General features: G+C 45.0%; 5 protein-coding genes across 9 annotated transcripts in view; 3 read left to right on the forward strand and 2 right to left on the reverse strand.

The window, feature by feature from the left end:
* Positions 1-2,001: 2,001 nt before the first annotated feature.
* Positions 2,002-26,833, forward strand: dspa (desmoplakin a). 2 transcript variants are annotated; one of them, XM_080778302.1, is made up of 24 exons: positions 2,002-2,385; positions 3,399-3,483; positions 4,459-4,577; positions 5,837-6,017; positions 7,961-8,086; positions 8,330-8,389; positions 8,576-8,743; positions 9,892-9,996; positions 10,126-10,221; positions 10,359-10,484; positions 11,570-11,722; positions 12,143-12,297; positions 13,239-13,365; positions 14,600-14,786; positions 15,256-15,464; positions 16,406-16,587; positions 17,254-17,392; positions 18,219-18,412; positions 18,661-18,823; positions 19,411-19,494; positions 19,586-19,693; positions 19,984-20,082; positions 20,370-22,184; positions 23,038-26,833. In XM_080778302.1, the coding sequence occupies exons 1-24, from the start codon at positions 2,150-2,152 to the stop codon at positions 26,263-26,265; spliced, it is 8,145 nt and encodes a 2,714-aa protein (XP_080634428.1). In that variant the 5' UTR covers positions 2,002-2,149; the 3' UTR covers positions 26,266-26,833. The 2 variants fall into 2 exon arrangements, with proteins under 2 accessions (XP_080634428.1, XP_080634429.1); XM_080778303.1 differs by having other exon boundaries at positions 20,370-20,867.
* A 3,436-nt stretch (positions 26,834-30,269) lies between these two features.
* Positions 30,270-84,761, forward strand: tns3 (tensin 3). Of its 3 annotated transcripts, none has more exons than XM_080778381.1 (27): positions 30,270-30,643; positions 39,172-39,342; positions 40,174-40,224; positions 40,467-40,589; positions 40,773-40,837; positions 41,982-42,065; positions 42,837-42,949; positions 44,851-44,911; positions 45,097-45,172; positions 45,289-45,418; positions 45,706-45,771; positions 47,532-47,633; positions 53,843-55,096; positions 60,557-60,714; positions 69,464-69,599; positions 69,729-69,812; positions 73,832-73,970; positions 74,241-74,839; positions 74,944-75,030; positions 75,148-75,279; positions 77,017-77,112; positions 77,329-77,406; positions 77,850-77,930; positions 80,234-80,402; positions 80,672-80,740; positions 80,977-81,006; positions 81,424-84,761. In XM_080778381.1, exons 2-27 carry the CDS (start codon positions 39,193-39,195, stop codon positions 81,569-81,571), a joined length of 4,281 nt encoding a protein of 1,426 aa, XP_080634507.1. In that variant the 5' UTR covers positions 30,270-30,643; positions 39,172-39,192; the 3' UTR covers positions 81,572-84,761. The 3 variants fall into 3 exon arrangements, with proteins under 3 accessions (XP_080634507.1, XP_080634508.1, XP_080634509.1); XM_080778382.1 differs by having other exon boundaries at positions 39,175-39,342; XM_080778383.1 differs by lacking the exons at positions 60,557-60,714; positions 69,464-69,599; positions 69,729-69,812.
* Positions 84,762-100,973: 16,212 nt separating this feature from the next.
* On the forward strand, positions 100,974-107,189 carry LOC308325087 (insulin-like growth factor-binding protein 3). Of its 2 annotated transcripts, none has more exons than XM_080777494.1 (4): positions 100,974-101,416; positions 102,349-102,602; positions 103,539-103,658; positions 105,789-107,189. In XM_080777494.1, the coding sequence occupies exons 1-4, from the start codon at positions 101,044-101,046 to the stop codon at positions 105,912-105,914; spliced, it is 873 nt and encodes a 290-aa protein (XP_080633620.1). In that variant the 5' UTR covers positions 100,974-101,043; the 3' UTR covers positions 105,915-107,189. The 2 variants fall into 2 exon arrangements, with proteins under 2 accessions (XP_080633620.1, XP_080633621.1); XM_080777495.1 differs by having other exon boundaries at positions 102,352-102,602.
* Positions 107,190-109,940: 2,751 nt separating this feature from the next.
* LOC308326202 (insulin-like growth factor-binding protein 1) lies at positions 109,941-111,378 on the reverse strand (the record flags this gene model as incomplete). Its single annotated transcript, XM_080779010.1, has 4 exons — positions 109,941-110,069; positions 110,399-110,527; positions 110,717-110,856; positions 111,021-111,378. 4 exons carry the CDS (start codon positions 111,376-111,378, stop codon positions 109,941-109,943), a joined length of 756 nt encoding a protein of 251 aa, XP_080635136.1.
* An 18,272-nt stretch (positions 111,379-129,650) lies between these two features.
* Positions 129,651-132,500, reverse strand: part of LOC308326203 (adenylate cyclase type 1-like) — a gene marked incomplete at both ends in the record, with an annotated part of 52,938 nt that continues 50,088 nt past the window's right edge. The window contains one exon of the mRNA XM_080779011.1: positions 129,651-130,091. Within this exon, the coding sequence (XP_080635137.1) occupies positions 129,651-130,091 (441 nt within the window). The remainder of the gene's footprint in view (positions 130,092-132,500) is intronic.

Raw genomic sequence — 132,500 nt, forward strand, 5'->3', positions numbered from 1 at the left:
CGGCTCAGCGCGAAAAACAACAAAACAAACACTGACAGACTCAGAAACATAGTAAGTGCATCCATAGTAAGTGTGTGTGTGTGTGTGTGTGTGTGTGTGTGTGTGTGTGTGTGTGTGTGTGTGTGTGTGTGTGTGTGTGTGTGTGTGTGTGTGTGTGTGTGTGTGTGTGTGTGTGTGTGTGCGTGTGCGTGCGTGTGTGTGACTCCCCCTTAATCTCTTTCTATCATTCCCTTTTATGGACACAGACACACCTGTGGTGTAGCTGTAGCCTACTGAGAGAGAGAGAGAGAGTAATTGTATTAAGTTAATAAGTATCCTATCCACTGTTTAATTCTATATAAAATATATATAAAATAAAAAGCATGCATATCCATGGATACAAAAGCTGGGTTCAACTTCAAACCATTAACAGATGGTGGAAAATTAAAAACAAAACAAAACAAAACAAAACCATGGTGAATTCTTGGTGTTTCTTTACGACCCAGCAGATTTGAACTAAAGCGTGACAAATACTTTGCACCACCATTGAGGTTCAGAGGAATTTCAGACATGTAGGCTGCTGTCTTCCAGAGAGAGACAGAGAGCTCATGTCTCTACAGTGGTGGTAAAAGTACTCAATTTACTGTTTTACTAGTAAAGTAAAAGTATCAATAGGTCTACTGCAATGTAGAAATAAGTCCAGAATTCAAAATGTAGCCTACTTGAATAAAAGTTAAAAAAATATATATATTGGCATCAAAATATAAGTAAAAGTACATCATGAAGAATGAACACGTTTAAAATAATAGCCGATCTACAAGCTCACGCCTCATGATTGATGCCTTGTGAGCTTGATCGGATATTTAATAATGACCCCATACCAAAGTGTTTGATTGATTGATTGAAAATGTTAAACAGTTTGCGGAATTGGTACAGTTTAAGGAAAGGAAAGTACAGGTCAAAACAAAATCTGCTAGTAAGAGGATAAAAACAGAAAAAGCACTACATAAGGGTCCTCCAAAATCAAAAGGCACTGCTGAGATTCGAACTCAGGATCTCCTGTTTACTAAACAGGCGCTTTAACCAACTAAGCCACAGCGCCGTGGAAACAGCGCTGTGGTGGGTGTAATATGTTTGAAATCTGCAAACGTAGCCTATAACAAGGTTTTGGTAGTAGGCTACAATATTTGACTGAGATGTAGTGGCCGAAGTAAATATATTAAAAAACGCGACTGCAGTTAACAGAAAAAGCACTACATCAGCTAGGGTCCTCCAAAATCAAAAGGCACTGCTGAGATTCGAACTCAGGATCTCCTGTTTACTAAACAGGCGCTTTAACCAACTAAGCCACAGCGCCGTACAAACAGTGCCGTAGTGTGTGTAATATGTTTGAAATCTGCAAAGTAGCCTATAACAAGGTTTTGGTAGTAGACTACAATATTTGACTGAGATGTAGTAGTGGAAGTAAATATATTAAAAAACGCGACTGCAGTTAAGTAATAAATACAAAATAAAAAAGCACCACTCCATTTCTTTTACAAAAAAACAAAATGTACTTGAATAAAAGTAAAATGTTGGCATCAAAATATAAGTAAAAGTACACATCATGAAGAATGAACACGTTTAAAACAATAATAATAATGACCCCAAAATCGAAAGGCACTGCTGAGATTCGAACTCAGGATCTCCTGTTTACTAAACAGGCGCTTTAACCAACTAAGCCACAGCGCCGTACAAACAGCGCCGTAGCGGGTGTCATATGTTTGAAATTTGCAAAGTAACCTATAACAAGGTTTTGGTAGTAGACTAAAATATTTGACTGAGATGTAGTAGTGGAAGTAAATATATATATAAAAAAAACGCGACTGCAGTGAAGTAAATAAAAATAAAACATTACAAGGTGCAGGGGAGGAGGAGGCGTTCCGTTCCAACAGACGTACTGTCAGAGAGCAAAGGTGTGGTTTCGTCTTCGTCCAAAAAAACTGCCCCCTTCCGTCCTTTGACTTTCACAGTAGAGTAGACTAGTGCATTATCTGCGCAACAGGCGACGGGGCAGGACAAAGCGCAGGGTCTGTCCTCCTCCTCCTTGGACAGAACAACACAACACTACTTTCTTTCCCGACACTACAGCAACAACAACTTTTTGGTCACTTTTGAACAATTTCAAACAATGAGTTTGTACGGCTCTAATTCGAGGCTGCCGACCATGGAGCAGAGGAGTAACTCGCGGCCAGATCTGGCCAGCGCCAGCTTCAGAACGAACGACGGTCCTCCCGTGTTTCAAAGTGGGAACGGTTTCAACTCGGAGTATGGAGACGAGAGATACTTCAGTTACTCCAAAACCTCCACGGCCGGTGGGAGGCCGAAGACGCAGATGAGCATGGGTGGAGGAGATGGAGGTGCAAGGTAAGGAAGGGGTTTTAACTTGTATTATGCACACGAGCCGTTGAGGCAGGTGGATCGAATTTCGTATAGCTATTATATAGCCCATAGGCCTATAAATGCATCTTCTTGATAATGTTTAGACTTTGGACGATAATTAAAATATTTGTTTAAAGGGGGAAATACACCTGACCGAACGAATGCTAACCTAACATATTGTTGAATGTTTTTTCTCTGAATTAGACGGTGTGTGTGTGTGTGTGTGACGTGTGTGTGCGTGCGCGCGCGTGTGTGTGTGTGTGTGTGTGTGTGTGTGTGTGTGTGTGTACTAGCTATGTAGTGACTCATAATGTCAGTTCGGGTTGTATTTCTCGTCATCCCATCCCACGCTCTATAAATGTTTCTCAATACTATTTGGCATGTAACTGTCATGTATTGTAGATGATACTGTTCACACCCTATCTATCATCCTCCTCCCATCACATCACTCAATGACGTCATTCATATTAACTGGCGTACTCCTACACACGGTCAGGTCACTATGGTCAGGGGCAAATGACCGACCATTCATATCAACTTCTAATTTATGCTTACAGTGGATATTTGTCTGGCAATGTTTTCGTTTTGTTCAAACAAAACAAACTAATTAAACGGACACACACACACACACACACACACACACACACACACACACACACACACACACACACACACACACACACACACACACACAAATTTAGCCTACATTTAAAGGACTCCCAAACTGAAAAGAGTCATTGAAATTCTTGAAAGAAGATACCTGTTTACAGACCTGTAAGGGTCCATTTGGACCCCCCCTCCCCTCCACAATGAAACCTGAGAGTCCTTAAGTTGGACCCCATGAGAACCACCACTGACCTATATAACTAATGTTCTTTACTTAATTATGTTGGTTAAAGTTTAATACATTTTCATATTTATTTGGGTCTTTTCAGTTAAGAACAAGTTTTTCTTTAGTGTGATGAAACTGCTCATTTGTTTCCAACTGTTGCGCGCAGCGTGTACAACATCAACAACAAAGCTTTGGCCCTGCAGTCCCGTTGCCATGAGTACCTGCAAGGAGTGCAACACCTTCTGCAGAATGTAAGCATGACACACACACACACACACACACACACACACACACACACACACACACACACACACACACACACACACACACACACACACACACACACACACACATTTTAATTATTTTATTTGGATCTGCACAAAAGGTGCAATTCATTGGATCCAAACACTGATCAGAAGAAGGTTTCATTACGATCAAACCAGACCTTTCTTGCCTACATTAACGACATAAGTTACGATGGGTGTGTTTTAAAGTGGCCTGCCGCCATCTTGGCGCACACACACGCACACGCACACATTTGAATTATTTTATTTGGATCTTCACAAAGGTGCAATTCATTAGATCCAAACACTGATCAGGAGAAGGTTTCATTACGATCAAACCAGACCTTTCTTGCCTACATTAATGGGTGTGTTTACGATGGGTGTGTTTTAAAGTGGCCAGCCGCCATCTTGGCACACACACAGTCACACACACACACACACACACACACACACACACACACACACACACACACACACACACACACACACACACACACACACACACACACACACACACACACATGTGATTACCGCCGTAATCAGTGTGTGAATGGGTGAATGTAATGCACTATGTAAAGCGCCTTGGATAAAGGCGCTATATAAAATGCACCATTTTACAAACACACACACTCACATCAAGGACCTGCAACATGACCGAGGAACACGTTCCACTTCAGTTCAAATCATATTTATCTAACTGATTATTCATCTTAAAAGATAACAAATGTTGTTTTTCATGGTTTTCGATGACATACTATAGGTAATTTTTCATGGTTTCGAAAACCATTGTTTTTCATGATTTTAACCTTTTTTATCGTCTAAAACCATGAAAATGTATGTAGATTTTCATGGTTTTCGAGAATAACATTTTTATGAAAATCATGAACATGAACATTTTGACAAGGAGCCAATGTTTAAGTTCTGGTTGTTTTTTCTTTCTAGGGGGGTTCATACATGGAGATGGACAAGTTTTTGAGCATAGCTACAGAGAGCTTGGAGCAGCTGAAGAGATGTGCCTTTGAGCTGGACAATATGCGTGTACCCCATGACCTCAGTAGAAGGTAATTAATTAGGGTGTTTTATTCATTCTTTATTCTTTATTCGGATCCCCCATTAACTGCTGCGGTCGCTAGTCTTCCTGGGGTCTACATATAAAACATCACAACATACAATATTCATACAACTGACACTAGTCAGTCTAAATCCTAATTACACTGTTCAAATGCCAATGACAATTGGCATTTGAACAGTGTAATTAGATAATAGAGGTTAAACATCATGCACAACAACCCAATAATATTTTAGCTTTTAATTTGTTTAATATTTACAGATAATAAACATTACCTACAGATGCCCATTTGATAACACTTATCTCTGAGAGTGTCCACAGATCAAAGACAACAAAAAACCACAGGAATACTGTCTTCACTTGCGCAATAATTGAGCAAGTGAAAGTGAAGACAGTGTGCGTGCGGGTGTTTTTATTTGATTGTGTTTTCATTTTTTGAGGATGTACAAATGGAACAAAATGTACCCATAAAGTCCACTTGGTTCTATTTGTACAGAGTACTGTCAGGGTTACAGACCATTAATGGTTCCTTCCTACCTATCTGGTTCCTGCTACTATCAATTATTTAGCCGGAGGCCCCTGCTTTGGACCCCCCCTCAAGGACCCCTGGTTGTCTCTCCAGACATCATGTTCTAGAATAGATGTTTGGACTGTTGAATAGCTGGGTGCACACTTGTCCCCTACTCATAGATTATCATCCCAAATGTCATGTTATTTTTAGATTTCTCCTCAAACCAGTAATCTCTATGAAGTAATGTCTATTTGTCAACAATAACATGAACATGTGCGCCTGTCAGCAGGTGGTAAATCTGCAACAGTAGAAATATATGTAATAGAATAGATGTTTTGTGTCAAACGCGGCGGAAGTATTGTAATCAATCTATGAACACCTCCATAATGTGTTTGTTCAATATGAAGATATGTCGGTTATGGTATTCAATCATCATCAGGCCTTCCAGCAAAGTAGGGAGCTGTAATAATAATAATAATATTAATAATGATTATTATTATTATTATATATCTTTTATCTATGACTGTAAGTAAGAGAATGCAACAGTTAACTAATTGATTGATTGAAGTCTTTTTTTCATCAATTTTGGCGAAAAACATATTGACTCGTTGATATACATTTTTAAATTAGCCCAAAAAACTCGACAGAATGATCGCTAAGAACAGTATTGATCATTTCAGCCCTATTCACTACTTTAATTTTGTTTCAATGTCTTTAAATTCCCGTTTCAACACCTCCAGCATAGAACAGTTCCATCAACAACTCGTCCATGAAGGCCATAGAGTGACCGTGGCGGCCCAGGGAACACGTGGCACCCTCGGCGGTGGCATGAGCCAGCGCTTTCCCAAAGGAAGCGCTGGCTCCATGGATGGCGGAAATCGATGCTTTAATGACGCCATTGCGTGGATTACTCAACAGAAGGTGAGGCCCTTGCATTTTGGCACCATGCTACGACAATACGGCATCACCCGTCAAGGTTAATATTTAGAGAGAATGCAAGTCATGACGACACTGCCCAGGAACTCCCCCCCGATAAAACTGTGATTCCATTCCCTGCAGCACTCCCCTGGGCCCTGACAGCACTAAGTAGTTTTGTGAGTGTCTGTGTGTGTCTGTGTGTGTGTGTGTGTGTGTGTGTGTGTGTGTGTGTGTGTGTGTGTGTGTGTGTGTGCGTGTGTGTGTGTGCGTGCGTGTGTGCTTGCGTGCACGTGTGCCTGCTCGTTTGTTCGCGAGTAGGTGTGCAATTCTGTGTCAGCGTGTGTGCAGAGAGAGAAGTGATCTTATCAAATATTCGGTCCTGCTGTAACACAAACCCGTCCGGAGGGACGTGTTGCCAAAACACGAGTCGCTAGTTTGAAAGAGGCAGAGAACGTCAGTGAGTGAGATGGAGGCGAACTCTCTCAAATTGGCAATTTGAGAGAGTACAAGAGAGAGAATGAGAGTGTGTGTTTTTGTGTGTGTGTGTGTGTGTGTGTGTGTGTGTGTGTGTGTGTGGGGGGGGGGGGGGGTATTGATGACAAACAAAAAGCTTGGCGAGGAGGAGAAAATGAGAAATGATGAGGTAAAGTGGTGTGAAATATGACACTCTCCGCTGACTTGGTCGTCAAGACTCGTCATGGGACACGGCGGTCTGGGGTTGTTCGTTTACATGCTTGTGGGAAAACGCCCTTTCACCCCCCACAGACACACCCTTGAACTCTCTCTCTGAATTCAAACCTCACCCATTTTGCAATGGCTGCATCACACTGCTGCTTTCTCCCCGTATTATCATATCCAGGCGTGTCACTGTTCTCCTTCTGTTTCACTATTGACTCTTTCACTCCATGTGTTCCTTCCTGGTTTCATTCTCTCTCACTCAAAATGTGTTCCTCCTGTCCTTTCCTTCTATCTCACTCTTTCACTCAATGTGTTCCTGCTTTCTAAAAGTCCTCTGCCCAAAACTGGAAATGTAACACCTGGTGACCTACTTCTGTCCTCATTCCTACTACCCAGGCCAGTACCCAGGGGTTTATTGTGTCTTTTGGTCCAGTTTAGTGACATTGTACGCATACATTAAGTCATAGTAAAACAAAGCCTTGAAACTTAAGCTTCCTTCATTAGACAGCATGTGCCCTACAAATATCTAACACTTGAAACAGACACAGGCTATTGTGTGTATATCTTTAAATCTGTAAAGGAAGGGAGTGGTGAGATAAACAGAAAGGCTGGAGAGCAGGGATTGAGGGAATAATCAGTGGACTGACTACTAGTAGGAGTGGTTTGCTTTGCAGGCCCTACTCTTATCGAAGCGAACTTTGACAAGCAGGGAATAGTTGGAATAGTTGTCTTTGTCTGCCTAGGAGACACAGGGGGAGACAGGATTCACTTAATGATTATATGCTGACACCTAGAGGACAAAAGGGGTATGTGTTTCAGAGAAATGTGGACCAACTGCTCTCAAGCTTTTAGGATCTTAATTGCTTGTAACATAAGTATCTGTGTTACCTGGTAGGGACACACCGATAGCTGACAGGTCAGTGTGTTGAGTGCTTGCGCACGCATGTGTTTATTAGGGATGCAAGTCATGCAACGGTTAAGTTGCATCAACAAGATATTGAAAATGTTTCCTAAATTCTCTTCGCACCAGTAGCTTACCGGTTAGTGTGTCCAGTGGTCTACTTCGTCTCTGACTTGATTTTCCTAATAAGAATGATCTTTGCTTCCACCCATAGCACAGTGTCATAAGCAAGAACATATAATATAAGGATATATGTGTTACTAATACAATACTTTATATACTACATACAGTATACTTACTCTGTGTGTATGTGTGTGTATGTGAGTATATTTTCGTATAATAACTTAATAAGCTGTGTCCCATATAGCGCCTGATTGAGACCTCACCATGGGGTGACGACGCAGCCGCCATTGAGCAGCAGATACTGAGCCACAGCAAGTACCACAGCACCCTGCAGAGGAGTGCAGAGGTGGACCGGGCCAGGGACGAAGTGGTGAGGGGCCGCCCTTTGTTTCTTTGCACGCTTTAGAGTTAATTTAATATCTTATTCTTAATTGCCCATAACTCAGACTGTCAAGTTTTCATTTGGGATTGTTCAACAGTGATTCTGTGCTGTGTGCTTTATATGCTTGGATCGTATATTTTGAATGAGCATGTATATTTGACAAATACATTAAACGTTTAGGTTTAACAATCCTCTTAAACCTTTACAAACCTCTTTCTTTTTTCCCCATAGAACGTGAAGGGTGATAAGTCTGGCCTACATGCTCTGGAGCAAGAATGGGACAGCCTGCAGGTAGGACTAAAACCGACAACCACAATGTCCTCATATAATGTATTATTATAAGGAAAAACAGCACCCTCTTATGAACCCTATTCTGGGCATGTCATAATGGACGAACATCTGGGCAATATACTTTGTCTTATTTTACACAAGACAAAAGTATAGGGTTTTTGACTGTGGTTATCATGTCTCCTTCAGAAAATGTCCCACAGTCGTTTGGGTCAGCTGCGTGACCTCCAGGACATCATCGAGGAGATCTCCCAGGCCATCATGTGGGTCAACGAGAAGGAGGAGGAGGAGCTGGTCTTCGACTGGGGAGACAAGGACATTGAGCACTACATCCCCAGGAAGCAGGAGAGCTACTCGGTAAGCAGCTCAATGGCAAACTGACATCTTCATTTATTTATTTTTAACGGCATGGCTCTGTAAAACAGATCAAAATCATTTTTTTTATGATCAGTACTTTATTTGGATCTTTTACAAATAAACAGAAAAAACAAACGACAGCAACAACAGAATACGTATGCATGGACATTATGTATGATCACACAAACATAATATAAAACAAGAATAGACAAGATAAACAAATAAATAAATCAAATTAAAGTTTAAAATTATTTTACACAACCAAACACGCAGCATCATCAACCGTACCATACGTATGTTGTATACTAAGACAGTAAACAATCTTTAAGGGCATTCCACTTCGAATCATATTTATCTAGATCAAAATCCAATTTGAATATTTAGTGTACTGGCAAATATACTTAGACGATTCTATTTAATGAAACGTTTTGTATGTATTTATTATAATTTATTTCTCCGTTCCAGTAAACAGAATACTGTTAATTCCAGTATAAGTTATTATTGTTTACTGGAATAGGTTGATAAAAATTAAAGGGTACAGAACAAAATTAGGCATTTCCAAGTAATCCTCCATGACGTTGATTGGCTCAGTTGGCCGGCAATGAGTCAAAATAATGTTCACAAGTCATGGTGGTCACTCAATAGTGTTGAGTGCTGTCCCTGCATCTGTGGTTAGAGGTTTGGGCCAGTTGATCAAGCTTGGGTGGAGATCTTGTACAGTCTCCTCACAGAGGCTTTTCAGTTCGAGTGGTAATATTTTATGGGACCATACTATCCATCTTTGTGATTAGCAGTGGAACCGTGGTTTCACACCCACGTTTGAACACAAGGACGCGACCTCTCAGTGAACTAATGGGCGGCCGGATGTTTCACATTGCACGGCTTGCATTTGACCTTGTTTATGTTCGACTTTTCGCAGTGCTTGCTGTGTATCACTCTCGTGCGAAAGTGTGTCCATGACCACGTTGCATGTTGCTGCTCTTTCTGTGCGATCTTGCCGGGATGGCGAGCGGGACTACAGAATGTTGTGGAACACTGGTGTCTGTGTGTGACTGTGGGAGTGTGGGAGAGTCTTGTCTGTAGTGTAGTGGACTGCAGCTAAAATGAAAATGGTTATAGAAGAGAATGCATCTTACTGTTCTTTGCAGAAAATGATGAGCGAACTGGAGGAGAAGGAAAAGGAGTTGAACAAGCTGAAGGCCAAAGTGGGCGGCCTCCTGAACAACAACCACCCTGCCGCGGACAAGATTGAGGTGAGGCCTCCAGCCTGCTGAGAGCAGATGGTGGTGATGGTGGGCTGATGGCCGAGCTAGAATGTGTGTCTTGTAAAGTGATCTGACTGTTAACTTGTCCTCTGACGGTGGTGTTTGCTGCTGCTTTAGGCCTACATGGATACCTTGCAGACTCAGTGGAGCTGGCTGCTGCAGATAACCAAGTGCATCCATATTCATCTGAAGGAGAATGCTGCCTATAGTCAGGTAATCACACATTATCTATGCTATAGTACGAACACGCATGCTGTACACACGCACGCACGCACACACACACACGCACACACATGCACACATCTTCATATTTTCACCTTAATGCACTAACCTTTACCGTTCATCTCCAGTTCTTCAAGGAGGCCAATGAGACCAATGGTAAACTAAAGAGGGAACTTGAGAATGTCCGTAACAACTTCAAGTGTGACAGGAACACCCCACTGGAGAACCTGACTGAGCTCCTCAAAAAGCTGGAGGTACTGTTCCACCACTGCACTCAGTGGACACGTCGTGTTCCTGGCGTTACTGAGTGATTGTAAACATTCTAGTGCATTGTAGCATGATGAAAGGCAGGGTGCAGCAGTTAATCAAACTAATTGATTGAACCGACAAACCCAATTTACATTAAATAATTGAACATTAACATTTGTGTTGACCAGTGTTGAAACATTTTTGCTATGTTCACTAATGCGACACAATTGTATGGTAAAGTATAAAATAGAGCTTAAAGTGCAATGACACTTTGCTATGGGTTTGGGTTGTGTAGTTACTAGTTACCTTGTCACGATGTACAGTAACTAGTCCAACTGGGGAGATATCTTGCTCTGTTGCTCCATTGATTAGAAATGAACAGGCTGTTCACACCAAGCAAGACAACTATAATGATTCCTTCTGTAAACAGTGTCACCAAGCACGTCAGAGAGCACACACTCCTCCTCATTGATTTGCACTATTTACTACTGTAAATCAATGAGGTGTCTATTTTTGGAATATCAATATCTAATCAATAGAGCAACTGAGCAAGATATCTCGCCTATTGCCTATCAAGCCTCTATCAAAGTGTCTCTTGTGATAAAACATCAATTCGAATTTCGTTGTGACGATTCGTTGATATATTATTCCCCCTAAAAACACACTTCTTGATCATTCGATTAATTGAAAAAGTAATCAATAGAATAATATATAATAGATAATAATATAATGGATAGTCGCAGCCCTAACCAGAGCAGAAGATGAAAGGTCATGTTTGTGTGCAGTTGAAGGTCACTTTCCCTCCAAATGGTTTGTATGGATGATAAAGAGGTCTGACTGGTTTTATTCACAGACTCAGCGTGTTATGTGTGACTCTCTATCTATGGAATGCAGTAACTGAGAAAGAGTAAACAGAACTTTCATCCTTAAGTACTTAGTCTGCTCTTTTACTTAGTTTGCTCTACACCAAATCTATTTGCTGAAAATAACTGCTATTTTCAGAAAAGGAAGAATAGGGACGCTGGGGTTCAAGTGGGACGTGGTTTAATGGCCATGTTTTAGAACCCTGTATGTGGATCTTTGCTTTCAGAAAGAGAAGGAGAGAATCATGGAGAACAAGCGGCAGGTCCACAGTCTGGTCACCAAGTCCAAGTCCATCGTCAGGCTGAAGCCTCGCAACCCAGAGGAGAAGAGCACCAGCCAAGTCATAGTCCAGGCCCTGTGTGACTTCAAACAAGACCAGGTTAGATAGATACCGTAAACCTGTGAGAGTTAGAGAGTAGATATTATATGTCAAATTTGTCAAACCACACTATCTCTCTCTCTCTCTCTCTCTCTCCCATACACACATTTCTTTCCACGTGTACTGTCCACATACTGTACGTACAGAATGACCGCCTCAGGGCAACATTTTAATACCTAAACACTATGAGAGAAAAGTATAGAGTTTAATCTACCTCCTATTTCACTATGGAGAGTTCAAGCCAGGTTGTGTGATGATGACCAAAGTTCTACGCCCCAATGTAGACTCAGGCACACCTTCATGCCTATTGTTTCAAAGTAAAGTGGAAGATCGGGAATGTGTTTCAATGCTTCCTGTGTGTGTGTGTGTGTGTGTGTGTGTGTGTGTGTGTGTGTGTGCACGCGTGTGCGTGTGTTTCAGAGGGGAATCTTGAAAGGGAACGAGGGCATCCTGAAGGACAACTCCCAGCGCAGCAAGTGGCTGGTGACGGGACCCGGAGGTCTGGACATGCTGATTCCCTCTGTGTGTCTGCTCATCCCTCCTCCCAACCCACTCAGCATTGGCCTCGCCAACATGTAAGTTGCCTCTGGCAAAAGGTGGAATTAACCCATTTAGACCTGAGATCAGATTCTAAAAATGTCTTCTACATCCTGACAGCTTTCTAAAAAAAGCTATGTTTCTATGTCAGTCGTCAGACCTACAAGCTCGTAGCGCGCCGCTCGTAGCGCGCCACTTGGTGGCGCGCTATGAGCTTGTAGATCTGCTATTTTTCAATGGCTAAAGTATAACAACATTCAACATTTAGACCTGACATCGAAATAAAATAAATGTCTTCTGAAAGAATATATATTCAAAGATTTGTGCCGCATTTTCAACGAATTTTCAAAAATAGCAGACCTACAAGCTCGTAGCGCGCGATCAAGTATGATCATCAGGTCAAAGCGATGATTTGTTCAGCGACACAAAATAATATTCACATTTGTCTTATCAGCTGTTTGCCTATGTATGTGTATACATACGGTATATATGCCCATATGTTGTTTATAACCTTTTATTATATGTGCTAATTTCTTCTGGTTCCCCTAACATGGCTCAGAATTGCTCCTCGTTTGGTGACAAAAGTTCAAATACATTGATACTTTATAGAAACATACACGTATTATACTGTGTATATACTAGGATTATATTGTGATCAGTGTTGGGGAAGTTTCTTACATTCATTTTAAAGTAATAACAGGCATGCTACAATATTGCTTACAGTGCCATGTCACTCATTCATCCTTTATTTAACCAAGAACCAAGAAAATTCCTTCCCATTGACTTTTCTAAGAGTGACTTGGCCAGGTTATCGTTCATCAATACAAACTTTCACATAATTATCGTTTTAGCCTACTGTTGTTATCTGCTCAGTGTGAAAGGCTCATTACTTGTTTAAGTATTAATGTGTTAGTAGTACCCCAACACCCAGTATGTCATACATCTTGACTGTGACTGATGATAATATGATATTTCCCAGGAATGACCAGTATTATGAAGCCATCATGAACATCTGGAACCAGCTCTTCATCAACATCAAGAGTCTCATCTCCTGGCAGTACTGTGTCAAAGACATCAATTACATCAACTCTCTCACTGTTTCCATGGTAAGATATATGAATCAGTAGACTGTCTGTTGTCCCTGTAACACTACTCTACTTGCAAAAAAGAGATTTCAACCTTACTACTACTTTTTACTACTAGGACTTATCAGAGGAAATGATGTAAAAGAAAATGTAATGCACATTTATAATAATTATTAAAATAATGACAATTGCATGGATGCAAAGTAGTGGTTGATGTCTGGACAGGCATGCTGTTGGTGAGATGTGTGCAAACTGTGTGGTTTGGTAGGAGAAGGCGGACAAAGGATGGGGTGTTGCGCTGGCTATTAGTGTGGCAGGATAATAATAAATTAATAATTTACATTTGGGGGATATCTTTCACAATAATAAATAAAACATGTTCTACACATTCCAATGATCACAAAAAAACATATATTACAGTTATTCTACTTAATTTTATCAGGGTCAAAGGTCATAGGTAAAAGTGTCCAGAGATTTTTAATTTGTGTGAATTTCAGCCTCTGTGGGGGGTATTTATATGCAAATATGACCAATGGCATTGCAATGAACATCAATGATGACGTTTAGGTTTAGGTGAAAAAATAACATATATATATATATATATATCTTTTTAAATTATTAATTCATTAATTAAAATAGGTTGTATTATTGCAATGCTGGGTGTTACAGGGATAAACATATTAAATTACATGGGTCTTCAACAAACAGGAGGTCTGCGACCCCTAGGGGTCTTCAGAGTTACTACATGGGGCGCTGACAGTTTTGTGTGATAGGACAAAATATGGTTGTTAGTTTTCCCCACTGTTGTTGTTGCAACAGAAAACAACAACCACATTTCTCCACACTGATGATAGAGTTATCAGATGAATATGTGAGGCCTTAAGGCCGCAACTTCTCTTGGAAACAACCCATAGGCACTTACTGTACAACTGTAAAAGTCAAAGTCTCAAATATCTCAGACAGACATTGATGAGAAAATCAGCATTGAGCTCATAAATCAGTATTTTGAGAAAGCTTCTTCTCAAGCCTTTTATAACAAATAAATGAATAAATAAATAAAATTAAAACATTTAATATGCAACACAATGTTATACAATTTGTAGTGGGAGTCCCTGCTTTGTCTGTCTCCCAGCTAACGGCTCCTTAGTCAGAAAAACGTTGAAGACCTGTCTGTTAAAAAAAATCGCTTTTACTTCCTCCGATTTCCATTGTGTTGCTGCATCGTTGACTGACTCCTATTGTCTATGGCCCTCAGCTGTCCACGATGCGTCCCGAGGAGTACCGCAGTGTCATCAAGAGACTGGAGACTCACTACCAGGAGTTCCTGCGCAACAGCCAAGGCTCTGACATGTTTGGGGAAGAGGAGAAGACGACCTTCCAGGGCCAGTATGCTGGCGCTCAGACCCACTATGACACGCTGGTCATCGAGCTGCCCGTCTACAGTGAGTGACGTAGTGACCCCACCACTCCACAGTCCACACGACCTCTCCATTATCCACGCCACAGGCTGCTGAAGTTTTATTTAGGCACATTCTGTCACATAATTTATCGTTGGTGTCGGGCAGAAATCTTGTGTATCCATATTTAAATGTTTTTTATAAATGAAATTCCAACTTCAACATACAAGACCGAAAATTGCTGATCTACAAGCTCACACAGTGTGACGTGTTGTACACTGCTTTTTTGCTATTATTGAAAATCTTTTAAAGTTAAAGTTGTTAAGTGTGTTGGTGGAATGGTGGGTTTTATAAATCTTTAACCAATGATGAAGTATTAACAAGAGCTTGTGACTAAATAATATCTACATTTGATCCATTGGAACACGAGTTCCAACAGCTACAATATAATAAAGAATAACTTGATAATTACAAAATTCTAAACTCTAAATTCTGCTCTGTCTCGTTGCCTCAGATGCTGCCAACGAACCTCCGAAGCCGGAGCCGGAACCGGAGCCAGAACCGCCCAAGCCCGTCTCCACCCTCAGCATGACCTTGCTGACCGACCTGCATGCAATGCGACGCAGGCTGGAGCTGGCAGAGTCCGGACTCACTCACCACGTGCACATTCCACTGGGGGAGAACAGCGTGCACGAATGCACACAGCACCTCCAGAAGCTGCATGTATGTGACTGCTGCCAGCATCAGTGTTACATTAGTCTGGCAGAGCCTAGAGATAACACTCCGAGTCCGTATGCCGACCCCTGTGCCCTCCCTCACCCTTCAATGTAGCTTCTTGTGACTTTGTCACATAGCGTTGCCATCCGGGATAGTGGATGACGAGGCGGAAGTTGTATTTCTGACCTATTTTTCAAGGTCTAATGCCAAATTAGAAGGTATTGACATGGCTCTGTTTTTGGACAGCCTGTGCAGTATTTCACATGGAAGCGTTGTAGCATACTACCGATCAGTACAGACAGCAAGGAAGAGCAGGCCTTTTTTTCAAAGTAAAATGTGACACAGACTGTCAAAAACCCAGATTTAAACAGTTTATTTACAGCATAAGTTCCTTTTACCACCCTATTTTTATTACAGACCGTAGGGCCATGTTAACACAAGACTGGGTTGCCAACTGGTCGGAATAACGTGTTTCTTCCACACGCTACGTCCGGCCGGGGAAACTCCCCCTGTCAGGTGAAAAGAAGCAGCTTGAACTCCTCGTGCATAGAAGGAAGCATGAGGTCAGTCCGCTGCCCCCCCCCCAGAGGAAGTGTAGCGCCCAGAATTACATTAGATCATTTACACTGGGGCCCTTTTTTAAACTAGCTCCTCGCCACTCGCCCTACACACTTCCACTCGGTTTGAGTATAGATGTATAAATAATAGAGACGGCACCAGGATTCCCATCCAGTGCCATCTCTATTATTTATATATCTATGCTCAAACCAAGTGGAAGTGTGTACTGTGTAGGGCGAGGGCGAGGAGCTAGTTTCAAAAAGAGGGTGGGTGAAAAGAATGGGTTGCAAAATCGTGGGATACGAATGTAGGAAAAAAAGGAAAATAAGGTTGCTTTCGATGGTCCTAAAAGTAACTTGAATACTCTCTTATTTGTTGTTGATGTACAGACTGTGCACCAGGATCTGGACTCTGTCTATGATGAGTATCTGCGTCTGAGAGAGAGGATACTAAAACAGCTGGAGGGAATTCCTCCCGAGTCGGAGCAGGCCAAGTTCCTTCGCGCTGAGCTGGATCTCATCAACCAGAAGATTGGAGACCTGCAGGGTCTCTCCTCAGCTTACCTGCAACGGTATTTCAGTTTTTAGTATCATATTTCCAACCTTTCCACTTTTTTTTTTTTTTTTTTAATATTATGTTTATTGGTAGTAGTTTTCAACAATGTAGTACAGTTTGAACATACCATATTATTATTTTTCTCCCTCACCCCATCCCTCCCCCCACATAACCTTTCCACTTTTAAACCTGCTATGACCACAATTGGTACACTACACAACAATCTTGTATTTGCTTGTTTTCAGTTATGGTATGAGTTTATTTCCATGACAGAAGTGTTTGTTGTCTATACCAGTGCTTCCCAAACTTTTTAGCCCGTGACCCAAAAGAGACCTGTCTCCCTGGGACCCAAACTAGCACAAAATAGCAGATCTACAAGCTCACAATGTGGCACTACGCACCGCATTGTGAGCTTGTAGATCGGCTATTTTCGCTAGTTTTCACTACTACTTAAACATTTGTTTTCTAATTTATAGAATTTTTTATATCTTTCTTTGATTTCCTAATGAAATTACAGATTTATTTTTATTTTTATTAAAAACAAAATGTAGGATACAAAATATAAAGGGAGTAAGGGACCCATAAAATGTGTCGCAACCCACAAATGGGTCCCGACTTTTGTTTTGTTTGTCTATTCGGTGACGGTGTGTTTAATATTGCTATCTGTGTGTCTTCATAACAGAATGTCAGCTTTGAAAGCTTTGCTCCAGAGCCTCCTCCAGATAGAGGATATCATCAAGGTGAATGAGGCCCGTCTGACGGAGAAGGACACCACCTCTCTGGACCTCCATGAGGTGGAGGACTACAGGAACACACTGAAGGTCTGACTTACTATCCATATGTCTATGGTTTGATTATTACACAGCATTCCAATGATCTGTTTGTTCATCCACAGCCCAGACAATTGAGGTATAACTGTACTAGTAACAGTATATTCAATAGACAGTTTCAGGCAATAAACAATAACACAGCTACCCTGAACATTCCCGCTTGTGTGAACATCCTGTTTGTAACAGTTACCCTGGAAAGTGCCAATGAATTAAGAGTTTATGCCAAGCTAGGCTGCGAGAAATGTCCAAAAAATTATTATTAGTATTCTAAATTTGGTAGTGGTGAAAACAGGATGTTGACGAGGGTTTTTACATGCCTACTAGCAATAATAGAAAGTAAATGGAAGCTGTCTATACAGTATGTCATAGACCCCACATTTTATGATATTTCAGTAGTCATATTACTATAGTCAGTACACAATTCACTTACAGTAGTCAGTAAGTGAATTGAATTAAGCAGGCCTTACACTGTCTTAGACGTTATGCCTGATTTATTCATAGTTGTGCGAGCATGTCCACAACACCATAATCAGTTTAAAAATGCTTGTTTTATCCAAGCTATTAGTTAGCCATAGAAATGTACACAATGAAAAGACATTTCCTGCCATGGATTATTGATTTATATGTGAAGACAACTTTAGTTTGCATTCTTGTACAAATCATCCCTCAACAGCAGGCTATTCATCTCATATCACTGCCATGATGGATCCCACTCTGAAAACCACTGATCTGTATCACTAGACCAGTGTAGTTTGGATGTGTTTGTGGCTGTCAGTGTGTTGACTTCCCTGGGTTTCTCTGCTACTACCTCACACAGCAAATGAAGGCAGAGCTGGAGCACAAGAGAGACCTGCTGACGGTCATGGAGTCTGACCTGGCCAAGGCCGTGCACTGGAACGGCCAGGTCTCCCAGTCCTTCCACAGGTGTGACGTGGACCTGTCCAAGTACACTGACCTGGTGGGCCAGATGTCTGACCGCTGGCTTCGCATCCAGAATCAGATAGATAACAGGTCAGACTGCACTCACTCGCACACGCACATGCACACGCACACACACACACACACACACACACACACACACACACACACACACACACACACACACACACACACACACAGTGTGTTGGCGGCGAGTTTCATTCACAGAAGCGTGTCATCAAGCCTTCCCCATTGTATTCTCCGGTGCCAATAATAGTGCCTGAACAATTTTCTCCATCTCCTGTTTTCCCTCGTCTTCCTCCTACTCTTTCCTGCTCCAGATTATGGGACCTGGAAAAGCACGAGAAGCAGCTGAGTCACTATCAGCAGAGCAGCACTTCCCTGGACCAGTGGATAGACAATGCCAGGAAGCGCCAGGACGTCCTGCAGTCGGCCAAGCTCACGGACATCCAGACCGTTCAGGAGCACCTCAACCAGCAGAAGGCAGGCTTTCTCCCCTGATTTATAACCCGAGGACCAGATGTTTCTATGTTTCTTATCAGCGGTGCTCAGACCTTCTCACGTCAAGGACCCCAAAAGTTATCTGTATTCGGCCACCGACCCCCATCTGAAAATATGTTGTTCCAGAAGCAAAGAAATTAGTTCAATATGTTCACTGTGGAAGATCTACAAGCTCGTAGCGCTGCACTCGATGTTGCGCTATGAGCTTGCATATCTGCTATTTTTTAACAGCTAAAGCATAAAATAATGGTTAAAGAAAGTGGTTAAAATCTAAAGTGACACAGATGCGTTCCAGGTTAAACATTCAACTCAGTGGAATCAAATGTGGCTGAAATTAAGACGGATCCGTTTCGCCATCTCACTGAATTCGACATGGTTTCAGCTATGGCGTTGGCTTGAATGTGTTAATTATTAAATTGGGAAAAGTAAAACGGACTTCTAGATGTTCTAGATTAGCCAAATAAAACACATGAATGAGTTCTGAACCCTCAAGTGACCCACAGTAAATTTCTCGTCATGTCACATTTCCTTTGAGAGGCAGTAAACTCAATCTTTTCCTCCCCGAACAGGCTCTTCACACTGAAGTCAAAGGAAAGAAGGACAACGTGGAAGATGTTCACAAGGATGCAGACACCTGTGCTACTTCCATTAAGGTTAGTGTCATACCTGTCTTAAGTCATTCGTTATACGTTCTATACACATGATGCAGCTATAATGAATCCATATTGTATTGCCTGGTTGCAGAACTATGAGATGCAGCTGGCCTCCTACACTGCAGGCCTTGAGACTCTGTTGAACGTCCCCATCAAAAGAACCATGCTGCAGTCTCCTGCCAATGTACTCAGAGATGAGGTAGGGATCGTATTAATGCAATGTTTAATGTATGCAATGTAGCTAATAAGTGATAGTATTTATAGTAAAAACGTTTACTAATTAGTCTATAATATGTACCCTTTACTGTTGTTATGTTAATCCTAATTTAACTATTTGCTTATGTTCATGTAATAATATAATTTTCCATTTGCTTATATTCATGTAATAATAACACCAGCTAAAAAGTGCACTCAATTATTGCTCTTCATTTGCGTGATTAACACTTGAGCTTACTAATGCAACTAATTGACTAATTGAAACCTCGTTAGGCGGCTGACCTGCAGTCCCGCTACATTGAGCTGCTGACGCAGTCCGGTGATCACCACAAGTTCCTGGGGGAGATCCTCAAGAGCCTGGAAGAGATGAAGGTAGGAGTTTAATCACATATGACATTTTTTGAAGTTCAGCAGTTAAAATATCCATGTCAGTATGCAAAATAGATCCATACAAAATACTCCCACCCACTTTAACCCTGGTATTCCATTTTTGGAAATTCATGTAGTGTGTAGACTAGATTTTTTTTAAATATAATTTAGAAATGGTGGTTAATGGTTAAGTGGCTCGTTAAATAATTATTAGTTATTAATAAATATGTATGCTTTACTCAAATACCTGAGAACCTTATTAAATCTGTACGTTGTATTGTTGCCCTCAGATGAGGAACACCAAAATTGAGCTGCTGGAGGATGAGCTGAGGCGCCTGAGGGAAGACCTCCAGGACCACAGCCAGAAGAACCAGTCCCTGGAGGACGCTCTGAGGTGCTACAAGCTGGAGCTCTCTCAGCACAAAGACCAGGTCATCTCTCTGGAGGAGGTGAAGAGAACCACCGTCCAGCAGGTCAACGCCACCAAGGACTCTCTGGACAGCACCAGCAGCCGGCTGAGGGAGCTCACCGACACGTTGACCCGCATCACGTTTGAACTGGACGAAGAGAAGAGGAAGAGGAGGCTGGCGGAGGAGCGCTACACCACCCAGCAGGAAGAGTACGAGGCGACCGTCCGCCGTCGGCAGAAAGAGCTCGAGGAGCTCAACTGGACCAAGATGGACCTAGAGAAGTCGGTGAAGGACAAGGAACGTGAGCTGGAGAGGCTGAAGCTACTGCTGGAGGAGGAGGCCACGCGTCGGCGAGGGGCAGAGACGGACGTGTCAAAGGTAAGAGCGCAGAGCCAGCAGGAGGTTAATCAGCTTAAGCAGACGTACGAGACCGAGATCCACGTCACCAAGACGTCGGTGCTCAAGGTCGCACAGCAGAAGGAAGAGGACGGCGCGGAACTCAAGCGGCAGTGCGACAGGCTCACCGAAGAGAAGAGGGAGCTGGAGGACGAGCTCAGGAGACTGAGGGTGTCCATCTCCCAGACGGACGAAAGGAAGATCAGGGCAGAGGAGGACGCCCGCCTGCAGAGGAGCGCAGTGACGGAGGAGACCAGGAGGCGCAGTGAGCTGGAGGTGCAGCTGAGAGCCGCGGTCAAGCAGAGAGGAGAGGATGAGCTCAAGCTCAAGGAGGCCACCAAGAGCAGCCAGGAGAAGGCCCGGGAGATGGGACGGCTCACACACAGCCTGGAGGAGGAGGCGAAGAGGAGGAGAGCGCTGGAGTTGGAAGTCGGTCAGCTTAAAAGGATCCAGGTGGACCTCGAGTCCAAAAACGCGTCTTCTCTGGAGACGATTAACACGCTCAGAGTGTCCGAGCAGGAGATTCGTATCATCAGGACGGAACTGGAGAAGCAGACCGGGGAGAAGACCAAGACGGAGCAGAATTCCACCAGGCTGCAGAGCCGCATGCGAGAGCTGCAAAGCTCTCTGGAAGCCATGGAAGCCGAGCTGGGGAAGCAGAAGAGGGCCGCCCAGGATGAGTTCACGCGCAGGAAGAGGGTGGAGTCCGAGCTGGAGAGCATGACCAAGACCTGCAGAGAGCACACAGTCACCATCAACACCCTGAAGACTCTTCAGGAGGACGTGACCAGCTCCGGCAGGAAACACGAGCAGGACCTGCGGGCCCTCCAGGAGGCCCTGGACAAGAGCCGTCGGGACCACAAGGTCACCGCGGAGCAGCTGGCCCAGGCGACGGCCGAGTTAAAGACGCTGAAGCAGCAGCTCGTCCAGGAGCAGGCCCGCGTCCGCGAGGTCAACCTCCGTAACGAGACCCTGTACAAGACCATCGAGGAGAAGAGCCGCCTGTTGAACGACAACACCACGCAGATCGAGAAGCTGCAGGGTCTGACGCAGAGCCTCACCAAAGAGAGGCTGAGGCTGGAGGAAGAGCTGAGGGCACTGAAGCAGGAGAGAGACGAGCTGAAGCTGAGCAAGGACAGCGTGGACGGAGAGAGCTCGGCTCAGCTGACCGCCTTGCAAGTCCAGCTCCAGAGCAGCAGCAGGACAACCCTGGACCTCCAGTCTCTCATCAAGGATCTGACAAAGGAGAGGGAAAAGCTTAAGTTGGAAATAGAGAACACTCAAAAGCAATCCATTGAGGTATTTTTGATTGCTTTAACCGGATCAGCTCCAAATAATCCTGACTAATTCAGCATTGTTTTTGCCGCTTTTGCATGAATGGCTATGCTGAACTTGTATCATGATCGTGTTCGATTCTTTTTGGCTTTGCACTGCTATTTGCCATCCAATCCATCCATCCATCCAGCTTTTTGGGCGCTTTTGCATGAATGGCCATTTGCCATCCAATCCATCCATCCATCCAGCTTTTTGGGCGCTTTTGCATGAATGGCTATACCATGATTTTCAGGCTTTGCACTATTTGCATGCACTCTTTTGCTAATACTGAATGTATTCATATCTTATATACAACTTCACTACAGCAATAATAATAAGCATGCATAGTCACTTCATAGATTATTCTTTAACAACTTATTTAAATACATAATACATATCTATGGTATGTATCATGTTAGTGGATTGCAAATGGGTTTCTGGAGGACTTAAAACTATCGTTTAATTTATTGTTGCACACAACAAGACATATCGTCACACTAGCAGGTAGAAACCTTGTATGTATACAAAACTATACAAAGAAATAACCCCTGTTCTAATTTGGTCCGACGTAGTCACAAGCTCTTGTTAATAGTAAATAAATGAAAAAAACAAGAAGAAAAGAAAGAAATCTACAACCTCAACATGTCAGCTTTAAGATTGGGTATTTTTGCTACTTTTGTGTGACGTCGTATGATGAAGTAGGGCATTAATTTACTATTAACAAAACATTACAAATAAATAATTTAAATATGGAGATACAAGGTTTCTGCCTGGTCAATGATGACTTAGTGAAGATATGTGTCTAAGTATTTCTTTGTTTTTTCTTGTGTCTCCCCAGACATCCAGGATGGTTCAAGAGTCCCAGAGCCACTACAGTGAACTGGTGCTGGAGAAAGACACCCTGCTGACCAGAGTGAAAGTGTTGGAGCAGGACAAGGCCCGCATGCAGCGTCTGGAGGAGGAGCTCAACCGCCTCAAGATCACACTGGAGACCGAGCTACGAAACAAGCAGCGCCTACACGAGGAGAACACCACTGTCCGCAAGGACCTGAGCTACTTGAAGAGCCAGTACGAGCTGAAAGAAAGCCAGCTGAAGCAGTGCGACTCGGGCAGAGACGAGACCGAGCGAGAGCGGAGCTCGCTGAGGAGCGAGGTGGAGAGGCTCATGAGGGAGCTGAGGAGTTTGGAGGAGAAGTACAAGAGCAAGCTGCTGATCTCTGAGAAGCAGTCGTCTGAGCTGGCGCTGAAGAGAGACGCCCTGGAGAGGGAGATAGCCAGGCTGCAGCAGAGGCCTGACACCCTGTGGAAGCAGACCCAGACCGACGAGAAGTTCCAAGCAGTAGATCCCTCCAAGCTGGTGTTCGATGCCGTGCGCCGCAAGGTGACGGCCCACCAGCTGAGCGACTGTGGCATCATCAGCAAGGCCACCCTAGAGCTGCTCCTGAAGGGCAAGAAGTCAGTGGATGAGGTGGCTGTGGATATTCAGCTCAATTTGAAAGGCACTGGCGTCATTGCTGGTATGGCCGAAGGCTCTGGGGGTAAAATGCCATTCACTGAAGCCAAGAACAAGGACCACATCAGCCCGCAGAGCGCTGTCATGCTGCTGGAGGCACAAGCTGCGACCGGCTATATCTTGGACCCCATGTTCAATGAGAGGATGCCTGTGGACACTGCCTCTTCCAGGGGGCTTGTAGACACAGAAGACAGAGACGCTCTGCTAACAGCTGAAGCAGCCAGCACAGGCTTCAAAGATGCATACACTGGCAAAATGCTGTCTGTGGGACAGGCCCTGAAACAGGGTCGCGTAGATAAGGAGACGGCCATCCGCTTGCTCCAGGCTCAGGAATCTGTCGGTGGAATCCTGGACCCTGTCCTGGGTGTGTTCCTGCCTAAAGATCTTGCCCTTGATCGCAACCTCATTGACGAGGAGCTCTATCAGGCGCTCAACAAGAAACCTACCTGTTACCTGGATCCAGTCACAGGGGAGAACATTACTTATAGTGATTTGAGGTCAAAATGTAGAATGGAGCCTGTATCTGGCCTCCTCCTCCTCCCTGGCCCAGCAAAGCCCATGACGGTACCGGGACTCCGTGGCGAGGTTTCGATTACAGAGCTGATCAACTCCAAGCTGCTGGATGAGAATGATTTGCGAAAGATCCAGCAGGGTGAGCTCAGTAGCAAAGACATCGAGGACAGACTCAAATCCTACCTCTATGGCTCTACCTGTATTGCAGGCATCTATGACGAGGCCAAAGACCGAACCATGCCCTTCTACCAAGCCATGAAGGAAGGCCTGCTCATGAGAGGTACCACGCTGGAGCTCCTAGAGGCCCAGGCTGCATCTGGTTTCATCATCGATCCAGTCAACAACCTCTTTCTGACTGTGGAGGAGGCCGTAAAGAGAGGTCTGGTGGGCAAAGAGTTTAAGAACAAACTGGCGTCTGCGGAGAAGGCTGTCATTGGATACAAAGACCCATCTACCGGAAAGACCATCTCCCTTTTCCAGGCCATTGAGAAAGATCTAATTGAGAAGGGTCATGGCATCCGTCTGCTGGAAGCCCAAATAGCCAGTGGCGGAATAATTGACCCCAAACATAGCCACCGCATTGATGTAGAAGTGGCTTACAGCAGAGGCTACTTTGACGAGGAGATGAATGAGATCCTGACGTACGAAGGGGATGACACTAAAGGCTTCTTTGACCCCAACACCAAGGAGAACCTGACATATCTTCAGCTGAAGGAAAGGTGCATTAAAGACCCCAGAACAGGCCTGGTGCTGCTCCCGCTGACGGACAAGAAGAAGGCGAAAAAGTGTGAGGAAAGCCACACCAATGTCCTCCGCAAGAGGCGGGTGGTGATCGTGGACCCAGACACAGGCTTGGAGATGTCGGTGAGAGAGGCCTACCACCGGGAGCTGATCGATTATGAGACCTTCCTGGAGCTGTCCGAGCAGGAGTGCGAGTGGGAGGAGATCACAGTTAAGGGATCAGACGGCTCGTCGCGCCTTGTGATAGTAGACCGGAAAACAGGAACTCAGTATGACATCCAGAGCTCCCTGGAGAAGGGCACCATTGACCAAAAAACGGTAGATGAGTACCGCAGCGGAACACTGACACTGACCCAGTTGGCCGACATCATTTCTAAACAGTCCAGCACCACTGAGATGACCCTCACTGCCAGCAATGTCGATGACTATGTCACCTGCGCGAGCCCCACACTGTCTGCCCCGTCCTCCCCGACTGTGCGCAAACGTTTCAACAGCATTTCCATCACCCTCTCTTCACCTGAGACGTGTGATGACCAGAGTCCTGTGGCGGCCATCTTTGACACAGAGACCATAGAGAAGATAACAATCATGGAGGGTCTACGAAGAGGCATAGTTGATTCTATTACAGCGCAGAGGTTGCTAGAGGCTCAGGCTTGCACTGGGGGCATCATCAACCCTGCTAACGGCCAGAGGCTGTCTTTGCAGGAAGCTACCCATCAGGGCATCATCGATGATGACATGGCCTCCAAGCTGAAAGCTTCTCAGAAGGCCTACATGGGCTATGAGGATATGAAGACGAAGAAGAAGATGTCAGTGGCAGAGGCTGTGAAGGAGAAATGGCTGCCTTACGAGGCGGGCCAGAGATTTATGGAGTTTCAATATATCACAGGAGGCCTGATGGAACCCGGCACCAGCCAGCGTGTCAGCATCGAGGACGCCATCCGATGGAGCTGGCTGGACGGCCGATGGGCCCAGAAGCTGCAGGACACTCGCAACCACCAGAAGATCCTGACCTGTCCCAAAACCAAGCTGAAGATCTCGTACAAGGAGGCCATGGACAGCTGCATGGTGGAGGAGAGCAATAGCATGAAGATGCTGCAAGCTTCCTCCATGTCCTCCAAAGGCATCAGCAGCCCTTACAACATCTCCAACCCGGGCTCTCGCTCCGGGTCCAGGGCTGGCTCTAAGGCCAGCTCCAGGAGTGGCTCTCGTAGAGGCAGTGTTGATTACTCCTCTTCTTACACCTACACGTTCTCCTCCAGCAGTAAAACCTTAAACTCTGCAGGCTCCCAGTCATAATATAACATATAGATGATTAGACAGAAATAGTTTGCGTTTTTTGCCAGTGGTTACTATGAGATTAATATACTTTTTGTTTTGTTTTGTTTCACATAATGTGCTTTAGCTGCGTTTGTTGCCAGTGGTTACTATGAGATTAATATACTTCTTTTTTTTTTCTTCACATAATGTGCTTTAGCTTTATGCAATAAAGCTTGGATGAAATTAGAAGTACCTACTTTAGAGTTGTCTTAAATTCTATTTACTGTTTTTATTGATTTAAACTGCGGGGTTTTCTGTCTTAATATTCAACTTTTTAGATTCAGGCTGACACTTTATATAATTGTTTTCTTAGATAAAATGTTTAAGAATGTACATTTTAATAACTGCCTTTGTCTTTTTTAGTGTACCAACAATATCTCTGTAATATTGTATTAGTATAATAATAAATCGTGTTTCAGTTTGGCTGAAATTCTTTGAAAGAGAACATTTTTGTTACTAAAAGTTCCACTATGCAAAATGCTTGTTGACATGTAGTAAAATGCTTTTCTTATAACATGTAATGAAAAATAAAGTCTATTTGATTAGAATATAATGTTTCATTTTCTTGATCTATAACATAGGGAGAACAGTGTGAGATGAAGCACCCCATGTTTCAAGGAATCCAGAAACAATAATCCAGAAACAATAATGTAGTAGTAGAGTAGACCACTATCTACAGCAGCCATATGGTGTGGATCATATCGTGTACAGTGAATCAACCAAAATTGCTTCGCCAAGATATTTATATTGAGACCCTAATATGATCCCCATGTCTGATAGGTTAGCCTTGTCACAATTCTTGCATAATCGCCTGATTATTATTATTTGTTCTCCCCATGTGTTTTACATGTTTCAATGTTCAATGCCCAAAACGCAATTAAATTGCAATTATTTGTCATGATTATATTTTGATTTGATTATGGGTCCCTATTAGCTGCATGGTGCCATAGCTAGACTTCCTGGGGTCCACATAAAAACAAATACAATTGATTGTGACAGCCAATCTGGTAGTGTTTATGCTAGTCACATAAATCAGAATGTGATATTTGATTGGTCCTGTTGTGTATCATTTAATTGAGTAACTGTAGCTATAGGCCTACTAGCTCTGATTTGAAAGCCTACATGAATTTGATCTTGAATACACTTATGGCAACAAGAACTGAGGGTGCTTATCTGAGTTATCCTTTTCCTATTTTTTATATATCTGTGCCACCGTTCCTTTTTGCAGACTGTTAATAAAGTATTCAATCAATTAAAAAAACATTTGACAATAGTTGAGAAGACATCTGTTTTTAGTTGCTAGAATGGGAACACTCTGAGTGGAGTGGTGCACAAGGAGCTGCAGTAAGCAAGCATAGAGTTATAGTCTTATCCAACGCTTACGCCTATAGTTGTTTAATTATTATATACAGTTGTATTTTCTCTGGCCGTAATAATGCAACATGTAGAAAATGGCGCAGCTGGCCAGTGGTCCCAACATTTTTTTATGAAGCAACACCCACTTATACCTCTAGATGGCGATAATTGCCATGATTTTAGGATAATCATCACCTGGAGCCAGTGGAGCGAGCCGAGGTAAGGTTTGGAGAAAGGCTGCACTACACACTGTGAACACGTTGTTTATCATGGAAGGTTTGTTACAGAAGAAACAATTAAACAACTTAACTTGGCCTTTGCCTATATATTCGCCATTCGTGCGGTGAAGATATTGTTGTATGCTGCATAATACTGGCCTACATGGATGGAATAGTACATGGTTCTTGGAATAGTTCAGGGAGTGTTCGAATGTAAACAAGTCATTCTTTCAGCAATGAAACAAGACTCGGGCAAACAAATGACAGTTATGCAATCCAACCCCAACACTGTCAAACAAACAAGCCGATAGCCTATACAGAATGCCAGAGGTCATTGGTCATCACTCATCATCATCATTATTCATCATCATGCAATGAAAGGTACAGTACTTCATCAAAAAGTAAAGCATGGCGCTGAAAAGATAACCCGGAAGAGTGCTACATTGGCAATTATTTTCAAGAAAATAAGAAAATGTATGTTTTAGAAAATGATGTGAAACAAATAAGGTAACGTATAGCCTGCTACTACATGATTTGAACATTTGACATTTAAGACCTAATGTTTGACACCTACGAATTGTTATTTTGCCAATAATAAATGATTCAAAATGATTGTTTATATCATATAAACAATCATTTTGAAGGGTAAACTTCACAGTCTATGTTCAAATCATGTATAGCCTATAGGCCTAGGCCTAAGCCAGGGGCCCTTGGCTCTCAGGGGTCCTTCAGGGAAACTGTACTCCGCAGTACTGGGTTTGAGCAACTTTGAGGCCTTGAAAAGGGCTCCCTAGGGACCTTCACTGGCTGTTGTTTGTGTTTAAATTTAGGTTAAAACATGATAAAAACACGAAAAAACCCAAAAATGTAACACAGACGTGTCCTATGCTATGGGGACCCGGACCCCCAAAAATACTAGCCCAGGGGCCCTCGTGGGGGTTAGTTCGTCCCTGAATGTAGTTGTACCCATTCTACATACTGTGAATAAAAGTTTTAATCAATCTATATCCATATAGTCCAGTGGTTCTCAACCAGTGGTCCTTAAGTAGGTTCCAGGTGGTCCCCATTAGAACGCTTGAGAGTGTAAAATGTATCCAAATGGACCCGTTCATTTTACGCTGGTCTCAAATTGCTCAAATTCCGAATAAATAATGGGCCTTGACATGAAAATGGTTGAAAAGTTAAACCACTGATATAGGCCTAGCCGCCTATTCCATAACAAGAATATTGGTGCATATTGTCTGTGCATGTTTATTAACGAATCAATTCCAAACCAGTTGGCCTATACCAGTTAGAGTCTATAACCGCTGCCCTGAGATTGGTACGTCAAGACTATACAAAATGGGACCCATTGCCTTCTTGCTTGGCACTGGTTATTTTTTTGAATGGCTGGAAAATGGAAATGACGCAAGACATGGCCAAAGCATATCCGGGGGTCCCCAGCCAAAAACGTTGAAAACCCCTGGTGTAGGTTACTTGTAGGCCTATAATGGCAATGGTTACTTATATTTATTTTGACTTAATATATATTTTTTCCAATTATTTGGGGGCCCACTTGCAATACTCCCACGGCCCACCAGTGGGCCCTGGCACACAGGTTGAGAACCACTGGCCTACAAGACATCAATGAGGTCTTCCATGTGTTTAGTGTGGTGGTGTACTTCTATAACATGACCATTGGTAATAGGTTCATACAGAACTGCACGAAGAACTGTGATTTCTCATTTACACTGTATAAATGTAGACTTGTGCTGGATGCTCCTGTGATTAGCCTAGAGCCCATGAACTGAAAACAAAAAACAAAGAGCTCATTCTGGTGTGTGTGTGTGTGTGTGTGTGTGTGTGTGTGTGTGTGTGTGTGTGTGTGTGTGTGTGTGTGTGTGTGTGAGAGATTGTTCTTAACAAGTAGCCCATTCATGCAGTGATATGCACTAAGCAAGTTAACAGAATCAAAGTCACACATGTTGATTCTCAAAAGTTTTCCTCTTTCACCTTTATGCCCTTCATTGAAAGAAATGTTCAATATAGTGTGAAAACTAAATCACATTAACGTGTGTGTGTGTGTGTGTGTGTGTGTGTGTGTGTGTGTGTGTGTGTGTGTGTGTGTGTGTGTGTGTGTGTGTGTGTGTGTGTGTGTGTGTGTGTGTGTGTGTGTGTGTGTGTGTGTGTGTGTGTGTGTGTGTGTGTGTGTGTGTGTGTGTGTGTGTGTGTGTGTGTGTGTGTGTGTGTGACTGTGCATGTGTGCGTGTTAAAGAGAGAGGAAGAAGGAGAGGAGTAGAGAGACTGAGTGAGTGAGTGAGGGAAGGTAGTGAGAAGGGGAGGGATCAAGGGAGGTTCTCAGTGGGAGGACTGTCCCATGCCAGGACTTGTGGCGGCTGACTGTAGCGGCCAGGCAGAGGCAGCAAGCAGCTGAGCCTCGACTGGAGGAAGTTTGGTGGGGGGGTTGAGTGAGCAGCAGCAACAGCAGTTCAGGAACAGAGAGCAAGGGCTTCCATTTTAGCACCAGCCAGCAGCAGCCACAGCAGCAGCCTGGGAGAGCAGTCTGGGGGAAGCCCATGGGACAGAAGTGAGCTCGCCAGAAGTGCCTTCTCTGATCAGCCTGCAAGCAGCACATTCCAGCAGAGGAAAGAATGAGGCTCTCAGCCCCCACTAAGCCTGTGTGACGGCCCACGGATCTTTGACTAAGGACTTTATACCTCCCTCTCTCTCTTTCAGCACTGATTGACAAAGGAAATCACGGGGACAAGGGGAAGAATCAAATTCCTGGGCTTTCAGTTTGAAAGGTAAGGCATGGTGTTTGAGGCTAATACTGTATATCATTCACTTGCAGGGAATGTTTCAATGTGGCACTGGTCACTACTTACAAAGCAGGATTAGGACTTTGTACAGTGTGGAGAAGTTGTTTGTTTGTTTTTATTTTTCCTCTTTGTAGCCTGCAGCTCACTCAGTTCCATAATTTATTCAAACTGCAAAAGGGGCAATGCCCTCTGTATTTACCTTGGCTCTGAGACCTACTAAAGCCAGGGGGGGGGGGGGGGGGGGGGGGGGGGGTGTGTGTGTGTGTGTGTGTGTGTGTGTGTGTGTGTGTGTGTGCGTGCACACAGGACCTAGTGTGATTCTGAAAACAGAGATGGGAGTCATTCACAGTGACGAGGTTGTGTGTTGTGTTGTTTTTGGTTTGTTTATTTAGTTATAAGACGGTGTTGTTCATGATGAATCATTATACCATTATCACAGAGGAACAGTCTTTTGGTATAATTGCTTTCTTTCTTCTGCCATGGTGTGGGGCTCCTTGCTGTTTTGGACTTGGAGACCCTTATAATGTGAAACATATGGCGTGCATTGGCGTCGTTCTTGTGTGGGAGCCTATCGCTCCATAAAACAACTTCACAGAACTCCAAGAGAAACAGAAGCCCTCCTTCTCTTTTGTTGACTGTGTGAGCAGCTTTGTCGGGGAGAAAACGATGGAAAAAGATTAAGAACAAGTCTGCGTTTCTTGAGCTACAGCTGCTGCGCGGTATTCGCGGCCCCGGGGCTCTCAGGCAGCCATTGTTGATGACATGTATGAGCGCCGCCGTGACATCACAGCATCTACCGCCTTTCCTTACCTGAGCCTTAGCCCCTCCCGCCCCCCTGTTGCCAGTCTGGAATTGGACGCACACCTGCATTTATGCCCTCCCGCACACCTTTTCTTATAAAAACATAAACCATGTGGGTTGTTATGAGCGTTTCGCCTGCTAAAACCTTTTAAGATTAGCTTTAATTACAGACCTAACTGAGATAGGAGAGGGGGGAAAAAAAACAAAACAAAAAAAACTTTGAAGTAGCAATTATAGCTTTTCTTGCTGATTCTATTTTAAGCTCACGGTTGGACAATATCTGCCTCTTGAGGGTAAACAAATGTGTGTCTAACTAACACTTTTCAAATAAACTTCGGGGGAACCAAAGGGGTCAATTGTTCCCTTTCTATACCTCTATCTCTTCTTTGATAACAGGCGGCAGTCACAAAAGGGCTGGCTGAGCGACTGAATGAATGGGGACCCTGATACTGCGGTTTGTACAGGTGGGTTGGCAGAGGGCTGGGGCTGTGTACTGTAAGCAGAACACTCTGATCTAAACCCTCAGGAACGGCATCATGCATGAGGACGACGGAACACTGGGCCATTTCACTTTGTCACTGCGATGCCTTGCAGCCACTCAGCCAACATATGTAAGCCATTAAACGGGGTGAAGGAGACCAGGGAGGGGGGGTGGGAGAGAGAGAGAGAAATGCAGGGCGAAAGAACGGGGGGAAAAGTAAAGAAAGAGAGAAAGACGCTATGAAGCGTCGGTGAGACAAAAAAAGAGGGATAGGGAATGAGAAAAGAGCGAGAGTGGGAGCATAATCCATTTTGGAACGCATTCCTCTATGACCTTGGGACTGAAAGCGGTAATTAGGGAGGTCCTTTTAGGAGCCTAGTGGGTGTGCAGATTGACTCCAAGCCAGGAGCTTTCCGTTTTTATTCCCTTTAAAATATCTCATGAAAACGAATTGGACAAATATACGTTTGAGTTCCAGAATCACCAAATAAAACGTAGCTAAAAATACCATGCCCCCCACCCCCATGACCCGTGGCTTTTTTTCCTTCTCCTCCTCAATAGATTCCACGGTTTTGTTTATTTCGGTCCCCTGGTGTTGAATGGGCGTCAAAACCACAGCGTAAACGCACAGAGCCCCTGACAGGAAACAGACAGAACAAACTGTGGCCTCGCTCGTCTCCCTGAGTCCCTGCGCCCTTCAGCCAGTCTGTTATGTCACCGTAGAGATGTTATCCCACTGCACACAGGGTCCATGCCAAGTATGAGGGCACACAACCATGAGATTGATGGAATTAAAGTTGTTACATGGCAATCAGATCCGAACGCCAAGTGGAAACTGGAGCCCAGAGAGTACACTCCGGACTCCACTCTGAAATTGTCAAAATTGAGCCAGAAGGTTACAGTTTACATACGATAGGAAGGGCTTCAATCTATTTGCAAGAAGAATATGGGTCCTGGACGGTTCATCCAGTGGATGAATGAATGAATGAATGAATTACATTGCATGTGCTGTGCAGAAACAATGTAAGCCTAAAATGCATGGGGTGTCTTCAACAAAACATTCCATCCCACCCCTACCAGCCTTCGCAAAGGCAGCCAGACTTCCTGAAGCATTTATGGCAGTTTAGGTGTTACTCAAGGTTGAAGACAAACAGCTTAGAAGATCATTAATCTCTCCCCAACGTGGCCGCCACACAGAGCACAGTGACTCCCAGGGAGACAGTGGACCACGAATGGCTGCTTCTTCACTCGACCTCAGAGTAGAGACAACTCTCTCATGCTGGGCTGGAGTAGTCATACCAACCCCCTGGCAGTAAGTCAATAATTGCTTTCTAGAAATACAGATTTGGTACATTGAAGTACAGAACATATGCAGTTAGTGTTGTAGTTGTGACAAGGGTTTTGGCAGCATTTGCAAAAGGGGTGCTGGTACTTGCTCTGCTTTTTCGGTGTGCTCTCTTTTTCACCACAGACACACAACTGTGGTTCAACGAAACCACGAAAAATATCCAACTAGACCTAAAATGGATGGGTCTGCCATAGGCTGTCGATCATGAATGTGAAAGAGCCAAGAGGTGCAATTCAGTTTGTTTTTTCGAGTCCGGGGATAGGGCAAAGGAATCGTTGATTGCTTTCATATGTGCACCAATATAGTGGATAGTAGCTTCTCGGTTTTTCTATGTCAAGTTTTGAAAACCTTTCACTTAGACACATTATTATGACATAAACCAACTTCTACTCACACCGCATTGGTGTAACATAAATCTACACTTTGATTTCGTTGATCAAAATCTACACTTTGATCTTAACATGTTTTGTCACTATTGTCTCCAGGCCGAAGGCATATGGAGAGAGTATGTTTTGTACTCTCTGTCCGTGTGTGTGTGTATCCGTCCGTCACACTCCCTGGATGCCAACGACTAACCTCTGCCCCAAATTCTTCAGAACGGCCTGTTATGAGGCAGATCTTTGCTAAACAAATTTCATTACATTATGCGTACACATTTTATCCATTCAGTACATCACGCAAATCGGTATACACTATCCGATATTCCATCATGATTGGCTAAGATTGCCTTCCAAAGCTCGCAGGAATGGTCTGTTTCGAACAAAATGCCACAAATCATGAACACAGCGAATTATACACGCACATTCCCACTGGGCCGGAGGATGAAATGCCACTTATTGGAACTGTCCTACCTTGTACAATATATTATTTTTGGAATTGGGCTCTTGTGCAGCATGGCTACACGTATTGATTCAGATATGAGATTCCTTCTGAGTACATGCCTGTACAGTACATTATTAATATGCACAGGCTGTACTGTCTTGTCGTGAACACTGCAGCATATAGAATTGTATCCGCGCCTCATGGTTTTAAACACTGTCTTTAAAAGATTAAGTGCTTCCCTCACCCTAAGCTTTTTCACTGCCTTTTTCATTTTTTTTTCTCCTCACATGCCCTCTCCCTTTCCCAACCTATGTTCCCAACCCAATGCTGATGTTTTCTCTCATGTACTGTCTTTGAAAAAAAAAAAAAGTACACATACACAAAAACATTATAACCACACCATACGGTGTAATGGAAAATATAGCCAGTCAACCAGAAGACATGTAGCAACCAGTCTTAATGACACACAAACAAACTTTATACGTAAATGGATTCCGTAGCTCAGGGATCGGCCGTCCGTTCAGAATAATTTTATTATTTGTGAAGGGCAAGTATGCATGGGTTTTACCAACTGTTGTCACCACAGCTCCAGAATGAAAACAACCAAATGAAGTCATCATCATCATCAGTCACATGATTGAGCCATCCTCGGTTCTTGGAGGCCTCCTGACAGTGTTTCAGTTTCTTGCTAGTGAAACAGTTTTATTCTTGTTGCTTTCCAAAATCTTTTCTTTTCTTTATTTTCTTTCATCCGGTGCTTGGAAGTGGAAGATTACTTACATTGTCAGCCGTCTGTGTGTGTGGGGCGGGCGGGGGGGCATTCTGTAAACATCGATTTCTATCCTTGCTGTCACTTATTTTCCATAAGAGAAGGAAATGTACTTGAAGTTGGATTTATTTACGACATTGTGGACTGGAAGTAGTGCTGGAAGAAAGCATCCCAAATATGTCTCTTGCTGATGGTCACGCATGTTCACATGGCTAACGCCTGATTTATACTTGTTTTGCAAGCCGTGTCACGCAACGAACGTAGCCGCTAACACTGGCGCACGACAAAGTGTAAATCACCCTTAACGGCACCCACGCAGCCTAGCCGCGTTCTTCATACCTGCAGGGTGTCTGAGATTGGGGGGGAGCCAGACACACCCTAATCCCCCTGCATCCTGACCCAGTAAACCTGTCGCAGCTTGTTCACAGTAGATCTGGCAACCCACTTTGCTGGAATCTCGCTGCCTACCCCTCTCCTCTCCCTCTGCCAGCCATGCTCTCTCTCTCTCTCTCTCTCTCTCTCTCTCTCTCTCTCACAGTGCCATGGGTGGGCTTGCACTTTGAGATCCTTGGCACTCACAGCCTTGAGTTGCGGTCTTTGTGGACTAACACCGTGCCTCGAACCAGGAACAAAAGCACTCAGCGCAAATTAAACACCAATTATCTGCAGTGCAAGCTGGGGCAAGTCGTCCCTGTTTGCTTGAGTGATGAGACACAGAAAGAAGAGGTCTTAACTGGGAAAGGATATACCTTTTTAAGCTCAGTACATCTGAATTGTTTATAGAAATGTCAGGGATTCATAGAAATGTCAGGGAAAAAAGGCATATATTTTCAATAACCAATATTTTATTTTATATATTATTTGACATTTATTTATGAAGGTGAAAATCCCATTGAGATACACAAGGGTGCAGCAGTACAAAAAGTTGCAACTTTCAACATAAGCAAACATTTACGTAAAAACAGCACATTTTAAATATTTAAATATTCAGATCTCTGTACATTGTTAGGACATTTGTTTGAATTGAAGGTAGCTCAAGTGTAGGTTTCACTGTTAATATTTTGCTAATAGTAGAAAGATAATTAATAGGGTCACTTTCATTAACATTATACCTTGTGACTTTGGGTCCCTCTGAGGTTGACTGTGCAGTGTGCACGCCCTCTCAGGGACTGCCCAACATCCTGCTAGTCAGACCGGCTGTGGCCGGTTAAGACTCACCCGTGCTGTGTGTTAAAAACAAGGGGCCAGTGAGGCTCTCCAACGTTAAAGCACTGGGCACTAGTGGTAAGAGGGACTGCAGGCGGACCCGTGGAAGTATGATTGGGAAACCCTGTGCAGCTGGGCTTTAACGTTGAGCACGTTTGCCCAAATCGAAAAAAGGCGGAAGTAGAAGGCTCTTCCGGGTGCTTCAAAACACCACTGAGCAACTTCCACTGACATGAATGGGGGGGGGTTCAAAACCATCCGTGGCTCCTGACATGCGTTGCGGCCGCTGTAATGGTCTGACCAACTGGAGGTCGGACCAATGACATGACATGTTACCGCTCTCTTTCTCCAGTGCCGCCGTGCTCGGACACTTGCAAAACAACCAGAATCCGTCCCACACCTCCGTCCGCCCCATAGAAACACACAGACCTCAAGTGTTGTTGGACGACCTGTTCATTCATTTCCCATTAGTCGACAGTTTTTGTTTTACTCCAAACTCTCTGGGGAAATATACTACTAACACCACTATCCGTTTCAACAGGCTACCGATGACCTAGCAGCTCCTACACACACACACACGTACGCACACATACACACACACACACACACACACACACACACACACACACACACACACGTGCATGCATTCATACCCGTTTCCCCTAGTGATGACCTGCTCAACACATAGGGTCTCTTTCATTCCTCTCTGAGGACTGGTTTAAGTCCTGGGTACACGGCCCCAGGTTTACGGCTCTCTCTCTCTCTGGAGTCCTTCAAAGTGTCGGGCTGTAGCCTGCAGTCAATTCAGACTTTAATTAACATTCACTCACATTCTCCACCCTAGACCGGCCACCCTTCCTAACAGTTAATCACAACAAACAATCCACGTGACTGAAGACGGGACGGAAGTTTTTTCTTTTTTGGGGATGTGTGTGTGTACGTGTGTGTGCTCGAGCACACATGTTTTCATGCGTGTGCATATGAATAGAACTTCTGGATTTAGGATAGATTGTGTGTGCATTGTGTGGCATTTTTATGTTTTAATACAAATGGGTGAACAACAGCATAGAGAGACATGGATTCCAGCGAGTAGACATAATGGGCGCCTTCGGAAATAGCGCACTGAGCACACTCTGCAATGCAAACTAATAGGAGAGTGCGCTCCTATTAGCTCCTATGAGACACAGGCGGGGGTCAGACTCAAACCCAGGTCCTCCCGCTCACAAGGAGCATATGGTGTAATTATATGACTGGCTGAGCCGACCCCCGCCAGGCACCAGAGTTAGGGTAGATTTGATCCTATTCGATCGAACAAGCAGCAAACCAGGATTGATCGAACACATAAAAGCTACGCCGATGCCTTGTCAGTAACTTCCATCTACACAGTGAAATCCTCCATTCATCCATTTGTAACTGTACTAGATGTAATCTCCGAGCGTGTGGAAAGTGTAACCAAATGGACTGTGTCCATTTGGTTACACGCTCAAGAGTTCAATTAACGGCAGCTTGTCAGGCCAGGGCCCTTCCCCTGTTCTCCAGCCCCCTCGGGGGTTCTCAAACTGTGGGTCGTGGACCCCCCAGTGGAGTCACCAGTCACCACACAATAATTGTGAGGCATTGTGACCTTGTAGATCGGCTATTTTCACAGTGGTTTATCTGTGGAACCGAGTCAAACTGAATTGTAATGCCATGACTGTCAACTCCTACAATTATTCCAAGTGCTTGTCAGGGTGGGGGTGGGGAGGTCCCCAGTTCAAATACGATTATTTTGGGGAGGTTCCCAGTTAAAATACGAATATTTTGGGGAGGTTCCCAGTTCAAATACGATTATTTTGGGGATGTTCCCAGTTCAAGTATGATTATTTCTTTTGGGGGGGTCCCAAGTTATTTTGGGGGGGTTGCAGCCTGAAAAGGTTGAGAGGCACTGCTCCAGCTGACGGAGAAGAAGACAGAGTCAGCGGACGAAGCCCACATCACGCACACACCCACACACACACACACACACACACACACAGTCACAATCACACACATCACACATGACTGCATAACGGAACAGTCCAAACAACGCAGGAAGTTCACGGCCATGAGGTCACATGGACACACCTCTGACACGTCTCTGAGGGATTTACAACACGCTGCCATGCATAACTGGTTTCAACTGGAATTCTTTGAAAGTTTTTTTCTTTTCCTTTTTTTTTACACACACCCTTTTCTATTGACGGAGTCAGACAGTACCACTGGCACTGACTGACTGCTTGTTTAAAAAAATATATATATATATACTTTTCAGAAGTAAGAAATGTTATTTCAAGCAAATGAAACAACAGACAGTTTGAACTTTTGAGGTTGTGGTGGTGTTGTTGACGGTGCAGTAGATCGGAGACATTCAGAGCACCGGCTGATGTGTTGTCCAGATGGACTGTTGCTGTGTAAACAAATAACCCTTGTCTCACAATGTGGAATTGATTTCACACTCACGACAAACTTGCACACAGAGACTGAGGCCGAGGACTTTGACTGTCAAATATTGACATGAATGAAGTCACTTCTTGCATCGCATTGTATACTAGACCGGTGGTTCCCAAAGTGGGGTCCTGGGACCCCCAGGGGTCCTTGAGGGAGTTCCAGGGGGTCCCCAGCTAAATGGTACTTTGGAAACAAATTGACCCTTATGGGTCTGTACTCAATGGTACAAATGGTACAAATGGAACAAAATGGTTCAAATGGACCCTTCCCAGGGTCCATATATGGAGCTGGCCTGTTCGGACATCATTCTGACGTCTGCATATACTCCATATTTGGGCATGCCTGACAAAGAACTCCATATATGGGCATAAAAGGCACACAGACCAAGTAGGCCAGTGCCCAACGGGCACCACTGTAGAGGCCCCACGGGCACCGCTCTAGTATCACATAAATTCAGTTGTCATCTTACATGATCATGGTGAAAAGATGAGTTTTTTAAAACAGTGTATCATCATGGTTAAAAGATAATAACATAAGTTGGCAAATTAATTCATGAAGAAGTATATTCATTCTTCCACACGGGTGACGGTTGTGATTATTTTACTTGTATGTGTTTTCAGCAGAAAGACTGAACTTCAAGGATGGAGGAAGGATATGAACTTGACCTGACGTACATCACTGAGCGTATCATCGCCGTGTCCTTCCCCCGTGCGTGCTCGGAGGAGATCTACCTGCACAACCTGAAGGATGTCACGCGGATGCTCAAGTCCAAACACGCAGACAACTACCTGGTCAGTGCTCGTCTGATGTCACCTTTAAAGCCACATGTACTGCGAGACATGGCAGATTGAGGTAGTTAAAGTGCAATCAGTATTGATGACCACCACAATGATAGGCTTCCAAAGAACGTCGATGGAACCATGATTCCCTGTCCCCTCATTCTTCATGATGGATGTAAGCACATTGGCGCTTAACAAACGCCTGTGGTCTCCGAGGCTAATTGGCGCTTGACCTCTGACTATTTGGCAGTGTTGATTTCGTCAACTAAAACTATGACGAAAAATGTCGACTAGCTTTTTTTCACCAACGGAAACTAAATGAAAACTAAGCTGTGATGACTAAAACTAGGACTATAATATATATATATTTCGTCAACAAATTAAAAACTAGACTAAAATGTTAGGGAGGGACTAGTGGAGACGGGGTCCAGAAGTACTAAGACAAGGCATTTGGTTGCACTCGGGTGCTGCTCTCTGAAAAATAATTGCAGATGTACAAGCTCACATCGCGTGACCTGGACAATGTACTCTTTGGTCTGGTTGAGGGGTTTGAAGCAGATGTCACCAGGGGGTTTAGCTGTGTAGGTGAAGGGGCATGAGAAGATGCCTGGTGTCCAGGTCATGGGTTGCAACTTACAAGTTGCAACTGCAACGTGTTGTGAGCTTGTAGATCGCCTTTTTTCAGCATTCAACTGAAACAAGTGTAAAATATGCCATTACGACGCCATCATGGCACCGCCCAAAATACATTTTAGTCGACTAAATCAATTGTACTAGGTTTTTTATTATCAATCAGGAGTGATCAGAATGTCTAACTGTTACTGTGTTGTATTTCTTCTTTAGATTATCAATCTGTCAGAGAAAAGACATGATCTCACCAGAATGAACCCCAAGGTAAGTCTGAAATGAACCGATGGATGAGTGAATCAGGACAAGGTCCACACAAATCAATACATTTCATCCAGATATACCACGTCACACCCATCTATCCCCTTACAGTGGTCAATAATGGTCAATAGCATTTGACCAATCCTAGATAACGCTACGGTATCAGGCATCATGTTTGATGGACATAGGACTCGTCGTAAATGCATACGAGAGTCATTAGTCTTTTTTTTTTCTTGCTGTGTTTGTAGACCCTGGACACTGGCTGGCCTGACCTACACGCTCCTCCGCTGGATAAGATCTGTACTATCTGTAAGGCCATGGAGAGCTGGCTCAATGCTGACCCTCTACATGTGGCGGTCATTCACTGCAGGGTGAGCATCTTCTGCAGGTTTACCCCTATTCTAAAAGTGACCACTGAAGAGAATATCATCTCATGCATTGATTATTATACACATTTTTAAGATACCCATTTTGTAAAATATTTTTTATTTATGTCCACTGTGTTTTTTGATATATGGCAACTACTGTCCTCTCCTCTCCCGTATCGTTTCTAGGGTGGCAAAGGTAGAATCGGTGTGGTCATCTCATCCTTCGTGCATTTCACGGATGTTTCTGCCAGGTAATTGACGCCATGTCCCATATTCTTCTTCTCGGCCTCGTCAGAATGACTTGGGATTTACGAGCGGTTTGTCCTGCTCAAGTGTTTGCAGCCAAGCGTATCAACAGAGATCCGCAGCATTTTTTGAGAGGACACATCGCGTCGACCGCAAGCTATCTCATTACTCAACCACTACTGAACCGTTTGTCACTTTTAATTCAGGGTCACAGTGAGTCAGAAAGTGAGTCAAAGAAAAGCCGTTCCATCCAAATATCAAAGGACAACCACACAATTGAACTCATGAATCACCCCTTACAGAATTACACGAATCAGCCTAGATCCATTTTGTTTACAATAATAGCTTATGGGCGCAACGTTATTTAATTTGAAAGTACCTACAAAAATAAATCATTCATACAGAGTTAGTAGAGAATGTTGTGAATTTCCCAATCCCTAAAGTCAAGAATGGCGGTGAACATTTTGAGACAAAGCCATTTAAAGGGAGTTTTTTCTCTCTGCCTTGGTCTCATGTGCCTGTGTGTGCACACATACTGTAGGTTCAATATGACGGGAACACACATCACACATGTGATAGACACACATTGGCCAAGGCTACCCATTTTGCACATTTAGCCCTGTGGTTCGTGTCTCGACCGAGGAAGGTTAAACACAGGGTTCAGGGTCGCGGCAGGTAAGGCGAGACAAAAAGATGGGAGTAGATAAAGAGGTAGAGGAAGAGATAGACGAAACAAAAGAGACTGATTTACACTGGAATGGATGATAAAGAGAGAGAATGGAAGAGAGAGAGGGGAGACCTCTGTTGAAAAGGCTGCAGCGGCTGTTGGTTTTAGTATTGTCGGAGTAGCAGCGCTGTGTACACACTCTGTCCTCCTCTCCCCCCTCTGTGTTTACTTAAGGTTGGCATTGTCTTCCCCTCTGCTGGAATCCCTTGTCTCTCCGCTTACTTTCCCTCCCGTTGCTTCCCTCGGCACACGTGTGTGCGGCGCGTGTGTGCGTGTCCTGCCATGTGTCTGAGTTTGCCCTAATATATGTTAGGGGTGTTATGCGCCGTTCAATTACAGAGGAGCCGAGCAGCCTCGTAATCTCCCCGTTGAGTCATAATTGCCACGGGTGCTTAATGTGTTTCTCCCTGGATCTCTCAAAGTGCTGATCAGGCGTTGGATCGCTTCGCCATGAGGAAGTACTACGATGACAAGGTGTCGGCCCTGATGACGCCTTCTCAGAAACGGTAAGACCCTAAACACGAGCACGCCCTTTTCACGTTAGCGCCACAGGGGAAAAGTACCACGGCGCAGCAAAATAAAGTCCCACGCTACTATTACCTACGTGTCGAATGACAAGAGTTCTGTTAATCTGTCCTCGATACCGTAGTTCCCTGGCCACCCATAACTCCACCTGAACCAATACCACGGACATTGCGTGTATTGGAGTCGTTTGCCTATTTTTCCACTGAAAAGGCCTTAGTAGACCAGCCATTGTTGGTAATAGTGATGGGATCCCATGGTAATCCTATCCCCTTGCATCACTGTTGAATCACCATGACTCACACTGAGTAAGGGCTCTTTATGTACAATGACTGTGGGCCAGAGGGTCAAGCTGTTTCTTCACATTTCTTGTGACTGCAGTAATTTGGGAGCTAATGCATAGCAACACACTAATTTAACTCTTGAAAGTACCTAACTAACTCTCAAGAGAGTTAGTTAGACCCTCACAGGTCTATTTTTGCGTTTAAGCCCCATTTTATACATTGTCACACGATGCCGTCATGCGGCAACAATAACCGAACAATAGCCACAACGTTGTGATGCATTGTTCATATGTGAAAACTTTGAAACCGTGTCCATACCCATACAATTTGATAAGCAGAATAGAGGTTGAAAGTGGTAAAACGTTCACAGTGCGCATCAGGGAAAGGAGCATTCTTTCTATTAACGTTGTCAGTGCTGGCTTCAGCAGCCCAGCATGTCGAGTGAAACTTGTCCGTGTTCTTGTCTCTCAGATACGTGTGGATTCTCAACAGTCTCCTGAGTGGATCGATGAAGATCAACGCCTCACCGCTGTTCCTCCATTGCATCATTCTCCATGGGATCCCGAACTTCGACGTCACTGGAGGTTAAACTCATATGTTGTTTACAAGTGTATATGGCGCTGCGACGGCACCAATGAAAATGCAATTACTGGCACCGCGCAGAGTGTACACATCTAGACAAAACCACATGAGTAGCTAGCAATAAAAGAAATATAGGCTTATCTGCATTGCGTGATCTCGAGGCTTTTGAAGATACCCCTCTCTCTCTCCTTTCTCTCTCTCATACACACGCATGCACATATGAACAACACACAATCATAGTTACACACACACTATACAGGCACTTGCATAAACAAAACTCCAGAGAAGAACTGTTTTGTGGTCTCAATAAACCCCAGCGAATCCACACCCATGTTTCCATATAAACGGTCTCTTTTGCTCATTTCAACTGAGGCAGCAAAGGGCTTTCTCACAACAGAAGCTAATCACCTGTCTGTGAACAGTATCATGTGAGAAGCCACACACACACATACACACATACACACACACACAGACATCTTGTGTACGTGAGAGGCCGGCTGAGGACAAAAAGTCCCTTGAGAAAGTCCGCAACATAACATGATAATGTTGGCTCGTGTTTCACTTTACTATACTATCTTCTGTAGTGTCACGTCCACAAAGGGCTGAGATGACAGATTGATAGGTCTCTGATGGTAAAGAGTTTCATGCACTTCTTCAGTGCATGTAAACACTGTAGAATGATGTAACAAAGACTCAATCGACAAAAACACAACAGGACAAGGACAACTTTAGTTTTTTCAACCAAGGTTCATGTTTTTGGTTGTTATTAGAGAAAGTAAAAGATGAGTGTTATTTCTTTTTTCATTTGCTGCTTTCTTTTTTTTGCCAGCCCCATGCTTTATAGTTTCTAGCATGGGCCTAACTATGTATTTTTTTACAAAATGTTATGGCGATTTCTTTTTTTATTATTTACTATAGAGTCTATAGTAAATAATAAAAAAAGAAATCGCCATAACATTTTGTAAAAAAATACATAGTTAGGCCCATGCCTCCCGGGAAACATAACATTTGGCTACTCTGAGTAAATCTAGTCTATAGTCTATGATAGACTATAGACTAGATTTACTCAGAGTAGCCAAATGGCATTGATCACGCCTCCAGGTCTTAAGTTAAGTAATAAGACCTGGTACTTAAGACACGCAAAATATAGCCCACAGTGTGGCTTCCCCCCAGTAGGCTACCTTCACATTCAGTAGATCCTGTGATCTTTTGTGGCCAGATGTAATTTCTTGGGGTCTAGTAGGACTATAGTAGATAATAAAAAAGAAATCGCCATAATATTTTGTAAATAAAGGTGTATTTAGCCCCATGTTCGAATGCCGTGCAATACCAGTGTGTTGTTTTAAAGGTTTTATTTACACAGTATTAATACTAGTATGTGGTTGACTGTGTCACATCACATAGCTGTTAAGAAGCCCACCAGAACCGTAGATCATGTAGATAAGCCTTAGTCTGGCCGTCCGCCAAAACCGTGTCTTTATATTCTTTAATCCATGTTTTGATCGGATCGAATCGATGGCGGTCTCCCGTTAGCATCCCAGTGTAAAGTGTGACACTGGACGACGCCATTTTAAGATGTGCACCCATCCACGTGATACTTGCAGTTGGGTTTTTTCTGCATCCAGCAAGAGAACAACAGCCGGTCAAGACACCACACACACCATTACATCATCGTAACATCCGGTTACGGATATTTGGCTCTTCAGAATAAGGGTTGAAAGGGGGAAAACCATGGCAATGCTCGATAAATAAATACATTAATCCTGGCGGGGATTGTGTTAAATGCAGCAACACTAAGCGCTGGACAATAAAGAATATTATATCATATCATATTCATATTGTACCATAATCGTATCCTAACAAAAGTAACACGAGAATTATACTCTCTCTTTCAATCCAACAGTATGTCGCCCATACCTCAAAGTCTACCAGGGAATGCAGCCAGTGTATTCATCAGGAGTTTAGTAAGTATTAAAGAAAGAAAAGAAAAAAACACACACACGTGACAAGTGACATTCATCAGCTTTGACATTACTTTGACAGCAATTGGCTGTTCTGTGTGAGTGATGACTGTGTTATCTCAACCACGACGAGTGATCACTGCAGTGCAGAGATAACCCCCCTGGTTTGGTTTCCTGTTCTGTTGCAGTCATATTGGTCCAGGCCACAGAGACAGGCTCTGCATCAGCCTGGAACCTGCACAGCTGCTGAAAGGGGACATCATGGTAGGAAAACATTCAGTCTTATTCATTGTGACCAACCCCAGTCCCCATGAGAATTAATACAACATCTCCAAGCAGCAACGCCCCGATAGTCAATTATTATGAATACATTCCCGTAGGTGAAATGCTACCACAAGAGTGACGTGACGTCGGAGCGCGAGGTGGTTTTCCGGCTGCAGTTCCACACGGGAGCAGTGCAGGGCTACAACCTCATGTTCGAGAAGGAGGACATGGAGAGCGCCAACAAAGGTATATAGATGGACCCCGGGAAGAAACCTCCCGGGAAACAACAGGTCTCAACGCGCCGCTGCAGCCTTTTTACTGCAGCGCGTTGTCTAGCCCTGCGCTTAGCATAGCGAAGGCTCTCACAGTCTGGAGCTCGTTATAGGTTTTGGCACTTTGAGAGCCCCCCCCCCCCCCCACCCCTTGATGTGTAATGTATAACGATGCACTGGGGAGGGAATCTCAGTGTGCAGTAAACCACGTACATCTTTAATATCTCACTCATGGCATTCCTGTGTGTTGACATTCCCTAGATCGCAGATTTCCGGACTATGGGAAAGTGGAGCTGGTCTTCTCGGAGGGCCCGGAGAAAATCCCAGGTATTTTTCCTTTTTTTTTAAAAATGGTTCCCCCTCTCTCTTTCCCAAAAAAGTGACCATTGGACGGATAAAGTGAAAACCAGATGCGCGGCCAGCATTATTCCTTCGTATCTCTGCTCTCTTCTCTTACCCCCCCCCACACACACACACATCACACACACACCCTGACCCCCTGCTGTGAGGAGGATGTGGAATGCTGCAGACGGGAAATGTAGTGTGAAGTGTGTGCTGACAGAAGAGGTAAAGCAGCACAGCATGTGCTGCCTCTGAGCCCCACAGGAGGGAGACTGTGTGTGTGTGTGTGTGTGTATGTGTGTGTGTGTGTGTGTGTGTGTGTGTGTGTGTGTGTGTGTGAGAGGGGGCATACACTTTACTATTTAGGCATTTTATCAGATGCTTGACTCTATTCCAGACCAACTTACAAAGTTGGCATAGTTAACCTTTTAAAGTTAAACCCATTATTACCACGTTGACAGGCATCCCCCAAGGGTCTATACTTGGTCCCCTCCCCCCTTTCCCTCTATGCCAAATGTCTTTAGCTGATCTACAAGCTCACAACATGTCCCACCGCAATGCATTATGAGCTTGTACATTATGTGTGGCTTACCTAAAATGTTACTTTCCTTTAACTCGCAGTTATAAATATGAATCTGACACAACATTGTCCCCAGAGCAGCACGCATAATTCCAACCAAAATATCCCAATTCTAAAGTAATTAGCCAATAAATCAAATCAAGGCTCTTTTGTGGTGCGATTGTCATCTCCACAGAGGGTAAATACATCAAGTTGCGTACTTCGTGAGGTAGTTTTGTTCTTATTGGTAAAGATTGCCAAACTAGTTAACCTATAAAGTGCTTCATAATAACAATGTTGGTGAGAGAGATTCCCAGGCAAATTTGACATGCACATATCATCAACTACACAATGTACCGAGGTCTTGCCTCTACAAGGAAACAAAAGTCAATGTCATAAGAGAACGTGAAACTTGATGATTTATGCATGTAAAAAGCAAGGATTTTGTTTTCCCATAAACATTCCTGGCCACGCCAACATTGTTTTTATGAAGCTGTTTTGTTCATAGAGGTGAAACATTAATAAAGATCATCATGTCCTTTTAGCCAAAGGGGACAACAACTCCAGACGGTCCCTCCCACACACACAACACTAGCCAAAACAAGCACATCAACATGGGAGCATAGTGAAAGTGGATACTTCTCGTCAGCTCCACGGCACACATGCATGGCGTGTCTGTGCAATGACTTAAATGTCAAATAGATTACGTTCGAATAGCAACCTGTTGAACATATTTGAATATTTTATTGGAATGATACAAAATATATATTTTTTTACTATATCCATACTTTTCAATAGATAGGCAAAGTCTATACCCAAAAATATAGCATTTTTCCATGTTCAACCTGTGTCTGTGGTTAAAGGCGAACATTAAAAAAGTGTGTGGTTGCCTAGAGACGAGGCAGCCAATCAGGACCATAGGTCTCTACTACAGAAAGGGGGCGTAAATGCACCGGCAAGAGAACATTGACCTTGACCAGCTTAAGTTACACAGCAGCTGGTAAAATCCTTTTCTCCCCACACATGTTCAGTGAAAATAGAAAAAAACAAAACAGAAAGCAACGTGTCGTGAGCTTGCAGATTGGCTCTACGATTACAGGTGTGCCTTGAGATTTTGACTCGCCCGTTGGTGTGTCACAGTTCGGAACTGCCGATCTAACGCGTGTGTGCTTTGGGTTTGTTGCAGGTGCAGAGAGGTGGCAGAATGGAGCCGATGTGATAGTGGACTATAACACAGCTGATCCTCTGACCCGATGGGACTCCTATCAGAACATCTGTGATGGGGAAGGTACAGCCAGGCTATATATGTATATATAATGCTGTGTTGCTCACATCGCATTACTCACAATGTATCTATAACACGGTGTGCCTCATTGACCCTGTGCGGCGGCCATGTTGCTCTCATGTCCTACTCATGGGTTAGAATGTGTGACACAGAGAGGAAGGCAGGTCCGTCGGGTGCATGGGCATATAGCCATAGGCACTGGAGTTGTTTGGTCTGTCTCTGTTTGTGTCACTCTGTATCTCCTTCCGTCTCACACACACACACACACACACACACACACACACACACACACACACACACACACACACACATTAACCACTTAAGCCCTATTTTAAGGCCTGTTTTATGCTTTTGTCGTATGATGGTGTCCTCAAATAGCCGATCTGCAAGCTCACAATGCTTCATGATGCATGATTGGCCCTTTGAAAATCCGGCCACCGGGTTAAAAGCAGTTTAAAGGACTGTGGTTTTGTCACCTACTTTGGTCAACTTGCCTCCGTGCATCCGTAGCATGACGACAGTAGCAAGCACATGCTTTGGCCTACTTCATTATGTTATATTTTTAGTCCAAGTAGACTTGTTCATTTCTCGTAATGGAGACTTGTGCTCTCAGGGAGGATAGTATGGTGATTTGTCAAGTGACAGGAGAAGCTCCTCCCGCAGGATCGTCGTGGCAAGGACAGCCATTTATTTTTCTGTGTTGGATTAAACGACAGTGCTGGTGCATGGTGAAAGATATAGTCAGAGAGAGAGAGAGAGAGAGAGAGAGAGAGGGATAAAGAGAGAAAGAAAGGGGAAGAGTTAGTCTGTGTGTGTGTGTGTGTGTGTGTGTGTGTGTGTGTGTGTGTGTGTGTGTGTGTGTGTGTGTGTGTGTGTGTGTGTGTGTGTGTGTGTGAGAGAGAGAGAGAGAGAGAGAGAGAGTGGGTAGTCCCCTAGATATTTTGTTTTGTTGTTGTAAATGTATGTAATGAATGGCCTTGCATTAAACAACACACGAATACACACACACACACACACGAACACACTCACTCACTCACTCACTCACTCACCCACTCACTCACTCACTCACTTACACACACACACACACACACACACACACACACACACACACCACTCTCTCACTAAAGCCTGCACATAGACATGAACACACCAGCAGCAGACATCATGGCACACATTCACACACTGTCTTTACACACAGTCAGTCACCCCGTCTGTCAGGGCGTCCCATCCTGGTCGCGGTCGCTGCGCTCCCAAATCTCTCCGCTCAGCCGCGGAATTCACAACAACCTCCCAGAATAGCGCTGCGTGGTGGTGACATTAAAACACAGATCCACCCATTCCCAGTGTTCACTGAGCGCTTTTATGACTCCGGTTCACAAAACGCATCATGAAAATGAGCCGCTTGCCTTTTTCATTTTTAATTGCCCGAGACGAGTATTATAGAGTTTATTGCACATTTATAGACGCAATGCTGAAAGAAACTGAAAACATACTGAGATTAAGAATGAATCCATCAAAGGAACCCAACCAACGGCATTGATGATAAAAGAACAACTCTTATTTATTTATTTTCGCGCATTTTTAAATAATATGTTTATTGGTTTTCCTTTTTACGCAAACTTACAGACATATATATATACTCAAACTTTGGACATATTTTAACCAGAAGCGAAAAACTAAACTAAACAAAAAACTGAACAGAAAATGACCAGACACTTAACAGAAGTCAATAAAAAATAAACTAAAGAATAAAGAAAATAACTCTGCAAGAGAAAATGCAGCAGCGTCCGAAAGAGTGCATGAAATCACTACAGTTTATGAGTTATTTCCATTATCATTACGGAGCATATTTAACACAACGTTTATTAAGAGTTGGGTAAAAGGCCCCCAGACTCCATCACACACTTTTCTTTCTTCAAAATATAGGTTATCCTTTCCATAACACAACAACTGCTCTTTTCCCTGAGCCATTGGCTCACTGCGTGGTCTTTTGAGTGTTTTTCCATGATCGAGCAATTGTGCGCTTTGCTCGGGGTAACCGTGCGACTGATCAGCAACGCACCATCCGGAAGTCCACTGAATTGCCACGTGCATTTATGTGGAATATTTACAGTGTTGTTTTCTCGTGTAAACACTAGATTTCAGAGGGGAAGACTGGGAGCTCTGCTGGAATTCTACATCTACTTACCAGTCCCCTGTTCAGCCCCAGTGTCCCTCTGTGGAGCTGTCACTCAGTGGTCGCCTCAAAGGGGCGGAAGTCTAAACACAACTTGCCACTGCAGTGCTAAAGGCTGTGAAAAGACAACTTCATTTACTTCAGCAGCATCAGTCACCAGTGTGTGTGACTATATCCCCGTGTGGGAATGTCGCGTTGATTCCTAATCTTGACTTTAGACCTATTGATTGTGGCTAAAAGGTAAAGGGACATGTCAACCTCACAATCTGAAACTGGGGGGCGAATATTCAGTGAAAATAGACGATCTACAAGCTCACAATAAGATCGGGTGCATAGGGAACCTAGTATTGAGCCGTAGTCTGAAAACCCACCTCTTCAGACTCAGCCTGTAGCACTTGCCCCAGCCTCGACGACCTTACAGGGGTATGCGTAGGCTCAACTTATGTAACTTGGATAGCATTTTATGTAGACTGTATGTACGCATACCGGTAGTTTCATTATATAGATATTCCACGTGATGAACTTTTGTTTGTTTTATGGCTTTTGCTTTTATTTTATATTTTTTATAGAGGGATAGTAGGCTGACAGGAAATGGAGAGAGAGATTGGGGGGGGGGGGGCAGTAAAGACCGTCGGGATCGGGAGTCGAACCCGCGGTACACTGCCAGACTGGGCTACCAGCCAGGGTGCCTGGACCGCTGAGCCACAGCCCAGGCCATGATGACAATTTTTATGTATGTGATGTATTACGTATAGTATTATTACGTTTTTTCGTTCTTGATTACTGTAAGTCGCTCTGGATCAAGCGTGTCTGCTAAATTGTATTATGGTAGAGCCCTGATGGGACCCCAGCCAACCACGTACAGTACATATAGGGTTTGAAGTGGTTAAAGGCTTTCCATGTGAAAAAGAACACATAATGAGGCCGTCGGTGAAGCATGGCCATGTCACGTCTCAATGAAGTGACCCCTCTCTCTAGACTCTATTCATTTATGCTCATTGGCTGGCGGAATGGAACGGCTTTCTGCCTCGACGGTGCATTTGGCTGTGCTTCCAGTGACTCATAGCGGACCCTGCGTATCGCAGGCCAGTTGGATTAATGAGGAATGTCCCCCAGGGGGGCCGTGTCTGCTGTACAGCGGAAGCACACACAGAAGCCATGGGCTGAGGAAAGCATGGATGATCATTAAGCTTGTGACTCACAGTTCTGGCATACAAGGAAAAAACTGTTTGGATTGTGCCGTCCGTCCTCCATTGCTGCGGTATTGGGAGGAGGTTTTTGGGGCATTCACTAATCCGAAAACTGTGAAAGGTTGTTTGATGAAGGCTATATTTAAATTGTGTGTTTTTTTTGTGGGTGATTTATTTGGCCATTGGTTAAGACTATTTAATTTAATTGTGCTGGATGAGCCCAGTTTTTTTATATACTTTGTTGTATGGCCGCTGCTCACGGAAAATAACCGGTTTTCAGCTAAAGCAACCGTACAACAAACAAAGTATAAATTAGACTTTTAACCATCCTCTGGGCAACAAAAACTGCTGAAACAATTGTTGGAACCCCGTCATTGATGTTAGTGCACTGCACATCTGTTTCCATGCTGGAGTTGTGCACGAGGTTGGCAGGCATGTAATTTCATGATACCCACGAGAGAGAGAGAGAGAGAGAGGAAAACAACCTGGTCGACCGCGTTTCATAAAAAATGGCCCAGAGCTACAAGTAGAAGGCAGAATCGCTCTAATTAAAAAGTGTCTTTACAGTGTGAAAGAGTCTGGAGTAGAGGAATGTTGTTTTCATCCTCTGATCCTCTCTTGGCCTTTCATTCGCTCTTGTTGCCCTCTTTCCATCCCCTGACAGGGTAGTCCCCCTGATGCACTGCAAGAGGTCAGGTTACAGGGCTGCTGTGGGGCCCGCCCCCCAGCCCTAAGCCACACCCCACTTGTTTACATTCCTCTGCCCATATTTGGAGAACTCGAGCCCCCCCTCCCCCCACACACCCAGACTTGTGAGGAGTGCAAACATTCTCACCTTCTTAGTGCTGGGAGAGAGTAAGCAGGGTCAATTCATGCAAACTATTTCAGATTGACTTGACCCTGACTGCAGGGCTGGCTAAAAGCCACATGGCACTTCACCTCCTTATGTGACTGCACATCTCCTCCTCATCTCTTGTTTTTCTGAAGACTACTTTGTCTTGTGGACTTACCTGCTGGCAGGGAAGACGAAGGTAAGGGCTATAATGGCTGGCTGCAATTTCTTTCTTCAAGGAGACAGTCAGGGGAGGGCGGGTAGGGGGAAACAAGTGAGGGGGAGGGGAGAGAACTGATAGAGGCAGGAGGTTGAGAGAGGATTGGAGAGAGAGAGAGAGAGACACACACAGAGAAAGGAAAAGAAGGCTGTAGAGAAGAGGAGACATCTGTCTCAAGAAGTGTTAGCACCTTGCCAGGAGGAATGTTGTAAGAGGGATTTGTTGGAATACTCCTGGGGGATCTGTCCTTCGAGGGTCACACTCGGTGGGGCCCCCCGCGAGCCAGAGCTGTACACGGGCCGGATGTGTGTTTCCCCAGCTAACAGCGTGCTGCTGTGAGAGTGAGAGAGCAAGGGGGAAACCGTCGGCTGCCATAGGAGGAGGAGGAGGGAGTTTTTTTTTTTATCATGCGTGTCTGGTATTCGGATCCTCCAGTCATGGTTTGACTGAAAGGCAAGTACTTAGCGTGGAATCACTGGGGTCATGTTCCAGCTCTCTTTTGTCCAGCAGGCACAGGGAGAATGACAGTGGAAGCAACAGCATTTCTTAACTCAAGCCTGAGTTATACTTTGGTTGCACTTGGTAGCAGATCTATAAGCTCACAGTGCATTGCAGTATTGCACATTGTGAGCTTTGTAGATCTGCTGTCTTCGGTGCGCAACACCCAACCATTGTATAAATCAATTGGCAAAGCTCTTTGCTTGCACTTTGAGTGCAAGCAAAGAGTGCCCCTATTCAGTGCTATTTTGTGTAAGTAGATCTATTGTTTTTTACCCAATCTTTATAGAATCCCCGTGCAGTGATTGATTGCACGGTACGCTGAACCTCACCGACCTGCACAACATATTTATTTGTTTTATGATCTTGCCTCGGGGGGGATTAAGGACGTTGTTTAGACATATGCTGGAGGTCAAGGGGGCGACGGAGGGAGCACAGGGTGGCATATTGGCAGCAGGGTGAGGAATGCAGAGGTCAACCGCTGGAAGATCAATGGCCCTCTGACTCTCAGAATGGCGTACGCATGGCTCTTTTTCTGACTTATGTAACCTGAACATGACGCGCACCATTTGTCTGCTGCACAACAAGCAACCAGCACCTTGCCAGGTGGGAAAGATGGAGCGAGAGGGGCTCAGGGCAAAATGCCCAGTTTGAAGTGAAATATTATCCATTTTCACACTCTCAGGGTTACATTTTGCTGTGTTGGGAAGGTTCTGTGCTTTGGTTTCGGCTTGTGTGTGTAATGTGTATCATCATCATCGCAAAGAATGACCATGCTTTTGTAGGTACTGCGGTACACATTTAGATCACACACTGTATCAGTGGTGGCATCGCTGACATACTTTCCTCCTCATTTTACCGTAATTCGTAAACGAGGTAGATAATGTTATCTCTGTTACTTCATATCTAATCTGAAATGTCTGTCATTATGTTGTTAGTCTGTCAGCAGTTGAGGTGTGTGTGTGTGTGTGTGTGTGTGTGTGTGTGTGTGTGTGTGTGTGTGTGTGTGTGTGTGTGTGTGTGGTGTGCAGTGTGTGTGCGCGTGTTTTATGGTCTAGTTTCTGTGTATTAATTCCGAATTACTTGTCTGTAAATGACTGTGTTGCCGTCCTGTTTGTGGCTTAACATACCTGTGTGTGAAACGTAGATTGTAGTAAGTTGTGCAGTCAGTGTTTTGTTCGTGTATGTTTGTGAAAAGGTGTATGTGTGTGTGTTTTCTGTGTGTGTGTATTGTATGTATGTGTGTCCATACATACCGGCTGACTGTATGAAGCGCTGCATCTCTTGTCATTGCAGTGCCACATTCTCATGGTCTCACCACCCAGGACAAAGTCCCCACCACTGCCAACAAGAGGAGCCCTAACGGAGGCGTGTCCACGCTGGGTCGAGGGGCGCGCACCACCTCCACCACCTCTAGTCCCGACCACAGCGACCACGCGCTCTCCGCCAGCAGCGACTCGGGCCTCTCCAGCACTTCTCTGTGGGCAGACAGACCGGCGGCGCCCGTCACCACCGCCACCGCCAACACCAACACCATCACCAGGCCCAGCCAGGGGCCCAGCCGCCAGGAGAAGGCCCAGCTCAAGCGCCTCCTGAGTGGCTTCGGCCTCGAGGACGCCTCCCTGGAGGAGATGGAGGATCAAGGTGGCGGCGGCGGCACCGGGCCGGGCGGCGTCCGGAGGTTAGTGCCCGCCCAGGTGCACGTCAACGGGGACCCCCGTCCCCGGGAGAGGGAGACGGACATCTTGGACGACGAGGTCATGACGGGCCACGACCTGCACAGCGTGGACAGCCTGGGGACGCTGTCGTCGTCCTGCCACAAGAGCAGCCAGAACTCCCTGCTGTCGGACGGCTTCGGGAGTCCCGGCGTGGAGGAGCAGCAACAGCAGCAACCGCCAAATCAGCACCAGCATCACCTCCCCCACCACCCCGCCCCGCCGGCCACCATGGAGGACTACGAGAGGGCCTACACCGAGGCTAGGAGGGGCTGCCTCGGCCCCCGGAGCAACTCCGTGGCCTCCTCCGCCCCCAGCAGCACTTCATTGCCCAAGCAGCAGGTGTACAGACAGGGCAGCTACTCCACGCACACCTGGGTCCGCCAGCAGCAGATGGTGGCCGCTCAACAGTTCGCCTACAATATGCCCGAGGAGGGCGACGACACGGAACGGTACCGAGGGGGCAAGCAAGCGAGCAGCCCGCCCAAGCCGGGCCTCCCCACAGAGCCACAGCGCCCCACGCCCCGGGAGACCCCGGAGGCCCAGCGGAAAGCGCCGCCTCTCGGCGAGCAGCTGGCGACCAACGGCAACAACAACAACAAGCGGGACGAGGAGTTCAAATCTCTGACGGTGGACATCGACAACTCCATCGACCAGCTCAACCAGCTGATCATGGACCTGGATCCCACCTTCGTGCCGGTTCCAAGCCGCACCGGCTCCGTCAAGAGGAACGGCGGGTCGCACGTGAACGGTTCGGCCACCACATGCTCCAACGGCGTCAATCACAGACTGAACGATAACAGTACCGCCGCCCTGCAAAACACACAGCAGCCAGGTAAGATAGACAGATAGACATCTGGGTGTGGTGGTGGTGGTGGTGGTGGTCGTCCTGTATGGGAAGTGTAGTGTGTAAGGTTATGTGACGATAAGATGTGTGTGGTTTCAATGGAATTGGTGTGGTGTCATAGCTTGGTGGTATGACTGTGATTTGTGCCTTTGGCTACTAAACGTTATATATAATTGTTTACTAATAATAATAACACATTTCTGTAGTATTACATTTCAAACTAGGATCCGGTTCTTCTGTTTTTACCTCTGATGACTCACAGCATGTACTCTTCTCTTTCCTCTTAAACAAGTACAGATTTAACTTCACCCAAAAGCACGCCTTGGCTCCGGCTTCCTCTCTCTCCCACCTGGCGTGGAGTGTTTAGTTGGGCTGAAATAGCAGGGTTGCTGCCAGGTTTTTCAGATGTTTTCACCATGATTCTGAGGGATAAGAGAGTGCCGTTGAGGCTTGTCCGTCTCCAGCTATCTGATTCGGGGGATAAGTGCAGAACATGAAGGGGAAGCGAGAGCAGCAGATGTCATCTGCCTTTCTGAACACTGCTCTCTTATTGCTTGATGCTTTTAAGAAGAACACAGGACACAGTACTGCTGATGTGGGGATTCTTTTAGTTTTTGTGTTATGTGGTATTTAATTTAACCACGTACGTTTTGACCGGGGTCCCCCCAGGGGTCTATACTTAAAGGGGCTGCAGCAGCTTCGGCTCAGGAGGTAGAGCGGCTGCTTTGGGAAACGAAAACATTTCCAGTTCGATCCCGGGGGGTTCGATCCTGACCTGGAGTTGGTTGTCGAAGTGTCCTTGAACCCCTAATATCCGCTTTGGATAAACGCTACATATAAATGACTTGGTCCCCTCCCTGAAAATAGCGGATTTACAAGCTCACGCGCGTTGCTGGCTTGTAGATATTGCGATTTTCACCGAATATTTGGCACTTTTCGCTGAGTGTTCACCTGATATGACATGCCCAGAATGGGGACTCTAGGGTTCATGTGGTTTAGAAGAAGACAGTGATACTGTTGATGTGGTGAATGTTTTTGTTATGTCTGTGGTATTTCATTATGGGACTGGTACATCTTTTTGGTATGCTTCCCATCGACATGCTAACAGAAAAACTTTTTTTTCTCCATTTATTTCATTGGGGCGTTTTGACTTCATGTTATGCTCCCTCCTCCCTGCCCCTTTCATCTTTTTCTTTTCTTCTGCATTTGACATACATTTGGCATCCTCCAGAATATTGTAGTTTTCCAAGACCATAAAATTATATTTCACTGATGCTTAAAGGCTGTTCTTTCTATCCAGTGTACGTAAATCTTCACCTGTAAGACATCACCGGGTAGAACACATTGTTGCCCTCTGATAAGTATTGCGCTCTTATTGGGAAGTGCAACAAGTTGTCACCAATGCTGTGAGTTCTGATTGTCTCATTGTGTTTTATTTTATTTATCGTGCTGATGGATGAAATGACACCACCATAACAGGCATATGACGGTTATCAGTAACCTACCAAGTTATATCCACTTGTATCCGAGTTAAACCAATACAAGAGCACTAGCCATGGTTTTGAAAAGCTGTGCTAAAGGAATTCAAGGAATGTTTGTTGTCTTTCTTTAACGGTTGGTCTCCTTCTAGCAATAAGCTAGCTTTCCCAGAAGTTGCTGTTGTGGAGGCTTAAGAGGTTTCACAATCTTATTTCAGTGGTTACACTATAAAGACACGTTATCCATGTCATGTTTACACATGAGCTAATCTTGATGGCTATCTTGATACAACAGACATCCATTATTATGGCCTTTTTTTAGGATTTACAACAAGCTTGGCTCAGGTTTTACAGACTTCATTGGGTAATGTAGACTCAAATAGTTGGCATGGTGGCACTCGACTGTTCCTCCATTTTGTTTTTACCTGGTAAGGTAGATCAGAGCAGAGAGCGAGAGGGATCTATCTGATGGGTGTGTGAATCACACACTTCAATTCATGTACCTGAGCTTGCCTGGGGGGAGGGGGAATGATGAAGGAAGAATACAGGGAGGGTTGAGGAATTTCCAACAAGAGGAACAAGCGTGCCCCGAGGCAAAGCATTTTCCGTCCGCTTCCAAAGGCGTACCTGTCTGTGCATATCAACGACACAGAAAGAGCCATTCCAAGAAGAAACAAGCGCTGGAGGCCGTGACGTGCCTCTAATGTGGGGGATAGCTGCTTTGTTTTTAGCAGCAGGTTTGGTAAAGTTGCATGTTACCGTGTAGAGAATTGTGTTCCCGACTCATTCTGCCTGTTTGTGTCACATGCCCGCAATTCGGGTGTACAGGACAAGTGATTTATATGATGGGCGACAGTTTTTTAATTTATGGATGCTGCTACATCAGCATTAAACAGATGTTCGTCTATCTTGGCACCTGCCGTTGCTTTGCGGTGAATGTTGGCTCCTACAGCATTGTAACTCCATACAGTAACCGAGCCTACTTGGTTGTGTGTTGCTTTGTTTTGCATACTTCGCTGTACCTCGGTGATGTGTTGCCAAACATACGACTTGGATTCCTGAATCATTATTGTGTCATTTTTTTTTTTTCATCCAGTTCTGCTTGTCAACCAGTATGCTTCAAATTAGTGTCTGTTGTATATTTGTTTGAACTCTTTTAAAAGGCCCTTAGTGCACTTTGGCAAGTGAAGAAAGGGATGATTGTAAGGGCAAGGATTTATGTTGTGTCAGAGATCTGAGAGAAATGGCAGATAGTGAAGATTGTGACCCCCCCCAGAGGTGCCAAAAGGGGTTCACAAGCTGTGGCCCTCCAGAGGGATTCAGACAGTGACATTTTCAATGCAATGCTTTAAAAATATATATATATTCTTATTTTGCTATTACTTTTTCGGCCTATATTGGCCTTCTGTAATTTTACTCCCTCCTTGAACATGCAGATAGCATGATAGTTGAAACTGATGTTTGCACTGTTTATTGGGAATTGCGAGCTATTATTTGGATTGACTCTGTAATAATGTTGCTGTGGGCTATGTGTATGGTGATTTTCCACTACATGGACATGGTATGGTACCGGGTGAACTTCATTCTGTACCTTTTTTTTGTATGATTTCCGTAAAAGTTCCAAGTGAACTGAGGCAATACCAAAAGGTTAGGTGACGTGAAAACACTGCAGAGTGCACTGCAGACTACTGAATGGTCCGAGATAATGGTCAGTAGCCTGGTTGCATCACAGTTCTTTTTAAGTTATTTTTAACAAACATTTAATCTAGCTGTTATAAATGTGAAATGAGCAACTGTATGGCCTATTTCTCATTTCAAATGTTATGAGAAACTACTACAGGTGAAACTAATATTATTTAGAGACAGCATCACACGGCCTGTCCTGGAGAGTCTGATTTCAGGAAAAGTGACTTAAGATTTCTCCTAACTCTTAACCTTTTGAAAGAGCTTGAAAAGAGCCATATTATGAAAGATAATTTTGATAGATTTTGATAGAAAGTCGTGACTTTTAGATTCCCAGAACTCAGGGTTAGTGCAAGCATAGTATGTCCTGAGCACTGTAGTCTGCGGGAACTAATCCACAACCCCAGGAAATACGCATCACAGCATTGGCAGGTTCACTTTGTTCTTCCAGTTGAAAAGAGCCAATAGTTAGTTAGACAGTTTATATAGATGAGATGTGACAGAGGTAAGTAGTTAGAGTCATTAGGAGTGTTCCGCTGTCTCTCATCTTATAATGACAGGGGCCATTCAGAGTCATGCCTCCTCAATGAACTCAACAAGTCCCTGGACGTCCTGCTCACACCTCCCACCCGCATACACACAAAAGACACACGCTGGGCCTCACGCACGCACGCACGCACACACACACTCACTCGTCATCAGCCTGCTGCATGCATTGCCGAGCCACTCTGACTCTAAACACAGACACATTTTACACGTTCCACAAACTGGTGAATAAAATATAAAGTAAAAGTATAGTCTGGTGCACGGGGCAGATTTGCCAGCCATGCAGACAATGTGTGGCTAATGATCCCGCACATTAACACCTCCGGTCCATTAGCATTCCTCAAGCCTGAGAGGGCAGGGCTCACATTAACACCCCGGTGCCGAGTGGCAGCGTTCTACACTGTCACAACACGGACCCCCCCCCCCAATCAGCCCCCCTCACCCCTCCACACCACTAGCCCCTCAGCAGCGTTCTACACTGTCACAACACGGACCCCCCCCCAATCAGCCCCCCTCCCCTCACCCCTCCACACCACTAGCCCCTCAGCAGCGTTCCCCAGCTGTCTCTCAAAACATCAACAGCACTGCAGGCTAGTGGTGGGAATTGCACTTCGAATCATTTCGCTCTCGTCCACTAAATAGATTAGCTCAAATGATTCGTTCGTTCGTTCACCGTTTAGCAATTTCCGGTTCTGCCCGGTTGAAGATCGTCTCTCTTCAAGCCAGTCAAAATGGCCACCGACTGGCCGAACCTCGCGTCACCAGGCATTCCATAATGGAATGGAAAATGAACGACGACGTTATTGACCGAATTCGTTGATGTTCACACAAAAGACCGAATCATTTAAAACAAATCGTTCATGAACGTCACAATAGGCTCCGTCAGCGAATACTTCTCCTGGCTAGGAAAAATAAAGTCAGATCTTCACATTTGGTTCAGTTACAATTGCAATGCATTTGATCTTCAATGCTGGTTCAGAATGAACAACAACATTGGCTCCCACAGTGCAGGTCTGACCTTGGATAGACATAGTGATCATGGGATGGGAGTATGCTATTCAATTCTCCTCTTTAGACAGTTCAGTGGCTCTCTAGACAGTTTTGTCTCAGGTCACCCGTGGCCTGTAAATAAACTCTTTCATCCAAAGCACCCCTGAATTACATTGTTACTTTATAGATCATAGAACCTTATGTTTATGTCATATTACGGACGGTATGTAAGTATGCAAATCCTTCTCCCTAAAAGACACAGTATATGTCACAAGGAAAATGTAATAGTATTATCCATTACAACAGATTGAAAATAACTTCCTACTTGACATTGAACCACTTGAACATATATCTATATCTACAAGCTCAAAACAGAGCGGCTATTTTTGGCGAGGAGGTTTGCTGGTCCTGGTCTTGCTAAATATAGAGGCTTTAAGTGGATAAACTGAAGTCATAATTTGATAAATTATCAAAGTATTCTGCGGCACCTCTGGACTTATGTCACCCTAGGGTGTCACAGCAGACACTTTGAGAACCACTGTGTTCTAGAGTGTTATTCTAGGTTACTAATTCAGAACGGCAAATGTGAATGTTCTTTTGTGTTTTTTTACCTGTCTTTCTCTTAGGTGCTAAATAAGAAGTCTTTACTTTACAATTTTGAATAACCCACTCCTCGTCTGTGTGTGTGTGTGTGTGTGTGTGTGTGTGTGTATGTGTGCACGCGTGCATGCGTGTGTGTGTGTGTGTCCAGCTGTCCAGTCCGTAGAGGTACGAGGGGACGGCATACGGAGTCTGAGTCGCCAGGGAAGCAACATCTCAGACCACCCAGGGTTCTGCACCTCGGGATGGGGTGGCACGGAGGAATACAGGGGTGCACGGACGTACTCTCCCTGCGTACCTCAACCTCAGGTGTGTGTGTGTGTGAGAGAAAATGTGCATGTTGGTCTCTTGTGGTTGTATGGTTACATTCACTGTTGTCTGACCTTAAATAATGCATTATTTTTCTGCATTTGAGCCACAGACCACCATCTGATGAGATGTAGCTCCTCAGACCCAAAACTTAGAATATTTTGTTATCGTTATTTGGTCCACATTTCCATGATGTATTGATGGGGTACCATTAGGAGAGATAACAGGCAAACGTTGATCAAAATAACAATTATTCTCTAATTATGTAGACTTCTTGTAAATTAAGTAATGCAATAATTTAACTCTTGAGAGCGTAAAATGAAACCAAACGGACAGTAAGAGTGAGTGCATTCTCCGGCACCGGCAGCAGCCACGGCACTGCCACACACCTCCCGGCACGTGCCGCACACCTCCCGGCACGTGCCGGCACCTTCCGGCACGTGCCGGCACCTTCCGCTTCCCGGCACATGCCGGCACCTCCCGCACGTGCCGGCACATGCCGGCACCCCTGCCCGGCACATGCCGGCACCCCTGCCGCCCTGCCACTGTCTTTGGGGGTCTCAAGGTTCGGGGACCCCAGGGACCCCCCGAGACCCCCCAAGGACCCCCGTCTTTGGGGGTCTCAAGGTTCGGGGACCCCCAGGGACCCTCCAGGGACCCCAGTCTTTGGGGTCTCAAGGTTCGGGGACCCCCAGGGACCCCCCCGAGACCCCCAAATGGTAACTCTGTTATTTCTCAACCGTCTTGGACGGGGGTGGGCTCGTTGTGATTGTGTAGCCCCCCTGGGGCTTTTGGGGGGTCTCAAGGTTCGGGGACCCACAGGGACCCCCCCGCCACCCACCGGCATGTGCCGGCACCTTCCGGCACGTGCCGGCACCTTCCGGCACGTGCCGGCACCTTCCGGCACGTGCCGGCACCTTCCGGCACGTGCCGGCACTTCCCGGCACGTGCCGGCACCTTCCGGCACATGCCGGCACTTCCCGGCACGTGCCGGCACCTTCCGGCACACATGCCGGCACCGTCCGGCACATGCCGGCACCCCTGCCGCCCCGCCACCGTCTTTGGGGGTCTCAAGGTTCGGGGACCCCCTGAGACCCTCCAGGGACCCCAGTCTTTGGGGTCTCAAGGTTCGGGGACCCCCAGGGACCTCCCCGAGACCCCCAAATGGTAACTCTGTTATTTCTCAACCGTCTTGGACGGGGGTGGGCTCGTTGTGATTGTGTAGCCCCCCTGGGGCTTTTGGGGGGTCTCAAGGTTCGGGGACCCACAGGGACCCCCCCGCCACCCACCGGCATGTGCCGGCACCTCCCGGCACGTGCCGGCACTTCCCGGCACGTGCCGGCACCTTCCCGGCACCTTCCGGCACGTGCCGGCACCTTCCGGCACATGCCGGCACCTTCCGGCACATGCCGGCACTTCCCGGCACCTACCGGCACGTGCCGGCACTTTCCGGCACACATGCCGGCACCGTCCGGCACATGCCGGCACCCCTGCCCCCCCCCCGAGACCCCCCAGGGACCCCCAAATGGTAACTGTCATTTTTGAACCGTTTTGGATGGGGGTGGTCTCATTTGAATCGTGTCGTGTCCCCGGGGGTGTCTTTGGGGGTCTCAAGGTTGGGGGGCCCCCAGGGACCCCCAAATTGTAACTCTGTCATTTCTCTACCGTTTTGGATGGGGGTGGTCTCATTTGAATCGTGTCGCGTCCCCGGGGGTGTCTTTGGGGGTCTCAAGGTTGGGGGGCCCCCAGGGACCCCCAAATTGTAACTCTGTCATTTCTCTACCGTTTTGGATGGGGGTGGTCTCATTTGAATCGTGTCGCGTCCCCGGGGGAGTCTTTGGGGGTCCCAAGGTTGTGGGGCCCCCAGGGACCCCCAGGGACCCTCAAATTGTAACTCTGTCATTTCTCTACCGTTTTGGATGGGGGTGGTCTCATTTGAATCGTGTCGCGTCCCCGGGGGAGTCTTTGGGGGTCCCAAGGTTGGGGGGCCCCAGGGACCCCCAAATTGTAACTCTGTCATTTCTCTACCGTTTTGGATGGGGGTGGTCTCATTTGAATCGTGTCGCGTACCCGGGGGTGTCTTTGGGGGTCTCAAGGTTGGGGGGCCCCCAGGGACCCCCAAATTGTAACTCTGTCATTTCTCTACCGTTTTGGATGGGGGTGGTCTCATTTGAATCGTGTCGCGTCCCCGGGGGTGTCTTTGGGGGTCTCAAGGTTGGGGGGCCCCCAGGGACCCCCAAATTGTAACTCTGTCATTTCTCTACCGTTTTGGATGGGGGTGGTCTCATTTGAATCGTGTCGCGTCCCCGGGGGAGTCTTTGGGGGTCCCAAGGTTGGGGGGCCCCCAGGGACCCCCAGGGACCCTCAAATTGTAACTCTGTCATTTCTCTACCGTTTTGGATGGGGGTGGTCTCATTTGAATCGTGTCGCGTCCCCGGGGGAGTCTTTGGGGGTCCCAAGGTTGGGGGGCCCCAGGGACCCCCAAATTGTAACTCTGTCATTTCTCTACCGTTTTGGATGGGGGTGGTCTCATTTGAATCGTGTCGCGTACCCGGGGGTGTCTTTGGGGGTCTCAAGGTTGGGGGGCCCCCAGGGACCCCCAAATTGTAACTCTGTCATTTCTCTACCGTTTTGGATGGGGGTGGTCTCATTTGAATCGTGTCGCGTACCCGGGGGTGTCTTTGGGGGTCTCAAGGTTGGGGGGCCCCCAGGGACCCCCAAATTGTAACTCTGTCATTTCTCTACCGTTTTGGATGGGGGTGGTCTCATTTGAATCGTGTCGTGTCCCCGGGGGTGTCTTTGGGGGTCGCAATGTTGGGGGGCCCCCAGGGACCCCCAAATTGTAACTCTGTCATTTCTCTACTGTTTTGGATGGGGGTGGGCTCGTTGTGATTGTGTAGCCCCCCTGGTTGCGTCTTTGGGGGTCTCAAGGTTCGGGGACCCCCAGGGACCCCCCCGAGACCCCCAAATGGTAACTCTGTCATTTCTCAACTGTTTTGGATGGGGGTGGGCTCGTTGTGATTGTGTCGCCCCCCCGGGGGGTGTCTTTGGGGGTCTCAAGGTTCAGGGACCCCCCACCACCCACCGGCACATGCCGGCACCTTTCGGCACCTCCCGGCAACTGCCGCTTGCCACCGGCACATGCATAAATAAAAAGTAAAATCACACCTGTGTGAAGTGAGGGGCGCTCTGTGGGCCCATTGCATGGTCCTGATGACCTGATGTTTGTGTCAACATTAAAGCTGTATAAAAGAGATTTCAACCTTACTTTTACTACTAGGGCTTTGAGGAAAATGTAAAAACAAAAAATATTTGCAAACCGTATGCACATTTATAATAATTAAATTCACAATAATAAAACATGTTAATAATAAAAAAGGGAAAAATAAATGTATTACACCTGGGTAATATCAATTTACACTGTATTCACGGAAAACAAGAGAGAAAAAGAGACGTTGCGCTCACACCACAATGGGATTGACAGCATTGACAGAACTCCTGCTTTTTAACTGCAGTATAGAAGCTCTTTGCCCTTCTCACCATCAGGGCGTCTTACAGGTAATTATTATTATTAGCTGGTAATCCAGTCTGGCAGTGTGCCACGGGTTCAACTCCCGATTCCGACGGCCTTTACTGCATGATCACCCCCCCATCTCTCTCCCCATGTCCTGTCAGCCTACTGCCTATACCTATTCCTCTATTAAAAAGTCACACCCGTGTAAAGTGAGGGGCGCTAATATATTAAAGTCTAACTCATGTGGATTAGGTGATGTAAAACAAACATTAAACGCCATTAACAATGAAGAGACAATATTATGTAATGAGGCACATTATGAGTAAATTTTCCCTTCATTGTCAATGGCGTTTACAAAACAAACATTGAATTAAAGACAAACATTAAACCTGTGTATAGGAGGGGCTAGTGCCCTCAAAAAACTAGAAGTGCCCGCTGGCCACCGGCCTACTTGGGAACGATGCAACTTGGGTAGGCTACCTAATAATTTCAGAGCATACCTAATAATACCCGTCATAGCACCTGTTTTATCTGTCCGTGCCCCTTTTGTGCCCATACTGTATATCGTCACCTTATTAAACAAATTGCCTAAGTCATTTTTGCAAGGTTTTCAGGAAACACACAAAACTGTGCCAAATGTAGAATATATTATATTTCTTAATTATTTCAATTCCAAAAAATATTATTTATACAAATAAAGGTGTATGTCAATCATGTAACATGTAAGCATAAAATGACTTAGGCCAATATCTGAACATGCCATTTTAACTTAGGCAATTATAAACCTTATTTAGACCAAATTACTTCTGCAGTAAGTGACTTAGGCAAAATGTTTTTATTCCAATTATTTTTAATAGACCATGGTTTAGGGTTAGCCACAGTGTTAAAAATAATATCAGAGCACAAAGACATTTGACAAAGGAGTGAATGAGAGTGAATTTGGAGTGAATGGGAGTGAATGGGAGGTACTGTTACTATGGGACTGATACTATGGGAGTGAATGGGACTGAATGGGAGGTACTGTTACTATGGGAGTGAATGGGAGGTACTGTTACTATGGGACGGGAGTGAATGGGGCTGAAGTAGTAGTATATATGTATAGTTTATGTCACACCCTTTGACCATGAAATGAACGATGAACGAGACAGTGTTTCTGGATACTGGAGGCTTTATTTTTTATGCCGATATGGATGGCCCAAAGCCTACGTCAAACTGACGAAAACACAAAGAATAAATCATGATTAACATGAGTACCAAATTAAACACATAACGAAATAAATCATAGCGTAACAAACAAATGCTCGAAACAAACGCTATTTACCTCACTGGCTGCCCATAGCTCAAAGGGCATGAGGAAGGGAACCATACAACTGCATCATAATAACCAGGACTGCAAAGAAACATAATAAACAAAAACGATCAATAAACCTTGTAATGTCAGGCGGAAACGCCATGATTGTTCTGTGAGGCTGTGAGTCTACGCCCTATGGGCCTGATTCATTAAAAATAAACCGTTACACTGTGGCGGAAACAGATATCCTATTTATCCGTCCGATCAAGCTACGTTGAGATGACGTGTTATTCAGAGAGCGGTGTGTACCACAGGTGCGCTGGCGTATCGCAGGTGTATGTCATACTGAATGCAGTGGGTGCAAAGTGATCGGAAAAGCACCCGACAACCTCATTTGCATTGATCCACGCCCCATATCGCACCATAAAAGGATTCAAGCATGACTCAGCAGACAGCAGTTTGGTCTGTCAAAAAAAGAAAAAAGACTTTGCAGCCGCAGACTATGCGGCTTCACAGCCGCGGTCAATGCATGAATATAGCCCGCACTCTATTAATATGTCCACAACGGTGCGTGCTCCGCTGCTGAAGCAATATAATTATTATTTATTTAATTAAGGGACCAAGGCGGGTGCTGCACTCACACCTTTGCAGTCAGAGGTAAAACATAGGCTATCCGATATTTAAAATATAGGATATAGTCAATGCAAAAACCGTCTTTTGAGAGAGAGAGAGAGAGAGAGAGAGAGAGAGAGAGGGAGGGGGGCATGGCTTGCGCGATAAAGAACAGTAGCCTACAAGCCTATACATTCATAAGTGAATAATTGGGATCCTCTTGTCTGAAGAATTTAAGAAATTATAATCCAGTGAGTTTATCCAGTGAGTTAAACTATTCTGTGTGTGGTATCCATGCATGTGATCAATATCAATACATGATTATAAAGTCTGTCCTTCATATTTGCAAGCACGGGAGCAGAGCGTGTCGGACCATCGCTTTTTCGCATCGCTGCGGAGCGGACCGTTGCCCCGTTGGCTAGAATGCTGTCAGAAAAAAGGCCGCCTCCCAGGCTAATGTGGTCTTCTATTTTTTATACTATATAGCCCATTCATTTTCCAATGTGAATCGGATCGGCAGCGCGCTGCTGTCTGCCCCCCCCCCCCCACCCCACACACACACACACACACACACACACACACACACCCTGCACACACACACACACACACACACACACACACACACCGACCGACAGTCAACTGACTCAAGGAGCTCCGTAACAAAACAATTTCAATAGGCCTGCCGCCTACTGCAGGCATTACTACACTAAACAATGTTGGATTCGTAGTGCAGAATGCAGATAAGCCTATATGTTCTTATTATAATTGTGAGTTTGTTTTTTAACATGCGCGAGAGCCGATCTACAAGCTCACAACGAAGGTGTCGGGCTTGCAGGGGCAGTTTCTGTATGGGAAATGCATGCATTTAGGCATACAAGTGAAGACGTCCCGTGGGAATTGACGGAGTTTCTGACCAACGTACGTGAGCGTCAAGTTCACGGCCATTTCCATGAATTCCAAATTAATGTGGGAAATCCACGTAAATGCCTTTCCGCTAGCTTCACGTCATGTTATCACCGTAAATGCCGTTGTGAATCAGGCCCTATATGTTGACGTAACGGAAATGGGCGTCAAATAAGTGAACTTGAACTCTTAAAGCCTGGTCATTATAACGACAGTGTACATAGTAAATAGATAATATAGAAACGTAGTAAATAGATAATATAATGCATAGTAAATAGATAATATAGAAAATATGGCAGACAAAGTTTATATGTACGTATAGTTTCATTAAATAGATATTCCACTGTTACTTTCTTAGCTTACGTATGTTTCATGATAAATGTTTTTATGTGATGTATTCCCATGCTTTTTGTTCTTGCTTAATGTAAATCGCTCTGGATTAAGAGCGTCTGCTAAATGCCTAAATTGTAAATTGTTGAATGGGAGTGAATGGGAGTGACAGTCCCATAGTAACAGTACCTCCCATTCACCGAACCTTGAGACCCCCAAAGACTCCCCCGGGGACGCTACATGATTCAAATGAGACCACCCCCATCCAAAACGGTAGAGAAATGACAGAGTTACAATTTGGGGTTCCCTGGGGGTCCCTGGGGGCCCCCCAACCTTGGGACCCCCAAAGACTCCCCCGGGGACGCGACACGATTCAAATGAGAGCACCCCCATCCAAAACGGTAGAGAAATAACAGAGTTACAATTTGGGGGTCCCTGGGGGTCCCTGGGGGCCCCCCAACCTTGGGACCCCCAAAGACTCCCCCGGGGACGCGACACGATTCAAATGAGACCACCCCCATCCAAAACGGTAGAGAAATAACAGAGTTACAATTTGGGGGTCCCTGAGGGCCCCCCAACCTTGAGACCCCCAAAGACTCCCCCGGGGACGCTACATGATTCAAATGAGACCACCCCCATCCAAAACGGTAGAGAAATGACAGAGTTACAATTTGGGGTTCCCTGGGGGTCCCTGGGGGCCCCCCAACCTTGGGACCCCCAAAGACTCCCCCGGGGACGCGACACGATTCAAATGAGACCACCCCCATCCAAAACGGTAGAGAAATAACAGAGTTACAATTTGGGGGTCCCTGGGGATCCCTGGGGGCCCCCCAACCTTGGGACCCCCAAAGACTCCCCCGGGGACGCGACACGATTAAAATGAGACCACCCCCATCCAAAACGGTTGAGAAATGACACAGTTACCATTTGGGGGTCCCTGGAGGGTCTCGGGGGTCCCCGAACTTTGAGACCCCCAAAGACGGTGGCGGGGCGGCAGGGGTGCCGGCATGTGCCAGACGGTGCCGGCATGTGTGCCGGGAAGTGCCGGCACGTGCCGGGAAGTGCCGGCACGTGCCGGGAAGTGCCGGCACGTGCCGGAAGGTGCCGGCACGTGCCGGGAAGTGCCGGCACGTGCCGGGAGGTGCCGGCACGTGCCGGGAAGTGCCGGCACGTGCCGGGAAGTGCCGGCACGTGCCGGAAGGTGCCGGCACGTGCCGGGAGGTGCCGGCACGTGCCGGGAGGTGCCGGCACGTGCCGGGAAGTGCCGGCACGTGCCGGGAGGTGCCGGCACGTGCCGGGAGGTGCCGGCACGTGCCGGGAGGTGCCGGCACGTGCCGGGAGGTGCCGGCACGTGCCGGGAGGTGCCGGCACGTGCCGGGAGGTGCCGGCACGTGCCGGGAGGTGCCGGCACGTGCCGGGAGGTGCCGGCACGTGCCGGGAGGTGCCGGCACGTGCCGGTGGGTGGCGGGGGGGTCCCTGTGGGTCCCCGAACCTTGAGACCCCCAAAGACGGGGGTCCTTGGGGGGTCTCGGGGGGTCCATGGGGGTCCCCGAACCTTGAGATTCCCAAAGACAGTGGCAGGGCGGCAGGGCTGCCGGCATGTGCCGGCATGTGCCGGCATGTGCCAGGAAGTGCCGGCACGTGCCGGAAGGTGCCGGAAGGTGCCGGCACGTGCCGGGAGGTGTGCGGCACGTGCCGGGAGGTGTGCGGCAGTGCCGTGGCTGCTGCCGGTGCCGGAGAATGCACTCACTGTCTCTCCAAACGGACCCGTACGGGTCTATATTCTATAAGGGTCCATTTTGGTCACAAACCTCTCCATAGTTTACCCTGGGGACCACCTGGAACCTCCTCAAGGACCACTGGTTGAAAACCACTGTATATGGTGGTGGAACTGGAATCCTCATGTGTGTTTTTCCATGTATGTTTTGCCCATATTAATGTGTGTGTTTGTTTTGACGCACGGTATGCTGTACAGGAGTGACAGTATATTTATTGTGTGTGTGTGTGTGTGTGTGTGTGTGTGTGTGTGTGTGTGTGTGTGTGTGTGTGTGTGTGTGTGTGTGTGTGTGTGTGTGTGTGTGTGTGTGTGTGTGTTGCAGCACGGTATGCTGTACAGGAGTGACAGTGTTGACTATCGAGCCCATCCGGGCCCAGACATGGACACTGGCGTTGAAGCTGGGAGTGACATGACCCCGCCCACTCCTGCTTTTCCAATCTCACCCCCGACACCCTACGGTAAGATATGTTTCACTGTGCACGGCGTCATGTAAACGGTCTGTTGCTATTATCTGTGCACATGGACTGAGCAAGTGTATGATTTGTCTGACATTCTCGCCTCACTTTTATTCATTTATTTCTTTTCAGTGAAAAATATGCCAGAGTTTACACACCTGAGGCAAACTCCATCTCCCAGCATGCAGTCCTTTGGAGGTTACAGATCAGAACACGGTATGGTCATAATTATGTCTTTTGAACAGAAGATGTTATTTTTTTTATTTGTATAGCACATTTCAACGACGAGGCAATTTAAAGTGCTACGCGAAACATTAAGAAACAAAAGAAACTCATTATAAAAGGCCTTTTCAATGCAATTAAAAAAACTTATCAGAGGGTTAAGAATAAAGAAAATAATACGTTTAAATGTAACAGTATAATCAGAATCAGACAATGTTTTTTGCAAAAAAATAATCATAAACCTGGCGCCCGCTGGCCAAGTGGTCCAGGCGCATGCCACATATAGGCTTTGGCCTGACATCGTGTTGCGTGTTCGAGTCCCGTTCATGACTACCTTTGCTGCATTTCTCTCCCCTTTAAGAAAATCTTAAAAATAAGAATCATAAATCTCAGTAAAAGCCAGCGGAAAACAGAAGTCTTCAGCTTGGATTTAAAGGAACATAGTTGTAGCAGACCTGCAGTTTTCTGGGAGTTTGTTCCAGATATGTGGTGAAGAAAAAACCCAACTCGGCTTCTCCACGTTTGACTCTGGGGACATGCAGTGAAGCTTGACTTGTTGTCGAGTCTGTCGACCTGGGATGGTGCATGATTCAACACACGATCAGAACATCTACACACTCGAAAAGCAGTGAAGAGCGACGCGTTTTGAGATTGTAGATCTGCTACTTTAGCTGTTTTTGAATTTGAATCCTGAAAAGTAAAAGTTTTGGACAATATATGTGATTTCTACCCGACTGAGACAATATCAAATGATACAGATGCTTTCCCGGATTGAATGGGTTAACGCTGAGCTTGGCTCCAAAGAATAATTACTTCAGTTTTGTATTTGTTTAAATTAAGAACATTTTGGCACTAGTGAAGGATAAACGATTCACATTTTAAGTATCTAAACTGAGTGACATTTGTGTAAAAACAGATGTGTGAGAATAGAATAGAATAGAATAGATAAGATAGACAATGGGATGTACTAAAGAAAATATTCAGTTACCATAGACCTAAAAGTCTCAAAATAGGCAATAGAAACCTGAACAATGCATCAATAGAAACTCGCTGGATTTATTGAAAATATAGAAATGTCAGTCCAGTGACCCATTGTGAACCCAAAATAGCAGCCACTTACCCTTTGAACGAGACTTTGAGATTTGTGGTGGCAAGTCAAATAATGAACAAAGTGGCAGTTAAGGCAAAGGGGAGATAACAAAAAATGAAGCCCGCTCAAAGCCCCCGTAAGCTTCCCTCCACTCTGCCACTGACTCACGTGCTATTTTTCTCGCTACTGACTTAAAAAGAGTGAGCGAGTGACCATGAGAAGGAGAAAAAAAGCCATGCAGTGAGCTAGACATAATTGCAAGGGACTGAGAGCTATTTCAGGTCACCTTGCTTTAACTATTATGCCATGACTGTCAGAGGTAACGCTGCTGCTCGTGGGAAGCAAGACGCAGAAAACAAAGGGCATCTCATAGATGTGTGTACAGGGAGATTCCTAACCAGGCTCTCGGTTGCCCAATGTTCGGTTTTGGGGAATGCTTTGCGTAGTTCACATCCTGAAAAGAAACCTTTTTTAGACATAATAGTGATGTTCTTCAGACTAAAGCAAGCTTTTTTCTCTTTGTGTGTGTGTGTGCGTGTGTGTGCGGGCGTGTGCGTGTGTGCGGGCGTGTGCGCGCGGGCAATGCCGTGCGCGTGTGGAAGTTTTTTTGCTGTGGTGTTTCTTGGTGGTGGAACACACCCTGGGCATATAGTATTATTCTCAGAGATTGGGAGTGTTGTGTTGTTCTAGTGCTTTGTTGTGCTGCCATTTGTGGACTTTCATGTCCTTTTTCCAAAGCCTGTCATGTCAATATTTACTGTTTACAAGCTCTCTTTTTTTCTTCTTCTTCTTCAAAAGATAATGTCCTGGGAAAATTACTGACTTGGCTTCTCGCCTGTCTGGGCTTCCTCTGGAAATTAGACCCCAACATCTTAATATGGTTTTATTTGCACTGTTGGCCTCCGTCTTGCACGGTTGGCTTCCATTCTCAGCAGCACTCCAGTGACTGGGGGGTCAGAGAATATTGACTGCCAGAGTTTGATCCGCATAAAAAGACCAGGGCCAATCTTTTATTATAGTTCTGGTCTTCATGTCAATCTTTGTCCTGATCCAAGTTGGGACGTCGTGTACAAGGAGATTGGGGCACATCATTTTATGGAACGAATCGATGTGGTCGATTATGAAAACTGAATTCAACCCTATTTTGGGGTGTGACGTTACAGGAATTATCTGCAAGCTCACGTGTCTACTGTCTACTGACGTGTTGTGACCTTGAAGAGCTGCTATTTTGAACAACGCTGCTGTGACAAAAGTATACGAAAGTATAAAATACAGCTTAAGTGCTTAATCGTTTCAATGATATACTGTATATATTTTAATATTTAGCGCTATATATACACACACACACACATTTGCTTCTTGATTATTTAATTCACCAAAAAAGTCACCGCTAGAATAATCACTGAGGAAATGAAGGATAGATGTAGCTGTACAAGGAGATACAAGCTGATTTACAATTCATTTAGCAGACACTCTTAATCCAGATCGATTTACAGTAAAGCAGGTGAATACGAGGTGATACAAATGCATAGGAATAGTCTTTTAGCCTTTGCATAAGCCTGCATAAGGTCGTCAAGACTATAGGGCAAGCGCTACATCTCCTTGTACTGTGTCTGTGTCTCCAGGCACTGTTGTAGTGCCTGGAGCAGCGATCGCTGCCCCATTATAGCGTGCCCAAAAAAACCTCAGACACCACCACTTGCGCAAGAAGCACCCGCATTCAGCGACACCACGTCTCCATGGTTACGGCGGCGGGTCAGGGAAGACGGGGCACACAAAAACATTTTTTCCCTTCCTTCGCCCAGCAGTGAAAGTGTCTCTGTACACAGAGAGCACAAAGGAGAAGCCAGTGGGCTCTTGTCTTGCCTCTGCCCCTCTCGTTCCGTTCCGCCCATAAAGGTAACCCATGGAGACGTCGACAACTAGAGCTACGTGGAGACGTGCTGTCAAGCTTGAGGGATTGGGGGGGAAGGCCCTGTCAATGGGGCTCTCTCTGAGCTATGATTGATGAAATAAAAGCTTTTAGATGATTGTGTCAGGGGAGGAGGGGCTTTTACTTTCTGGGCTGTGATTGAGTCCGTCTCGTTGACGACTAGTATGTGGTTGGTGAGGCAGATAATCTGTCTCCTGCAGATCGATTGGCTGAGGTGGAGGCTACAGCGAGCAGGCCACATTTTCATTTCCTACTTTCAGCTCCCTTGTTGCTTGGTTTATTAGAGGAAAAGCCCCATCGCTCTTAACAGCTTACTTGCAACAACAAAGACATATTCCTTGTCACGTCACATTAGATGTTCTAGACGAGAACTTATGTATTACATTTAGCATCATTTCAAACATTGTTCCACCTGTATTCTCCTCTATCATTTCATAATGAGCTTTAGTGATGTACAGGAACTTGAAGTATAGTCCAAATTGGTTTCTGACTTATTTGTGTCACTTATTTCTTTTTTTCAACTTAAATTTTATTCATTTTTCATGAACAGAAATAGACAAGGACATAGCAAAAAGCAAAAAGACCAACAATCGAACATTACAATATGTATTGCCAACTCAGTAAATAAAAAGTAAAAACAGTAGATAAATGCTATAATTGTAGGAGATCACACACAGACAGGATAATAATAAAATGCAAACATTATGTGAGCGTACACGTACATACACACACACACACACACACTCACACACACACACACACACACACACACACACACACACACACACTCACACTCACACTCACACTCACACTCACACTCACACTCACTCACACGCATACACCCCCACACACCCACACACAATAATATTGGACAGTGAAGTACCGTATATAAAGAAAATAAATAACATCGGTTACCATCCCATCTATGGGGTCACCCTCTAGAAATATGTGTCACTTATTTCTAATGCATACTCCTTCCCTCCCACACAGAATTGCGGGGATACCCCGAAATGGTTGCTCACGTCGGCCATCCAGACGAGGGCTTGCCAGACTCCGCCCTCAGCTGCCACAGGTTGCTAAGCAACACACGCTCCGCCTCCATCAGTGGGACACTCCAGCGGACAGAGAGGTATGGTCCCACCTGCGAATGATTGACCCATAATCAGTGGTGGAAAGTAATTAAGTATATTTGCTCAAGTACTGTACTTAAAGGAGTAGTTCACTCCAAAAAAAGTACTTTACTCAAGTAAATTGAATACCCGACTTTTACTTGTAAAATGTGTACATTGTAGAATTGATACTTATTTCTTTCCACCCCTGGCCCTTTTACTAATGCCGTTCTTGAGGAATGCTTTATGTCGTGGTGTTTTTAAATAACCCTTCTCACCCCCATGCACAGCTCTTCCATTGGACAGTCGTGGTCCGAGCTTCCCCTCCTGAGCCGCCAGACGTCTCTGAGCGGCGGCTACCCCTCCGCCGCCAGGCAACAACCTCCCCCCCAACAACAACAACAACACACCATGTCACTGGACTACGGCCACCACTCTCCTCCCCTGTCCCACCCACACCCTCACCCTGCCCCCAACGCCCACAGCTCTCCGCGGGGCAGCCAGCACAGCCGCATGGCGCGCTACGCCCTCGGCCACAGCCCCGCCCAGAGCTTCGACGAGCAGGACCACGACATGGGCCTGAGCTACGGCACGGAGTGCCCGCCCCCCTCCTCCTCGGCCTCCCTGCTCCTGGGGAACGGGGGCATGAACAGGGGGCTCCTGGCCTCCCTGGACGGCCAGAGCCGGCCTCCGCAGCAGGCCCTGCAGGCTCCACCTCTCTTGCCGGAGAAGAGGAGGGCCTCGGACGGGGAGCATTCCCTGGGAACGGCGTCCCCCGCGCCCAGTGGCTTCTCCAGCCCCCACAGCGGGAGCTCCCTCAGTATCCCCTTCCCCAACGTCCTGCCCGACCTCTCGGCTCAGATGCCTGGCACAGCCTCGCCCCTTCCTGGTACGATTTGAGTTGACCCCCCCCACATAAATGAATTCTGTTCTGTCTGTTTTTATGCTTTGTAAACACTGAATGGACATTGCGTGTCTCTCTGACTTTTCCAGATGTGCTGGCTACCAAGCAGGTGACCGTAAAATTTGTCCAAGACACGTCAAAATACTGGTACAAGCCCGATATTTCAAGGGATCAAGGTAGGCTTCCAGTTTCCGCCTTTTTACCTCCCGAGTAATAAAACAACTTCTACATTTTCTCAAGCATATTGTGACAAACATGGCCTCATTAGCCTCCGTGTGCATCTCCCCTCACAGCCATTTCAGTCCTGAAGGACAAGGAGCCTGGCTGCTTCATCGTGCGGGACAGTCACTCCTTCAGAGGGGCCTACGGGCTGGCCATGAAGGTGGCTACACCCCCACCCTCAGTCCTCCAGCAGAGTAAGAAAGGTACGGTGGATCGGCGGTCAAAGACCCCCCAGTTTGATCTTCATTTTAGCTGACGGACCCCCATTTCACAGAATGTTTCATCTCTGGGAGCTCAATCTACACAGTGTTGAATGTAAAAATCGAACACGCTCAGCGTTACAGAGATGCAAGGGTCCGTTTGGTTCATAATCTATCTTTAAGATGTGGTCCCCCTGGACTTTTTACATAACATTATGATGTTATGTAAAAGTGTAGCAAGCCAGGCAGTAGTAAGGTTCGACCGTAGGGACGCCCTGGGAATCTTAACAGCCACACACATAAAAGCCAGCTACAGTTACAAGCCTCTGAACGCACGCCTCCATGGCTGGAACCTGAGAGTCCCTCCCTGTGTTTGTGTGTGTGTGAGAGCTCCTTGCTTTGGGTCTCTCTCCTGGGCACTGCTGTGATAAAGCAAAAAAACAGGCCCCTATTGCCAAGCAGTCTTAGATGTACAGCTAGGGTTACACCTTCACAACAATGGATGTGCTGCCTTCATACGCCTCCGCTGATCCCAGCAGCTTGTACCGGGAACGTCCCTGTCCCACATATGCATGCATGGTGTATCGAGGGGATCAAGATGTTATTTAAATAACCGTCTTGTTTGTTTTGCGTATGCACGGTGAAATGCTGACGGCTGTTTTTAGAAACTGCGGCGGTCTGATGAGGAATCGGCCAACATTCTGTGGCTGCGCGTCATTGTGGAAATAAAGAACAATTAATTGACGATACAATCTCACACGCATGATTTTCACAAGAAAGAAAAGGGCCCATGAATGTTTAATTGTTTTAAATCTTCATGGGCTGTTTTAAATACAGAAATGTAGGAGAGAGGAGAAGCAAGCACTCAAGTTGAGTAGTTCACACAGTAAGAGAATGTAACACGGGTGCACACGGTTCTGGTAGAAATAGTCTCTAGTCTCACTTTCTCCATTCAGGATTCTTTGTTTTATTCCTAGTTCTCCCCCCAGCAGCAACAAACGTTTCGCCCCGAAGGCCTTCCTTCGTCAGCGTGAATTTGCGGCGGGAAACGTTCGTCGTGCTGCCGCTCTCTGAACTCTGAATAAAACAAAGAATCCTAAATGGATACAAAGTGAGTGCTGCTATTCCTTAAATACAGAAATGACTGTATTTTCCACCCGAGGATAATCCATCTGGCAGCAGCTAATGGTTAGTGCGTGGCACCGGCCCTCCACTGCCAGCGTGTGACCAGTCAGTCCATGTGTCGACCCCGCACACACACCTGTACCTTTGTCTGCCCTCGTCCCATCTCAGCCCCATGGCACCTGTGGTGACATCATGACACGGTCCCACAGAGCTGAGGGCATTGTGGCTCCTTAAGAGGCTGAAACCCAACCCCGGCATCAGGAGAAGGGCCTCTCTCTCGGTGTCTTTTGTGTCAAGACATTCCTCACATGCGCCTCTCCTCCGGACCCCTCTGAGGCGCTTCTGTTCAAATCGTAATCCCATTAATCTCCGGAGCGATCGAATGTGGCGATTCAATATGTAGTGTGCAACACTTCTGCGTTACCAGAGAAGAAACTGTAGCTGTGCTGAGACGCCATGTCTGGACCTGGTATTGAGGTCAGGCTAAATGAGATGCGTCAGATGTGACAGGACGGGGACAGAAGCCAGACCACCTCTGTTGTTATGCATAACAATTATAAGTGATGTCTGTGATGTCTCACCTTTTAAACCTCTTAACTCTTTCCATGCTATTAGGAGGAGATCTGTCCAATGAGCTAGTCCGTCACTTCCTGATTGAGTGTACACAGAAAGGAGTTCGATTAAAGGGCTGCCCTAATGAACCCTATTTCGGTGAGTAGTTGTTGTAGTGTCCTTTACTTGAACTGAAACACTGACACCTTGTGGCTACTGGGCTTACCTGCACCACGTTGTTTTGACCGTGAACCACACTACCCTCTGCTGGTCACTGATGAATGCTTCATATTATGAGCATGATTATGCAGCATTCCGTTGCTCGGTTGGCTAAACTCTGGCTGGTTTGCTTTGCTGTTGTTGTGTGTTTTCTAGGAAGTTTAACGGCATTGGTCTGTCAGCATTCAATCACTCCCTTGGCTCTACCCTGCAAACTGATCATACCAGACCATGGTGAGACTCGTCAAGCTCTCTTTCTCTCTCTCTCTCTCTCTCTCTCTCTCTCTCTCTAATTGTCTCTCTCACTCTTTCACACACACACATGTAAACAGAAATCCATTCACATTGTTGCACAATGAATTGTTTGTTAGACTCTAATCACGTCCCTCAGTGAATTATTTGAGCATGAGGTTGTGGTCAGTTTTAGACCAATCTCTAATGAGTTTTGGGGGAAGAGTGTTTAGTTTAAAATGTGTTTAATTACCCCGTCATTGTTGGCCTAAAAAATCAACCCATTAGATTACCGGAAGGGGGAGGATCAGAGGCATTGGGTGATTGTGTTGTGTGAGGCATGCTGACACAAAAGCCTTATTTTTATTTCTAAATCTGGCAGTGATGCGACTCACCCAAACACGTTGCTCATGTATTGTTGTTCTCTCCTTCTCCACGTGGCACAGATCCGCTGGAAGATGTCGTGGAGAACAACGGCTCACAGTCGGTCACCAACTCCGCCGCCGATCTGCTCAAGCAGGGAGCAGGTAATCAGCGCCACTAACACCACTCACCACGAATAGCCATAATAACTACGATGGCACAGATACACACTGCAAGCTGTGAGTCACGTTGTAACCTCAGGTCACCAGGCTGTTGTAACCTCAGGTCACCAGGCTGTGTGTCACGTTGTAACCTCAGGTCACCAGGCTGTTGTAACCTCAGGTCACCAGGCTGTTGTAACCTCAGGTCACCAGGCTGTTGTAACCTCAGGTCACCAGGCTGTTGTAACCTCAGGTCACCAGGCTGTTGTAACCTCAGGTCACCAGGCTGTTGTAACCTCAGGTCACCAGGCTGTTGTAACCTCAGGTCACCAGGCTGTGTGTCACGTTGTAACCTCAGGTCACCAGGCTGTGTGTCATGTTGTAACCTCAGGTCACCAGGCTGTGTGTCATGTTGTAACCTCAGGTCACCAGGCTGTGTGTCACATTGTAACCTCAGGTCACCAGGCTGTGTGTTACGTTGTAACCTCAGGTCACCAGGCTGTTGTAACCTCAGGTCACCAGGCTGTGTGTTACATTGTAACCTCAGGTCACCAGGCTGTGTGTCACGTTGTAACCTCAGGTCACCAGGCTGTGTGTCACATTGTAACCTCAGGTCACCAGGCTTTCCACCTTGGGGGAAAACCTGGTCTGGTCTGTTTGTTTTTAGTCTCGTCAGTCGCTACGAGTTGGAATAAAAGATGGATATACGTAACAAACTATTCCAAGACATGCTTGAAGAAACGTGTCGGATTCATGCGCCACATCAAGGCTTTCATTGGGTAGGCCATAAAATTACGATGCCCTTTATCACTGGGAATTTTGGGTACTTCTGATTCCGGTTTCCTGCCTGATGACTCGGTGATGAATCAGTGACTACAACATGATATAAGTTACCAACTGCCGCCGACCGGATAGTAAACCCGAAAAGGAATATTTCCCAGGCTAGTCATTTTGTATCACCTTTGACACTGGTGAATGAACCAGGCAGGCATGATACATCATACATGTCAATCTATCTGCAAGATCACAACGTGTTTCTGAAAAATAAAATAAAATCCCCCCAGAAAATAGTTTTTTTATAATGGATTATATCAATAACTTTGATTAGCTGTTGCACCCCAATTGCGTTAGCAGACTTTCCACACGGCGGAAAGCCTGGTTTTCGTTCCGAACAGACTAGTGTGATCCAGTCTAGGCCACGTCTACTCACCAGCGAGTATCTGGTTATATAGAGCACTGAGCACACTGTGCAATGCAAACTAATAGGCTCCGGTGCGGTATTTCCGAACGCGCCCTATATCAGGTTAGCCTCGGTCCCAGCCTTACTCACCTGCGAAGAGAAAAGCCTGGTCACAACCTAAGTGCATAGCCGGAAGTGTCGGGCCGGAACATCCGTCAGGTGTATTTCCCCTGGATACGATATTTTCCGACCAATCACAACACGTCGTTTCCTTCCGCCCAAATCCCGCTACTTCCGCCAAATTCCAGCGGTGCGCTCTACAGCGTAAGTCTTTCCCAGCGTGATATCAGGTTAACTTGGGCATCAGAATCTTATTGTTCTTCCCCCTCATGAATGCTGAAAAAGTAGCCTGTCTTGCCTACACAATTAGAGAATGTAGAAGAATTGTTATTTTAGATAGATAGATCTTTATTTGTCATTGCAACGTGTACAACGAAATTAAAAGTGCCAACCAATCAGTGCATCATATCACAAAACAAAACACACATGACTTCTTGTTATTGCATAACCCCTGCAGCACTAATGCACAAACATGTCATTTTAGCTGTTATCGCACAACAAACCCTTATTGCACTTAACATAGCAGAAAAAAATAAAATGTGTCGCAGCAACAGATCATTTTTTAGCAGCATTGAGTGCAACTACCGCTGTGGGATAGAAGCTGTTACTGAGTCTGCTGGTCCCTGACTTGATCACTCTGTACCGTCTGCCTGATGGCAACAGTTCAAACAGTGAGTGAGCGGGGTGGGAAGTGTCTTTCAGAATGTTCAGAGTTTTTTTATGACAGCGGTCTCTGTGTAGTTCTTCCAGTGTGGAAGAACTACACACATTTTGATCAACGTTTGCCAACAGCATGGAATTGTGGACAAAGTCTTATCCAACAACAACAAAATGTTCTTTAGTTTTGTGTCTGAGAGGCTAAATCAAACGGTGGTCCGTGGCTCACATTCAGAATAAATAATGGGCCTCGACATGAAAAGGGTTGAAACCCACTGCAATAGAGACATGCAACATCATGCCATTTCCCTGTATGCCTGGTTCTAATGGCTCTACTGCACTCCTCCAGCCTGTAACGTGTGGTACCTGGGCTCTGTGGAGATGGAGTCTCTCACGGGCAGCCAGGCGGTCCAGAAGGCCACCACTGTCACCCTCAGCTCAGATCCCACACCCATCTCCACCGTGGTCCACTTCAAGGTCTCCTCCCAGGGCATCACCCTCACTGACAACCAGAGGAAGTAAGGAGAACACACACACACACACACACACACACACACACACACACACACACAGGTGGAGAGATGACGGTTTATGCAGCATTAAAGAGATAATAAAACGTGACCTGTCTTGATGAAAACAAAACGAATGATTCAAGTAAAACTTTACGACTAATATGTATGTCTAAAACATCTCTGGCTACCGCTCGTCTCTAGGGAATTGTAAATTGCGTTTATTATCCTCATCATACACACATGGTCTACTACATAACATTTTGTCTTTCTCTTAGACTCTTCTTCAGGAGGCATTATGCTGTCAACACAGTCATATTCTGTGCATTGGACTCTCAAGATAGGAGGTAGGTTACCGATGACTCAGATTTGTTATTTTAGGTTTTTCATTCTGATTATTAATTTACTCTCTATATGTGGTCCAAGTTTGTAGACAGTGTGGGCATATTACTGAGGCATGATGATTCTGTATGGTATAAAACCAAGCCTCTCCTCCTTACTCTACTGCCTGGAAGTAAGTTACAAGGCCTAAGTTACCTAACAAGATTATTTTATTCTTCAATAATTTTTCTGTCCATCATAGGTGGAAAAAAGAAGGCTGCCCTGCGGCAAAGTACGTATTTTTATACTTATTTTATACATACTTACACAAGTAGATTTTGTTATTAATATCTTTGGTACATAAGCAAATCATTTTATGTAAACGTCTGCAGCACGTATTAGGGATGCGCCGAAAATTCGGTCACCGGAAATATTTGGCCGAAATATATAATTTATTTTTAGGCCTTTTGGTATTCATTGTTTCCTATTTTCGGTATTGGTTTCGGCCAAGAATTTTCCATTGGGTGCATCCCTAGCATGTATACAGTTTACAGACTTACAGTTTGGCCCATTTATACGGTGTCATACGGCGGTGTTCCGCCGCTCGGCTATGTTCGGTGCGGGACACCGGCATACGACAATGTATAAATCGGGCTCTACCGTCACATCAATGCCCGCCATTACTGACACGTCTCCTGCACGCGTTCAGGATCTTCGGCTTCGTGGCGAGGAAGACGGGAGGCAGCGTCATGGACAACGTGTGCCACCTTTTTGCCGAGCACGACCCGGAGCAGCCGGCCAGTGCCATCGTCAACTTTGTCTCCAAGGTGATGATTGGATCTCAGAAGAACAAATAGGCCAAGACGATGGAGAGACGATGGCCTGAAGTGTCCTTTTTTAACCGGGACAAAAAGGACAGAAAACAAACGGACGCCGTGACGAGGCCGTCGCCTCAACAAGGCAAAGGACTAGGAACAACATGCGTCGTTTTAATATCCAGAGATGGAAAAATTGTGGATCTTAGCTGGTCATGTTTGTAATCATCACAGTGCCAGGACCAGGACACTCGAGGAGATCTTTCCAAAATATGAACATTATGTACTTTGGACAGACTTTCTTTCCCCTCCTTTGCATACACTGTAAGGAAGCCATTTATGAGCGAAAAACAGAAGTCTCTATATGAGATGTGTGTTCCAGAACCATAGTCTTTTAAGTTTCAGCACAGAGGTTCCCAAACGTTTCACGCCAAGGAGCCCCAGTTAGCCATAGTCTCTGGCTGTGGCCCCCTATTGCAAAATGGAGAAAACGTGTTCATTTTAATTGTTTTGACAACATTCCCAAAATAGGGATGCCAGGTTGAAAGTGGTCACACTGGCACAATAATCTTATTAATAGAATTGTATTTCAAACTGCCCCCCTGGTGGGATCCCATGGCCCCAGACTTTGAAACGCTGTGTTTCAGCAGACCACAACATTGCTTTGTATAGTATACACAATGGTCTGTCTTCCAGTCCACACAGTGGCCCTGGGCACGAAAACTGGAAATGTTGCACGAAACGCTGCGTGTCTGCTAATATTTAACCAAAAGTACTTTACTCAAAGCTATTTAACTATATGTAAAGTTGTAGCCACTGCAGAAGCTCCAAATACATCTCCACCTTTTTTTTTTTTTTTTAATCTATGCTGCATTTGTGCTGCAGAATCTTCCAAACACTTTCTCTTGGGGTGGGCGGGGTAGTTGTGTAAAAATGGGGCTTAGAAGCTGCATCCGTAAGTATACAGTAAATGTCATACTACGGGATTATCCCATACTTCATCTATGCAATGTAAGATGTTTATTTTTGTAAGTCATTACAGTGTGGCATGTATTAGAGTGGCGTGTACCGACCACTTGCATCTTAACATCCCCGTTCAGGAGGGAGCGTTTCGGCGCGTTAAAATGGCTGATCTACAACCTCGCTCGAGCTTGTAGAGTTCAGCTTTTTTGGCCAAAGAGATTTGGGGGCTCTACTTTTATCCATGCTAAACCCCTTATCCATAAACTACTTTGCCTTTTTTTTGTATAGTTAATCTACACACTCACAACGTGCCAATGTAAATTGGCTATTTTAACTATTCAAAAATGTTTTTCAAAATAGAAAAAAAAAGAGTAGTTTAGGGATAAGGGGTTTAGCATGGATGATGGAGTCCTATGTGTAGTGGCGAGCAGATCAAGTACCAGAGTAATCTAGTAAGAGAGTGGCGACACGCTTTGATCTCGCCGCAAAGCGGGGTGCTATGGGCTATAGTTCCAAACATTGGAACTATCCCATTGAGATTGAATGAGCACTTCCGCATTCCATTGTTACAATGGGAGTCAACGCTGGTGTCGCCACTCTCTTACTAGATTACTCTGTCAAGTACAGGGCCGATCCTGGTCAACTAAGTATTCGTTTCATAAGTATAGACTACAGGGTTATACGTGGTTAAGCATCTCTGTACCCCAATGTCACCTGTCGCCACAGAGTAGACCCGTCTGTTACAGTATATACATTTATTTTGTTTGGATGAAGTTGTATGTGAATATGACCTCTTTTAAATTGATCAGTTAACTTTTTTTTATAGAGAGAGCTGTGCGTGTGTGTTGAAATGAATGGAACGACAGAAAAAAATAATATTTGAAGTAAAACCTTAATATATATTAATGACAATTATGACAATGCATCAAGACGTTTGTGTCTAAACACAGTGCCAGTTGACATTCCTCTCACAGTTAGATTATTGTCTCTGTCATAAAATGTATCGGATGACATTTTGTACATTTATTTGAAATGAGAAAGGAAAACTTTATCTATATATTGGCTTCTATGTTGATAGAACAAGTATTATAGGTTATTTTTAAGCAATTAAAAGTGCTTTGACTTGCGCTAATGAATTTAGAACATGACATACCGAGAGTCGGTGATAAGCAGTATACTCTTGCTTTGGGAGAAAGACTAAGTTTGTTAGCCCTGTTGACACCTTACTAAGGTACATCGTTTATGAGATTGTGGCCATTTTTATCCCCTTATGCTTTAACTTGGTCACCTTTTTTTGTTGCTAACTATGTTAGCTACACTATGAAATCCTGAATGTTTTATAGGGTGTGTAAGTGATGTTTTTGTTATATGATATATATATATATATATATATATAACAAAAACATAACATATTAGTGTTAAAGCTTATTTGTTCTGTAACAGGGTCTCCCTGTCGCTCCAGCTCTTTAGTAAACACAAAATAAAATGTCAGGTTGGGATACCAGTTTTATCCAATCAGGAGAGGGAACTCCACAAAGCTTCAGTTTTATAGTGTTCCAGTTCCAATGATGTCCTTTTTTTATTGTTTTATTTTTTCATCCCTTCCATTTCACTTATTTTATTTATCCTGTCTCCTGTATGAATTCTCTCTGGTATCCCCATCTCAAAATTAATGTATTTTCTGTTTATTAAAGAGCTGTGAGGAGACTGAACAAACACTTTATATAGCAATGATTGGTATTGTAGAGCTATATACTTATATATGCTTATTTTAATGAAATACAAATGAGTCACACTCCATTGAACTCATTTGTATGCTCAGAGTTCAAAGTAGTGTGAGCAGCCTACATACGCTTATTTTAATGGAAAACTAATTACTTACACTCCATTGAACTCATTTGTATGCTCAGAGTTCAAAGTAGTGTGAGCAGCCTACATACGCTTATTTTAATGGAAAACTAATTACTTACACTCTTACTTTTAACTAATTTGTACACCCAGAGTTAAATTAACACTCAGGATTTTACTGTGTAGGGAGGGACCTCATTATAATATGGTTTTGTTAATAAGCTTTCAGTGATTATGTACACGTTTGTTACATTGTTTTTTTAATGATTTTACTATCTGTACCTCACACCTATACTATCTCATATTTTAAAGAGCACATTTTATTGTGTGTCTCAGTCCACGACATGCTTTTATGAACAGTTCATTTGTATATTGGAATAAACCTTTGACGTTTTGTGTAAATAAACAAAAAGGAAAAGTTTTCTATCATTGCCATGACTTCGGCCACGAATGACAACTATTACAACTAAGTGGAACCAATAATAGAACATAACATCCTCATGATGCAGAAAACGTCCAAAATCACATACTAACAAGTTACTTTTTGTATGTCCAAAAGCTTAGTAGCTAATCGTACTAATAGTATGGGAGATGCATCATGCACACTAAATTCAGGGTATTTTGTAGTAGGCCTTTCAACAGTTTCACTTCTATGCAAAGTTGAAACCCTACTGCTTAACTTAATAGCCTACTACCAGACCCGAATAGTTCTGATGATCCTCATGGGGGCTATCCGCAGCCCCGCCTCCCCCCCCCCCAGCGGTGAAAAAAAAGAAGTTGATGTTTTCTCGCGTTTACGCTGATATAATGACGTGAAGCTAGCGGAAAGGCATTTACGTGGATTTCATGTGTCCCGACCTAGACCTAGAATGCCTGTGATCATTTAATTATACTTCGTACTAGTCTATATGATATATAAATGCCGAGTGCACTTGCATGCCTATGCATGCATTCTAGAGGCAAGTCCCATAAGGAAACTGCCCCTGCAAGCGACACCTTTTTATTTATTTATTAGGATATTTCTATAGCATGCGCGATTGCGCTGCTCACTTGACAGCCTTCTATAGGCTACTCGCAGTGCAACGCGTTGTGAGCTTGTAGATCGGCTCCCGTGGACTCGCGGTGCATGTTAAAAAACAAACTCACAATTATAATAAGAACATAGGCCTACACTTATCTGCATTCTGCACTGTACGAATCCAACGTTGTTTAGTGTTGTTTAGTGAGTCAGTTCTCTGACTGTCGGTGTGTGTGTGTGTGGGGCGGACAGCAGCATGCGGCCGCTGAACCGAGTCCAATCTGGGTGAAATTTACATTGGAAAATTAATATAACGGCGCGGTGAGCCCGGCAAGGACAGAACACGGCGACGGCCCGATAAAAGTGCCGTTGGAATAGTAGCTTCTTCGGCAGGTTTAAGCGGCGACAGGCTGGCATCACTGGAGAACTGTAGCTTCCTCTGTCTGGACGAAGCGACCCTTCTTAGCTGGTGGTGGTTTCATTGTGAATGAAGTAAGCATCACACTGACACTGTACTGTAGGCATATTTATACATACCTGGCTAGGTGAAAACAAAAGAAACCTGATTAGCATTTGAGTACTTGGTGGCCGCACCCAACCCATTTTAACACCTCTGAACAGCCAGTGGAGAGGTTCACATTTTCGGAATGTAACATAGTATGCAGTCTGTGACAGAGTCAGAAAATCTGTAATGTAACTAATGTTAATATAAAATGTCCACGAAAATGTTCATGGGGGCTAAAAGGGGCTATTTAATTCTTCATGGGGGCTATAGCCCCATAGCCCCCACAGACTCGACGTGGCTGCCTACTACAGTGATACTCAACTGCAAATGAAAGACATATACTGTGTATCCCTATTCCCTGACATAATTTTATAGCTAAACGGACAGAATTCTATTTTATTTGAATGATGAAACCCAGCTGCCATTAATAGTTGGAAATGGAAATTGCGGAAATTGTAATTGCGGAAATTGCGGAAATGGTGGAAATGGAAATTGCGGAAATGCGGAAATGGAAATTGCGGAAATTGCGGAAATGGTAATTGCGGAAATTGCGGAAATGGTGGAAATGGAAATTGCGGAAATGGAAATTGAGGAAATTGCGGAAATTGCGGAAATTGCTCTTCACTTATAGCTATCTATTTTCAGGTAGATTGTTTTATTTTACTCAGTCAGCCATATCACTACTCATTTTTTTTCATGAAAAAGGTCATAGCTGGGTAATCTATTTTCAGGCAAATTGTGTTTATTGTATTTTATTTTACTCAGCCATAACAATTTATTTTCTGTTAACCAACTTGCTGGCTCGCAGGCAGGCAGACAGCTACTCATAGACAGGCAGACAGACAGACAGACAGCTACTCATGGAGAATTGGACAGGCAGGCAGTCAGACAGCTACTCATAGACAGGCAGACAGACAGCTACTCATGGAGAATTGGACAGGCAGGCAGACAGCTACTCATGGACAATTGGACAGGCAGGAAGGCAGACAGCTACTCATAGACAGACAGACAGCTACTCATGGACAATTGGACAGGCAGGAAGGCAGACAGCTACTCATAGACAGACAGACAGCTACTCATAGACAATTTGGCAGGCAGGCAGACAGCTACTCATAGACAGACAGACAGCTACTCATGGACAATTGGACAGGCAGGAAGGCAGACAGCTACTCATAGACAGGCAGACAGACAGCTACTCATGGACAATTAGGCAGGCAGGCAGACAGCTACTCAGACAGGCAGACAGACAGCTACTCATGGACAATTGGACAGGCAGGCAGGCAGACAGACAGCTACTCATAGACAGGCAGGCAGACAGCTACTCATAGACAGGCAGACAGTAAGACAGCTACTCATTGACAGACAGACAAATAACTACTCATGGACAGACAGACAGACAGGCAGGCAGGCAAAGAGCTACTCATGTTATGTTATTATGTTATTATAACAGCTACTCATGTTATGTGCAATAATTTGTGCAGTTATGGAAACAGCTCTTTGTGTTTATGCAAGAAAATGTAACACATTTATTTATTTACATATTGTGTGCATGCACATTGTACTTTGATACATTTTGCGAAAATAAAGCAATTGAAAGAGAGAAGTTATCAAGTATCATTAATGTCGTAATTTTATCTACTGGCCCCTGGCCCCTTGCCATTTTTGTAATGTGGCCCACAGGTAAATCTATTTGAGTATCCCTGGCTTACTAAACAGTAGACTGAAAATCACTAGAAAATCACTTAGGTCTGCTATTTTTGGCGTGTTGAATTCAGATCAATCACCATTTGTAGCCAGCAGAGGGCACTAGCAACACAGTCAGTAACACCCCAGTCTATGGTCACACCAGATTAGATCAGATCCCTCTGAATACAGCACATTTACTATAGAGCTAAATGGAGTCGTTTTGTGATGTTGTGTTGTCACGTCGCCACTTCTCCAATTAAACTTTACTATCAATAGGTGTGTAAAAGTAATTTGTAATTGTAATAATTTGCAGTTCACTGAGACAGAATTGCAGAATTGAAAACTAACTGTCTGTCTGTCTGTCTGTCTGTCTGTCTGTCTGTCTGTCTGTCTGTCTGTCTGTCTGTCTGTCTGTCTGTCTGTCTGTCTGTCTGTCTGTCTGTCTGTCTGTCTGTCTGTCTGTCTGTCTGTCTGTCTGTCTGTCTGTCTGTCTGTCTGTCTGTCTGTCTGTCTGTCTGTCTGTCTGTCTGTCTGTCTGTCTGTCTGTCTGTCTGTCTGTCTGTCTGTCTGTCTGTCTGTCTGTCTGTCTGTCTGTCTGTCTGTCTGTCTGTCTGTCTGTCTGTCTGTCTGTCTGTCTGTCTGTCTGTCTGTCTGTCTGTCTGTCTGTCTGTCTGTCTGTCTGTCTGTCTGTCTGTCTGTCTGTCTGTCTGTCTGTCTGTCTGTCTGTCTGTCTGTCTGTCTGTCTGTCTGTCTGTCTGTCTGTCTGTCTGTCTGTCTGTCTGTCTGTCTGTCTGTCTGTCTGTCTGTCTGTCTGTCTGTCTGTCTGTCTGTCTGTCTGTCTGTCTGTCTGTCTGTCTGTCTGTCTGTCTGTCTGTCTGTCTGTCTGTCTGTCTGTCTGTCTGTCTGTCTGTCTGTCTGTCTGTCTGTCTGTCTGTCTGTCTGTCTGTCTGTCTGTCTGTCTGTCTGTCTGTCTGTCTGTCTGTCTGTCTGTCTGTCTGTCTGTCTGTCTGTCTGTCTGTCTGTCTGTCTGTCTGTCTGTCTGTCTGTCTGTCTGTCTGTCTGTCTGTCTGTCTGTCTGTCTGTCTGTCTGTCTGTCTGTCTGTCTGTCTGTCTGTCTGTCTGTCTGTCTGTCTGTCTGTCTGTCTGTCTGTCTGTCTGTCTGTCTGTCTGTCTGTCTGTCTGTCTGTCTGTCTGTCTGTCTGTCTGTCTGTCTGTCTGTCTGTCTGTCTGTCTGTCTGTCTGTCTGTCTGTCTGTCTGTCTGTCTGTCTGTCTGTCTGTCTGTCTGTCTGTCTGTCTGTCTGTCTGTCTGTCTGTCTGTCTGTCTGTCTGTCTGTCTGTCTGTCTGTCTGTCTGTCTGTCTGTCTGTCTGTCTGTCTGTCTGTCTGTCTGTCTGTCTGTCTGTCTGTCTGTCTGTCTGTCTGTCTGTCTCTCTGTCTGTCTCTCTGTCTCTCTCTCTCACACACACACACACACACACACACACACACACACACACACACACACACACACACACACACACACACACACACACACACACACACGTGTCCACTGTCTAATTAGTGAAGTGCAGTAAAAAAAAAGGGGGGGGGGGGCAGCGGTGGTGGAGTCTTGTCTCGGTGCAAGCCTGGGCAGGATGGTGTTCTGCTGGGGCCAGTGGCGTTGAGAGAGAACAGAAAAGAGGAGAGGAAAAGAGGGGGAGGTTAGAGGCGTAATAAGGTGGGCCGGTCCCCTCCTCCTCCCCCATCCCCTCATCACTGTCCCTCTTGCAGGTGGTGAAAGTGAAGAATTCCCGGGGTGGGCAGGAAGGAAGGAAGGGCCCAGGTGTGGCAAATGCAGGGAGCCCCGCAGAGCCCATGTCTCTCCCTCTGTTATTTAGCCTGAAAGACACGAGGGAAACTCCAGAAAGCACCAGGCAGCGCATTAGTCTGCCGAGGAATCCTCTGTCAAGAGGCATCGCTTACAGTAGATTACAATATTTCACACAAGTAATAACAGCGTGTGTCCACATTTCTCTCTCTTTCTCTCTCTGTGTGTGTGTGTGTGTGTGTGTGTGTGTGTGTGTGTGTGTGTGTGTGTGTGAGAGAGAGAGAGAGGAATATGTTGAAGTGTTGGTTCAGTTATTTGGACCTAAAGCTTGCCATTAATATAGTCAGACTCATTGCAAAGGTATTACTTGATTGACTGTTGGGAGTTCAGCTGGTCTGGTTTTGTTCACATGGAACTATGGTTTGGTGCTGGTGCTGGTGTGATACTGGACACAAAACATATGACAGAGGGGTCAAAGTTGAACACAAGTTGCACTATATGGTTGAAATGGGTCAACAATACGAATGATACAAATGATACGTCGCCCCAGACCCTCACCAAATGACCGGAACTACATAATATTCACCAAAACCAGACCAGAACTCCCACCATTGGACTTAATGAATTAATACCTTTGCAACCACTATAGGCCTATTTTGGGAAGTATTTCCAACAGCTTTAAAAGTCCAAAAATCTGAACTAACCCTGTAGACAGGCCGGACGTCTTCAATATGTGCAGATGGACGGTGGTTAATGGATATCAAATTAATTTTCCGATACAGATTTTGTTTTGATAGGCTCATTATTTCCCACTTCCCAGTATTCCAGCTGATGCAGTACAATCACAGGCTCCAGGCCGCGCTGCTCCCCGGATGTAAACAATAACACGCCGGCTCCACATTGATTAGTCCCAGGCCAGGGATAGAAACTGGGACAAACACTGTGTCGTCATTTCTGACCTGCCCAGCGATCCGTGATTAGACACTGATTAGGCCTGTCACACATACTGTAGGTATGGATGCCATTTCCACAGACACAGGCAGTGTCCTACAGTAACCTCCTACAGTATACATGCATGAAGGCTCGCGCCAGGCAGTCACAGGACGAAGCCTCTCACGTTTTGGAATCCACGGGCAGCCTCACCTGAAGTCGAGGAGGGAAATATTTAGCTGGAAATGGATGAATCAAAGACTAAATTAATTCTCACACTCGATCTGGCTCATTCACTAGCACTCAATTAGAAGGGGCGGGTGCTTTTCCCCTTAGAGGAAGAACAAAAGTAGAGAGACCAAGAATAGAACGTTTAGTTTGGGATGGCTGCGCAATTTGAGGCCCCTGTTTGCTTTTCAGCAGACGGTCTAACCACAAAAAGCATTGTGGGTTTAACTAAGGACTTGCATATTGGGATACCATTGGCTGAGGCAAAGTTAATTGTTCGACTCAGTTCACACGATGGAAAATGCCGGACGTCTACATCAATAATGAAACTAGGTCTTAAATCAATACAGAATAAACAGCCCAAGCAGATATAGAATTAAAACCAACACAAATAAATCTTGACATTGGATGTTTATGTCTTAAATATCCTTCCAAGAGTCTTTCCAGCATTTTTGATAAAATGTTTTAAAGCAACATACTTTTGTTGGGAGGACCTTATAAGGAAGAACTTCAGTAGAGGGACACACAAAAAAATGTGTTATCCATTGACGTCATGTGAAGAAGAGATGCTTAAATCATCTCAACTAAACAATAACACTAAACTGTACTAAAAGTAGAGTGAACCCATTTTAATGTGGGCTGGGAGGCCCTCAATCACTATCTTCTTCAGACCCAAAACACAGATTAGGGCCTATACAGTAGATACAATAGATACTGTAGATGCCTAGGGGTGTCAGGACCACCATCACTTCAACAGGGAAATAACAGACATATGGTCCAGTGCTGCCTTTGGCTACTGAATCTATCATCATATGTATATGTTTCATAAATTAATATTACGATTAATCATGTGACTGGTATGAGTATTGAAAGAAAATGAAACATAACATACTGGGTGATAACAAGGGAATATATTGGTTAAAATATGGTTGAATATTTAAACCTGTAATAGTGTATGCCTGTATGGAAAAGATGTTTTGTTTTGTGTAGTTAAATCAAGGTTTGATCATAGGGGGAGCTGTGGGTGAAAATTGAGCAATAGTTCCAGAAAGTGAGGTACCAGGAACATCTATTCACCTTTTTCCTAGGCTGTGTGTGCTCCAGTTCCTGTCGATTTGATCCAATGAAAGCCAATGAAACTGGTCAGATGACCAATGATATCCAATGAAATCAACAGGAACTGGAGCACACACAGCCTAGGAAAAAGGTAAATAAACATGCAGGTTACATTTGAGGTATCAAAAAGAGTGTTTGATGGTGTTTGTGAAAGAGACTCTTTTAAGGCCAATACTAAACCAGACTTTGTGGACAAAGGGGAAGCTGCTGTGGCCTCCTGACTTGAAGGTTGGGTGAGTAATATATTGTTTCCCTTTTTTGAGCAATACATTGCCTTTTTGTTTTCTAACTTTGTAAATGACTTGATTTTCAGAAAATAGAAGATCTAAAAATTAAGCTTGGTTCGATTACTTTTGGATACTCTTTGGAGACATTTAAAGGAGCGTTTTGTTGTGGGACATTAACATTTATATTTTTAAATCTTGATTGTTCATTTGAATTGGATTATTATTTTTGTTTGATCCAGTTTAACTCAGATAAATATATTACAATTTAAAGGTAGGGTAAGTGGTTTTCTTTGGTTAAAATGAGAGAGAGAGTGTTAAAAAGCTCTATAAAAAAATACATTGCATGGATGCACCTGGGATGTATCCTCACCTCAGTGATGTATCCCAAGGTCATTGGGGTTTCGGGTCTCCCAACATCATACCCCTCACTCAGGTGACCCAGTCGGGGCTTACGTCCCTCGATCAGTCCCATTAGGGAAAAAACCAGGGCTACACAATCCGCTCCTCCTGAACTACTCTGCCTTGACTGGGTATGCGGAAGGATCGCATCTATCTGGCGCGTGGGAGGACTAGGCTCTGTGGGTTGACTCCTGTCCGGGCCCCTCCTACGTCTCACCTGCAGGTCCACTCCTGCTCTCACCAGGCCCAGCACCTGTGCGTTGCACCAGACTCCCAGCAACAGGCACTTCATTCAGGAGTGGTGGATTCTTGAGCTGCAATTGTTCTGCAGGCTCCACTGGCCCATGGTGGTGCCGCAGGCTCCGCTTGCGGCTTGAATGGCCCTCCTAAAGGCCTCACTGTGGGTTGTTGGGCTTTTTCCTCACGGAAGACACAGGCTGGGGGCGCCAACCCATACCGCTCCCGGTGCCGTCTACATTCCGGCTGTCACAGACTAGACTAGACTATTCCTGGTTGTCGCGTAGTCTATTCCTATGAGTCACTATAAATAGAATAACTAAAACAAAAATACATCGCATGGATGCACCTGGGACGTATCCCCAGTGATGTATCCCATAATATTCTACTTATACGGGCCGACAGCGTGGAACAAACTCCCACTAAACCTTCGACAGGCCTCTGTATAAAACACAGCTCAAGAGTCAAGACCTACTTCTACACTCTTGCTTTTAGTTGATCTTTTTAATTCTTTGTTGTTATTCATGTCCTCACTGTATTGCATTACTGCTATTATTTTAGTAGTAGTAGTAGTAGTAGTAGTAGTAGTAGTAGTAGTAGTAGTAGTATCAGGGCGGCTGTGGCTCAGGAGGTAGAGCAGGTCATCCAATGATCCCTGGGTCGGTGGTTTGAATCCCGGTGTCCTTGGGCAAGACACTGAACCCTACATTGCCTCCAATGAGTCGGTTGGTGTGAGTTGGTGTCAGTAACAGGAGTTTCCATGTCTCTCCAGCTTTTTATCAAAAAGAAAATGCATTTTCCAGGACAGGATGCCAATTTTATCCAATCAGGATAGAGAACTCAGTCAGGATACAGATTAAGCAAGTAGAACTGTAAGTGATGACACAAGTAAATTGCTACTTACTCCTGATTGGCTGAAATGTTGTCACCTACCTGAAAATGTAAAGAGCGGACCACCAGTGGTCCACGGACCACCTGTTGAGAACCCATGCTCTATAGCAATGATTACTATCAGAATATAGTGATTTAACCTTTTAACAAAAACATTTTGTTTTAACCCAAAAACCCTTACCCTAACGGCAACAGTTTTGTGTTTTCCTTTTCCTCTGCAATACAGTAGGCTATGAAGAAGTGCAGTACAGGACCTTTATTTATTTTGGTTCTTTAATATAAGTCAGACATACCATTTTATGCGGTTCTGATTGTTCACAATAAATTAATTTAAAAAAATCACACTCGTGTGAAGTGAGGAGCGCTCTTATCGTAGTACATCGTCATACGCCCCTCAAAAAAAATATATATATATATATACCGGGGTGTGTGTGTGTGTGTGTGTGTGTGTGTGTGTGTGTATATATATATATATATATATATATATATATATATGACGTGTGTCTGTGATTAGATCCTCTCAATAGTCAAACCCATTCACCCTTTGCAAGACACCACGAGGAACATCTCAATGGATGGCTCTCACACATCCCTGCCAAATTATTGTAATTGTTGCATCTATTTATGGAAACGTGTCTCATAATTCATTTTTTGACGCACGCGCAAAGATCACTAAAGTTCAGTAAAGCTGGTCACCTGATTTCCAAAACGACAAAAACCTGTCAGTGACAATTATATCTTTCTATCTGGACAGCCCTAAGTGCAGCTGTGATGACGAGTCACTGCTCTCCACACAGGCAACTGAAACCACATCTGGCGACCACAGACCACCGTCACTTCCAAGATAAATGGAGCATTTAAGAGTCTGTGTCTGCCAGGGGGGGACGAGGCCTTCCTCCAACAGCTATGCTTTTGCCATTGTTCATTGTCATTGACAATGTTGTCGCACTATCATCGCTCATATGAGCTGTAATAGCGTGATTATACACATGAAAACGTTTTACGCACTTACCTATGCATGCCATGGGAAACCAATCGTCTAAAACAGGGGTTTTCAACAGGTGGTCCGTGGACCACTGGTGGTCCGTGAAGGTATATAGGGTATGTGCAGGCTTAAAGTGAATTAAACATTGTTTAATGTTGTTTAATGCAATCAGATAGGACTTTTCTGTGTGGATGTCTGGGCTGTCAAGGCCAGAAACTAGTTTTTTGACACTCAGTAGGTGTTCCTGCATAACTTCCTGGTTTGATGATGATGTCACGCGCATACCCTCTATTGTATGTGGTCCCTGACCATGCATTTAGTAATGTGGCAAAGTGAAGATTTTGTATTTTCTTCCACGGAACAGTGCACTAAACCTGTTCCATGGAAGCGCGTCAATGTTGTCAGTTACTGAGAAGTCTGAGGTTAAGAAATAAGTAAGTGTACCAGCTTGCCTGTATGATTGAGTCATCATTATTAGGAAATGTGCCCATATAAATATAATCATGTGTCTGCTCTATCAGTACTGTATCAGTTAACCCAGTCACCAGTGTAGCCAGTCACCAAAACCAGCATAGTTCATCCTGGAAAACAATAAAAAGTTTATATTTTGGTCTGAGGGCACTGGAGGTTTCCAAACCTCACGCAATTCTATACACTTTATCTATGGTGGTAATAGTTATGGTTATTTAATCAAGACGTATCCGTCTGATTTTTCATATTCATCCTGATTGTACATTACTTTGTCTATTTGGGAGGGTCCGCGTTTTCATTAACGTGACATATAAAATCTACGTACAGTATAGAGTTGTGCACATCTCAGAGTGTGTGAGTGTGAGAAAGAGAAATGAAGAGAGAGAGAGACTGAGCGAGACATGAGGGAAAGAGAGACAGAGGAGCAGGGACAAACAAATAGACACATGCTACAGACGGGAAGGAAGCAATAGTGTGATGTGCGTGGGGAAACCTGTCCCCATCGTGATGAGGCGACACCCTCAACCCACTTCAGGCGCTCTGCAATCTGCCAGACGGGGTGTTGAGAGCTCCTCTCCCTCTCTCTCTCTCCCTCTCCCTCTCTCGAGTTCTCGCTCCGGCCTAATTAGGGCCTTGGCCTGCTTGGTCGAGGCCAGGCTCCCAAGAATGGAGACTATGACAGCTCCAGGGTCCCTCCCGAACAGGCCAGTCCAAAAACTGAACTAACTGACGCTGGAATTAGATGAAAGGAGACCTTTTGCCCTTTCATCCCCGCATTTTGTTCACTATTCCAAACCGTGCCTCTAATAATAATCGGATAATTGCTTTAGCGCCACTGCGCACTAACGAGTGCAGAATCAAAGGGGAAAAGGCCATAATGGGGAATTGGGGACCTTTCTGTCCGATTAATCCGCAATGAGGGTCTGTTTGAAAAGCTCTCAGACACCGAAGGACAATTATATGAGAGACCGACGTGTAGGAGAGATGGACACAAGACTGGTGACAGGGTGGCGGGGAGAGAAAAGAATAACTGACTGTACTGTACCAGACTGGTCATGTGATCTTCGGCAGCTTCACTCCTAGACATCACACCAACCCGCCCACCGTATCCCTCACTCTCTCCCTCCCTCTTTGCCCACCGAGGCACATACCCCTTCACCAACCACTCACTTACACACGCACCACCCCCAAAATTCCAAGGAGTTATGGTTGGTTGATGGTTTCAGAGTGAGACACACATACGCAGTTTACGCACACACAAACACACACATGCGCGTGCACGGCACGCACATGCACACACACACACACACACACACACACACACACACACACACACACACACACACGAACAAATACACATACGCATGCATACCAGCCTTTACTGGATAAACACCCTCTCGGCAGACCTCCAGCTGATTCAACTCATATGCTTTCCTCTGTGTGAGCTGTGCCAACCCCCCATGGTGTAGATTCCTGCACTCCTCACTGTCACAACAGTGACACTGAACCCCAGTGTGTCCATGGCAACCACCCAGCATCTGACTTATTACAGCACAGTGCCAATAGAACACTGGTTCTCAACGTGGGGTCCGTCGTCCGTGGTCCAAATTGACCCTTGGCGGTTTCTGTAACTCTGAGAGTGAACAGATGGAACCCCAGTCTACACTGTGTCATGCTTATTTAGTTAACTCTGAGAGTGTACAAAGGAACAGATTGGACGGGTCCATATTTCGGTTCCACCTGTAGCCTACATTCTCAGAGTTACAGACCTATGAGGGTCTATTTGGATCCTTGGTGGATTCTCATGGACTTGTTGTGGTGGAGAGGGTACACGGTTGGGTGAGCTATAGGGTTGCTTCACTGCTTTTTGTGGTCCTTATGTGATCCTGATGGATGGCACCATCGGTCCGAGACCTCCAGCTCTCACTGGACCGGTTCACAGTCCACGCACGGCGGCTTGGGATGATGCTCAGCATCTCCAAATCGGAGGCCATGGTTCTCATCAGGAAACCGATGGATTGTGCAGTCCAAGTAGGGGAATGAGACATTGCCCCAGGTGAAGGAGTTTAAGTATCTCGTGGTCTTGTTCACGAGTGAGGGGAAGACGGAGAAGATCAACCGGAGAATCGGAGCGGCAGTGGTGGTATTGCAATCGCTGTACCGCACTGTTGTGATGAAAAGACATCTGAGCCAGAAGGCAAAGCTCTCTGTCTACAGAGCAATCTTCGTTCCTATACTCTCACCTATGATACGAAGATCACGGATACAAGCGGCAGAAATGAATTTTCTCTGGAGGTGGCTGGCATCTCCCTTGGAGATGGGGATGAGAAGTTCAGTCAGAGAGAGACTGCTTCTTCGCTTGGAAAGGAGTCAGCTTAGGTGGTTTGGGTCTCGAGTGTCTTCCAAGGGAGGTCCTCGATGCACGTCCCACTGGAAGGAGACCCACAGGCAGACTAAGGATCAGATGGAGGGATCATTATCTCCAAAATGGATTTTGGACTAGTGTTGCTCTGGATAGGGAAGTCTGGAGCTCTCTGGTGGAGCTGTTGCCCCTGTGACCCGACTACGGATAAACGGTTGAAGATGGATGGATGGATATACTGTATAAAGTATATATAATCTGTGTATGTATATTCTACCCAACTACCATGCAAGTGTAGTTGATTTGTCCAAATTGTCTTACAAGCTGTAAAATTCGATTGGGGACTAGGATTTGGCAGGCAGTTGCGACTGGCCTGCTCTGCCTCTGACAGCAGGTTATGTTAAACACATGTACAGTAATATCCTGTGTGTAAAAAGCACATTCTTCACACTCCCTCTTTATAGAGTGGCTGCACTGCGGGACCACATTCCAGTTGCGAGACCTTCCAATACATTACAGCCGGGTGCCCAATGCTATCCTAAAGTATGCCGAATATGCGCAGGTGGCTGAGAGACCCCCTTCCACAGAGCTACGACCGGAGGAGAGGGAGGAAAATCAGCAGGCTTTTTTTTTTCAGCATATGAAACAAATGTTTGGCATTCCACTGTGCTGTAGACCTGTCTGTTAACAGGCGGCAGGACGCCAGGGCTTGCTGGCAACTGAATTGACATTGCCTTCCAAGAAATCCGAAGCACAAAGAGGACCTGTACACCTCGCCTGCTCCTGCTGTTATTCTTTTGAGGTATTTTGGACATTTCTGCGCTGCTATATTCCTTCTCTCATCTGCAACCAATTAATAGCAGACAAAAAAAAGAAGGAAAAAAAGAAACAACACTAGAGATGCTATTACTCAGGAATGTCCCACTTGCATGTTTGCACGTCTCCTTCTTATTTTAAGGGCTGTTTTGCAGCACTAACGACAAAGAACCAGAACATGCTCAACAATGTCGCACATCTTAACGAGACACACTTGTGTGTGTGTGTGTGTGTGTGTGTGTGTGTGTGTGTGTGTGTGTGTGTGTGTCAGTCATGTGGTAGAGATGCACATGCGTCTCTGCATTCTCTAAGAGTGATTCCATCACACTCCCAGTAAAGCCCATATGCGTCACGTCTTTTATTGGGAAATCTGCACCGACGCGGCCATATGACGAAGCATAAATCACACTGACTTCCCCATTCCGCCTATGGGGAAGTCCCCCTGAGTGACATTTATAGGCCAAACGCCGCATTAGATGTTGGCACGGAGGACGTTGATACTGGGAATAAATAGAAAGTATATGTCACTAACCAATCCAGTGGTTCAAAAATGAGCCTCATGAGCCTCAGCGTCTTTCCAGTCCTTGCCCATTACATCTGGTCCACACAAGGGCTTGGTTTACCAATGGGTCTTATCCCTAGGATCGTCGTCGTTCCATTTTTAGGAAAGCCCAGCCCAGGAGGGAAGTCCTCCCAACTTCCACACCAGGTGTTATCGGGCCCCGCAAGACGTGAGGGCCAATTTAAGACCTGGCTCACACGAATGCATGCAGTAATAATGCCTAATTTATGCTCCGTCCCATGACTGCGTTGTGAGCCAACAATTGCAGACCTACAAGCTCACTATGGATGCGACGCCTTGTTAGCTTGTAGGTCGGCTATTTTCGGCGCCATGAATCTGGCTTTGTGTCTGAACAGGGCAGCAGTAGGTATGAATCTGTCCAGGGCAGCTAGGACATACAGTAAGAGCATGAGGTGATGAGAGGTGACATTATAGTGCTGGAAAGTATAGTAAATAGTACTGTACCTATTACCTAAGTCAAATTTTGAGGTATTTGTACTTTACTTTAGTATTTCCAATAATTATTTCTACTTCACTAGATCTCGGATCGAAATATTGTACTTTTACTCCACTACAGTTATTTGACAACTTTAGTTACTATAGTTACTACTTATTTCGATTATTATTACAAAACATCACTTCAGCCCTATACACACATTTCGGCCATTTGAAAATAAACAATCTAAAAGATGCGACGCATTGATGCTTGTAAATCTGCTATCTTCAAATGACTTGTACCTGTATACATTTTGAACATGTGAAATGGGACATTCAGCATAATGAGTACATTATACTTTTGGTACATTAAGTAGCCTACATTTTGATACCAATAGCCTACTCAAGTAAACTTTGAATACCAGACTTACTTGTAACAGAGTAGTTCTACATTGCAGTATTGGTAGCCTACTTTTTCTTAAGTAGGCTAACGGTTCTTTTTCCACCATTGCATAAGAGCAGATGAGAGGTGCCATTATATCTGGTGACCTAAGTTAGACACCATTATTAAAGAGCCAAGAGGATAATGTTCTCAAAATAACGTGTTGTTGTGGTCACATGATGATGGCAAAACGCAGAAAGGGAAGAGCAACACTTAAAAGACACGTTTGTGTGTGTGACATGAGTCTCCTGAAGTCTGCAACAAGCCAAAGCTGCAGCACGGGCCTAGATGAAATGATGTGTTTGTATTTAGATGAGTATTTTATGATTTGTACATCCATTTCATGTGAATGTTTTATACAGTTTAATTTGATGTACTTATACTTACATGTGCAATATTCATGTTCTATCAAGGGTTGAAATAATCTACTTACGTATTGTGGTTTCAAAGGCTGCAGTTAAGCCTATATGAAACGGAGGTCATCTAGGGTCATGTGCCGTTTCTTTGCTCAGCACGAATGGACTTAAGCGCACGTGTGTGCCCGCTCTCTCTCGCACGCACGCACACATCCAAAGCACTGTTTAATGTGGATTAAAAAAACCTGATCAGTTGAATCATCTACACTGTAGATTCTACAGTGTTGTGAAAACACACACACACACACACACACACACACACACACACACACACACACACACACACACACACACACACGCTACTTTTGCCTGGAGTCATAGGGCTCCTTTCTCACATGGCATCTCAGGCTGTGACATTCTGAGAAACACTATGTGGTTTAAATAAGCACAGGTAAAAATAAGTCAGGAAATGAATGGGCGGGGAAGGGCTCGTTTTTAATATCTCCACTGCTGACCACTGCATTCATCTGAGAATCATGGCCAGCTTAGAGGAGAGATATACCTTCTAAAGGTAGGCTATTTAAATGAGAGAAATACAGGCACCGAGGCACAGGCAATTTGATGCAATTTTGATGTTTTAGCCCATAATAACCCTCGGTTTTGGATATGCATTTAGCCTATTTGTGTTTTTCAAAGCAAGGAATATGCAATCTCGGCACATTCTGGTGTTTATTTTACTTTATTTTGTTTCTGTAATTTGAGGTGACATGGATGTGTGAGTATACTATTGACAAAAACTAAAGCTGAACAGAATTCCTTGAACTTTTCAAATAGGGTTGTCAAAGATTATTTATAGCACATACTTAACTTAACTAACATAGGATGAAATAATGATTACATTGATTTTATTTTAATTCATACTCTACGTCATCAGCTACACCAAAAGTGCTATTTCAAGACTTTATTTAAAAACCATGGATAAATACATACCAAGACACCAACATCTTAATGGGTTTAACCGGAATAACCAAGCAGCAGCAATCCACTCTAAGCAACCCATCACCAGACCGCAAGCCATTCGGGGGGTGTGACTACAGTGACTGGGTCTATATATTGAGATGTTTTGTTGAGTGGCTTTATGTGAATGAGACAAGCGTCAAGTTACAAAGTCTCACAGACAGTCAGTGTACTCACCTTCCTAGAGACAACCGCACGTCTCCATTAACGACGATGGACACCTGTTTGAGAACACTTTGCATGACCTTTGTTCTGACATCGTTTTCGCGACGATCAGGTGCAATTGGACCGGTGATACGATGCGAGCCATGTGACGCAGGAGCGCGGCTTTCGTGCAAGCCTTTGCCCAAGGATTGCGCCGAGAGAGTCCGCGAGCCGGGCTGCGGTTGCTGCATGACTTGCGCGCTCGCGTCTGGACAGCCGTGCGGGGTGTACACGGGGCGATGCGGCTCCGGATTGACCTGTCAACATCAACCCGGCGAAACCAAACCCCTGCAGGCTCTGCTGGAGGGTCGCGGAATCTGCGCAAACGCCACCAGCAAGAAACTAACCGCTGGAGCCATACCTCCGGCCAATGAATTACCAGGTAAGTGTTGCGCATGATTATAGCCTCTAGCCTGCCTATATCCTAAAGCTAATTTGGGGATCAACGATCGAAGTTCCAATTTGAATTAAATCGTCTTGGTTACATTTTTCTTTTTACAGTAAATGAGCGCATATTTAAGCACGTGCATGTATTTAGCCTACTATAGGATATTGCATATTTTGACAGTTGATTTGATTTATCAATTATCAGTTTTAGCCATGAAGTCTGATAATCGAGGGGGAGGAGGAGACAACAGGGGGTACGAGTCGACTACGTGCAGCTCAGCAGCTCACTAGCCTAATTTGTTTTGGTCTGTTGGAATACGAGGTCTTAATTAGATGCCTCAATTTTTTTCATTTTGATGCAGGATGATGTTGATATTAGAATACTCCCAGAGTTTTATTCTCTTAACATGTAAACTTGTTCTGATTAATTGAAAATGGTGGACCCTATTTGTAAGCATTGCAAGTGTAATGCTTTATGCTATGGTGTCGTCCACAGTTAACAGTTTTTGTATTGAGTTGTGCTTGAAATGTGTAGGCTAATTCTGCAAACTGTTAATAAATACTTTATACAATACAATTCACAGAAATTCATACTTTTGGGTTGAAAAGTGCTAAATTAAATTAATTAAATTAAGTGATACATTCATAGTTCTTAATTTCCAGTCAAAAATCATAAGGAGAAAATTCCAATCTTTATCCTCTCATAAGTCATTTATTCTTAAAGTAGAATTTATTTGGCCTTTGAAAAGAGCTCCACAACTGTTGTCTTGTTCCCCATTCATTGGCTTTATGGACTTACAAAAACGAACCCTAAAAAAACAGCTGATTCGATAGCCTATATTCGATAACAACATAAATAATGATCTTGGAAATTGAATTTCAGTGTGCAGCCATGTGTGTGTTTTCATTTATTTTTTTTTACTTCAGCAGAGAATGTTCAAAATCCAGAAGACCGCAATTCCACCAGCCCTGGCCTTCCAGTTCCAGCCCCTTACAGCACTCGCAAACCCATCGCATCCGCAAGACTGCCACTTCACCCCTTTTTCCACTCATCCAAGACAGAAGTTCTTAGGCGGGAACAGGCAAAGAAAGCCCAGAGCTTCAAAATGGAGGACCTCCCCGGACCACTCAGCACGGACCAGCAGAACTTCTCTTTGGAGACCAAACAGGAGCCTGAGTATGTAAGTACTAGAACCAACAGAGCCTACTGGGGAATGTTTTTCTCCTCTCCCCCCCCATGCGTTTTGGTGTTTGTGTTCTCCCTCTGACTGCGGGTGATGAAATGTTTGGGTATAGTGGTGCTGACGGCGGGCAGGCATTGGCCAGCAGTAGAATGGCACGGCAGCCAGAGTGGGCACGGTGGCCCTGTGGCTGACCTGGGGTCAGTCGGTTGTTTGGCCACAAGGCGTCCGCGTGCCGGGCGTACAGAGAGCAAGCGGATGATGGATTGGCCAATGTGACTGCCTGTTTGGAAGCTTGGAAGTCCTGCAGCTATTTTGATCTTCACTCTGGCCAGAGAAGAGAGTGCACACAAGGAATGGGCTTTAACCACTTACTGTAAGCCCTATTTTATACTTCATCATACGGCGGCGTCACGTGGTGAAAATAGAGGATAAAAATTCCCAAGGCGTCACATTGCAATGTGTTGTGATCTGGTAGATCTGCTAGTTTAAAAAAAAATTGACATTCCCAAAATACTGTAGAATGCAAGCTGATTGAAAGTGTTTTACTAGCTGCTTTGATTAGTGGTACTTGGACTTGAGGGCAACCCTGTCAGCTCCTTCTTGGGGTGTTTTTAATGCGTTAAGAGTTTTAAGCAGCTTTAAGCAGCTTTAGAAAACTCATAAACCCCCACAAGTTGGCCCGATGAATTTATTTCCAATTAGTCACCTTTTTCATATTGTGGCCAGTGGCCACCGTTGTTCATGTAAGAGCTGTGTTGTGTGGTGCCCCTTACTTGAAATGATCTTGTCGTCAGATCTTAGTTCAAGAACATGGAGAATTGACAGTACATTTGCACCTATGTTCTTACACTTGTTTGCTTATGATTTCAGTGAAAATATATACAGTAACAGGATTGAGAATTTGAGTTATCATGCATGTTCTTCCTTCCGCAGGGTCCCTGTCGGAGAGAGATGGAGAGCATTCTCAACAGCCTCAAGGTCACAGACATTCTCAACCCCAGAGGGTTCCGCATACCAAACTGCGACAAGCAGGGCTTCTATAAGAAAAAACAGGTAATAAAACCCCTGAGTACACAACATGATTTTTTACAATAAGGTGAGATATAGTGGACATTATTTGAATGTCAACCCGAGGTCCTCATTAACAAACATCCAGCGCTGCAGTGCATAGAGTGACTCCACCAGCACAGCTTAGATTTAGGTTTGCAGCAGCCCAATTACAGATTGGTATAAGCCAGTTGTCCTCCTGTAAGTCCACTGGTAGTTATTAGAGCCTCATCATTGAAACACCACACCAGTGAGGTAGACCCCAGCCCGCTGGCTCTGGAGACGGCAACCACAGGGGCCAAACCCCAGTGGGGCTGTCTGACGGCTGGGTACGACAGGGCCCGTTTTACGGGAACCCTCCCAGGGAGACAGACGTCAAGGTGGCCGCGAGGCACCCGACGCACTCGCCTCATAATTGCTGGACTTTCGCGAGGCAGGCACAGAAATAGATCTGCAGCCGTACCTCACGTTCGCGTGGTCCACCCACGATTGGTTTGTAATAAACGAGTGGTTCTGACGCATTCATATGGAGCCACTTAAGGTCTCCCCGCTCAACAGCCATCACCAGCGCAGCATTTCTTATTACATGGCAAGTCTCTCCTCCTGCACTAATGGAAGTGTTCTCCTTGACCTGCAATCATCTCATAACCAGCGTCCCCACGCCAGACTCATTGTCTTTGTTTATGTAGAATGGACATAGTGTGCCGACCAGAGCCCTCGGCCTCGGGGCGCTGCTGAGGGAGTGGCACTTATTTCATGTCTGTCAGTTTATTTTGGAGGGTTGTGTGACTATCCAAGCTGAAGCTCAAAACAGTTCTTATTAGCAGTCAATTTAGGTTTAGAGGAATACACACAATGGAACTCTAAACGGATTCTAGATCTATTGCACTCATGTTTCCTTCATGCATCATTATGTAATGTCTCTTTGTCAAGCGCACATCAAAAAGCGTCATTTTGTTTGTTTATTTACCCGAGGCTAAATGTACAGCATGTGTTCTACTGCTGTAGCAGCCATGAAATACCATTTCATTTAAAATTGTGGACAGACGGTCATCTCTGTTCTGTACGTAGCAGCAGTGCCTTAGGCCAAAACCACACCAATGATTCGCCATGCAACTCCTTGTAACCAAAAAGGTTGCGAGTTGTTACATGTAGTTGCATGCAACTATTATCCCCAATGGCAGTTGCAAGGAGTTGCTTTGGTATGGCATGTCCTTTAAACTGTTTTGTTGCAAATAGTTGGATTGGTGTGGTTTGGGCCTTAGTGGTCTGATTGTAAGAATTAGATGTCTGGACAAATCCCCCTGTGATGCTGGACAGAACAGGGGCGACTTCCATGCTGATAGGCTTTGACTTCCCTGCGTAGCAGCAGCAGCAGAAAAGCATGCTTTTGCCCTTCAAATGAATGGCTGCATGTTTTACTAGAGTAGAGGTTGACCTTTAGTAAAATTGGCAGTAAAATAACAGCCCTTGGGTTAGCTCCACCGACTCTGTAAGTCATTTGTAGTACCCATAATTTGGAGCTGTGGGGTATAATCAGCAACAGATGATTTGTACTGGCCACTAGCTTCTGAAAATAGATCTTGGTTCTCAGTTGTTCACAAACGGGACTAAGCAAATATTTTACCAGGTTTCTGTTTACCTTTAAGGTCTCTATATGTGTGTGTAACAGGAGGTAGACCATAAAAGCGGCTCAAAATACCACAGCGGCTTGGATAGCCAAGTCTGTATCTACTCAGCACAATCTGGACGTTAATTCCTCTCAACTATACCACTGCTCTGCCTCACTGAGTCAACCGGGCCGTTGACTTTTGTATCGCTTCTGTCGTGCGGAAAATGTTCAAAAACGTTGCTTTTCAGGAAATGGGGGGGGGGGGGGGCAAATAACTTAAACAATAGGGAAAATAGCAATCTACTAGCTCAATGCATCGCATCACGACTGTAGATCAGCTATGTAGATCAGCCATTGTCACTTCTCTTGTGTGACATGGTTTCACGCGTGTGAAATACATGTATGAGCTATGGGATTTCTGCCCAACACAACAATACAGAATATTTAACAGGGATGGTATTGTGTGTCTTTTTGCATGTTCTGTTCCTCTTTATTCAACTATAATCCCTTCTTTTCCTTCGCAGTGTCGTCCATCCAAAGGAAGAAAGCGAGGCTTCTGCTGGTGTGTGGACAAATATGGGCAGCCGTTGCCAGGATTTGACGGGAAGGACAGAGGAGACGCCCAGCACTACATCTCAGAGAGCCAATAGAACCAGAAGTATAGGGAGAGAGGGAGACGGGGAGGGAGGGAGGTCTAGAGAGAGAGAGAGAGAGAAAGAAAGAGAGCCAGAAGTACTGTAAACACATTGGTAGAGATGGAAGATGTTGGAAGCGACGGTCAAGAGATGGCTAAGTCAGGGAAACATAATGGCTGCCATGTTATCTGTGTGCCCGTGGGACCCGGCTGCCATGTTATCTGTGCGCCCGTGAGACCCGGCCTTAACCCGAGGACGGGAGCAGAGAGCGGGAGATCGCAAAGAGGGAAAAAATGGACTCCTCATGCCACAGACATTCTCCCCCCTTACACACGAGTGCATGTTGGGATGTATTCTTTATAAGCTTTACGGGTCAAGACAAGCCCCGGTCAGCCTCTTAAGAAGGAGACGCACTTCCTGATTTATGTTTTTTGTTTTAAATCTCAGAAGCCCTGGTCTGATTATCACACACTTGATTCCAGAGACTTTTATACTATGTCACAAACGTTGATCGGAGGGCTCTACATTTACGCACAATTAATGTGGCACTATACACGTGTGCATGCTCGTGATGTGTAATCTTATTCGTATGCTTGTGATTGTGTATCGAGTGCATTTGATATGATTGAATGTGGCTGTGTGTGTGTGTGTGTGTGTGTGTGTGTGTGTGTGTGTGTGTGTGTGTGTGTGTGTGTGTGTGTGTGAGAGAGAGAGAGTGTCTTGAGTGCTAGCAAGGCAGACATACAACGTATGCTGTATAAAATGTGTCTTTCTCAATCGGGCATATATGATTGCTGTTGAGGCCAGGGCCTCATGATGGGGCCTTATGATGCAGCGCAGTGCCTCAGCGGTTGCATTTATACATTCTTAATTCTGTACGTGAATGGGTACATTGCGCAAAACAATTTACTTAGCGGTCCCTACCTGCTCCTCGCAGATCGTTCAAGGGGAGTTGGACATGACCGGTTCTGTGCAGCTCGATACACAGCAGTCAGTGCGTGTACACTTGTTATGCTGGCGGGACGTCGAGTAAACAGAGGACATTGCCCATAATCAATACTGTGGTCATTGTTTTGTTTCTGTCAGTTTGCATAAGCTGAATCATTGAGATAACGGCTACAAACCTTTATCTTATCTGTGTGTGCACCCTTCCATTGGTTATAGTGTTTTCAGTGATCATTTTGGATCACGTGCAAGTGCCTAAGTGTAGGCAAATATGCTGTACTGTATGCATGTACAATGCAACCCTCAGAGGTCTATTTTTAATTAATAAAGGCAGTATAAACTGATGTTTTGACAGTCTCTGTCTCGTCTCTTAGCACAGTGATACTCAACCTCAGGCCCGCGGGCCACATCAGGCCCGCGGGACCATTATGACTGGCCCACCAATGAAAATCAAAAAAAAAGAAGAAAAATAAATCTGGAAAATGAAATAAAAATAAATAAATCTGAATGAAGTTATCTTTAATTACATTATTATAAGTAATACTATTAGAGTTGTACTATTACTCGAACGAAAATAAAAGCTTGGGGGGGGGGGGGGGGGAGATGCAATGCAAATGAAAGACATATACTGTGTATCCCTATTCCCTGACATAATTTTATAGCTAAACGGACAGAATTCTATTTTATTTGAATGATGAAACCCAGCTGCCATTAATAGTTGGAAATGGAAATTGCGGAAATTGCGGAAATGGTGGAAATGGAAATTGCGGAAATTGCGGAAATGGTAATTCCGGAAATTGCGGAAATGGTGGAAATTGCGGAAATTGCGGAAATGGAAATTGAGGAAATTGCGGAAATGGTAATTGCGGAAATGGTAATTGCGGAAATTGCTCTTCACTTATAGCTATCTATTTTCAGGTAGATTGTTTTATTTTACTCAGTCAGCCATATCACTACTCATTTTTTTTCATGAAAAAGGTCATAGCTGGGTAATCTATTTTCAGGCAAATTGTGTTTATTGTATTTTATTTTACTCAGCCATAATTCATTTTCTGTTAACCAACTTGCTGGCTGGCAGGCAGGCAGACAGCTACTCATAGACAGGCAGACAGACAGCTACTCATGGAGAATTGGACAGGCAGGCAGTCAGACAGCTACTCATAGACAGGCAGACAGACAGCTACTCATGGAGAATTGGACAGGCAGGCAGACAGCTACTCATGGACAATTGGACAGGCAGGAAGGCAGACAGCTACTCATAGACAGCTACTCATGGACAATTGGACAGGCAGGAAGGCAGACAGCTACTCATAGACAGACAGACAGCTACTCATAGACAATTGGGCAGGCAGGCAGACAGCTACTCATAGACAGACAGACAGCTACTCATGGACAATTGGACAGGCAGGAAGGCAGACAGCTACTCATAGACAGGCAGACAGACAGCTACTCATGGACAATTAGGCAGGCAGGCAGACAGCTACTCATAGACAGGCAGACAGACAGCTACTCATGGACAATTAGGCAGGCAGGCAGACAGCTACTCAGACAGGCAGACAGACAGCTACTCATGGACAATTGGACAGGCAGGCAGGCAGACAGACAGCTACTCATAGACAGGCAGGCAGACAGCTACTCATAGACAGGCAGACAGTAAGACAGCTACTCATTGACAGACAGACAAATAACTACTCATGGACAGACAGACAGGCAGGCAGGCAGGCAGGCAAAGAGCTACTCATGTTATGTTATTATGTTATTATAACAGCTACTCATGTTATGTGCAATAATTTGTGCAGTTATGGAAACAGCTCTTTGTGTTTATGCAAGAAAATGTAACACATTTATTTATTTACATATTGTGTGCATGCACATTGTACTTTGATACATTTTGCGAAAATAAAGCAATTGAAAGAGAGAAGTTATCAAGTATCATTAATGTCGTAATTATATCTACTGGCCCCTGGCCCCTTGCCATTTTTGTAATGTGGCCCACAGGTAAATCTATTTGAGTATCCCTGTCTTAGCAGGTGGTGGAAGAATGAATATGTACACACGATCATATGACGATGACATTTATTGTACCTGTACATCCACACTATTAGAAGATAAATATGTACACTTTGGGTTTCCCCCCCTCTCCAACAAAAGTAATAGCAGCATTCTTGGCAGAAACAAGTAGGCCTTATACTGTACATGACCTCAACATAAAACAACAGTATGAACCCACTGAATCATAATAAATACATTCACACTGAGAGCACATAAAAGACCATCATCATAACAAAGACAAAACCAAACAAACAGCCCTATATATGTGAGGAACGTGGTTGTGGAGAGCTACCAGCGAAGAGATCCAGTCGGTGAACCTTTGCTAAACCTGTAGCGCTGCAGAGCCCCAGTAGAGGTAGACAAATTCAGAGTGGCCCGTATACCAAACCGCACAGTGGCTTGGATGAGCCCTGATATGTTTGTGCTGGGCCGTCGTGTGCATACTTGCGGCACTTTAAGTATTTCCCCCAATAGCCATTGAGGAAACGTCGAGGAATACTTACTCGTACAGTAAACTACGGTGTCCCGTGCCAAAAATGATCAGCTCCACAAGCTGCGACGCGTCGTGAGCTTGTAGATCGGTATTTTGCGGTGAGGGACTCCGTCGTACGGCTAAGTATGTGTCGATCTCGAGATACACTACAGCACCGTATGAATGAGTAGCTGTGTCGTTTTGTGTAGCACGCACAGCACTCCCGTGAATTATTATTCAAACTGAAATGGGCTTGCTAACAAGCAGAGGAGTTATTTTGTCAGAAACACAAATGTACAGTATTTGTGCCCTATTTACAAAAAAAAGCAGGCAAACATTAAAAAACAAAAGATTACAAATGGGTCATGCTGGACAGCATATACCAGCTTTGAATAAATAACTGTTGATGCATGCACGTCTTAAATAGGATTTTATATTGTGTGCTTATTGCTTGTGTGTACGTGTGTGCCATTTTGTCAACTTGTGTGTGTGTGTGTGTGTGTGTGTGTGTGGTGCGCGCGCGCGCATGTGTGTGTGCGCCGTGCATTTTGTTGGCCAGCAGTGTCCATGCTTCAGTGAGTAACTTCTTGGTGACACTGCGCTGAGTCCCCCAGCAGGTCACTGGAACCCGGGATCTTCTTCCCGTTCCAGGAGGACACACACCAGCAGCGCGCAGGCGGTCCGACCAGAGAAGACTCACACTGGACAGACAGACAGACAGACACAAACAAACGCATGAGGGCATGGTCCATATTTGTTATTCAACCCATTACAATGCAAGGCCGATTCTACAAATGCCTTCTAAATCAGTAGTTCTCAACATTTTTCGTAATTCTAAACACAGCTAATTAGAAAATAATTGCTATATCTGCTATAATAAATAGCAGATGTACAAGCGTGCAGCGCGGTACGAAGGAGCCAACGTATAAAATCTAAAATGACAGATGCTTTCTTGGTTTGAATTGGTTAACTCTTGACTGTACACCATTTGTGTGCTATAATATGTTGTAGTTTTGATGTAGTCACTCACCTGTTTGGACTTGTAGAAGCCATGCTTGTCACAGTTGGGTAGGTAGAAAGTGGTGAACTTCTCTCCTAGTTTCTGCTGAGAACTGGCTATCATGTCCAGTGCTGCGTGGAGTTCAACATGACAGGGGCCCTGAGAAAAGACAGCATGACGAGGCAGGATAAGCTCACTGGGCGAGTCAGATGATGCACAATTAGGCTATGGTTAACAGAACAACAACATACAAGCTAAGAATGGCATTTTTCTATTCATAATAATAATAAAATCGAGATCAAGTTCATTTCTACAAAGTTAAATGGACATATTCACGATGTTTCTCACCTGCTGTACCAGTTTGGTGAGGATAGCGTTGACTTTAGCCTTGATGCTCTCCTGGGCGTCGGGATTCTGTGGCTCTAGCGGCGCGTTCAGCCCCAAGAGGTAATGCAGAGAACCGTGGTCAGGGACTCCATCAGCTTCCTCTGTGGAGGTCAAACAAAATAACAGCAGCGTCCAGAGGTTTGTCTTTGAATGTCCAACACAGTGGCGGTCACCAGTCTGAAACATTTCTAAGAACACAGAAATAGAAATACGTGTGTGGATAAAAGGGGAACCCCCTTCAAAACAAATGGGATTTATTTTTTACCGTGGCCCTGGTCCTCAGTGCAGACTCCCTGTCCTCTGGTGAGGGCGTGGAGAGGTCTGGGCTCCCCGGGTCTGGGAGTGCAACGGAGCCCCTCGGAACAGTGGGCCGTGTGCACGCCGCAGGACGCCCCCTCCGCCAGGGCACAGGCCATGCAGCAGCCGCAGCCCGGCTCCCTCAGCACCTGTTTGCACCCCGACGGGACGACGGGACACCGGTCCAGCTTGTCCTGCGTGCAGGGCGCGCAGCGGATGGGCTCCGGGCGCACCACCGGAGACGTCCTCACCACCGCCAACAGGGTCAGAGGCACAACGGCCACAACGAGCACCAGCTTCTGATTCAATCCAGAGATTCCAAACATCTCCAGTCCTCCTCGGGTAAAAGTTGTTCCTTTTTGTTTCTGTTGTAATCTAAAGCTGTCGTTTTCCTTCTGAGATGTTTTCCACGAAACGACTATTTATACAGCGATCTGGCCTCCAGCGTGGTTAATGTTTGACACGGTGAGTAAAGATATTAAATATTTTTGAAGCCGCTGTAATGGGTGGATGACCCCTGCATGAAGTACGTGCAGGCTTGTCAATATTTACTCAGGAACATAAAGTCAGTAGCCTACATCAAAACAGAGTGTTTTTGGATAACATTGACACGTGATCGATGACTGCATCCTGCAACATTGTGGCAACTGTCACAAACCATTTTATGAAAATGTATCAAATAAAGGGAAAATACAGATGAGCATGAGCCTTTATATTCAATGATTTACTATATAAGATAGGGGACAACCTGTGTTTCAGGATATTAGTTATGGTTGAACCATGTAGTGAATGATACTCAAATTGTTAAGTAACTCTTCATTTATGCCTAGTACTGTTTGATGTGCTTTGGCACCACTTCATAAATAAAACCCAAACAAAACTACATTATTTGTCAGGTGTGTTCGAAGGTCAGTCAGACACAAAAACAAGATCATTCCCCTTTAGCATTGCATAACCCTAGTATTATGGATCCTGTACAGCGATCATAACATGTTTGTGCAAAGCAAGTCTGTAGTAATTGGTTGTGTCCTTGTTGTAGTATTTATAACAGCTATCTGGGATCTAGACACCACTACACACTGTATGCTTAATGCACACAAGTGCCATGCACAACATCCCTGGCTGCCATTTGGCCCCATGATGTCACTCAATCCAGTGACAGGCCTACAACCTGTTTTGAGCCCCAGTTTGATATGCATTAGGCCATGGATGGACTCCCACTTGATACAATTTGTTGTTGGTTTAGGAACAGCAATGTCTGTGTTCACCTATGTGTTCACCTATGTGACTGAGTACCAGTATGACTGAGTACCAGTAGGGGCGCTGTTGTGCCAGAAACAGAGAGAGAGATAGTGCTGCACTGTTGCCTGCTAATGAGAGAGAGAGAGAGAGAGAGAGAGAGAGAAAGAGAGAGAGGAGGAGAGTTCACACGGTTGTGATTTTTTCCCTTTCTCTGGGAACCCAATCTACACTATAATACCCTCAGTGCTTATTTCACTGTGTACAGTATGGTCCATTTGGACCCCTGGTGTGCCCCGAACCAGACGTTCAGAAACATTGACCTAATCTAGGTACTGTTGGGGCATTGTTTAATACCTGCAGCAATCAACCATATTAATTTCAAGTGTAGCCAGTTTGATAGGATTTATTTATTTAATCGTTATCATTTCTTCAAATCATCAATGAAAAATGTCATGTTTCTGATTTGTCTTATTCAATGACCAACTCGTGAGTTGTTGCCTCCTCGATGTTGACCATCAGTTCTCTCACCCATGTGGGAAAGAGATCCACCTTGGAGGGCTGAAAACATTGATGAGAAATTCAGGCAAGAAAAGTTATACAGAAGCCTCGATTTCTTATTCTAAAACATCTAATATATTACTGGTACTCACCTTTTTGCGTCTCTTCTTGACAGGAGGCCTCTGGTCTTCAAAGTCACTGTCCTCTTGGCCTTCTGCTGTGTCCTGAGAAGGAAGGTCTTCAAAGTCACTGTCCTCTTGGCCTTCTGCTGTGTCCTGAGAAGGAAGGTCTTCAAAGTCACTGTCCTCTTGGCCTTCTGCTGTGTCCTCCACTGCAACACTGACCTGTTGGTCTTTTGGTGTCTCCATCGAGATGCTGCCCTGATGTTGGTTTTCTTCTGCGTGAACTCTCTCTCTGGAGGAGGACGCACCGATGGAGGACAGACTCTGTGGGGACTTCAAACAGCAGTGCCCTGATTAATTCATTTTACACTGACTGGCCTTTGGCAGTGTTCAAAACAATATGTGATCATTCGACCTTTATCCCTCAAGTGACCCTCTCCTAACCTCATGCTCCGCAGTCTCGAGTCTTGTGGACTCCAATGGGCCTGAGGAGTGAGAGCGCCAAGGTCGTCTCCGTCCCTGGAATGGTGCATATAGACTCATTCATTTTCAAACCATCAGGACTTGGCAGAGCTCAAGACAACGTACACATCTTATTACTGGTACTCACAATAGGACGTCCCCATCTTCTTCTCTCCTGTTGAGGATCTACAGTCTCCACTGGTGGGACGCTGTCCTCATCCTCATCCTCATCCTCTATCACGGACAACTTAAATAAGATAAAGAATGTAGTGATATTTGGAGTATTTGTAACAACTACGTATCTGGGCAGAACTCTAGACACCACAACACACTGTATGCTTAATGCACACAAGTGCCATGCACAACATCCCTGGCTGCCATTTGGCCCCATGATGTCACTCAATCCAGTGATGCAACCTTTTTTTAGATTAAACCCATTGTTTAATACCTGCAGTAATCAACCTTATTAATTTAAAAAGAAAAACGTCATGTTTCTAATTTGCCTTTCTCAATGACCAACTCATGAGTTGTTGCCTCCTCGATGTTGACCATCAGAGCTCTCACCCATGTGGGAAAGAGATCCACCTTGGAGGGTTGAAAACATTGATGACAAATCCAGGTTAAGAAAAGTTATACAGAAGCCTCGATTTCTTATTCTAAAACATCTAATATATTACTGGTACTCACCTTTTTGCGTCTATTCTTGACAGAAGGCCTCTGGTCTTCAAAGTCACTGTCCTCTTGGCCTTCTGCTGTGTCCACTGCAACACTGTCCTGTTGGCCATCTGCTGTGTCCACTGCAACGCTGGCCTGTTGGCCATCTGCTGTGTCCACTGCAACACTGTCCTGTTGGCCATCTGCTGTGTCCACTGCAACGCTGGCCTGTTGGCCTTCTGCTGTGTCCTTTTTGCGTCTCTTCACCTTTTTGCGTCTCTTCTTGACAGGAGGCCTCTGGTCTTCAAAGTCACTGTCCTCTTGGCCTTCTGCTGTGTCCTCCACTGCAACACTGTCCTGTTGGCCTTCTGCTGTGTCCTCCACTGCAACACTGTCCTGTTGGCCTTCTGCTGTGTCCACTGCAACGCTGGCCTGTTGGCCATCTGCTGTGTCCTCCACTGCAACACTGTCCTCTTGGCCTTCTGCTGTGTCCTCCACTGCAACGCTGGCCTGTTGGCCTTCTGCTGTGTCCACTGCAACGCTGGCCTGTTGGCCTTCTGCTGTCTCCACGGCAACGCTGTCCTGTTGGTCATCTGCTGTGTCCACTGCAACGCTGTCCTGTTGGTCATCTGCTGTGTCCACTGCAACGTTGTCCTGTTGGTCATCTGCTGTGTCCACTGCAACGCTGGCCTGTTGGCCTTCTGCTGTGTCCACTGCAACACTGTCCTGTTGGCCATCTGCTGTCTCCACTGCAACACTGTCCTGTTGGTCATCTGCTGTGTCCACTGCAACACTGTCCTGTTGGCCATCTGCTGTGTCCACTGCAACACTGTCCTGTTGGCCATCTGCTGTGTCCACTGCAACACTGGCCTGTTGGTAGGCCTGTCACAATTATTACAGATTGCCTAATCTAGCAAGAATCTTTCAGCACCACTACCTTAAACATGTATTGTTGTTGTTGGTAGGAATAAAGACAGAATACGGTAAACACAGAAGCACCCGGAGTCAAAGTGAATTGCAGTTTCTACACAAAAAAGAGGTAGTGCCCCCACAGAATGGGTTCCCAGATTGCAGGTCTACAAGCATCGACGTACGTATTGTACAGTAGCTTGTAGATCGGCTGTTTCCGCCATTTTTGAAAATCTTTTAAAGTATACAATTATTAAATGCATTTTCAGTTTGGCCATAGTGTTTATCGGTACTGGTCATTGGCTGTGTATATAAGTTATCCGTCATATCTTCCCTGTGCAAAACTAATTTGATTTTGATTGATGTTCTAATGTCCAATGCTAAGAACACAAATTGTTAAATCGCAATTATTTGTAACAAACAAAATGTCATGATCATGACAAGAGTACCTGTTGGCCTTCTGGTGAAGGCATCTCCACTGAGATGCTGCCCTGATGTTGGTTTTCTCCTGCGTGAACCCTCTCTCTGGAGGAGGACGAACTCTGACTGATGGAGGACCAACTCTGCCTGATGGAGGACAGACTCTGTGGGGATTTCAAACAGCAGTGCTCTGATAAATTCATTTTACACTGATGTAATCATTCAACCTTTATCCCTCAAGTGATGACCCTCTCCTAACCTCATGCTCCGCAGTCTCACGATCAAACGCCATAGTGTGCAGCTCCTCATGGAAAGAGATGTGGCACAAGGCTGTGGACTCCCATGGGTCTGAGGAGTGAGAGCGCCAAGGTGGTCTCAGTCCCTGGAATGGTGCATATATAGACTCATTCATTTTCAAACCATCAGGACTTGGCAGAGCTCAAGACAACGTACTTATCTTATTACTGGTACTCACAATAGGACGTCCCCTTCTTCTTCTCTCCTCTTGATCTTCTACAGTCTCTACTGGAGGGATGCTGTCCTCATCCTCATCCTCATCCTCTATCACGGACAACTTAAATAAGATAAAGAATGTAGTGATATTTGGAGTATTTGTAACAACTACGTATCTGGGCAGAACTCTAGACACCACAACACACTGTATGCTTAATGCACACAAGTGCCATGCACAACATCCCTGGCTGCCATTTGGCCCCATGATGTCACTCAATCCAGTGATGCAACCTTTTTTTAGATTAAACCCATTGTTTAATACCTGCAGTAATCAATCTTATTAATTTAAAAAGAAAAACGTCATGTTTCTAATTTGCCTTTCTCAATGACCAACTCATGAGTTGTTGCCTCCTCGATGTTGACCATCAGAGTCAGAGCTCTCACCCATGTGGGAAAGAGATCCACCTTGGAGGGTTGAAAACATTGATGACAAATCCAGGTTAAGAAAAGTTATACAGAAGCCTCGATTTCTTATTCTAAAACATCTAATATACTACTGGTACTCTAAACATGTATTGTTGTTGTTGGTAGGAATAAAGACAGAATAAACACAGAAGCACCCGGAGTCAAAGTGAATTGCAGTTTCTACACAAAAAAGAGGTAGTGCCCCCACAGAATGGGTTCCCAGATTGCAGGTCTACAAGCATCGACGTACGTATTGTACAGTAGCTTGTAGATCGGCTGTTTCCGCCATTTTTGAAAATCTTTTAAAGTATACAATTATTAAATGCATTTTCAGTTTGGCCATAGTGTTTATCGGTACTGGTCATTGGCTGTGTATATAAGTTATCCGTCATATCTTCCCTGTGCAAAACTAATTTGATTTTGATTGATGTTCTAATGTCCAATGCTAAGAACACAAATTGTTAAATCGCAATTATTTGTAACAAACAAAATGTCATGATCATGACAAGAGTACCTGTTGGCCTTCTGGTGAAGTCATCTCCACTGAGATGCTGCCCTGATGTTGGTTTTCTCCTGCGTGAACCCTCTCTCTGGAGGACGAACTCTGACTGATGGAGGACCAACTCTGCCTGATGGAGGACAGACTCTGTGGGGATTTCAAACAGCAGTGCTCTGATAAATTCATTTTACACTGATGTAATCATTCAACCTTTATCCCTCAAGTGACCCTCTCCTAACCTCATGCTCCGCAGTCTCACGATCAAACGCCATAGTGTGCAGCTCCTCATGGAAAGAGATGTGGCACAAGGCTGTGGACTCCCATGGGTCTGAGGAGTGAGAGCGCCAAGGTGGTCTCAGTCCCTGGAATGGTGCATATATAGACTCATTCATTTTCAAACCATCAGGACTTGGCAGAGCTCAAGACAACGTACTTATCTTATTACTGGTACTCACAATAGGACGTCCCCTTCTTCTTCTCTCCTCTTGATCTTCTACAGTCTCTACTGGAGGGATGCTGTCCTCATCCTCATCCTCTATCACGAACAACTTAAATAAGATAAAGAATGCAGTGATATTTGGAGTATTTGTAACAGCTATCTGGGCAGAACTCTAGACACCACAACACACTGTATGCTTAATGCACACAAGTGCCATGCACAACATCCCTGGCTGCCATTTGGCCCCATGATGTCACCTTTATTTAGATCAAACCCATTGTTTAATACCTGCAGTAATCAACCTTATTAATTTAAAAAGAAAAACGTAATGTTTCTAATTTGCCTTTCTCAATGACCAACTCATGAGTTGTTGCCTCCTCAATGTTGACCATCAGAGCTCTCACCCATGTGGGAAAGAGATCCACCTTGGAGGGTTGAAAACATTGATGAGAAATCCAGGTCAAGAAAAGTTATACAGAAGCCTCAAGTTCTTATTCTAAAACATTAATATATTACTGGTACTCACCTTTTTGCATCTCCTCTTGACAGGAGGCCTCTGGTATTCAAAGTCACTGTCCTCTTGGCCTTCTTCTGTGTCCACTGCAAGGCTGGCCTGTTGGTCATCTGCTGTCTCCACTGGGATTCTGTCCTCTTCTCCTGCTGTCTCTACTGGGATGCTGTCCTCTTCTCTGTCTGCTGTCTCCACTGGGATGCTGTCCTCATCTCTGTCTGCTGTCTCCACTAGGATGCTGTCCTCTTCTATGTCTGCTGTCTCCACTGGGATGCTGTCCTCTTCTCCTGCTGTCTCCACTGGGATGCTGTCCTCTTCTCCTGCTGTCTCCACTGGGATGCTGTCCTCTTCTCCTGCTGTCTCCACTGGGATGCTGTCCTCTTCTCTGTCTGCTGTCTCCACTGGGATGCTGTCCTCTTCTCTGTCTGCTGTCTCCACTGGGATGCTGTCCTCTTCTCTGTCTGCTGTCTCCACTGGGATGCTGTCCTCTTCTCCTGTTGTCTCCACTGGGATGCTGTCCTCTTCTCTGTCTGCTGTCTCCACTGGGATGCTGTCCTCTTCTCTGTCTGCTGTCTCCACTGGGATGCTGTCCTCTTCTCCTGCTGTCTCCACTGGGATGCTGTCCTCTTCTCCTGCTGTCTCCACTAGGAAGTCTAGGATGCTGTCCTCTTCCCAGTCTGCTGTCTCCACTAGGAAGTCTAGGATGCTGTCCTCTTCTCCTGCTGTCTCCACTGGGATGCTGTCCTCTTCTCCTGTTGTCTCCACTGGGATGCTGTCCTCATCTCTTGCTGGCTCCACTGGGATGCTGTCCTCTTCTCTGTCTGCTGTCTCCACTGGGATGCTGTCCTCTTCTCCTGTTGTCTCCACTGGGATGCTGTCCTCATCTCCTGCTGTCTCCACTGGGATGCTGTCCTCTTCTCCTGCTGTCTCCACTGGGATGCTGTCCTCTTCTCCTGTTGTCTCCACTGGGATGCTGTCCTCATCTCTGTCGGCTGTCTCCACTGGGATGCTGTCCTCTTCTCCTGCTGTCAACACTGGGATGCTGTCCTCTTCTCCTGCTGTCTCCACTGGGATGCTGTCCTCTTCTCCTGCTGTCTCCACTGGGATGCTGTCCTCTTCTCCTGCTGTCTCCACTGGGATGCTGTCCTCATCTCCTGCTGTCTCCACTGGGATGCTGTCCTCTTCTCCTGCTGTCTCCACTGGGATGCTGTCCTCTTCTCCTGCTGTCTCCACTGGGATGCGGTCCTCTTCTCCTGCTGTCTCCACTGGGATGCTGTCCTCATCTCCTGCTGTCTCCACTGGGATGCTGTCCTCATCTCCTGCTGTCTCCACTGGGATGCTTTCTTCTTGGCCATCTGCTGCGTCCTCCTGTTGGTATAGGCCTTATTACAAATCTTTTAGGGCCGCTATAGCTCCTCCTATGCACAGCTTTGTGCGTATGTCGGTCTGTATGAGCACGGAATGTGCTCATGCAGCTGATTGGCTGAGCACAGAATGTTATTTATGATGTATGTACACAAGTGTGATTTTTTGGACACACACACACACACACACGCACGCGCACGCACAAAGTGAAAAGCACAACCCATATTGACCCAACCTGTGTCCAGTTTACAAACTTTAATAAGCATTCTCTATCAACCGGCCACATTCACTCAAATGAATCTCAATTGTTTTTTGTTAACTAATACATGATACGTACGTAGCATGCAGAGTTAGTTCAGTCAGATATACTTGAGGGATTTCATGCTGTGCTCAATTGGACGCATACTATGTGGATGTAAGATCCACATGTCATTCGCTGTTGTGGCAGTCAGCTGACCAATTGCGTGGGGTATTTAAGCTCACTAGACTGCATGCTTCTTCCTGCTTTCCTTCCGTTTATGGTTCCCGTGTGCTCCCACCACCACCCCCCCAGCACCACCGGTGGGCTCTGAAAAGTTATACAGAAGCCTCAAGTTCTTATTCTAAAACATTAATATATTACTGGTACTCACCTTTTTGCATCTCCTCTTGACAGGAGGCCTCTGGTATTCAAAGTCACTGTCCTCTTGGCCTTCTTCTGTGTCCACTGCAAGGCTGGCCTGTTGGTCATCTGCTGTCTCCACTGGGATTCTGTCCTCTTCTCCTGCTGTCTCTACTGGGATGCTGTCCTCTTCTCTGTCTGCTGTCTCCACTGGGATGCTGTCCTCATCTCTGTCTGCTGTTTCCACTAGGATGCTGTCCTCTTCTCTGTCTGCTGTCTCCACTGGGATGCTGTCCTCTTCTCCTGCTGTCTCCACTGGGATGCTGTCCTCTTCTCCTGCTGTCTCCACTGGGATGCTGTCCTCTTCTCCTGCTGTCTCCACTGGGATGCTGTCCTCTTCTCCTGTTGTCTCCACTGGGATGCTGTCCTCTTCTCCTGCTGTCTCCACTGGGATGCTGTCCTCTTCTCTGTCTGCTGTCTCCACTGGGATGCTGTCCTCTTCTCTGTCTGCTGTCTCCACTGGGATGCTGTCCTCTTCTCCTGCTGTCTCCACTGGGATGCTGTCCTCTTCTCCTGCTGTCTCCACTAGGAAGTCTAGGATGCTGTCCTCTTCCCAGTCTGCTGTCTCCACTAGGAAGTCTAGGATGCTGTCCTCTTCTCCTGCTGTCTCCACTGGGATGCTGTCCTCTTCTCCTGCTGTCTCCACTGGGATGCTGTCCTCTTCTCCTGCTGTCTCCACTGGGATGCTGTCCTCTTCTCCTGCTGTCTCCACTGGGATGCGGTCCTCTTCTCCTGCTGTCTCCACTGGGATGCTGTCCTCATCTCCTGCTGTCTCCACTGGGATGCTGTCCTCTTCTCCTGCTGTCTCCACTGGGATGCTGTCCTCTTCTCCTGCTGTCTCCACTGGGATGCGGTCCTCTTCTCCTGCTGTCTCCACTGGGATGCTGTCCTCATCTCCTGCTGTCTCCACTGGGATGCTGTCCTCATCTCCTGCTGTCTCCACTGGGATGCTTTCTTCTTGGCCATCTGCTGCGTCCTCCTGTTGGTATAGGCCTTATTACAAATCTTTTAGGGCCGCTATAGCTCCTCCTATGCACAGCTTTGTGCGTATGTCGGTCTGTATGAGCACGGAATGTGCTCATGCAGCTGATTGGCTGAGCACAGAATGTTATTTATGATGTATGTACACAAGTGTGATTTTTTGGACACACACACACACACACACGCACGCGCACGCACAAAGTGAAAAGCACAACCCATATTGACCCAACCTGTGTCCAGTTTACAAACTTTAATAAGCATTCTCTATCAACCGGCCACATTCACTCAAATGAATCTCAATTGTTTTTTGTTAACTAATACATGATACGTACGTAGCATGCAGAGTTAGTTCAGTCAGATATACTTGAGGGATTTCATGCTGTGCTCAATTGGACGCATACTATGTGGATGTAAGATCCACATGTCATTCGCTGTTGTGGCAGTCAGCTGACCAATTGCGTGGGGTATTTAAGCTCACTAGACTGCATGCTTCTTCCTGCTTTCCTTCCGTTTATGGTTCCCGTGTGCTCCCACCACCACCCCCCCAGCACCACCGGTGGGCTCTGTTATTTATGTTCCCTGTGGGAAGTTGTTATTGTATATCAATCTCCCTCCCTTAATGTTTAATGATGGTGTTTAATGCCAAGCAGGGAGAAAAATGTAGCAGAGCTGAACGCTAAGACAAAATATTATTATGCACACTTGTATTCTCATTCTATAATAAATATCGCTTAAATCTATTTGAGAGTTTTCTGACGGAACTATTCATAATTTGAATATTACAAGCTCGTGTAGGGAACATAATTTGTTCCAGTTCAGGCCTAGCACTAGAAGTATTAAAAGGAGCACACTGTAGTGTAGCGAGTATAATGTCATGCTGACAAACTGCTGATTCATTTGTATTATAGCTGGTTTTATGTTGATATTGTGTTGGTGTTAGGCTGGGATTCTCTCCCCGTTAAGGGCCACTGTTGGAGTCAGAGTGAGGCAGTTTTGCCCTAGACACGGTCGGTGATGCACAGGACAGAGGAGGAAGGAAGGACTGACTTGGACTGGAGCAGAAAGCAAATGGACTGGACCCCATTGGAAAGGGATGTAAAAACCCTCATGCGTTGGAACTTGGAGGGATCTACATCTTACAGTGCTTTTAATGACTGCCCTGGACAGCTCCGAAAGAGACCACCCTGCCCACCTCCTATTGAACATTGAATTGATGCATGCCCTTTCCCGATGTTCCACTGCCCTGCTGTTATTGCACCGTGGTTTTCTGGACCCACTGAAAGATCGGCCATTAATTTTCCCCATAGAGATTTACAGAAATATTCACATAGCCATCCAGGATCCTGGTGCGTCATGACCATAAAACCTTTGATTCTGTGAAAAAATGAGTGTGTCCAGAAAAAGGCATAAAATAACATTGACTTTGGACTTAATTCTTGCCTCACTGTGCGGTTTTGTGTGGTGTGGTGTCTCTCAATTTTGGTCACATCTTAGAAGTAGAACTGAAGCCTTTGGCTTATTTGATTGTTATAGGCCTACTGTGTATGACATGTACACCACAAAAACAATTAAAGTAATATAATAATAGGGACCCCCGTATGGAGTCAGTTCAGTCTCAAAAGATTCACAGTAAATAACACAGATTTGTAACTCACAAGTTCAGATTTGCAACTCACGTGAGTGAATTTGTGTTTCACATTTGTGTTTTGTATCCACAAGTTCAGATTTGTGTTTTGTATCTGTGTTTTGTATCTGTGTTTCGCATCTGTGTTTTGTATTTGTGTTTTGTATTTGTGTTTTCTATCTGTATTATTCGCATCTGTGTTTTGTATCCGTGTTTCGCATCTGTGTTTTGTATTTGCGTTTTGTATCTGTAATTTGCATCTGTGTTTTGTATCCGTGTTTCGCATCTGTGTTTGAAACACAAATACAAAACACAGATGTGAAACACGGATACAAAACACAGATGCAGACCCTAGACAAGCTCTAACATGGAATTGTAGACATTAGATTTAGTTTGATTCGAGCAGGTGTCTGTTATATTTTCAACTTACATTTGGCTGACCAGTATCCATGATGTTATTTGTTGTCAACTGTCAAGGTAGATCCGATTTTCAGTGCTCCTGAACCTTCAGTTAAGTTCAGTAACGACTAACGACTTAAGTTAGATCAGGTGTGCAGGCCGTGCAGGCAGGTAAATTGGGCATTGCTACGAGTGTGGGCCTATGTTAAATTAGATCAGCGGTGTCAGGTGTGCACGGGCACTGTCGGACAGGTAGAGGTAGCCTAACATTTAGACGCGTAATCGTAGATGTATTGATCGATTTTGACATTTTCAATCTGCGAGATAGGCCTACACGTCCCTCCTGTCTGTGGACAGTGGACACTGACACCATTTCGGAGTTGCTGCGTCTGAAAACGTGTCTCTGCACCGTTGCACGTCTGGTCTGCAGTGTCATTTCCTATATGCTCCGCCGCCGTGCGAACTGCGAAGGTGTGTAGCCCAACACACACCGTCTGCGAACGCCGCGCCGTCAAAACAGCTGACGCCTCGCCTGACGCTCCGATACACCACTGTTCTATTTTCCAGGCGTTGCCGCGCGCGTCGCTGCGCACCCGGTGTGTGTTGGGCTTGTTGCGCACAGAGAGCTGCCGAGAACAACAGACCTCTAAGCTCACAACGGTCACATCCGCGACGCGATGTCTCTGCGCGGAGTGCGCGCGATACCGTTGAACACACAAGGCCAGACTAGAGGTTGAATGAACAGAAACCAGTGCTCCCCAAAACAAAACAGGTTTGGCGTTGGGGATCTGTTGGGAATTCAATTGATTACATGAAACCGGCACCTGTGAGTGATTGAACATGTTTGTAGAATGGATGTGTGCAGTGCAAGTTCAGTAACCTAACCTTGCATGTTGCATTACATAGGCCTAATTGCAGTTATTTCACAACTAGGAAAGTCTATATGTACTGATACAAATCTTGTAGAGTTTCTTTAGTTTTTCTTTAGTTTCTTTAATAGAAAACATTTGCTAATTTTGCTTTGCCGAATTGGGTAAAATCACGACCTAGTTTTGGCCCAGAAGGGTATCCTGATTCCTGATATCCTTTACTATACAGACATGACGTGAGTATGGCCTAATCATGAATGACCCAGTTTATCTAGTGAGCCGTTGACCCCTTTCAGGGGGAGTACGTGTTGTTTGTGAAGATCACCCTATCATCTTTTACCTTGGATACCCTTCATTGCTTCATGGAAAACTAGCAGACTTCACATAACACTGACAGCAGCTGCATTGGTTCTTCAGAATCTTCACTAGTCACTACTCACTACTAAAATTATATATGTTTTTGCAATGCCTTTCAGTTGAATTACGGTATGTATAGTGTAAAAATGATAGTCATTAGGCCTACAGAATGATAAGCAGCAGTAGGCCTATGTTTAGAATTTATTTTGTGATTGGAAGCCTGTGAAGGTCTGGTCTGTATGGTCAGCCTTGACACAGTTTCAGAAAACACAAGAGATATGTTTATGCTAACTGTACCATATTTAGACAGTGTTCAAGGTCAATTTGCCAACAGGGGGGCAACCACCCCCTCCCCCAGTGCTCCTGAAATCACTGAATATTATCACAGTGACTGCATACACATTTTAATTATTATATATTACTCTTATAAGAGTAGCCTACCTCAAACAACAATTGCCTGAAAAAGTCATATGCTGCTATACAGTGTACTCAATGGAATTCTGTAGTCAGATCAGCAATATGAATTTATGAACTATACAAATGCATTGTAATAGCATTTATCACCTCGTAGATTTAACTTCAGGGGAGAGTCCTTAGCAGTAACGAAGAAAATCACACTAAATTACCTTCAGAATCTCTATGTGAAAATAATATCTTCAAAATGCTGAGTGCAGCAACCACTCTTAAAAGTGACATGTCAGTTTCAAATAAACACTTTTCAAGTTGTACATGGATGATAATTATTTCCCGTCAATTTTACAACATTTTATAATAAAGATTGTCATAGTTAACAACAACCCTAAACCTATAGTCTCAATCAACAAGCTCCACATTCAGAATAAATCATAATTTATCCCATTCATTCATTCATATGACTGTCGCTTGATACTGTAACTATTTTTCAACTGAAAACTTTGACAGGTTGTGAAATATCTGCATAGGTCTAATTTGGGTGAGTGACAGTTACATTTGCCAATATTCATAGAGGCTCTGTAATCTTGACTTCATCCTTATTTTGTCAAACTTTCCTCAAATTGACATAAAAACAAAATCATTATTCTCAATTTCACCTCAATGTTCTCTATACTGATTTGTACATTATTGGCATCTCCTCTCCTGCATATATATTGACATATTATTTTCATCATTGCCTAAATTATAAAGAAAGGGAATTTGCGTGTTGTTGCAGAGGTCTGCATCCACTGCAAAGAACAGTCCTAACAGACTTGGTGAACTTGAAGGGGAAATGGTTGAGCAAGTCTGCCCCTTTGTTGACTCAACTGTAGACTGAGTGAACCCCTGGCAAGCTATACATCAACGCTGGGAAAACATTGGCCCCTAGTCCATGTTTGGAACATGGTGACATCCTGGTGCCGTGCGTAACTGCTGTGGAAATATACCCGGCGTAATAAACCTGTCATTGTTTGTGTGGGTGAAACACTGATGGTATATAATATAGTTGACACTAAGGCAAAGGGACACCAAATGATGGCATGCAGTCTATATAATGCATAATTTATGCTCCGTAACCAATGTACAATTGTGTTGCATACTGGAAATAGCAGATGTACAGTTAAGCTCACACAACGCATTGCATTGCTAGTGTCGAATTGTCCTTGAGCAAGACACTGAACCCCTAATTTCTCCCGATGTGCACGTGCAGGTTGGTGCCTTTGCATGGTTTGCTCCACCATCTGTGTATGAATGTGTGTGAGAATGGGAGACTGTAATGCACATCTATGTAAAGCGCTTTGGGTAAAAGCGCTATATAAATGCACCCTTTATTATACATTGAAAATAGCATATTTACAGTACAAGCTCATAACGTGAGTTAGGTCAGCTGTGTGTGCGTGTGTGTGTGTGTGTGTGTGTGTGTGACTTCGACATAACCTATAACCATAACATATATATGTAGGCTAGTGACCATACATATCATTTATATTCAAAATAAAAATAATTTAGTGATAACCTGATTCATACTCCCAGTCAGGCCCATAATCCTGAAGGTGTATTACCATACCATTTAAAACAGTAATTTAATAAAAAAATAAACATAGGCCTACGTCATTGGATATTTTGTACACCAATATTGCATTTATTACAAAATATTCCATAACCCAACTTTACACTGTACAAGATACAACATAGTTTACAGCTTTTGGCTATTTACAAAAGTAAATATCTGCATATCAAAGTGAATATATCTAAAAGGCAGGTTCAATCACTGTAAGCTTATTGTTTTATAAGTAAGGCAAAAAACATGATGAATTTAGACTTTTGCAGATCATGTGAAATGTTACTCTGTTAGGCTAAGATCTAGACGTATAACACAATGATAGAATGGGCCACATCTGACAGTGGATCTGGGCTCATTCTTCAGAGGATCTGGAGGAATGATTGAAAAGTACCATGAATACGGTTGAAGGTTTAACAACAGCGATGCAATGTAAATGCATGAATGTACGATGTCAGACATTGCTAGGTTCAGTCTTTCTGTTTCTGTAGAGCTTGTGTGCTTACTATGTTAGGCGCTGTCCCGTATTGTATGGGTGATTAAATCAATGCCGTTTGTAGTGTGTGTGTGTGTGTGTGTGTGTGTGTGTGTGTGCTCGCGCACACGTGTGCACCATGTGATGGTGCATGGGTACTGTGTGTACTCCTGTGCGATTACATCTACAGTATATGAAATGACGTGATTGTTTCATCAGGTTTGGCATTAAGACATGCAAATCCCTTGACTCCTTCAAAACCGCTCTCAAAGGGCACCTACGGGCGTCTGCAATTCGAAACTGGCCCCCGTAAAATCTGAATCCCCCACCCCCTTTTCCCCTCACTGTATATGGGTTTTCCCCCTCACTGTATATGGGTTTTCCCCCTCACTGTATATGGGTTTTTCTTTACTTTTTACCTCCTCTATGATGATTTCCTGTTTTTGGCTCTATAGAAGTGTATATTTGTACATCTCTAAATGAGATGATGATATGATGAATTGAACATGGTGGACCCTATTTGTAAACAAGCTTTATGGTGTCGTCCACAGTTAACAGTTTAGTATTGAGTTGTGCTTGACATGTACTGTAATTCTCCAATCTGTTAATAAATACTTCAATCAATCAATCAATCAATCAATCAGAAGGCATTGCTCTGCAGGTCAACACACCTTCCCCTGTACCCAGTACCCACTCTTGACCCCATGACCTCCTCAAAGCCATGGTCACTACTTCCGTGTGTACACTCCATGCGAGCCACACACAAATAGTCCAACGTCATCCTCAAACAGGGCAAGGTAACATCGGCAAACATTGATCATGATTCTTGGCTACAATTGATTTCCAACCCAAAAGAGAAATTTGATGTCTCCCATGGGGACCCAAACTAGTGAAAATAGCCTATCTACAAGCTCACAACGCGATGCGGTGCACTGCATTGTGGGCTAATATCACTACGACTTCTTAAAATTCATGAAATTACTGAAGAAATCATTGAATTTGTTTTGAATTCATGAAAAATGTTGCTTTTGGGGGGGGGGGGGGGGGGGGGGGGTTATGTTTTGAAATAATAATTCAGAAGAAAATGAAATGTGGGTTACAAAAAAATAGAAGGACAAGGACCCATAAAAATGTCTCCGCAACCCCCAAATGGGTCCCGAGTCCGTCCCAGTGTTTGTGAACCAGTGCCCTATACAGTATCAGTAAAAAAACATTTGTCTTCAGCTGTACCTTGACATTTTATAGCAACCTTTGTTAACATAATTATGTTTGAGTTCAGTCTCTCACACTTTAGTGATCATATCAAACGACGTGCACAGCACCACCGTGGGATATGTGAAGAGTAGAGCTGAAAAGCAGCGGTTGGGATGTTTTATTATTATATTTATTTTATGTTTCAACAGAAAAGCTGAAGACTTGATTAAACTCACTAGTACAATGCGGGGGTGTAGATCAGTGGTTTTCAACCCTTTTCGACACGGGCCCATTATTGTATTCGACATTTTGAGCCACGGACCAAATTTTGATGAGATTTAGCCTCTTAAGACCCAAAATGTAGAATATTTTTGTTGTCATTGTTGGATATGATTTTGTCCACAATTCCATGCTGTGTTGATGTTGGTACCATTAGCATTAGGAGCGATAACAGGCAAATGATCGAAATAACAATGCTACATCCACTAAATGTGTAGACTTCTTGTAAATTAACTGACCCGTAAGGGTCCATTTGGTTTCATTGTACACTCTCAAGAGTTAAATATCTATAAGGGTCCATTTGGTTACCAACTCCCCATCACTTAGCTGGGGACTACCTGGAACCCCCTCAAGGACCACTGGTGGTCCCCAGACCACTGGTTGAAAACCCCTGGTGTAGATATTGAAACTCAAGATTCGTTACTTTGGTTTTCTCTCAACACGGGCAATGCTCCTACAGTATATATGGCTGACTGTCAACAGTGTTGCCATGTCCGCTTATTCTCAGCGACTACTTGTAAATATTGGTAGTTGCGGGTTGAGTTTTTTTTTTTGGGGGGGGGGGGGGGGTTCTAAAGTGTAGTGGCTTGTTTCCTAATGTTGTTTATAAACCAGTGGTTCTCAAATATTTTCATTTTCATGTATTTGTCCACATACCTCCCCATACAAGATTTGTATTGCTAAAATGTTTCAAAAATATAAAAGTTTTTGCATTGTTTCCACAAGATTTTATTTTTGAAAATGGCAGATCTTCAAGCTCAAAACGTGTCACATCGTGTCGCCTCGTGAGCTTGTAGATTGTCTGTTTTCAAATACTGTAGCTGTGTAGCCTAGTCACTTCTTTTAGGCATGTACTCATTACTTAATTCTCTCGCAAGATCTGGCAACACTGGCTGTCAAGTGTACTGTAAACTCTAAAAACGTATGCACTACTGAATACTGTACGTGTCCAAAAAAGCATTTTGCTGCCGGATAATTCTTTGAGTATAAAAAGTATTTTGTGCTATTTCGTTACAATTCCAAGATTACCATGCATACACACACAGAAGTACACACATGCATGCTTACATAGACAAAAAGAAAGGTGTGTGATTTGTTTTTTTTTCTTAGTTTTTCTTTTTTTTCTCCTTACACTGTTAATGATCCTTGGCATAATCAGAGAGGACATACAGAACAAAAACTGTAGCATGACCACCAGCGTTATTGTGAACATAAAGCCTGATTTATACTTGGTTGCACCCTGGTGTAACGCACCAAACATAGCACGTCTTTCTACACGTTAGTTTGTAGATCAGCTATTTTCACAATGCAACTATGTATAAGTCAGGCATTACTGAGTGTGTGTGTGTGTGTGTGTGTGTGTGTGTGTGTGTGTGTGTGTACTCGGAATGTGTACGTACAGGAACAAGACCTTGAACAACCCAGATGGTTGATCCGATAGCCTGTCTCCTTCGTCCCAATGACATTCTGTGGTTGTGCCTCTAAAAAACGTGTGCATGTGGTTGAAGTTCCTTAATGGTCATAACACCAAAATCGTCGTCCCACCATCCATGACTCATGAGGTTCCATGTCCTGGAATGGGTTGTGCCTGGCGAGGTGCCAGCACTCACTGACCGCCAGACATGTGTCTGGATGTCCTGCCTGATTCCGTGGCCTCCAGCACAGCAGGGGCACTATGCTTTCTTTTGTTTCCTCCCACGGTTCCCTTACACCGCCGCGCCTGAGGTGGTCGCCACAACGTCCGCGAGCTCCACCTCGCTCTCCGACTCCGCCAGCTCCTCCCGCGCCGCCTTGCCCCAGGCGGGCACGTAGGACGAGGGCAGGCGAGTGGCTTGGTGGCCGCCGCTGCTGTTGGCAGTGGCCGTCTGGAGGGGGGTGCCGCCCGCGATGCTGTGAGCAGCAGTCCCCAGGCTAGACGGGGACGAGTTGCAGTCCAAGGTCTGGAGGACGCTGGCCTTGCCACAGGAGTGGATCCTCCGCGCCAGGCTGAAGGAGCGCATGACGGACGACGTGGTCGCCGTGCCCACGCCCTGGACCTTCCCTTCCAGGAAGTAGGTGAGCATCTCGCCCTTCCCCTTCACGCTCACCTTACCTCGACACACCAGGTCATAGTTGTTGTCCAGCAGGCGGTACACCTCCTCCGTCACCTGAGAGGATACAAACACAAACACTTTATTTTTACACTCTCAGGGCAATATTTTGGGGGCATTTATGAAATGGCGTGACTCGCGGTCAATGCCATGATGGGTGGGGCATGGCGAAAGACGGTTTGTCTGGACTAGGGGTGGGTTCAATTAATTGATATGGCAATAATCGCATCGGATTCCCTGTCCATAATCAATATCGTATTGTACCATATCTATATGGCAGGAAATGCTGTGTTACGCGGTAAAAAAAAGAAAGAAAAACCATCAGAATCGGTGCCTAGTCATTATTCCGACCTCCCAAAATTCTGAACTAACACGATCCCAAACCCTAACCTCACAGGAAGCCACAGGTGATTTTTAACCCGCAGCTGACAATATATTTGTCAAAACATCTTAAAGAGACACTTTTGAAGATTTAGAACACTTTCCTGGGGGTCTTTATGTGTGTAAGATGTGGTTTTAGATATTTTAGATTTTAGCAGTGAGCCCAGTGTCTCTGATGTCATGGACACTGGTCTCACTTCCTTCCTGGACTACATGTTGTCTCAGTAAGACAGCCCTCACCCTATCCACAAGGAGGAAAAGTGCACCAAAGCATTACGGGAATTGTAGTCCAGGAAGTAAGTGAGCCCAGTGTCGATGACATCAGAGACACTGGGCTCACTGCTAAAATCTAAAATATCTAAAACCACAAATTACACACATAAAGACCCCCAAGAAAGTGTTCTAAATCGTCTAAACGTCATTAACATATATTCTTTTGCAAAAAGGGTGAAGTGTCCCTTTAAATTGGTGGTCAAGGACTACTGTACATATTGAGGTTGTTGGCAATACCCAGCTCTAGTCTGGACATTTCCGGGCAGAGATTAGAACCTCCTGCAAAGTCATAAACTGTGTTGATTAGGCAAAATATAATTGTCAATATTGTTGGTGGATTTAATTATGACCAATGAAATGATCATCTTCCATTACTAGTTGAGTGTACTCAGCATACTGTAAGTGTATCATGGAAGAAGCAATCTGGGAACCCATCGGCAAAAACGGCGCCCTCTGCTGTTTGTTAGGAAACATCATTTCTTCCACAATCAAATCGATGTCCTTGTGCAGGAGATGCAGTGTCGTCAATACATACAAAGAGACACCGCAACCATTGTCAGATTACCCTCGGGAGAAAATGGTTAATATCTCAGTCTGACACAGGAGAAGCGTTTCAGACGGACGGACATCTGCTCAGGGTCTGTGTGGACACATAGCGGACCCTGGGCAGATGTCTGCCTAGGAGGTCCAGTATGCAAACAGTATTGTGTCTGTGCTCTCTCTGTGCGTACCTGTCCATGTGAACTGTCCATGAGGAATGTTGTCTATAAAACAGGGCTGGTACACACGGAGTATGCTCCCAGGACACTGAACTATGAGAGGCTAAATTCACAGACAGTCTGCTGGACTCTCCATCTGTGTACTAGATGTGTCCGACCCCTCCATTGTAAACACTGCATAAGCACCTTGACCCTTTGAGAGCGGGAAAGCATCTGTGTGTCATTTTAGATTTGAGCTATTGTATACTTTTTTTTTTAAAGATATTTTTGGGGGCCTTTTTCTGCCTTTATTTGATAGTTTTACAGTAAGCTGACGGGAAATAGGGGGAGTAAGACGGGGAGTGACGTGCAGGAAAGGTCGTCGGGATCGGGAGTCGAACCCGCAACGTCAGACTAGCAGCCTAGGACCGCTAGGCCAGCCCGGGCCGATCTTTGCGATATTTAACCACTATAAGCATCATGTCATTGCTTCTTGGTGTTCCAGGAACAAAATATGTTCAGATGGGGGTTGGCGGCCAAATACATACAATTTTGGGGGTCCTTGACATGAAAAAGTTTGGTGCAGAAAACTGATTTAGAGAACATTTTGTAGAATCGGCCTCATCAGGTCTTAATGGGTTAAAAAAGCGGATCAATGATGTCCGGCGTTGAGCAGAAGGAACGCGGTAATGTGTGATAATCTATCTAGCTGACCAATCGTTAAGATTTGTATGAAAGAGAAACCAATATTATGCCTGCAGTTCTGTTGGATGCAAACATTTCACTATTGCCACGTGTCGGTTAGAATGCATGCAAAACATGCCAACATATGTTTTCCAGCTTGAGGTATTATTCATACCAAAGTGAAACGGACAAGCATAACATGTATAAACTGGCCTGTGTGATTTTGGAGACGACTTCTATCTGGGTCTCGCCTCCGGCAAATAAAATGTGCCGAAAATAGCGATGGACGAGCGGGTGGACGGCGCAAGTCGTGGTCCCTCTTTAACCCCAAATTGCAGTGAGCTGCAAACAACACAACCCTGGGCCCCTACTAACTGCACCTCTCCTCCCAAACAACACAACCCCGGGCCCCTACTAACTGCACCTCTCC

This window comes from Protomyctophum bolini (assembly GCF_963924005.1).
Source record: "Protomyctophum bolini genome assembly, chromosome: 12".
Taxonomy (NCBI): Eukaryota; Metazoa; Chordata; class Actinopteri; order Myctophiformes; family Myctophidae; genus Protomyctophum; species Protomyctophum bolini.

Bases quoted from the DNA above. Each gene is read 5' to 3' on its own strand.
- dspa (XM_080778302.1), top strand. From the start codon at position 2,150: ATGAGTTTGTACGGCTCTAATTCGAGGCTGCCGACCATGGAGCAGAGG. The intron at 10,485-11,569 runs GTACTGTTCCAC...CTTTGCTTTCAG, and splicing joins AGCTCCTCAAAAAGCTGGAG to AAAGAGAAGGAGAGAATCAT. The intron at 18,413-18,660 runs GTCAGACTGCAC...TTCCTGCTCCAG, and splicing joins CAGAATCAGATAGATAACAG to ATTATGGGACCTGGAAAAGC.
- tns3 (XM_080778381.1), top strand. From the start codon at position 39,193: ATGGAGGAAGGATATGAACTTGACCTGACGTACATCACTGAGCGTATC. The intron at 40,225-40,466 runs GTAAGTCTGAAA...CTGTGTTTGTAG, and splicing joins TCACCAGAATGAACCCCAAG to ACCCTGGACACTGGCTGGCC. The intron at 60,715-69,463 runs GTGTGTGTGTGT...TGTGTGTTGCAG, and splicing joins CCTGCGTACCTCAACCTCAG to CACGGTATGCTGTACAGGAG.
- LOC308325087 (XM_080777494.1), top strand. From the start codon at position 101,044: ATGGACACCTGTTTGAGAACACTTTGCATGACCTTTGTTCTGACATCG. The intron at 101,417-102,348 runs GTAAGTGTTGCG...TTTTTACTTCAG, and splicing joins TCCGGCCAATGAATTACCAG to CAGAGAATGTTCAAAATCCA. The intron at 102,603-103,538 runs GTAAGTACTAGA...TTCCTTCCGCAG, and splicing joins CCAAACAGGAGCCTGAGTAT to GGTCCCTGTCGGAGAGAGAT.